Here is a 144,179-nt window from a genome sequence, read left to right as displayed (position 1 = left end):
AAGTTGTTCTCGAATGCCTTTTCTAAAATAGAATTTCCTCATCATTACATGATCGGCCTAACAATACGGCGTCCCGTTAAGTTGTTCCGGCCTTGACCGTTGTTCAAAATTGGACCACGAAAAAAAGATTCGAGAAAACCAGTACTCGTACTGAGCTGAAAGCTCTCGGTTGACCGCACCATTGTCTTTTGCTCGTCAAGGTAACACGCCAGGTTGTCTACTTTGTCTGGAACATTAGGTCACGTTAAATGTCTTGATCGCAATACTTTGAAAAGTGCGCTCATTCTGGAAAATAAATCACGAGTTCCGCTTTTGCTGCGTGCCGGGGTAGACAATAACTGTACGAAGCAAAGACCGCTCAGAAAGCGCCGCCCATTGGCGAACTAAGCTTAGGTGTTTACGGACAAGCCCTCACTTTTCGATGCTCTTTGCAGCCTCAGGCAAGCGCAGGCGACAGCGCTAATGAGTCGCTGTAAAATAAACGCACAGCTGTATAACGCATCTCGCCACCTCCGCCACCGTTTCTATCTGTATCTAGCTTTTAGGGTGAACTCGCGCTTCGCTAGGCGACGCTGTTACGCTATCAGAAAGAAGCGAATATAGAGAAGACACGTGCGCGCAGGGGTGCAGCGGAGCGCGGTTCGTTATACCCGGCCGTAATAACGGGCCGCCAAAAGCACGTATTCCGATTAGTGCAGGTGCGAGTCACCTTCGTGCCCATACGTAACACAGCCGGACAATGAACCCAGAGCCGCCGAGCCTCAACCTCGTTATGCCAACGTGGCGAGCAACCCGACAAGGTAGCGGCGGACCCGCCGAGCATCGTCGCGGAGAAAAGTTTGGCGAGCGCCGAACAAGGCAGCGCTGCCGACAGGTTTCCTTTTCAACGTCACCAACGCTCGTGCCTGCGCAGCAGCGTCTCGGCCGGCAGCTAAGGAGGCTGACACGGAGAAACAGCAAGCCACACACACACACACACGCACACAGCTTGGACGGCTCGTCGGACATCTATGGAAGCGACGCCGAGGCCCCAGACTGGGCCTCCAGAACGATCGAGGAATGCCCAAGGTTGCCCAACACCGCCGTCCCCTGTATGCACGCTCGGTACGTACAGATGCGCCGACAAGCCGTGCGGACCGCTCACGGGGACATGGGCTGCTGTACGGCAAGCAATTGATGGCCGCTGGAGAGGCGACTCTTGCATGCAGGGTATCCGCGGAGTGTGAGCCGAAAGTACGTTTCATAGACAAGGTGCGTGACTTCGGACATTGCGGATGTGGCACTTAAGCATGTCATGTTGGTGGTCGCCCACAGCAAGTTTTTGTGTTCTTTTCTAAAAAAAAAAACTCACTTCATCGAGCAAGGATAATTATTAAACTTTCGTACTGCTGGAGGCACGGAAAAAGTGCCAACTGCGTCAGGCTGTAAAATATCAAAAGTAACAGAAAATGACTTAATTTACGTAGCGGTAGCGTAATTATGTAAGTGTTCGCCACGCTGTGACCACCGCCCTGAAATTACAAAACACTGCGCCGGGAGCCCTTGCCTTCGACATCGGAATCCTGGCAGCGTTCTCTCAGCCACTGCACAAGAGTGTCGGCACTCCTCCGCTCATCTAGGGTCGCGCGCGTCGTTCATGAGCTTAAAAAAAAAACACAAATCTAGTCACTGTTTTCTTTTTTTTTCAGAAATTGCGCCATTCGTAATTACTTTCGCTGTTTGAAATATCTGAGAACTGAAACGCTATAGAGCTATAGCACCCTATAGGCTTTCAATGGGCGTTCTGCGATGTAGCCGGCGCCGGCCGTTGGTGTCGCGCGGTAGTATGTCATAACTGCAAAACCTTCTGATATGTTTTTTTTTCGAAAAGAATTTCTCCTGTTGTCTTGCAGACAGCTCTGCAAAATAATTCTGCTGTTGTCCAAAGAGAATTTCTTCTGTTGTCCTGCAAAGACTTCGGCTGTTTTTTCCTTAAACAATTCTTCAAGGAGTTCTGCTGCTGTCCGAAGAGAAGATAAAAAGTGAACCTCAGCCACAAGGACATGTATGCCGAGAAGCGGGTGATCTGCAAAGTGTGCGACCTGTATTGATGTGATCAAGGCATGGGCATAGTTGGTTGTCCTTGCGCTCCAATGCAGCCGCTTCCGGTAGAGCAACTGTTGCCATTTTTGTACATTTTTGTACTTTGAAGGGGTACAGACGCAAAGTGCTTGGGTGTTCGTTTTTTTGCTTGAAGGAAGCGAGCGGGCCAATAATCGGATGCAAATCAAGAAAGCAGAGGCTATTCCCTGTCAAAGGACCCCCTTCCAGCCGATGGCGTCTGCCGATTCTCATGCCCCTGCTAGCGTGACAATGCAGGGAGTGGCCGATGGAAGGGGATAGTCCCCTCCCTCCATGATCGCGTATACCCCCTCTCTGAATTGTCACGTTATCAGGGTGATGAGAATCGACTGACCCCATAGGCTAAAATGGAATCCTTTGAAGGGGAAAAGCCGCTTCATTCTTGAGTTGTATCGGACTATAGTGATTATGAAATTGAGCTCGAAGCACCAGTGCTCTGCGTGAATGATTAATTGCAAACGATTTTACACAGAACCCGAATTACCACATTCCTGGGGACGTCAGCATCGCAGGCAAGCATTGATTCCTCCTGTAAACAAACACTGGGTTCGGTGACGTCACAGTACTTGGGTTAAGTGCACCTTGACGTCACTGTATGCGTGTGAAAATTCCTAGCGGCTTCTCAGACAACATCCAAACTCATATTAAATTATGTTTCGCTCAGCGCTAGCAACTGAAACTTGCTGGAGCCATTTCTTTACGCCCATGAAACAAATCATATCGCTAAATTGAGTTCTCAATTCTGCGCCTGTACCACTTCAACCGCTGACTTACGTTACGAAGGACGCACTGTATGAACATATAATGTATGCGGCAGAAATTTACAGGAACATCAGCCGACCCGACTTAGTATGCTGTGGAAGGTTGCACGTCACAACTCTGAGCCGGAGATATGAACTTGGGCCGGAGATATAAGATATCTGAGCCGGAGATATAATCGTGAGCGAACAGTGACGGCTTCGCTCTCCCGGACTGCACTCCAGGAACTCCTTGATGACGTGCTGTATAGACATAATGAATACAATAGTATTTACATATTGTGACCCAGCAGCCGGAACTGCATACTCTTAAAGTAGATACTGGACTGATATATGACACCGGAGGACGTCGTGTGAGCCAGGGGTTTGAAGAAAAATTGCTGCATGTGACGGAATGAACCCGTGTTGCTGGTAGCCGACTGCGGCAAGCAGGATTTTTTCTACTTATTTCTAGCTGGTGTATATACTTCTTTTAGTAATAAGCTTGTCAGTCACCTGAGATACGCAAAAAAAGGCTGTTTTGAAAGTAGCAGAGGCTAATTTCATATCAATAGATTAAAATGAAGTGAAAAATATCCCTGCTTGCTCTGCTTAAGCCCGAAAAGTGATTTTTCTCGTTTCAGTCCTGAGACGTGTAACGAACCTTCTTCTTTTCACCCAAACTTGACATACAGGTTACGTAGGTTACCTTGTATATTCCCTTAATAGCGTGCTTTGCAATATACTCTCGTTCGTGAGCTTGTTTTCTTCATCGAGCGCATTCGATCGCTGATCTTCCTAGGAACAGATGTAATCAAACATTTATAGCAACGTAACGTAACACTCCTTTTCGTAACCCTCTCAGCGATTTAGGAAAGATAACTGTGCTGTGAACTTGAACAGTGGCGATGAAGTTTCGAACTCACATTTTACATTCATTTGAAGGGCCATGCACCTGACCATGAGGAACCTAGAAGTACCTGAGCGCAGCCACAAGACTACAACGTATACTGTCGCTTTAAGGCATCTTCTGGCGTAAAAATTCCCATAATTATTCTCATTGTTACTAACACTATTACAACTGTGGATTTTAAATAGCTTCATTAAATAAGTAAATGCGGATGGTACCATTGCCCGCAAGCCCATAGTAAGACTCATCCCCAGTAGGCGGCCAAGGCGACGGCAGGCAAAAGAAGATGGCGTAGGAAGAGCCCCTTGTCAACGATCAAAGAGCGCATCATCGTTCCGTAGTCGTTGCCCCATCAATCCTTGTCGTGTTCACCACAACGCTCAACAAAAAACGTGAGTGTCTCAGCATTGAACTCTACTCGGCTGTCTACCGAGCACGAGGTCCTGTCATCGTCAGACGCCGCTAACGTACACGGTGTACCTTGCAGAAGAGTATCGTCGCGCCAGCAGCAGCAACAGAAATCTCGCGAACGCACCTAGCTCTGTTGTGTAAGATACACGTTTCTTGAGACGCTGTCGGCACCAGGCGGCTGCCCTACAGCCGTGGTTGGACCGTCCTTATGTCAGCTGCGCCCTGTACTAAATTAATTCACTTTACGTAGAGCCAGTCAGCCGTGTTGGATATGTCATTAACATGTTCCGCTCGCAGAGCACGAGACGAAATTGCTCCTTTTATCGGCCAAACTCATCGAGTTAGTTCCATGAAAAAAAAAAAAGGACCGGGCCCTGCCTTTAAACCAGATTGCTCAAGATACTTGCAAGCGAAACCTGCGCGAAGAGAATTCACAGAAACATTTCATTATGAAGGCAGCTTAGTCGTTTTTTTTTCAAGTAAAGGTGTTCAAAATATAATCTTTCGGAACGAAAGGGAAGTTTTAGTAAGGCAAGGTGCGCCGTCTTACACTGACGCCAAACCAGCCATATCTACGAGTGAGAATTATTACTGAGTACTGCCTCGTGTCATGTTGTATGCCACGTTCGAATGCATGGCACGTCAAAGCGTGATCCAATGGCATTGCCGTTTACTTTGAATAGAAATGTGTAGTTAGGCCGTCAGAGAACTATCCCGTACGTCGCCTAAAACAACAACGGTGACTTGCGAATCGTTCCCATTTCGTATAAAAAAACACCGTGCTCCCAGCCAAGGAAATAAGAACGAATCGAAAATCAAGAGAGCACTATACATTTCGTATGGCTCTGCTGCAAGCTGAACGCTCGTCAAATTATAGAATTGCGTACTGCACACAAGTACGTACGCATCCGAAATCAGAACAAAGTGCATGCCTTTTTTTTTTTTGAAGCGATGTTTATTGCCTCAGGGCATAAAAACTATGAAGTGAGAGATAAGTAAGATGAGATTAGTGCATATCTTTAAAACAGCGGAAAAATATTAACCATATTCATTTTTCGTCCTTTCGAGCTCTGAACAAGGCACAACGAGAGCCTCACCAGCAGTTATATGAAAATACCAATGCCAGGGCGCAAATAAACCGTAGTGGAAAATTCCACGTACTTGCTATACGGCCTTCGAAGGCGAAATTCGGCAGCTTTGTGAACTTCGTTGCATCAGAACAGTGCCCTTCCTTCGGCGAAGCACTCCTTTGAACTTGCGCCAAATCTCGTGAATTCGTAAAGAAGGGCAGCTTTGACCGCCGGCCAAATACCTGTTCTCCTCGGCGGTGCAGCGCAGTGCACTGGCTAGCTCGCGAAAGCTCTCCTACTGCATTGTTCGCTTTGCCCTGTTTTCGCTGGCCAACAGTGGAACTTGGCAATTAATTGGCTGATAGACGTACCGCGCGTGTCGTAGCTGGAATGCACTTCTTTGCAACGCTGCGTCCAGTTGCTCATGCAATGAGTGTGCTGCCTGGCCCTATTGCAGTTAGTTAAACCCATGCCCGATCAGTGATCATGCAGTGTGTTAGCATTTGAACTGTTGTGAATTCCAGCATTTAGCTTCGTCGCTCCGCAGATCGGTTTTGTTGCCTTATTTATTCGCTGGCACGTATCCGCTGTCCCATTAGTGCTCGCATTGTACACAAGCGCGAACATGCACAAAGGATCATCCCCTCTCGTGCATCCGCGTGTTGAGGGATTGTCTTTTATTCGCGTACGGGATTGACTGTGTGCGGCACTCGCTAAGAGCCTCTCTCAAAGCGCAAGCGGTTGGCGCTTCGCACAGAGGCCCAGCTTCCTCGCACTCGCGTCCTCTTCATTGCGCGTGGCCGCTCGGTAGCGAATGGGGCAAGAGCGACAGGGAGAATCGTAACATGATCGTGCATCCTGTACGTCGATGCTCAGCCGTCGCGACCCCGTTGTGAAAGCGCTGGAACCCCGCGCAGCGGGCCAGGTGCGGCCCAGCAGTAATCGGCATCACGAGCAAACAGAAACGGGACGGCGCGAGAGAAAACTGGCAGGCGCGCCGCGAACACATCGCCGGGCGGCGAGTTGGCAGTGAGGACAGCGTGCGCGCAAGGCAGGCGAGTGGGAGGAAGCGGCGGCGTATTAATGGCAGAGAAGAAGGGTCGATCCCGGCGAGGTAGGCTCGCGGCGTCCAGCGCGCACCTCCGCCGAGACGATCTGCTGGCCGCACCGCAGTAGGTCACTCCTGGTCGCCGCCGCCGCGAGCGGCCTTACGCAAGAGGTCATCTCCGTGGCCATCCCGCGCGGGGTCGGCCTCAGGGTGGATGTGGGGGTGATGCACTCCTTGATCTATCGGTGCTCAGCGGAGTTGCCCTGCTTGAGTCGTCGTGATTTCCAGCGGACGCCCCGCGCGAGGCCCACGTGGTGTGTAGCGGCCGAGGCGCCGCCTGGGGCGCCCCAGAGGCATCGCGCAGAGCGTGACGCCCGCGGCCCCAGAGCCTTCTTCGCCCGCGCGGCGCTGGGGGCTGGCTAACCACCACACGCGCTGGCGGCTCAGCGTCCCGCGTGCTAATTTTCCCCCACGCGGAGGGCCTGCACCACCCGCTAAACGCTGCCGCCGCCACCGGACGCGGTAAGGAGGCCACGAAACCGCGGCTGAGGCGTGCGCCGAGACCGCCGCCAAGGCTACAAGGGTCGTGTTTGCGGTAATGCTCGCCGGCCTGCTCCGAGCATCGAGGATCAGCTGCCACCCCGCACGAGGACCTCCGAAAGTGCGCCTGTGCGTGCTGGTTGGTATAGCCATGTGTGTGCAACTATGTCGCGTGCGTGTGTGTCTAAATTCAACCACATCGGTGACAAACACGTTACAAAAACACAGTGAGTGGCCATGCGCACAAGTGCGACAGGGTTAGGGTGCGTGAGCGTTCAACGTGTACTAACCCCTCGGTGCCAAAATTCTATGCAGCCCCTCTACAAGCGACCCCACGTGTCCGTAAGAGCGCAACAACGGACGTAGGGATACGCGTAAGGAGGAAAATAAATAACCGAATAACAAACTTTACTCTCGCGACTGCCACCTGCCAGACCAGCGTGCCTCAATGGGGCCTGAAAAGGAAAGCATACTGTTCATCTCAAGTCCTAGCGTAGACAGGCAGGAAGCATTGTAGGCAGCTTAGGATCAAAGCAAATACGTGGAACTATACTTCGTGTCCTGGCGACGCTCGAAGAAACACCCTTATACCTCTCCGTACGACTGGCGTTCGTGAAGTTCCAGTAAATCTAATGACAATTCTCGTGGTATTCCTTACATATCGCGCATTTAAGAGAGCGACGCACCCCGGCTTAGGGAAGGAGACGCTCGCACGAGACCCAGAAGGCCACGAGCGCTCCTCGCTTGCGAGGCTGAACGAAAATAAACAGCGTGAGAGCCAAACCGCATCCTTCCTATTAATTAGCGCACAGGAGGCGAGGTCGCCATTTCTTCCATCACTGAAGCAAGCGTAATGACCCCATCCATCAGCAACCAATGCGGCTTCGCGTAACAGGCGGAACAAGCTCAACCTCTCTCACCTTGACCGGTGCCTCGGCACCGCTGCTTCATTGATTTTAGATGAGCGAGCGAATAGCGAAAGGAAAGCGTTAGATTGTAAAAAAGTGCTCAGGCCAGACCACAGCTATCTGGTCGATCAAAGCTTCACTTCTGCTCGATGTCTCTTGTTTTCGTTGCTTGTGCATTGGGCAAGATACGGCTTCCCAAAAGACGGATCATGTCAGCGCGCTTGAAATTTTCTAGTAAATAAGCCTCATCTCTCTCTCTCTACATCATATATTTCTTTGCTCAGTGGAGCTGAAAAACCCTTGTAATTAAGAGCCCTTCCATTATGAAGAAAATTAGAACAGTCAAAAAAGCACATTAATAGGCTAGAAACCGTCATTTTAAGCGAAGAGGCAGGCAATTAATAAGCAAGGTAGGGTATAACGTCGTCCGCTCCGAATTTCAGTAAAAGATCAGTGAGGCTATGAAACTTGCAAACTTCTTACCGTAATAGTAAGCGAAGAAATATGTTTGAAGAAACGTATTATTTTTGCCAGCGTACGAAGCAGAGACAATATAGACTTGAGAAAATAGAGAAGAGAAGAATACTACTGCCACAAGCTCCTGCCGTGTGACACACTGGTAACCTATGTTCATCTTTCCATTTACAGCTAATAAAGCATGCCTCAGATGTAAGAAGAGGTCCGGGTCCCCGTTAGAGTACTTCTGGAAGTTTACCACAGCGCTGCTTCAAGTGCTTACTATTTGCCTCTCAGGGCCGCCTCGATCTAACCGTCTGCATCCTTTCTACCGCTCAACTAGAACAAACGGTGTCTTGTCGAGCGCAGGAAACGGCGCTGTGCGGAGGAAACGACGTGGGCGAGCCAGCGAATACCACGCGCAACGTGAAGGTTTGCCGCGCAGAGCGGGGCCAGCCAGCGAGAACGCCCAGCGACGCGCGTTCCCAGCGCATCTGCGTGGCTCGCCTTTGCCTCTTCACACAACGACAGGCGCGGTGCGGCCTTTTCCCTACACCCTCTGGCGCTCAGAGAACGCATGCGGAGTACACTGCCTCCTCCTCCCCTTTGTTGAGGAATGTGTAAGATGCCGCGCCTTGCCTTTCATTTCGCTGTGCATGAAGAAAATTTCGTCAGATAGCAGCGTTAGTTTGACGCTGAGCATCGTGGTCATTATGCCCAACATGTGTGTAAGGACGCGTACTACAAGGGGCTCGTTGCCTGTGTGCTTCATGTGTTTCTGCTTCAGAAGCACTGACCGTCGCTGCCTCAGTAGGCCTAACAAGAGAGCTCCCATGCTTTCCGCACCCATACGAGATGACACGGTAACAGTGAGAACTGCACTAGCCGCCTCCTCCAACCTTGGGCCCACCTTATGACAGCGCAAAGTCGAAAGTCAGGGCCTGCTGGCATTTCAACGAGCCATCAGTGCGCCAGGAACGAGAGGTGGGGACATGTTGCTAAGTAAAGCCGACTGAGGTCACTGAGGCCATGCAGCCAATCCACATCTGCCACTACCCTGAGGCCAGCTGGGACTATACGGCGTACGTCGCTGTCGGGAGGGGAAGCTGTTATCTGAGCTCGTGATTCGAGAGTTCCTAATTTGGTCTCATCCGCCGCGGTGGCTCAGCGGCATGGAGGAAGGAAAGAATTCAGGACAGTCCGTTGCGTCATGTTTTTTTTTTTTCAAGGCGGACGTGAAGGCTTCCCCCCCCCCCCCCCTTCCCCCAACCATACTTGGCCGCCTGCTCAGCGCACTTGCGCATGCTCAGCAGACAATACAGAAGTCGTCGCCGCTTAATCCATCCTTACTATTGGCTGCGAAGTTGGCCAAAGACTTCCAGTAGTCTTTGCGAAAGCACGTGACTTCCGGAACCCCTTTTTTTGGCGTGCAGCTGGAATAGCGAAGGCCTCTCGTGAGCTTTCCTTCCTCCATGCTCAGTGGCTTTGGTATTAGGCTGCTGATCACTAGGTCGCGGGCTACACCCCGGCCGCGGCGGCCGTATTTCGATGCAGGCGAAATAAAAAAAAAACAATGTTCATGTGCTATGCGAAGCCAGCACACGTTAAAGATCCCCAGGCAATCTAAAGTAATCCAGGGTACTGCGTCTCTCACAGCTCATGTGTCGCTTCAGGGCGTAAGCGCCACATACCGGACCATACCTAATTTGTCTCTAAGAAGATATCTCCTTCTCTCTCTCTCGAAAGCCCACTCTAAAGAAGATCTCATGAATCGTACCCATCAGGATCCCATTTGAAGTGGCCGGCAAGAAAATGCAGGAGTTTTAGAATATGACCTACTACGACAACGACAGCCTCATTGGCACGGACACCGTGAAAGGGACATAAAGGTCATTTCGTTCACATTTTTGTTTGCAGAACAAAACAGAAAAAAAAAACTATCTGATGGCTCTCTCTGACTACCATAACATTTATTCGACAGGAAAAGACGCACTTATTGCTAACAAATTTCGTTTTCAATCTGAAACATTTTTATTCTGTTAACAGAATTCGAACTCGTGGCCTCAGTACCGAAAAAGACTCCGTGACCACCGTGTCGAGGTGAATAGTGTAGCCTCAAAGATCCGCGTTGAGAAAAAAAAAATTCCTTCACGCGCCGCAGTTTGCTTGCAAAATTGCCGCGGGTGGCGGTGCATATATTTCATATAATTCATTTTTTTGCATTCTTTAGCTCGTAATAGCTCTGTTTTCAGCGGAACTATCCCTTTCTTCATTAGAACGCAGCATGCTGAAGATACAGGCCAACATTAGTTTGTCCTCACTGTCCCTTTAACCTTGGAGAAAGTCCGCTACGTATGATATGAAGATACGGATGTAAAATAACGGCTTTTCTATATGCTACAGAGACAAGGACATGGGCGCTAAGCCGGCTTAACCTTACCTCAGACGCAGGCAAAGACTCAAATGATTTGCAGTTAGTTTCGTCTGTCAACCTTGCTTAGTCAAGGAAAAATTAGAGAACTCGCCGCGTAATAGTTCAAAGGGATGGAAAGTGGATACCATAGAGATCGCGCAACCGCATTGAACAATGTTTAGCAGGCCATCTTTGAAGTCACATTCGGCAATGCATGTATAGCGTTTGGTAATTCAATGCAGAACAACAGCAGCAAAATTATGCGGTGTGGGATCTAACAAAACCTTAGAAAATGTGGTTCTTGAATGATCAGTGCCGCTTTCAAATCTTCACACTCTCAGAAGCAATGACACCGTAGCCCTGAGTGGCGGAAAAGGAGCGACCTGTAAAATAAGGCGCGAAATCTTTGCTATGGCACTGTTATCGTCTTGCTGGAGATATTTAGATTATTTGCTTTCGCCTATCAAATACGTGGTAAACTAACCCAAAGTTTGTCAGTCACTGACATATGCCATTTGAGTCGCACTTTTGGCATCGGATTTGAAGCAGCAGCAACGGCGGGATGTGCTGAATAGTATTTGCGTCCTGAGGAGCGCCCTTCTTCAAAACTGATAAATTTAAAACGCACCACATTGATATTTTTTAAAAGTTATTGCACACAGAAGCACATCAGCCGTATTAGAAGGATAAGGGCGGTTGTTTTGCCTCATCAACCCTTATGCCCGGAACTTCTGCCATAGGACTTAGGCAGTTACCCGAAGGCGCAAGATTGCCGGATGTGTGCATCGTCATGGCCGACAAAAATGTTACCAACACAGCGCCACGTTGTTGGTGCCGTTAACCGCTGCCTTCTTTCCTTGACGTCAGCATGCACTGATGGCGTAGGTCCATCGCCTTGGGTAGAAACTGCATCGAAAATGTATGTGCTCCTGGGAAGAAGTATATTCCGAACATTCATTTTGACTGTAGCCTTTTTCGACACTGTCGCTTAATAAAAGAGTCAAAGCATATCAGGCCAAGCTTACTGAACATTTTTTTCTGCCGAGAGAAGGTGGCATTACAAATTTCAGTCCTGGACCTCGATACTTAAATTTCATACAAGGAATATGTTAATTATTACTGCATTCGGCTGACTACCTTACAACCGATGCTGAAGGCTCATCTCTGTGCCTAGAAGCTATTTTACCGACAAATGGCTGAGAAATCAACCAAATTAAAACGCAAATCATCCACATAATTACTGTGAACAGCTCCCCCGTCTCCCTTCGGCAAGGAATACTTGACAAGCCTAGGCGCGACAACCCCCGAATCTTGACGCTTCTTAAACGCGCATCCGTGTCACTCTCCTCCCGTCCTTGTTTCTTTGCGCTGTATTCCTGGACTCTTGACGCCTCGCTTGATGGGGCTGCTAAAAATGTACTAACTTTAAAGCAAACAAACAAATACCCGTAACTCCTGCTGATATCGTCACTCAATATTATTTTGGTGCAGGGAAGTTCGGTACCGTTAAACGACGCTGTTTCGGTGTCTTCAAATATCACCACGTTGAACAAAAACAGGCTGCACTCCCTTTCACTAAAGAAGCCGCTTACCTTCTTTTAGGAAGAGTGGAGTCAGGAAGCAAAAAATAAAAAAAGCCTGAATACCGACGTCTGTCTCTCCCGCCGAACCTTTCTCACGAGAACGTGGTTCCGCAAGACAGCCACCGTTTGGCATGTCTTTCTTGGCTCGGCATCGTAAGTGGAGACGGACCGGGGCAGCAGCTGACGGCGAACGCTTCCTTAACTGTGGCAGAAGCCGTCGTGGCTCTTTACTGCCCATTTCACTCAGATGGGAACGCATGCCAGCCGAGTGACGCCGGCATAGTTGGGGCGTCCCAGCTTCGGAGCACCGCGAAATCTCTTGTCAAAGGCTTGCACCGAGCTCTCCTGTCGCTCCGGCGTTCAAGGTGTCATCGCGCCCTCTTTCTAAACAATCCCGCCTTCTACTGTCGAACTTTCTCTTTCCCGTTAATAAATGGCTCTTTATAACCGGTAATAACAGAAGTAGATCATAGCACTAGCAGTACCCGGATGAGATTGGTCGCAGCGACGGGTGATATAATGTCCGTTCAGCCTGAAGACTAAGCGCCACTCACTAGCATTATCCATGGATGTTGAAGAAAACAAGGAATACGTTCTTTTAACGTCACTCAGTTACTGTCAGGTAAAGTGGTGAGTGCAAGGGTGTAGTTTTCTTTATTTATTTTAATGATTCGACAGACAAAAGCGCAGCAAGGTGGTTTCCTTCCATCACGACCACGGCTATGAAAAAGTTAACACGACAAGCTACTGTATATATACAAAGAAAAAGAGGCACTCTACGCTAAAAACGAAGTGCGTGCAGCTTTACAGAGAAAGTTGCACAGTATATACAGCGTTTCTACAACTTTACTTTCGACTACAAAGTTAATTACGTTGCGATAAATGATTTGTTTCTCAACAAAATTCTTATTCTGCTTGAAGGCAATGACTACTTTGAAACAGGCAGCAAGTCTTTATGGTAATAAATCGCATGTTGTAACGGCAACGGCATGACATTTAACAGTAGTTCGTAATTCAAAACTGGCCTTTGAAAATTTGACGACTGTCCAAGAGTCACAGCTGTTCGCAACGAGTAGTTCAGATATCAGAATATATGAACAACCTGTCGATAAAAGACACGGCAACCTTGCTCAGAAGTTGTCGGCACACCACAGTAATTATTGCGAGCGACCCACATTAGTGTAAAAGCTTTGTCTGAGCAGAAATAAGCATGGCAGATATTTAAAGAACCGGCGCGTAAAACAAAATTCTTCGATCAGTTTAGCGGACGCATTTTATTTCTCACAAAACCTCACTCGACTCGCATTAATTAATGCTTTGCTGTCCTTCCGGCAATTTAGCGAACTAATGGAAGGCACATCTGCTTCCCATTTCTGGCGCCATACGGGATAGCTTTTGTACTGCGCTAGTTTCTGCCGCGTGAAGATGGCCAACATAGCTAGCAGCCAGACGGATAATGTTTTCTTTATTGACCACTTTCTTACAGGGCGCAGGCACTCTTACTTTGACACTGTACACTGCGCTTGACAAGAGTTCCCGAACATCACAGCGAACTGCCGCCAGCGTAGAAAGGAGATAGGTTGTGCCAGTTGCGAGGATCTATTGTTTCGAGGGGTCCCCCTCTGACACTAGTGCTCCTCCTCGCGACTAGGCACGTTTCTTTTCGTCCCACATTTATTACCATTTGCGTCCAGGCATCAGCGTTCCATAACAGTGACGCGGCAAAACAAACGCGGCCTGTGTCGAGTGTCGAGTCAGCCCTTCCTCGCGCGAACTGCGCAGGTGCCGCTGTCAAATTAAGTAAAAGAACATCGAATCTAGTAGTTATAGCCACCAGAATTTTGCGAAACTGACACTGCATGCTCTGACGCCGCGTTGCAAACCATTCGAAAGGGAATCGGCGCGAGCAGAACAGCGCCCTGGGGTGTGCTGCGGGAACACTTCGAAAGGATAATTTGAGGTCGTCATCGGTGTTTAGGGGGAAACATGCGTATAAGAAGCACTGTTTTGTGGCTGTTCATGTGGTAACTACATGCAAGAGTTTTAAAGTGACATTTCCTAAGTTTTCTGATGACAGCGACACGAAATTACATGGGTTTCGTGGACCGGGAGAAAGGATGGCGACTGAAACGAAATGTTCGCACGGTTTTCATCAAGACAAAACGACATGTCACTGACCGAAAGTGCATTGCGACATACGAAACCTTATTTCCGTCCTAGTATCAACTTCGTCATCTGTGTCAAGCTGAGTGGCGGTGTTCGTACTAGTCACGCCATCAGTTTTAATGGACAAGCATGGACCAGCAAAAGTGTAAGCGCGAAAACTAGCGCAGCGTAAAAAGAAAGAGTCTTCGCCATTCACAAACTGTTCCGAAAATAACGGCCTCGCCTGCTTACTTTTGGAGATTGTTGCTCTGCAGCTGAGAGACTGAGTAACGCCAGCACCATCAACTCGTCTAGAGTCATGTCGGGCAGGCTTCAGCGCTGCTGGCTCGTCCCAGCTGTATTAGGACTCTCGCGCCCGTTGTTTTTTTAATTTTTATCCAGGCTAGCACCATGACCGTGCAGTTGCGGCCAGTGAGCAAGCTTCTTCCAACAACAACAAAAAGAAGAACTGAAGGGCCTAGAAGAGCCACAATAAGCAAGAGGCTGTCTAGAATGCCCAAACGCTCGCCACAGAAGCCAAAGAGCTCCCAAGTACATTTCAAACGTGCAAAGCGACTAGTGAAAATTGCGCACATATTTGTCTTAGTAATAGCTGCCTGTATTTTGACAAGTGTGTGGGTGTATGTATGTATGACACGGTAGTGGGTTGCTACCCTGAATTCTCGGGAGGCCAGAGTGGTTTCATTGCAGATCTTGTCGCCCCTTCTAAACGACTTCAGACAAGGGCACCGGTGGATGACAAGACTGGCATGGATTTGTTGGGAAATTTTGGCTGCATTATCCAGGGCTTGTAATGCATTATATGGCTTTGATCTGCTCCTTACAACTGGTATGAATAAGGAAACTAAACTTTAATGCACAAGGCGATTACCACCAGAAAACAGTGCGTGGAAACGCACAGAGCTGCTTTTTCAGGATATTTGATTTCTACTAACGATTTCAGATTTTCAATTATTTTAGAAGACAGGCTCAATTACTACTAACAATGGGCACCGTCAAAACCTAACAAAAAAGGCAGAGCTTCAGAAACTTTTCTAGCTTATACTCAACCTATGCCGAATGGTAGTCACAAGGACGAGCTTGCATGTAACGCTACAATGTGAAAATGTACTCGAGCTTTTCTCAACTGTCCACCGTGTAACCGCCTGCATCGTCGAGAGCGCTGAGCTCACTGCGAACCACTTCCAAGACGCAACTGGACTGTCTGCCGGAGCCCCGCTTGCACGGCGGAAACACGAAAAATGTTTCTTCCTTGACTCCAGTTCATTCACTGACACCTGCAGAAATAGTGTTCTGCTATTTGTATACGCGGTCGCTAACGGCAAATTAGCGCGACACAGCTCGGAAATTCAAGAACACGAGAGGACTCGTCTTCTCAGCCACTATTTGAGGCGCCCTGTATAAGTCGTCAAAATGGCCAGATGTGACAGTTGCTCACCCGGTTCAAGGATGCACCACGAGTTTAAGACAACATGTATTTATTTAAATAAACAAAAATAGAGGACGGTGACTACAATTAATTCGCCAGAGGATTGAATGATGGGACTTTTACGGCGAGAGTCGTTACTAGGACCACCGCCAGAGTGGTAATGTAACTGAAGCCGGTTGTAGTAGTAGTTGTCGTAGATATCCTCAGGTCAAAGCAAGCCAATCAAAGAGCCGAGCCAAAAGAGAAGTAATATAGAGAAGAAGGAAGAAGCCCAGATAGAGCACAAGAAGAGAAAGAAGAAGGAGAAGAAACAAATAAGACAGAAGTGAAGAGAGAGAGAAGAAGAGAAAGAAAAGAAGAAGGGGGAGACGAAAAAGGGACAGTGAAGGGTTGAAGAACGGGGAGATAATGGAGGGCCATCGGGAATCTTTCCGAACGTTTTAACTAAGCCGTAGCCTAATTTAGCAAGTCTATTTTATTGATTTACTTTCCTCGTCCATTGCAGAGAAGCCACTTTTTGGTGTCATTTCAAGAAACCTGAATTCATCCTTACGCCATCATCATTGCCTTCTATTCCTATCACAAAATAGCCCATCCAGAACGTGGACGATATCATAAACACAGGTTTGGCACGGTAGAGGTGTATTTTAATGTTTCAAACGCAGAAGAGCGAAAAATAAAGAGTTGGCACTTCGACAACGAAGGAGAAGAAACAGGTACCAAGCGCGAAGAAAATTCAAGCCTAAGTCTATGACCTTAAGGAATTAAGTACAGTCAGACCGCAGAGCGCACAAGAGGCACGTTATCAATTTTTGCGAAGATGACACTTCCGGTGCGGGTGGATCCTTACGCTGCGTTAAGAAGGAATTATACGATCTCTCAAGCGGCTTCGGTTCTCCGAAGATAACTAAGGCGGTGGTGCTATACTTTGCTTGAATTAGGAGGTGAATCCCCTCGGAAACAACCCTTTACTCATGGCAGCCAGGTCAGCCATTTCCTTCCTTATTTCTTTTCACTGCTTTCTTTCCCGATTTTTATTCCCTTTTGTCGTGTTTTCTTACCCTCCGTCAGTGTACGTACCGCTTCCATTATGCAAAGTAGACACGCGCGTACAAACTGTCAGCTGATACCCCGTACAGAGAGTTTCACCATGCCTTTCCTTTCTTTTTTCCCTGCGCCTCATTTGAATCGCCTTCACGCCTGGTCGGAAAGCAGCCGGCAGAAGCCTGTCGTCGACACGGAACACGGCTTGCGCGGGGACGAAACACGGTAAAAGTCCGGGTAAGCGAATGCGAGACGCGTGAGGGTCGAGTGTAACATGCGCCAGGAGTACTTTTCCTACATGCAACCGAAGTGAACAGCGAGGGGTAATGTTGTTTGAATAACACCGTTTCTCTCACAAAAAATATCTACATAAAAAGAATTAACAGACGTTTGCGTGCGAGCAAGTGCCACCGTGAGAAAAAAATAGCGGACGCAAGCCATCTAGAGCAGCGGCTCTTTGAAGAGCGACGATGCGTAGGTGCTATTCACCGAAGCTTGCAACACTTCATTTTGCCTACAGTGCGCATTTGCGGAAGGACGCGGAAATTGGAATCTGCCAACAAGAAGTTTCGTTCGGTATACTCTTTGGCATTTATGTTGGCGCTGCCGAAGTGAGTTGTAGTCGCTGAACAAATACCGAATAACCTTTTTATTTTTTTTACCTCTTTCAGACACCTCTCTGAGAGAGATTTCTTGCGTGCTCGAATATATTTTTCTTTATCATGAGACGATATATCAGGCTGCAAAGCTGTAAACGCTCACACGCACTCACAAGACATCGCAAACGTCGAGTGGAATCTCCCGATCCACTAGGACACGGGCTTTTTCCAGCAAGTGTGGAAACGATTGACTTCCACCTTTGTCAGTGCAGCAGCGACAGCACTAAGGACAGACGGCAATTTGCTCTCAAATCCAAGATTAACCTTTATAATCGACCTTCCCTCGCCCTCACTGTGCGGGGATGCAACAGGTCAGCGTCGTTTTCATGAGGGAAAACCTTAATTTTTTTCAACACCCCTTTTGTGATCAAGTTTTCAAAAACTTGAGTGTTTACTTAGATCCGAGTGGACGTGAAAGAACCGCACACGTGGTCAAAAATAATTCGAATTGTTTGCTCTTACGCTGTTTTGAATTGGAAGTAGGGTTGCTTCCCAGACACATTAATCGCTTCCGTTCACCGTGCTTGTCATCTTGTAATTGCAATTATTATGGATGGGAATTCGTACAACCACATAAACTGTATCCAGAGTATCATTTCAAACCAGGAGCAGCATAGTCGTTGACCTAGAGTGGTATAGGTGTTCTATTCCTAAAATGGTTTCGTTTCACTATTCGCCAGTGGCCTACCTTCACGAAAGGATTATATTAGCAGGAGAAATGAATGATTAAAATTAAGAGATTCAAGTAAAAAGCATTACTTCACAGCACCTCATTAGCACGCGGAAATGCAATGTGTCTTCTCAGTGAACAATTTAATGGCGCTTTTGGCATCACTTGTGACGACTGACTCAGTGTGAAGTGTAATTGTTAACATAAACGAGCGATTTCATTTTGGACAGGTAAAAACTTAACTCAAATTCATGGCAAAGTTGTAATAATAATAATAATAATAATAATAATAATAATAATAATAATAATAATAATAATAATAATAATAATAATAATAATAATAATAATAATAATAATTGGTTTTTGGGGAAAGGAAATGGCGCAGTATCTGTCTCATATATCGTTGGGCACCTGAACAGCGCCGTAAGGGAAGGGATAAAGGAGGGAGTGAAAGAAGAGGTGCCGTAGTGGAGGGCTGCGGAATAATTTCGACCACCTGGGGATCTTTAACGTGCACTGACATCGCACAGCACACGGGCGCCTGAGCGTTTTGCCTCCATAAAAACGCAGCCGCCGCGGTCAGGTTCGAACCCGGGAACTCCGGATCAGTAGCCGAGCGCTCTAACCACTGAGCCACCGCGGAGGGTGCAAAGTTTTCTCATATGTAGAGTTCGCACAACCTTTGTAACTACGCATGAGTCTTCAGTACTGCCTGCTTAATAGGGTGAATCTCCCCTCAAGCAGTTGAAACAAACAAAACAAAAACATTTCACAGAGGAACGGCAGTCTGCTTCCAAAGATAAAGCCACCAGTCATGAGCTTGCAAAATGAGTACAAACTTCAGAATGTGACAGATGGAAATAATATGAAGAATAAACTGTTCCAATAATACATTTAAGTTTTCTGCTCAGCTGGTTTCGCTTTAGCTAAAATTAGTAGACACAAACAATCGACTGATTCGTTGTCAGAACACTCAGTACACTCAGTTTATAATGCTACCACACGTAGCCATTAGTGGACCATCAGTGGCGGCCGGCTATTTGTTGGTATACACCCATTCCCGTTGGAATGCCGCAATAATTATTAGAGTTATAATTAATTACGTCAATCAGCACAGTACAGAACAGACAAAACGACTCCAACATATACGAAAGTGCAGCCATTTGCTAATTAGAGGTAGAGTAAAACATTGTTTTTGTTCGTTCGCTTCTTTATTTTCTATGTGAAGGGCATGGAACAAGTATTTATTATTATTAGAGACCCGGTACGAGAAGTGTGCAACCACCAATAAAACAAAAATACCGGCAGAAAAGGCTGCATTAATTGGCCTCCTGACCGATGCACGGGCAAAGCGCACGTTGATATATTGACCCCGACCACGCCGCTACAGCTCGGCGTCAGGAAGAGCAGCAATATTCTCTCCGGCCGCCGGAGTCGAGGTCGGGGGTGCGTTGCCATCCGCGTCGGGCGCCAGCTGACTACACGAAACTGGAGCGAACCATCAAAAGCGTCAAGGAGGTCTCCTCGTGAGGCGCTCCGTCAACGGCGAGGGTGAGGGGAAAGTGGCTCGGTGGTCGCAGGAAGCTGGGGACGAGAACCCGGCGGCCGGAAGATAGTAATGGGCGCAGAGGAGCGGGCCCACGATCCCGGCTGAGCCAGGACGTGGCCGCGCGCCGTGCCGACGTGTGGTCGGCCCGCGCGTGACTAATGCGGCGCCAGAGACAAAGGTGCGCGCAGTAAAAAGGCGCGCGGCACGGCGAGTGCGAGAGCGTGCGAGGAGAAAGCATCTTCTGCCGAGGGGCAACGAGTTGCGCTCGGGAGCCAATGACGAGGGGTACGGGGCGAGAAGAAATGGGTCCCCGTATATAAGCCGCCCCGGCGGTAAAAGTTGCGATATTTTCTGGGTCACTGTGCAGCAGGGATGCGCCTAGACTAGTCCGGAGGAGGACCACCCCTTCCCCTGCGCCTGGGACGAGCACGCTCGGCGCGCAAACATGGTGAGCATCCGACGACGGCCAACTGCGTGGACTGTGTGCTCCGCGGGCTCTGTCTCGAGCCGGAGGCCGCCGTGATCGCGCGCCTGTGCGCCTGATGACCGCGCAGACGGAGTGCCACGCGCCGCAGCGACTCTTCTCTGGGAGGGGGGCCTCGGGACGCTTCGCCGCAGTGCTGCCTGCCCGGCACTGTCGGTCGGCCGTCTCCTCATGCGACGCGAAGAAGGATGGACGCTTGAGATAGGAGTGCACTTAGTCCATCTCCACTCTTCCTTAGGCAGATAGCGCACGAACGATGGATCTACGCCCGAGTGTGATTTCCCAGTGCAAGTTTTCCTTGCGAGCATCTTTCGCGCAGCTTTCTAACCGCGAGGCTGAGTGTACATTTTGACAGAGCCGCAAAGCTGTCTTCTTAGTCGCACCCTGATTTCCACATTGCATGGTCTACGATCAAAACTCACTTTCTTATGAAATTGCTCGGATCTTCATTTAGCGAGGGAATCTAAATCTGCATAAGTTAAGTTTCATCAGGCCATTTGACAAAGCTTACAGAATGAGCGCTATTCGAAGCTAAGCCATCAATAGCCACCTGTCGATAACGATGTAAGATTACAGTGTCCGAAAGACTTTGTTTCAGTTTTGTTTTGTTTTGAGGAATCAGCAAGGCATTATTTGCTGCTGTGCTCATAAGTGTTCTTACTTGTTGCGCCTTGTGCTAAGCAGTTGCAGGGGAATGCTACATCAGGCCACGTTTTTGACGGATACAGGTATAGAACATTGCTATTAACATATTGCCTTGACGACGGTATTCGCATCTGGGTTCCTAGTGTAAAGATTGTCGCGGCTGTTTCCCTACACCCACTGCAACTAGTCTGCGTGTAGCGCCACGGCACCGACAAGGCGTCTTCGGTGCCGACAGCCCTACGCGCAGACATCTATTACCTTAATTGGTTGGTCTGTGCAGTCTTCTTGGATGGACAGGTTTTTTTAATCAGTTAAGACCCTGATGGAACAAATACTGAAGCGCAACAGTTTTTTGTTATCTAATCAAACTTTGTGTATTGAGCACAATGACTGTCCATGGAAGAAGATCGCACTGTGCTCCCGTGAAGCGCTCCCAGCATTAAAGTCACTCCTAGCTAAGCAGAATATCTTTCGGCACCGCCGCTTTACAACCGCGTGGTCCTAATGTGCTGTGGCCAATACTGCGCGTTTCCCTCACTTCGACTCAGATTTATTAGAGTATTCGCATAGACTTTGCCTGTGCGGAGCGGAAACTCCCTTCCCTTCACTAGCAACGGCGTTATGAAATATTGAGATCCCTTACAAAACCTACGGCGTGATTACTTTTTTTTTTGCCTTCAAGGAATTCACGGGGCATTTATTTCGAAGCGGCTGAGACAAAGGCCTCTCTAGAGCCATCACTCTTCATATGGTACGAAAACGAAAGTCATTCGTTTTGTCCAGGCTAACAGCGGTTGGTATGGAACGAGTGGCATGGGATAATTTCAGATCATATACTGGACGACGCACAGCGGCGCATATCTAGTGACCATGCGTTCTGTGATTATGCTAACATCAGCGACCTCCAGGCAGACGCACATAACGCACGGTCAACAGTATTCTTCTCCTCCCCTATTGCACCATGTTAAGCCACCGCTGAACTAAAATGCGAACATCATTGGCTGTTAGCTGCAGAAGTGATGTACCCACCTCCGGTGCTTGCTTATGCCTGTTGGCAAAGACGGCAGGGGTGCGCAGTATTATCCACGCATCTAGGTTGCGGGCTCGTACGCAACAAGTTTGGAGAAAACCATTTTTGAACGGGAAAGAGTTTATGAACGCTATTTTTCAGTATCTTGCCAGACTTCACTCTAACAGTCAATATACCCGCAGATCTCCCCGCGGCAGGCTTGAATTTTTTGCTATTAACGTTTTTGCTATCGTCAAATGCGCTCCCCATTGCTTTTCAAGGCAGTATTAGCTGCTCGATGCAAACGATGGAAAAACTCTAAAAGCAAGATTTGGCGACGCATCGGAAGAATGGACCATTACCTTCAATATTTCTATAACAGTGCGTTACAATTTTTTCGTGCTCATAATAATGTTGGGCATGTATAAGTGGCAGCTTGAAAGAAGGTTGACAGTAAGTGGCGAAAAAAGGATGAACGCACCTTATTTCATCAGCTACAAGCTGAATGCAAGTATAGCCATCTTCTTTCCTATTCTATTATTTGATTTCATGACACCGTGTTCTTACTACCCAAAATAATATAGCATGGCCGACATTTTTGGTTTCTTCGTGTTTGAGTTGTTTTTGTTTTTACTATTCCACTCTTTTATAGAAGATTGTCTAGCCAGTGTAAGGCTGATGGCTAAGTTTTATAACTGAGGAAGATGTGGAGCACCATTCGGGGGGGGGGGGGGGGGTGCTGAAGAGTTTTTATCCCACAAGTGTCACAGCGGACTGTGGAGCGACGTCTTCTGATCAACTACGATCATGTGCCCTAGCGGCACAGTGCAACCGCTTTTCGTGACTTCATAGCAAGCGCCTGCATGCGCCCTGTATTAATGAGTAGCTGTGCCACTCGTGAAAATACCCCTTCCACCCTCCTTCCTTCATATTTCGAGGCCTGTTATTAATCTATCAGCAGTCATGGCACCAGAAGTGTCTTTGCTTTTCTCATGCATGACAGTTTGGAACCAGGCCCGAGGGAGATCATTATAAAAAAGACAGACGGTGACAGGGAAAAAGCGAGCGTATAAATTTACGACATCCCTCAGCCTTAATGCGGTTGGTTTTAGTTTTGTTTGATTTTATTATTCTCGCCTGCTTTTCTATTAAAAGGCGGCAAGTTGGGAGCCCAATACTGCTTCTCAAGGAAATGCACCCGGGGTCAAACCTGAACGCGAGGGAGGACTTCAAACTTCACCTTAAACTGCAGCATAAAAGAAAGAGCTGTCGCGTTTTCGCGCTCAGACCAGCCTGCGTCAAAAAGGAAAAAGAAAAAAAAAATGCGCTCAAGTGGCACGCAGCAATTTGCACAAATGAGGTTGGCACAACACGTGGCCCACTTCGTTGTCTCGTCGCCGACGATTTAGCGGACACCATTAAAGCCTAGCAAAAAGCCTGCAGCACCGTTCGCTCACCTCAGCACCGTGTGTTTGCCACTGCTGTGAGGCGTCATCCACGGGACGAGCCCGACAACCCAACCACGGCGGGTTTCGGTACCAACGACTGCGAGCATTCTTCTCGACCTAGCGGACCGCTTCTCACGGTGACGAGGCCACGCAGCGGGTGTGAACAACCTTATGTTTGCGTGCATGTTGCAGTGGTCTCTCTCTTTTCATTTTTAAATCCGTTACCTTATCGTGTTTTTTGATATTATACTGAACTGCTTTGAAATAAGGCTACGGTGGGGATATTTTGCGCAAGTAATATAAGGAAAATTGCCTCTGCGGTCATCTTACAACTAAGGACAGCCACTGGAGTTTCACAGTTTCCAGTACACACACTGACTGAAGACGAAGGTAGAAGTAAGCATTTGCAGCCCCGTGCAGGGGGACAATTTAATTCGCAAATTTTTATTGAGTAGATCGCTCGAGGCCACACAGGCTTAGGTGTGCAGTATTTCAGCCGATGCTAATATTTAACCAAATTAATTAAGAAAGAACACTTCGCCGAGCGGCATTAAACTCGAATTTCGAGCGAAATGAATTGTTTTTCCCCCGCGAAAAATAAAAAAAACTTTTCTTATTATTTTAATCGCCATTTATTCAAGAACTGGACAAAACAAGAGCACGGTGATGTTTCATCCGGGGAATTTTCTTTTTTTGAATGAATTTGAGGAGCAAAATTTAGAGAGAAACGAAATTTTACGGAGTTTCAGGAAATTTATGCACCGAAATTCTCACTTTTTCCATCCTGACGCAGTTTTCTAGTCACTGCAGAGAAAAGGGGGCTGACATAGGGATATTTGTTTATCTAATTGACGGAATTTTTCGTTACGGCATGGAACATCGGTGTGAGAGCATCGTGCACAGCCAAACGGGTGCGCGGAAATCTCCGCGAAAGGAGCGACGCGGCTCTTACGTCTGCCGCGCTGCGCGCCAAAGGAAACTCCAACGCCGTGTTCTTCTTGTTTTATGCCTACTACGATTGCGAGCCTCAGCGGGGTCTCCAACGCATCCGCCAGGAACCCACGCGGCATGCAGAGGCACGCGCTCAAGCGGCAGGAAACGAAAGCTATGCATAATTTTTACCCTCCAGGCCCGAAAGAGCAAAACAAGGTCACTGATGCTCGCGGCCACGCTTCTTAAAATTCCCAGCTTCCCTTGCCCAACGCGGCGTGCCGCTTTTACAGCGCCGCGAACGCACGCTTGGTCAACGTGACCTCCCATCTCAAAGGCAAATATCCCGAACAACGTTTCCCTTCGACTGTACGTTGTAAAAAGGACGCGCGCTTCGCTCATACGGGTCGAGTACATGCATAACGCAAGCTGCTCCCAGGTTAGCGACAAAGCTTGCGTAACGGTTACACCACCTCCTTTAGCACGACCCACTGCAAAAAAAAAAGCCACAAAAACAAGATACGTTGCCTGCCCCCGCACTGGTCGCTCACATAATCGATGTTTATTTTCTCTTTTATTGTCTCATTCGTTTATTACCAACTTACCTGCTGCCAGGTGGCCACCAGTGCCAGCGAGTCCGTTCCGCCTGAATACCACGGCAGTTCATGTTTCAGGTCCTTCTCCGCAGTTGACGGGAATCGCGCGCATTGTGATTGCCGCGTAAACGCGTACGCCAGCTTCGCCTCCGCAACGAGAAAGACTGGCGGCACGTTCCCACACAAGCGAAAGTGCGCTCTCCGAAAGCATTTCTTGCTTTTTTTTTCTTCTCACCCGGTTCTTTACGCTCTGCGAGCGCCTGAGCATTCTCGTGGTTACACTTCCGTCGTGGGGTGCGAGAACAAGGGGGTGGGCATAGCACCAACGCGACGACCTCAATACGTGCGCCAAAATAGTATACAGAAAGCAGGGCGGCATCTCATTGAAGTGTTGAAATGCACTCAAGCGAATCATGCGAGCAAGCACCGAGTCTGAAGGAAACTGTCACTGCTGTATGCTAGGCAGTTAATACACTGCAAAAAGATTTGCTGAACTCCCCTCTATTCTATATAGAAGAATTTAAGTTCCAAATTGATACAGCTGTTCACTAATTGGTGATTGTTTTACAGAATGCGGCTGGAGTATATTTCACATGCAACGTAAGGCTAAAAAAGAGAAGTCCTTGTCTTCCGCACGCCGCAGACGACTTAACAATTCAAGGAACAGTTTCATTGTTGTAGTCGCGCAGTTTCTGCCCGTCAGAGGCGCGAGCTGCTGTCAAAAGAAGGCTGATATCTATCGCTACACTGCCGCAGTCTTTGCGAAGTTCCGCGTCCTCAGACGCCATTGGGAACGATCCCGCAACGAGCTCTTCTTGACTCGCGCACTCAGCTTCCTTTCCCATACGCGAAGGCAACAACCTCGAGGGCCGCACGCCTTTCGAGGTGCCGTCCGAGGAAACAAGCCACGGAGTGACAGCTCGCCGCCAGAGCGCACACAAGTGTGTCTACTGCATCGACAGTACACACGAACGGCTGCCATTTAACGCCGCCGGAGGAGTACGGGAGAGGCTCTGCTCGTACCCGTCAGGACGCGTAGTGTGGAGAGGACAAAGCCGAAGCAAGCGCGGTCTGCGCCCGTCGGCGTCGCTCAATTTCGACCGATCGATGCCTGACGGAAGCGGCCGGAGGAGCTCATGGCGGTCGCCGACACGCAGAGCCCGCCTGTCGCGGGCCGCCCACTAGCTCGGCCATCGCGGCTGAGAGCGAGCCCCCGAGTGTTTTGCCGCACCCGCGGCTCGGCCACTGTCGGCAACTCGGTGGCGACAAAATAATGAGGTCAAGAGTCTTCTTCGCGGCAGCGGAAACAGCGACTGTGCGCCGTCGCCCTGGCGGCGGGAAGAAGAAGAGCCTGGACGCCCCGCCGACCGAGAGCAGACACATACGAATGGCGGCCACCGCCGGCTGTCATCTTTGTCCCTCCCGCTTCCCTGTGGGTGCACCCGGTAGCGTATACTGCGCGATGCAGTATGCATCTGACCCGTAATGAGGCACGGGAGCGCAAGGGAACGTCGGACGCCGTGGGTTAATAATCGAAAGCCCCACGCGGAAGTCGGAGTGAGCGACTGGATCCGGCCGGGTAGGCCGCATTATCTCAGTGACCCGCGGCGGCTGCCATGCCTCGTGTCTTTCACCGAGAGGTGCAGAGCAAACAAAACATGTTCTGCGTGGACAGCGTACAGATAAAGGCTCAGGTTCGACCTGTCTTCGTCTAGACTGATATTTGTGTCGGACATTCGGAAGCGCAGTATCCTGTTGTTTTCTTTGGAACCGTCCTCTTTCGTAAGGCGGCACCGTGGAATGCGTCCCGAGCTTAAATTAATTGTCACATGGGTAAAGGTTTATAATTCAACGAAGAAATCATCCAGGCTACAGCTATAATATGGGAAGAATTTTTTGTGAGTGGTACGGAAAATTGAAGTGCGGGTGAAGTTCAACACATGTCAGCGTTTTTATCCTCACGTTTCAGGGAGGTTGCTGAGAAAAGGAAAAATTGTTACCTGATCTCTACAATCAATTTTCTTTTCATGAGTAGAGGCTGCAAACACACTAAACTAACCATACGCAGCGGCAGTGCCTACCCTAACTTCCTCTTCTTTTCTGATACTCCGAAAGTGCTAGAAAGCTGAAAGACCCTTCCTGTAGCCATAATGCTTGAGTCCTGAGGTTATGTATTTTACAGCTGTTTATTATGAACCTCCCTAATCTAGACTGTGCATTTCTTGTTACCTTCGTTCTTTGCATGCGACGTAAGGTGACGTAAACCCCTTCCTTTAGCCGCCGCGGTCGCTGAGTGATTATGGCGCTCGGCTGCTGGCCCGAAAGACGCGGGTTCGATCCCGGCCGCGGCGGTTAAATTTCGATGGAGGCGAAATTCTAGAGGCCCGTGTACTGTGCGATGTCAGTGCACGTTAAAGAACCCCAGGTGGTCGAAATTTCCGGAGCCCTTCACTACGGCGTCTCTATAGCCTGAGTCGCTTTGGGACGTTATACCCCCATAAACCATAAACCAAATGAAACCCCTTCCTTTATACAAATTTCGCAACCAACTGCCGACCCTCTCAAGCTTCGAAAAGAAACACGCTGCCGAAACACAACATCGCCATCGGCGGCATGCCGAGAAGAAAGCTTAGAACCACGCCAAGTATGGCTTAAGAAAGTTAAGCCTTGACGAATGCAGCGCAGCTGTTCTGGCCAAGTAGCCTATGCCCCGGTGTTTTTTTCTAGCAGTGCTTGACCATTCACCCATCAAATTCCCCCCATTGCGCAATATTCTATAAGGCCTTACAGCATATAACAGGCCTGTTTTCTTTGTTGTGCTGCGCAACAATCAGCGCATAGTTTGCGTTCCTCATGGGCTGCGTATTGTCCAAGGTTCATTTATCTTGCACTTGATTACGAACTATGCTGCTTGACCAGACCAGGTCAGAACGGCGCGCAAGGCTTACACAAGCAGAGATGGGTATCTTGGGTAGACTAGCTAAGGTATTGTTCCATGAAATCGCGCATTTGTCAGCGAGACCTGACTGGTCGTCATAAGGAGAGCATGAAGGCCTTCTTTTATATGACCAGCTGCTGTAGTCCGCTATTTGGGTTGTAAGCTCTGAAAGGTTAATGACCTGCTACGTCTTGGCTTTCGCCAAAAGCGCAGTGCCCGTCGAGCCGTTCAACTTTTTTTGTAGTGGGATGACACAGTGGCTGCTTAAGGTCAGTAGAAGTAAAATAAAATTCAGAAACAAAAACAACGACCGAGTTGAAGGCACATAGGAGTATTGTATAATTTTACTCGACAGCGAAAATACACAAAACGGCAAGAAAGATCTGCTCCGCAGCACCTAATAGGTGTGAAAGACTGCTCTGAAATTGGCTAAGAGTAAAGCATGCTTGCAGACACACGAAATAACGGTATATTCCTGTGACTGTTGCTCAGTCCGAGAGGAAAAATTTGACCGTTTTTCTCCCATTAAGTGCCGTCAAGCTATTTATTTGATTAAAACCGGCACGCTAACTTTCGCCAGAGGCACCGATGAAGGACGTGCACTTGAGAAAAGTCGCACCGTCAAGTAACCAAGGTTAGAGCAGCTCACAGGTAATTTATCTGGAGATGAGTTCAAGGAAAAGAGATAGAGAACATTTGAAGCTTTTTCGACACGAAATTGTTAATGCATATTAAGAAAAAGGACAAAAACCATTAAGCAGCAATATCTGAGCTCTTGTGGCCGAAGCATAGCTGCTGCCGTGAAGCTGCGTGCAAGTGGGCTCATGTCAGTTGGGTGTGGACAGAGAGTTCTTGTTTTCTTTGTCCTAGTGTTCGCACCAGCCTGTATCACTAGTAATAAATTCAGGTCACACAACACTGCGCGACATATGATTTGCAATGGAGAGTTTACTCAAGGATAATACGTGCCCGTCCTTGAGCCGAAATTGAACAGCATCGGTGAGCAGCTCCAAATATGCGGGTGTACCCAGTAATACCTCGATAAGCTGTTCCTCCCCAAACAGCCAATGTACTTGGAGCTTCAGGCGAATTACTGCGCGCAAGACCCCTGCAACCTCAAGATATGCAGCTTCAGCCGGGTCGAACGGACTCCATCCAGCAGCAGTCAAGCACCAATTACACCATGATATCAAAGGGGCGGCAACGCATACGCTCTCGCACAGTGAATTCCGCCACCGAAGGCAGCAACGGAGTGCGCGCGACCCTTTGACATCTGCCGCCTCTTGCGTCGACACTGCGTACCTCACGTAATTGTCGGAGCAACTCTCGGTATCAGTACACGGCGGCATTGCCCTCGGAGACCGGCGCTAATGCTTTCACTGGGGAACGCGGCTGCGTGACGTGTCAGGACGTTGTACAACAACCCTGGCAGCCTTTCCCGAGGTGCACGTCGCGAAGCGCGCGCCTCCGGAATCCGGCATCCGAGCGGCGGAGCCTCCGTGGCATCCCGACCGACGCGAGGAGCAGCACAATGCTCGGCCCGCGTGACACGCTGACCCCGCTGGCTGGCCCGCGCCCGCCCAGGAGCCGGAAGACTCGTTTCCCCGGCGTCGTCTACGCTGCTGTTCCTGCTGCCGCGGCTGCTTCATCGGCATCATCTCTCAGCAAGAAGCGGCGACTGTCTCCCGAGGAGACGTAGAAAGCGGCGCTTTCCCCGGAAGGGAGCACCTTCTCGCTCGACGCCGCATGTATCAAGCTAAGCGTGCGGAAATAGGAAGCTTCCGTCGTCCCGTAGCCGCGAGGCCACCACGCGCCGTTCCTTTCGTCGCGCTGCTTTGTTTTGCCGTCTTTCGCACCGTTTTGGTGGGAAAGAGAGCCCGATGAAAATGGCGGGCTTCTCACGAGAGGAAAAGTAGGCCGCGTAGTAGAAACGTTCGTCGTTTCCGCTCCAGCGCCAGGAGAGGAGGCATAGCCCGCCGAGCTGAAGGAAAAGGAGGCGGCTATGGGCGACCGCCATAGGTCGAGTCCCTGGCGAAGAAATGTGAGTTGCGGCTAAGTTTATCGCTCGAAATCCTTGAACTTGAAACTCGACGCTCTAGTTTACACGAGGTTGCGCGCTCTCGGAAATGGGCGCGCTGCTTTTACCCAAGCGATTATCTTGGAAAGTGGCTCTACGCGGATCGTACCGATCTTCGCGGCCGTAAACGCGTATCGTGGCGATTGGTGCTTGCTTGAGGATGCACGATAATTCGGGGGGAAAAAAAAAAAGACTTGGACAGCTTGTAGGAGGCTCCCAGTAGTAGGGGACGCCCAGGATACGGAGCTTTACGACGAAAGCGTCCAAGTGCACGTAAATTAGGAGCTAAAAAGCAGTGTTCACGTAATGCATATCACAAGCTCTTGGATGCATTCTTTTATGAATCTCCTGCAAAAAGCTTTAACAAGGTGACACCTCTCTCAGTAGCACGTTTGCAGCTGCTCCTTAAATATTCAGCGACAAGCAATAACGGCAATTGAGAATTTGCGGTATAAAACTTTTCTTTTCAACTATAATACAGTTAGCGACATGACGGTCAATAAACATCTGGTTAGCTTTTGTTTCGCTAAATATTCGCATTCAACTAACCTTCGTAAGGTACAGCTTAGCAACAGAGAAATGGGCTTAATGCAAAAAAACAGCGCGAACAAACGGGGACTAGACGAAGAATACACAGGAATAAGCGCTGTTCTCTCAACTAAAGTTTAATCACAGGAAGCACACTTATAAAAGGAAACAGAAAACGAAAAAAACACAAAATCAGAACGCATGTGTTACTATGTGATGTCCAGATATGCAACCTCACAGTCACGCAGGAGCAGGGATGGTTGGCTGACACATAATCTTGGTTTCTTTGTCATGTTATACGCCTCGATAATTTCCCTGGTCAACTGGTCGGGGTGTTTGTACAAAATGTCAGTAAAATGCAAGGACGGAAAACATGATTGACACTCTCGGCAATGATCAACTAGATTAGTGGAGCGATTAGATTCTAATGAATTGAGATGTTCTCCGAGTCGTGTGTTAATACAACGTCCCGTTTGCCCAATGTATATCTGACCACAGGATAGGGGGATTTTATAAACTACCCCTTTGGAGCACGGCACAAAACTTTTAGCGTGCTTAACACCACAGGACGCTACAGATTTCTTGGGGTTGCGGGACTTATTTTCTACTGCTGAACAAATTTTACTGAGCTTATTCGGGGCCGAAAAAACCACATCAACTTTATACCTATGGGCCACATTTTTAAGACCATGAGACAGGCGATGTACATTGGGAAGGACTGCGAACTTTTTCCGTTTCTGTTCTTTCTGTGAAGACGGCAGCAATGTCGGCGCTTTAAGCTTTTTAATTATTTTATTGCAACCCAAAGCGATAAGCTCAGCTGGATATCCTGCTTCCTTTAGTCTCTTAGCCTGATTATCAAAGCTTTCTTGCATAGCATGGTGACAAGATTTTGACAACGCAGATGACAAGGATGAAACAACAATTCCACATTTCACTACCTTAGAATGATGTGACTTATAGTTCAGCAGCGGTTTGTTGGCACGTGGCGCGTAATTCCAACACATGTGTCCCTTCCCCTCAGTCAAACATAAATCTAAAAATTGTATCTGGTTATCGACCGGTACCTCAGTGGTGAATTGTAAACCCCTTGCATTAGCTTTAAATGCTTCTAACACTGTAGACATGTGCTTAGCATAGTCCGTTTTTTCAATGAGGATTAAAAAATCATCGACGTATCTGAAAATTCGGTACGGCATTCCACACAAATCTTTCTGGATAGCTCTATCCACGAATGACAGAAAAATATCACTAAGCGCAGGCGCTACTTTAGACCCAATACAGACACCCGCTTTCTGGGTATAGAGTGTGCCTTCCCATTCAACAAAGGTAGATTTAACATAAAAAGACAACAGCTCAAGGGACCCAGATACAGCAATACCACAGACACTTATAAACTGTTCTTCATCATTGTCCGAAGTGATGCAATCAGAAACAGCAGTCATCATTTCCTTGTGCGGCAGGGAGTAGTATAAATCTACCACATCAATGCTGAAAGCCGAGCATGAACCTGGGTTATGCGCCTGTAAAAACTTGACGACACACTCAGAGTTTGGTACCTTAAAAGGATCATTAATAGATAAAGCTGCCAAATGTTTCTGCAAATATCCAGAAATTTCGTGTTGCCAGGTGCTCTTTTCCGTCACTATGGCCCTAAATGGTAATCCCGTTTTATGTGTCTTAGCAGAGAAGAAAATCTTTAAACAGCTGCTTTTTGCCTTAACTACACTCCCTTTAAGTCGCTCCAGATTCAATTGTTCAAGCAGTTGCACCGCTCTGCTTTTTACCTTCTGTAACTTCGCCGAGACCGGCTGAAAGTTCTTCTCGATGGCTACTAATGCTTTATCCGAAAATAATGATTCAGGTATGACTACAAAACACCCTTCTTTATCCGCAGTTACCAGTCGCAAGTTATTCGAGACAAGGAAGTTAATCAGTGATCCGAATCCCTTTCCATGCTTGACCGCCGTAGAGGTCCTGGCTAAAACCGCTGTACATTCCTCTACGCACCTGGGTCGAGACTCATCCGGTGCCAGGCGAGAAATTCGAGAACAATTCGAGAACAATTCGAGAACAATCTTTGAGACCACTGTAATCATTACATTAGCATTTCAGGTTTAATTTCACAACTTCATTTGTTTTTAATTTAATAAACGTGCTGCCGATAGCAAGTTTAAATGGGTGCCTGGAGATTGCAGCGCAATGTTAAATATTTTACAGTGTTCTTTTCCTCTATTGCTGCAGTTTCGTCCGAAACGGCAGTCGCTCTGTTCACATGTTCGCGGTCTCGCACTGGCCGCTCGCGGCAAATTTGAGAGGACCTTTATACGCACTTATTTGTAGCGAAATGAGTGGAAGAAAAGAAGAGAAATAGCGATGCTTTTGTGATGTTTTTGTGATGAGAGCATATTGGTAGAAGTGATGAACACGACGTTAAACGACGACGATGCTCACCCTCCAAAACACGGATGGTTACATACTTTTCAAAGTTTTCTTGAAGGTTTCATGCAAACAAATAGTACTCAGTATCCAAATGCGCAGATCGTAAGACGCATCTATTCCTTCCAGATTTTCACGGCCAGATAACACATGGATAGAAACCAAACCCTTGCACAAACTTGTGACCGTCAACAAAGGCAACAAAGTCAGCGGAGGTGATAGCTTAAGGCGCGACGTGCGATTGTCACACGAATGATGCGGTTAGACTCGCCGGTTAAAGTAGCATTTTGCAGGAAGTACCGCCACGGCCAGATGACGATGTGGCGTGATGGACGTGGATTCCAAGGAGATTTTAAAGGAGGGGGGGACGAGCACAGTACACATGTCTAGGCAAAATACAGCTCTAATATATTACAATATTGCCGCGAATATTTGCAGTGTTTGTTCGTTTTTCAAATCTGCCGCGACACCACTTTATCGCTTTGTTTGCCACGCAAGACGCGACTAGATTTATCTCGATTGATCGCAGCCAGGCAAAGCTGATTCTACGTTCTTCCGGAATGTTCTAGTAACTTTGCGCCCTTTATCTCGAATGTTCGCTGTCAGCTTTAAATTGAGCACGGCCGACAGCGGCGGGCATTCTGTTCGACGACCGCCGAGCACGCTTGTCGCTTCTTCGCCGCCGAGTGATTCAGTCCATTTTGGGTGCAAGTCAGCCCAATAAACAGTTCTTTTAGAAGACCCTTTCGTCCGTCTTCATCGCTGCTTCGACTGCCGTCCCCACTACGTGACAATATCCAGACTGATGCGCCCATACAAATTGCTCTAAGCCATAGCTCTAGTCTGGCGGTTTGCACAGTGCGCTGCCCAAAAAGGCTGTCAAACATCAGTAACAAGCAACACGATGTGCAGCCTTTATCTTGTCGTTGAAGATTTTAAAGCTTTTAGCCCATATTACATACACTCTCTGTCAAACTTTGCTAAATGGTTGCGTTGCTGTAGACGTGAGAAAATCAAACACTGCGAACACCATATATTCATAGCACAAGAGCCCCGAAGACCAATTTATGCTGGTTATGGTTATCCTAAATGACTGCTGGCGCAGTGCAGGCTACAGAGCTAGAAAAATAGGCCATTAACGGTGCCACACTGGGTATTTCGATACCTCAATGTGTCGGTACAGATCAATCAAATAAAGACCCGTAATGTCAAAAAGCACAACTAAAGACCAGAGCTCCACCAGACAGAAGATGCGTCACTTCCCTTCGTCCTGGCACGTGTTTACAAAGTGGGACTAATCGACATCCGGGTTCTTCGAAATCCTTGAATCTCCTGTCTCTTACCGTGGAGCACGTTGCCTCGCTTCAAGACAGTGACAAATGGAGGAAAAGCTGCGGCAGAATGCGCAGCATAAACATTCTGCTTTCCCCTGGCTCGCCTTACGCGCTCGCATATATAGCGTCGCCGATGCCTCGCGGAACGCTGCCCGTTTTGCACTCCTGGGAGGCGAAAAACTGTCCAACCTCAAGAAAGCAGGTAGAACGAATCTGTTGTCAGGTGTTACGCGTAATTTGGTGCCGCGTGGCTGCACGCGCGGTGAGCCACTGAGCATGCGTCGAGCAGGCGGGCTTGATGTCCCGCTTGCTCCCCGTCAGGTAGCCACGCGGTGGCGAGGACGCTCCGCTACTATTGGACGAATTGCTGCGGGTGCCCCACCATGGCTGCTTTTGCAGTGTGACGCGCACGTGATGCACTAGTGACAGGACACGAAAAGCGCGCGGCCTGCATATACACTGCATATATGATTGTTGGTACATGGTTGCATTGGTCGCTCGCGCGCTGTGCTGAAACGAACTGTGCCTGAACACTCGCGCTCGAGCTGCGTTACCTTGTTACGTTTTCTGGTGTGATTATTTTTGTATAAATAGAGCATACAGCTCTTCCCTGCCCTTTCTCGCTATCGCTCCTGTCTGTATACTTCCTCTGTCTCTCATCTCCGATTTACCTTTTATTTCCACCGGCCGCAGCTCGGGTGCTTAAGTTACAGATAGCAAGTGCCGCGGGCAGAACCATCTGTTCCTTCCGTTTTACTCTATTATTTCATAATAAACTACTACCGCTACTATTACTACTACTAGATAATTCGGGTTTGACACAAGGCAAAGCGTCAAGAACTAATAGATTTCTACGCACTCAATGTGTGAGCATTCTTTTGGGCACGTTGTAGTGGAGGCCTTCAGTATATTCTGGGTTACCCGGGGCTCATTCCGCGCAACGATATGAAAAAACTCGGGGGGCCTTTTCGAATTTTCTCTTCCATCACCGGGCAGGAGTTGAAAGCGCGGACCCAGACTGCCAGGATTTCAAGAAACTGTTTGAACGAGTAAAGGATATTCATTTTATGCATGCGTAAGTGGGAGGCAGCCGACTCTTACTTCTACCTATATGTTGCAATATATTCAAAACACTAATGATGAAAGGAAATAAGAAGCGGGGGGGGGGGGGGAGAAAAGAGGAGCATCATAATGGGTGACGTGAGAAATTCCTGGCACAGGCAGCTGCGCACAGCGAATTCTTCAAGAGCAACATGAAGAAGTTCGTTACTTAATCGTTTCCCCATCTAGTAGCGTGGTGGCGCTTTAGTCACTTGGGCTTTTTCCATGGTTAGGTTGCAACGAATAGAATTAACAGGTTGAGCTCGCAATAATTCTTTTCGGCAGATAGTATTTGGTATAAAAGAAAAACGAAGTGGGTGTCATTCACTGGTGTGCCCGCTACGTTGCTGTAACCAGAACTGTCGTCACAAGATGTATAGTTTCTTAGAACTCGGAACAAGCTTTGCGCTATTAGTCTGTTGGTGCGCCCAAAAGAAACAAATTAGTTCGGTGAAGGGGGGGGGGGGGGGGGGGGAGGCTTACGGGGATACGCGGATGGTGACGGACATGTTTAAAAAGATATAGCAGTAGAGAGGGTATAAACTGCGCGAACAAGACGGGACGAGAGGCACACAAATCGACAGACAAAGCGCAGCCTACCAACTGATTTTATTTGTGAAAAACACATTGTTAATAAGGCCAGAGAACATAAGAAAAAATAAGAAAAACACTATCACCATAGGGTTCAACGATAGAAACATCAGCAGATATTTACAGGTTAATCATATCCGATGTGAACACGAACGTGCCCTTCTAAAAACGCTAGCTAAAAAGTCTGCGCTTTGTCTGTCGATTTGTGTGCCTCTCGTCCCGTCTTGTTCGCGCCGTTTATACCCATTCTGTTCATCATGGACCAACTAGCCCGCCAGAACGTCCTTCTATAGCAGTAGTAAGTAGTAGCGACGAGCCCTTGGGTGTAGTTATGCCATCCGCACGCGGCAACGAATAAAGGGCTATGCTGCGGGGTCATAATCGTTTGCGCTGCATAATTTGAGCGCAATGCAAAACGCGTTTGTTGTGCGGCGCCAGCATGTTTTGATAAATTCGCAGCCAAGCTGCACGCATGGGACGCGCTGAGTGCGAGGGGAACTCAAAGACTGAAGAGTACGCAGCGAAGACCGTGAAGCAAAGGCTGGCTGCTCCTAATGGTAATGCAAGGATGAGATAGACCGTAACGCACGCAGCATGCGCGCACTAGTCCAGACAGAGCGGCCTGCCTTCATGAGCGAAAAAATATCGGCTGCAAGTCTGTGTAACCAGGTGCAAAAGAGAAGTGGCAACAAGTTCATGCTGCGTACATCATTCCTCTTCGATTCCTTGTCCTCCGGTGGTCATGGTAATGGATCGAAAGACGCTTAACGCGAAGGACGACCACTCTCTTAGCTCCACCGGAAAAGGATAAAAAAGAAACGAGTAAGCGCCCTCAGGTTTTATATTGGCAGCGAGGACGCGGCAGGTCCGAGAGTGGCGATCTATATTTTATCGATCGCTTCGGCTGGTCTTCCTCTACACCGTGCGCAAATTAGAGAACGGAAGGCTCCGAATATCGCTGTGTCCATCACCTCTGCGAGTTGCGGAAAGTGGGTCGTAAAACCGGTTTAAGACGATCATCAGTTTCGCGAATAACTGATCACATAAGGGTAGCAGTTAATTGCAGCCAACACAACGCGAGCGGTGTGTACAACATCGAGTCATAATACGCGGCGGTCAGTTTGCGCTGACGAAGCAGAAGGAGGAGCTGTTCCCGCCAGCTTTCAAGCTTCACGCGCGTTTCCGCCGAGTCTTCCGCGACGCCTTGCAAAAGTCGGAAAAGGGGAAGAAAGGTGTCGATAGCATCGTTTCCCATTAAAAATGCCGCGATTTCAGGGGAGCGCCAACGACAGCATTAATAAGGCACGCCTGATGATGTCGGTGTTTTAATTGTCTCTCCGGTTGAGAATTGGCACACGTGACGCGTGTCTCTCTTGTCGTTCGCGTCAAGTGACGGCTGGAATTTGAGTAACGTCACTTACGGCTTTAAGAGCCTCTCTATGGAGGAGTGCCGTGCCGAAGCTTCGAGCCGCTCCCAATTTCTGCCTGGACGTCGGGCAGCCGTAGGTGTCACCGCCACTCCTTTTTGTGAGCTTAAAAGACGCTCTAGGCGCTTCGCAAGACAACACCGAGCCTAACTAAGCCTAACCGGCCATACGATAAGCCGCACCTATCTTACAATCGGCAAGCTAAGGGCCACACACATTTTTTTTTATGTGTGTCTATGATTGCGTGTATTAACGACGGGGGAAATTACTTGCACAAGGCATCACTGCCACTCATGGTCAACGAACGAAATGCCCATCAGCGATTGACAACACGGTGGGAACTCTTTTAATTGAGGTCCGAGGAGTCCGGTAAGCTTATGTTGGTGACGAAGAAAAAGGAAGAATTTTGCACTTCCGAACTTACGAGAAGCCCCAATAAAAGGTTATCTGAAAACACCTTCGTCCACTCTCTCCCGCGTAATTTGTCTCCAGCCCCCCCCCCCCCCCCCCCACCTGTACCGCGCACTTGTTGCGCCATCACAGCTGACGTTTCAGCCCCGCATACATAAAGCTGCAGTGTATCGTTGACACCGCTGAACGGAACTGAGACAGGTGCGCCTTAAAAGGCACAGGTTGCCAAATTTGTGCACAGGTATGTGATTTCGACGTTTAACACTGCCACGCGCAACCACTTCCAGTACACCGCGCCACCATCCTCAGACCGTGCACACCATGCAATCAGCCTTCGGAGCACTCTGTCGTCCTCACGTTTTTTTTTTCTTCTTTTTTTTATGCGTGTTGACGCGGCACCACCACAACCAACTACATCCGCATCTCAAATGTGCGGTCCCGCCGAGGTCTGCGAAGTGCACTGTAGACTGCACGACCGCTCAGCTGCTGTGTGAGTACGACATATCTCCAGTTCATTTCGGGAATGGCATCCTGCCAGCGCGACGCCAACTCCTCCTGCGCATCGCGGTCTGGGAAGGCGAACACCTGTTTCCGGCGCGCGTTCGCCTCTCATCGCGAATGATGCTCGCTGCTCTTTCTAATCGCTGCTGTACCCGCTTATCTCATGACATTCATACGTCATCTGTACTCATATGCTCCAAGTGATTCGACTCAGCGTTGACTCTCCATTGACACCACATATGCCTAGAATCGGCAGCGTCGTGTGGTGCTGGAAACTGCGGACAGATTATAATCCACAAAAGGTGGTGCAGTGAATTTTGGGGACAAAAAGTAGTGCGAAGTAAAATGGGCCGATGCAGCCGTTCAAGGCATACCTGCCTCCGAAACCCGTGATTCATCGATCTTCTGTTTATATACTTTGTTTGCTGTTACGCATTTAGAGGATAGGCCACGTCGGCAGATGCTTTTTTTTGTGGGGGGGGGGGGGGGGGGGGTAGTACGACCATAGGTTAGTTCTTGTCAATCGAAATTTGCATGTTTATGTCTTCGCAATTCCAGCTAAAACGGTTCTAAAGCTTCACCTTTTCATCCTGTTTATTTTTGTTTTGGCGGTCAGTACATGCCGCTAGCTAACCTTCAGTCTGGAACATTCTAATGGGGAAAGAGCAACAACCAAACCACACATTTACGAAACAACGAGTTAATGGTTTGCTACAGCCGCTTTTCTCAACAAATTTTTCGTGTATAGAAAAGCCAGGAAAAGGATTTTAAATAAAAATCCAGAAAGCAGGACCCATTCAGCGTGAAGGGAACGTGCTCGAGCTTGACTATTAATAACGCACCGCAACACAGAACGCTAAAACAGGGACCTACCGCTCCAGGAGGATGAGGGTGTGCGGGCAAGCGAGTCGTACAACCCGCGATGACACGGCGCTCCGAGAATAAGGCCGCAGAAAAGGCGCGCATAGAACCGAGCGCTTCGGTTAAACCGCGCTCTATTTTAACCTGCAGTCAGCTGACCGCCGTCCGTCCCAGAGCGGCCAGAACGAAGGCCCGTGTGAACGGAGTGCGTCGAGCCTTGCTTTGCTCTCAGAGCTGCGTGTAGTACAAGCAAATCCCACGTCAACTTGTTAAGGGCGGAGCAGGGGGGCGCAGGATGACGGCGTGGAGGGGGTCGTGCAGCGTCTGGAAAAGTGACCGCTCAGGCGCAAGGGAAAGCGGAGGCCGTGCTAAGTTCGCGGGCAGGCCTCACTGGACGTAAGTGGGTAAATGGGTAAACCAGTTTTCTGGCCTGCCTCGGCTTGACAGCGGAGCCTTCAGCGAAGTGAAAAACGCCGCTAGCTTCGCGCTCATCCGGAAGGCGAAAGGTCGGCGCGAGTTATTACGCGCCCAGGAAAACGATACGTGTCGGCGCGCTTGCGCCATCGCCCGCCGATCCCGGTGGACCAAGCCTCGACAGCGGGAGCCCGCATAACGAACTGAGTCACGCTGCGCGTATGCCGGACGGGACGTCGCTAAGGCGCGGGAGCATTGACACACTTATCTAAAAATCCCAACATCTGAAAGAGATAGGATGAAAGGTAATGAAAAAATATAAACCATGACGCGGGCAATCCACGGCACCCTTCTGACCTGTCTTAAGTCGAGATATAATTAATAACAAGTTCAAAGCGAATTTATGGTTATATTGCATGCGCTTATCGTTTCTGTGACGGCTTACGTTTGGTGCTGCATCACTGACCACTGAAGGAACAACCGGCCTTTGGTTAGCCAGTCGTTCCCGATCGTTTTTTTTTTTTGTAATAAACAGACCGCAGTAAATGTGACAGATTTTTCAATATTATTTATTTCAGTAGTAACATCTCTTCAGAGATTGCAAGCTTCATGCATCTCAAGTGATTAAAATTCATTACTGAATGCAACGAAAACGCAATGAGTGTCCCGAGTCACCAGACCAACGTACATCCCTCTGGTGAGCCTGTTGATAATTAGTTAACCAAGAATGTGGCGTAGAATATGTTGCTGTGAAATGTGAATAATTCGTCTACTATGAGTGCACCGTGGAACTGGTGATAATCGGCCGCAAAAAAATAAAATAGAAAACCTGTATTGCTTAAATGAAATATTTGCGCTGTCCTTTTGGTGTCCATGAAATCTTTATGTAGAAACACAGCAGGAGGGTCCTATTTACTTGATGCCCGCAGGACAAACTTACCGAGTCCTTTATTAGGCTTAAAGGGGGACCAGGCATGTTTCTCACAAGGCAGAACCGCGCTGGAAACAAATACACAACCGTGCGCTGCCTCGCTGTATTCTTACAGCTTTGCTCTTGCGCTGCCTCCTTCCTTCCATCTGAATATTGAACATTACTGTTTACGCCATGAACAATGAAAGTGCGGCAGAAGTCTCGTTTATTACAGAAAAGTCCAACGTTCACGAAATAAACGTGCAGCCAGCCTGCGTAAGCTAAATCAGTTAAGAAGGAGAGCAACAAATTTTTGATAACCGTATCAGCAAATCACGCACTCCACATTCAACCGTGAGGCTTTGTTAGAGGGTCAAGGTTCAACAGATTCAGCAAGCGAGGATTACAGATTCATTAGCGCTTTCAAGTCGAACGGGGCGCTGGATGGCAAAACGAACGTGATTCCGCAGAAACTCGCATTGCCGTTGCGCAAGTTTGAACGGTTACGTTGCATTTCCGCATAATCTCTGCAGATTACAGGGCCATCACGCTGCCAACATACTGGCACTGACGACTTTCAGCGAGTCTATACCGCGCTCGGTCAAACTTAATCTGGAGCAAGGTTCCCACGTTTAACTACTCGACAGAAAACCGAGATCACAAGTGTATAGCGTGGACTGCACCACTGCGTCACGAAGCAAGTGAAAGAAATGAAAAGGCAAAAGCAAAAAAGAGCGCCGAAATGCAGTAGTAGGTGGCTTTGGAAGTGACCGCACACCCACATGGAGGGAATCTATTTATAAAAATAAACTCGCGCATACCGGCCGGAACGGCGGCCTAAGCTGCATCCGGGGTAGCGGTCGCGTTCTCCAGAACACGTCGCCTGCTCTCTGCCAATTCGCCGCGCGCCTCCCCCGAGCAGCGATAGCGAGCGCCCAATGCGCTGACATAAATCATGGGATCGCAGGGCCGCAGTGGCCGCGAGAAAGTCATGATAAAGTCATAAAGCTCTTACGAGCTGCATGCGTAGCCAGACTTGCGCCCGCCACGTTATTTTCCCGCGTCATCCAAGAAGGCGAGAGGAGCCGGATATATTTGTTACTTCTTTTTGGCAGAAAGGAAGGGGGCGTCGCGGCAGATGAGCTAGCGAGGGACCTTGGCAAGGCTTCGCGGGACCGCAGACGCAAGGGCGCTCCCGCGCGTCGCTGCGATGCGGATACGACGGCGACGCTGGACGGGGCAGCGAGCAGTGCGCCGGCGAGCCGCCTTCCTCGCCTTTTCGTGCGGCGACACCCGCTGCGCGAAGGCCCCCGCGCCGCCGCATCCCGGCCTGTCCATTCACCGCGACGGCCGGCGACGCAGCCGCCAGTCGGGCCGTGCGTGGGATACTCGCCTTGTCCGGCGCCCGACGACGCAGTGGCCGAGATTCGCCTAGATTATTGGGAACGGCGGCGCTCGATGCACAACCTTCAAGGTTGACACGACGGCGAACCTGCTGCGCGCCGGCGCGCGTGCGACCTATGGCGCCGAGACCGGTGTGCGCATGGCCCGGTAATTATCCCTGGCCTGGCCGCGATCCCTTTGCGCGCTGAGCGGCACATGATGCCGGGTGAGAGCGGACGAGGGGGAAAAGCACGAAGGAACGCCGCGCACGCACGGGCGATCACGAAGGTCGCAGGAATTGATGCGCCGCCACATGATTCGGCTGTGCGATTACGAACATGGCGGCGGCCGTGCCTCTCGGCGATTCGCGGCCGGCTATCTCCGGCTCGTTGAGCGTTAACACAGAATAACGGGCCAATGGGCCCTGCCGGTGGTGCTCTTCGGTGACTGCTAGCTCGATTTCGCGGTCTGCCGTAGCAAGAAACGAATGGGGTTTCAATATAAACACGTAAAGGGCAGGTGGGTCAAGTGCGATCCATTCATTTCACAGGGATGCTAAACTCTTTTGTTAGCCCGTGAATGAGCTCCGCACGTCTCCGTGTTCAGGCTCGTAGAACGTCGCAGCAAGCCTTTTTAAATTTCGCAATTACCCCGTACAAAATAGTTATACAACGCACTCTTGAAGAGGCAAAGGCATGGGATGTAGTAGGGCAGATGGCTGACATCCTTTCTTCCTACATGACACCAAGAAAGAACCTTCGGCAATGGCTCAGCGGTTATGGCTTCCTGATACCTGCTACTGAGTACTAGGTCGCACGCTTGACCCCTTGTGCGGCGAGTGGATTCGAATGAACCGAAATACACATGGGCCCATGTACTGAGTTTATGGTGCACTTTTAATCAAAACACCTAAGGTGTTCGTAATTATTCCACCCTTTCTCAACTGCGTGCCTTGTAGTCACTCCCCTAGGTCTAGCCCGTAAAATCAATTTATTACATTTGACCATAAAAATTCTGCCAAGAGGCTCGCATGCGATGCTGAGATCATTGTAGTTAATACTGCGTTATTGTGGCTATTGCAGTTTCTTGCTGACCCGCATTCTCATCAGACCCTGCAGCCCTTTCAACAGGCCTTCCTAACTCCACTGAGTGACGCTCGCGATTTAACTAGCACTCGACTTCGTCACCTGCCCCTTATTCTGTCCGCAAAACAGGCACAAGCTCTCGCTGCAGCTGATGTTTTGTATTCGCCGATTCACAACAACCACGGTTTCGTAGTCGCTTCTTAGCGCTTGTCTATTATGCCAGCTGATGTGATACTTTTTTCTCGAAAGGTACTGATTTGAACAGACTGGCAAAATCGCTGTAAAGGCCTTACGACTTTGTCAAAATAGTTCGACGCTGTGAACTTTAGGTTTCCTTCCGACGCTGACATGTGAGAAAATAGGCTCTCGTAAATTTTACATGCCAGAAGCTCCACAGTACGCTGTGGACGCCTGCCCACTATATTAACGTCCCTGTATCCTCCGAAGGCTGCCGTTTTAGCTTTCACAAATCAGCTTTCAACCAATTTAAAATGTGCATTTAACGCTTTCGTAACATCTGAACGTGAAGTGCTGGTATACAGGTTGCGCTTATTCTTGAACTCTGCAAATTTTTTCGCGCCGGTTGTATCCGCCTCCACTGTAAACTTCTATCTTGGAAAGGTACGCAGTACTCAAGCTATTGCACAATTTCATTGCTGAAGATCATTACGCTGATATACTAAGCATGGAGGATCAAGTGTCAGCTTTATTACTATTCTACAAGTTTCCTCACATTGAGGCAATCTTCTCAGAGACCACTGAACTTCGCGTTTCGTTATATTCTGCAGTTCAAAATGTGACGAAAGCTTTGCATCTGTTGCAGATACCACATGCCACTGCTGTGGCTTTGATCATCTGCCTCCTGGCCGTCGTTGGGGCAGAGCCACAGCATGATGCCGGCGAATCCAGAAGAGAAGAGGACGTGTCGCTAAGATTGGCGCGCTTCGTTGAGAGTTTGTACGAAGACCTTGAAGAAGCAGCTCAAACAAATGTTGACAAGCCTTTCCCGTCGCACAAAGCTTTTCATGAGTTTCATTCTCAACCTGTTCGACCCTTCCAACAAGGCAGGCCACCAGGAGGCGGTGGGACGATATCACCTCCACCATCTAGGCCTGCACCAGGACCACCAAGTCAGCCAGTCATTCCTCCAGGTCCAACCACCCCACCTCGAAGACCCCCAGGCACCGCTTTGTTTGGGGAACCTTTCGAGCCTCCTAAAGGGCCTCAAAAGCCACCGGCACCATCACGTGGAACAGGCGGATACGGAAGACCAGAGGGACCTCTCCTGCCTCCCAGCAACGTGCTCGAGCCCGAGATCGTTGGTCCCGTTCTAGAATACGAGCCTCCTGACCTACCTCAAAGGCCACCAGTCTTCAGCGGCTATCCTATCAACACCATCGACTTACCACCCCCGCCTCCGCGCCAACCTCCGAGACCAAGACCTCCTCCCCAGCCAGCGGCTCCACCACCACCAAAATTTGTTGGCGTTCTCATCCCTGCGGATAGAGCCCCTGGTTTACCACGGCCACCGGTTATACCACCAGCACCAGCACCTCCAAGACCACCAGTTGCTCGGCCACCAGCACCCAGGCCACCAACCCCAAGGCCACCAGCTCCCCCTATCAGCCGCGTTCCAGCACCACCCCCTCCACCTTTCGTAAGGCCCCCATCTGGCATAGGCGGTATTTCTTTCGATGTACAAACTGGAGTATCTAGGCCGGGTCCAGGCCAACCACCTGCCGGTCCCGGCACTCCTGGTGAAGGCTTTGGTTACCGTCCCCCGAAACGTCCTCCACCGGGTCCTCCGAGTCCAGGCTTAGGGGTTGCCCCCTTCCCTCAGCCACCTAGGATTCCGACAGGGCCGCCACCTGGTGCTGGGGCCCCAAGACCTCCATCTCCGCCGCGTCCAGTAGCACCGTCACCGTTCCCGGTCCCCAGACCTCCAGGTCCTCCGCCCTCGCCTCCTCGCGGAGTTGCCCTGTTTCCGGAAGGAAGACCTCTTCCGACACCTCAGCCTCCTCGACCAGGGCTGTTTCCAGTTCCAGGGACACCACAGCCACCAACACCCCCTAGGCAACCACCAGCACCTCCACGATTACCCGCCCCGTCCCCTCCACCAGGCTTCCCTCAGCCTGGTATAGGCCCCGCACCACCGAGGCCGCCCGGACCGCCAACACCAGGCCTTCCCTTTCCGCCTAGTCCTGGTAGACCTCCGTCTCCCCCGCAAAGGCCAGTGACAGGAGGGCGAAAGCCTTCAGACATACCACACCACAAATTTCATGAGTTTCTTGTGACGGGACCCAAGCCGCCAAGACCAGGAGGCGGATTATTCCCAGGAGGAGGACCCGGACCAGGACCTGCTGGGCCACAACCAAGACCACCGACACCAACACCGGGAGGTCCTTTCGTTCCCCCGTCTCCACCGACCTTCCCCATACCTTCTCCACCAAGACCCGGTGCTCCTCCACCAGGTCCTCCTCCTCCAGGACCCGGTCGTCCTCCGCGGCCTCCATCTCCCCCGAGTTTCCCAATACCAGCTCCTCCAAGACCCGGAGCACCACCATTCGGGCCACCTCCTGTGGGACCCGGTCGCCCAGGAGCACCACCACCGGGACCCGGACGCCCACCGAGACCACCATCTCCCCCGAGCTTCCCCATACCAGCTCCTCCGAGACCAGGCGCACCACCACAGAGGCCTCCAGGCTTTCCTTCACCACCTCCTCCCGGTGGGCCACCGCCCTCTCCACCGGAATTCCCAGACACTCCTGGGTATCCCTCAAGACCTTCAAGGCCACGTCCCAGACCACCGCCTGGAGTAGCGCTGTATCCGGAAGGAAGACTACCCGAAAGACCTCCCACAGGTAAAGGATTTTTACTGACAACACTCCAGCTTTATCTATTGCCAGCACGGGATGAGTTAGGGTAAGTGCAAAAAAATTAATGGAGTGCCTAGGCAACTGTGAAACCTGTGTCTACAATTGTGGGCATCGCCGCAACGTTATCGTTGATCGTTAAGCGAGCGCATACCAGATGGTTGGCGTGCACGCCACGAATTAAGCCGCAGAAAGCAATTCGCAATGACTGTCTTCGTTGAGTCGACAGTCTGCGAATCTTGAGCCGCACGAACACTATTAAAGTAAACATAAAGATGCGTATATGCGTGCAATTATGCGTGTTCCCGAGCACACGAGTGACTGAAGTACTTACATTTGGCATGTGTTACCTGTTCTGTCGTATACAAGCAATTTCTTGTGATAAGTACCGCGCCGTGATGTCTTGCGATGGCTTGTCATAATTTATGGTGCGCACATCTCTGCTTCTTTCTAATACTGACACCTGCTCTTAAGAGCCTGCTATCGCTTGTGTTTGCCATCTGCAGCGTGCCAAGGGTGTAACACAAAGACCATCTATCGAAGCCGCAGAGAGCACAAGTGAGACTCGAGAGAGAAACAAGCGTGACCATGTAGGCCGATGAATCTAACAACCAGACCTCTAACACCTGCAGCTATGACAGCATGAAAGAAACAATACAAGTGACTAACCAATGGGTTGAGAATATTTTGATTTCGGTGGCCGCCAGCATTTAAAATGAATTATCTCATCGCGGCGTGTCAAAGAAAAATCTGAACAAATCCCAGTCAAGCATAAAAAAAAGTATTTGGTAGGCTTTTCTGAATGGTTAAGCTACAAATCAAGGTTTTATACCTTTTTTTGCATTTTCGTTTTCTAGATGTCAGTGTGGCTCTTTGTTCCTGCTTCTGAGCACGTGGGTGCGGATCGAACTTTGACCGCAGCTGCAGCGTTTCGATGAGGAGAAATTCGAGAACGGTCGTATGCGATGGGGTGGCAGTGCACGGTAAAGAAGTCCAGATGGTCTAAATTAATCGCGAGCATTTGGCTACTGCGTCCCGCACAGCACACGTTAAACTTTACATATATCATACCATACCATGCCATACCACACAAAAAAAAGTTTTTATTTGTGATGTATACTGTAGCGCTAGGAGCAAAGATAAAGGCGACAGGCTGAGAACGCATGAGCTGTGTGGCATGTTTTCTTTCTAGCGCTGCAGTATTGACGGCCAGGCATCAACTCGGCGAAATTTCTGCCCGAAAAGGCGCCGTTGATCGTGAGCGGAAAATGAACGAAAAAAATTGGATTACACTAGGGCTTCACCTTTAAGAGTGGAACGCGACAGCGTTATGGGTCCCGGTCGCATCGCCTTCTCATTCGCATCTCATGCTCTTGAGCCGCACAGCGATCTACCTCTCACGATGCAACACATAAGGAGAGGCGCAGTAACTGTCTCACATATCGGTGCACACCTCAACCACGCCGTGAGGAAGGCAGGAAGTTGTGAGTGAAAGAGAAAAGACAGAGAGGCCGTAATGGAGGTCTGCGTCGCCGTTGGTGTCGCATTCGTTTACCACGTCAGCACACAGGCGCGTACATCACAGGCGCTGAGGCGGTACGGGTTCCATGACATCGCATTGGTTGACACCCGCGCAAAACATGATGCACACAGGTCCGGTCGCCGCTGCCTGCCCGTCTGCAGCCCGAAGACGTAACGAAGGGTTGCATGCACGCTGCCGCCCACAGGTGCGAAACCGTCGTGTTATCACCGGGCTACCGTTCGGACCAGTTGACGTCTTCAAAGGCTTCGTCTGCCGGTCCTCCAAATTCAAATCCACAACTGCTGTGCGGGGTCAGTGCACGTTAAAGAACCCCAGATCGCCGAAACTACCGAAGCCCTCTACTACGGCTTCTCTCATATCCTGAGCCGTTTTGGAACCTAGAACTCCATAAACCCAAACTCAAACCTAACTAGAGTGTCTCAATGCCAGCGCCGGGGTGGAGACAACTTCAGCGGCGTCGCCATATTGAATCGCACGGGATCAGCGGCGCTAGCGTTTGTAACGGCGCCGTTCATTCTCTCGGCGCAGCTTCAAAGGGCTTTAACTTGAACGGCCTTTTGCAGCGAGAGCAACACTGGGCTACCAGTCGAGCATTTCGCGGTACATGGGAGAGGCCAGTTGTGATTCAATATGGCGGCGCCGCTTAAGTTTCTCCACCCGGGAACGGCGGCGCTGGAATTGAGGCACCCTAAACCGAACATGGCCATAACACCACCTACCGAACCTCAGCGCGAGCTATTGGCATTTACTTTCATCTTTACAACATAGATGCCGGTTCTTTGGCGCAGCTTATGGCAGTCAACTGAAATGCTATACAGAGTAGAACTCGATTGTTATCGCGCGCCGTTTCAAAATTCGCATACTCATAATTACTCATGTAGGCATCAGTACACAGACACTTCACGAAGTAAAAAACACAGCGCATTCACTAGGTCCACTTTTATTCAGCTCGAGCCAACGAGCCTTCGTAGCGTTTCAGTTTACAACCGATCACAAACATATGTTCTGCGCTGCACTCTCAAACATCAAGAGCGGACATGTGTTTCACTCACGTGAGAAAATCAAAATTGATTCAATGAACACAACTCTGTGATCAACTCATAACTTCATCTCCAAAACATAGGTCCTTGTACACTTCACGCAGCTTTAGTATGTTTCCTTTGAAGTGATCTCGGACAGACCGCGCATCTTCATCCCAGTGTCGTACAGGCCATCCTGCCTGTCAAAACAGGCAATAAATACAAAACAAAAAAGCCTTCGTAGCGTGTTCTGCGCGTGCTCGCCCCGCAGTCTGAAAAACCTGGGTTCGATTCACGGCATCTCTACCGAATTTTTTATATGTAGATTATCGTGTTACAACGCCGCCAACAGCAACGTCACACCGGCTGTTTTGCGACGCGGGGACCTTAACGCTATAGCGTTGAAATCCACAGACAAGCAACCTAGGTGGCAGGCGGGGCCACCAGGTCACATAACCTTGTGACTTCGTCGCAACCTGCTCCCAAGATTATGAGCAACCTGCCCACCACGGCACGTCGCAGTTAAATAAAAAAGGCTGCGCCTTAACTGTGGCTAAGCCTGAATATAGAAGCGAAAGCTTTAATTATGGAATGGCTAAACTTGGTTAATCACGGCTGCAAGAGTATTGTTGACAGAGAGTTCGACACAGTCGTTGAGTTGTGGTATCACTGTTTATTTTTGCCCCTTTATTGCTACGAAGACTGCCCTAAGGTCGGTGAAGTAGTTGGCTGCTGTCTCCACTTTTGTTACGCAGTATCGAGCTTTGTCGGCTGGATGATCAGACTCTGCCAGGTTTCGATGGTACTGCGCACGTGCACTGCTCGCAGGGTCTTCGGCGTTCCCCCCCCCCCCCCCCCCCCATGGCGTCTGTACTCGCATGCCCCGGCGCGCCAGCTCCCTCTTCCTCAGTCTCTGACGCCAGCTTCGCGCGCTTGACATTCCGGACCCTCTCCCACTGAAGCAGCTCGCCAGGCGATATACCACGACTCAAAGCCTTTCGCTCCCGCGCTACGCTCAGAGAAGACGGCCCGGCCTCGCTTTTATGCACGGACAAGCTCGCACTGACTAGGCCAGCGAGGCGCTCCTCTTAGCCAGGCAAGCGCGCGGCTAGTCACGGAGTCAGGTGGCGACCCAGCTGCGGAGAGCGCATGCGCCCAACCGGCGGCGGTCAAATGAAGGTCAAATGAAGCTCCGGTCAAATGAAGGTCAAGCTGCAGCCTATGGCGAAATCGGCGCCGCTAGGCCAGTAAAGCTTTCGCTTTAAAAAATGGGTGGGGTTCAACTCAGTTATACCTGATGAGACAAGCGAAAGACCGGCCTCCATCGCTCCGCAGAGTCGAGCCCCCAACGGCTCCAACTGAAGCGAGCACGGTAAGGCGCACGCTGTACACGGTTAATCACGAGGGCACGTCAGGTGATACAGTGGAGGCTCGGCGCCGCAGTGAGACCAGTGGCGCGGCGCAGGTGTAGCTCGGCTCCAGCTGTAGTCAGTCATATAGTATTATGCCAGGCGTACGTGTGAAGCCTAGCTCAAGGTCAAAGTGAAACCTTGTTCAGATAATGGAGCTTTAATTCGCTCCAAATATCTATCGCGAGAGGCTGCTCAGAAAGGGCAACCTCACCGGTGTCAGCACCTGCCATCGCAGAGCAGTGGCGCATTGCTTAACCGGTGCACCACTGCTCTATGATGGTAAAGTAAAGAATGAAAAATCAAATCAAATCAAAATTTATTCATCTTTATTTAGCACATGAGTTTTTCCTGTCCAACCTAAGCACAGCGTGTTCGTTGGTTGTTCAGGCAGCACGGTGAATCACCGAATGACATTAGGCATACTAGTACATGCGTATTATGTAAAGAATTATGTATAAAAATTGAGAAAATAGGAATACAACTAGAAAAAAACAACCAAAAATGAACAGAGTACATCAGAACAGCTTCAAATAAGCCATATCTAAACAAACCTAAAACCTGAAGCAAAACAGGGAAAGTAGAAGAGAGCATGCAAGAGGCCATCAGTGATTTATCTGCAAGGATGAGCACCATTTTCTTATTGGTTTAGTCACTTTACGTTTAGATTTGATATTGTGAAAGCCTTCGCCAAGTTCACTGAATATTTGTGGCACATAATATCTCCTTATTTTTTTCTCATAATATGTAAAGCATCGTGGCTTAATATAAGTTTCTATCTTTCATAAGGCAGCGTTTTTCTTGACGGGCATTTTGAAAGCATCTGTTAAGTAATGACATGTGAGCACTGTGTAAGAAAATAGTTGCCGCATTTCTAGTACGCCTAGTCTATTGTATTTTCCTCCTTATCAACCTCCTGCAACATAGTCCCATAAGTTATACTGTTTACAATTCTTTTAATTATGTGATTTATGGCTCCCATTTAGTGATCAGTGCGAGTTCCATACAATGTTATGCCGTAGGTTATAATAGATTCAGCCAGCGCCTTGAATAGTTCTGCCTATACCAGCATTATCCCATTAACCATATCGCGTCATACCCTTTAGGCGGAGGTTAAGCGCCCCCTCCGATTGTTATTCATTTCATTCAGCAAATGCTTAGTGCTACAACACTGTCAAGAGAGCACAGAGCTATTAACGTTCAGGAGAAAATCTGGCGTCATCGTTGTGGGCGAAAAGTCCCCGGAGAAGCAACCTAGGTTTATCAACTAGGCCACGTGACCTTGTGGCGTCATCACATCCTGCCCACCGGACTGTGGCCAAACTAACCACCGTGGCAGGTGGCAGTTGAAATAATGATTAGTCGCAAGAGGAGGCTCGGCAAGAGCAACCTGGGTCTCACAAGCCCCAGCAGTGGCGGCACATGCCATCACAGGGTAGTGCACATTTAACCGCTGCGACACTGATCCAGGAGTGGTATAAGGCCTCCAATGGATATATGAATGTAAGGTCGAGAAGGACCAATTCCGCCATTATCGGCATTAATCTATCAACGCTATCACGTCAAACCCTCAAGGCAGATCTTAAGAGCCCCCTCCATTTTTTTTCTTCCAAAAAGTGCAATCTCAAAATAAGCACTGTAAACAGAAAATAATAATAAAAAAGTTTGTTATAGCGACGCCGTTGTACTCGGGGTGTGGCGCTTAAGGCTCAGTTAGGCCATTTAAATCTTACATTAGAGTAAAACGAAGGAGAAGAATAATCAGAAGAATCAGAATGCGAACACCTTTTTGGCCCCACCCGTACGAACACATCGTCGCCTTTTCAATTCCATGAATTTGCCATTTTCAATTTTCAATTCCCTGCAGTGGGCGTAGTCAGGTTGATGATGACGATGATGCAGGCAACAAATAATGTATGAAAAACAAACCTTGATGCTCTGATCAGACCACGCGTACATTAAAATTCACATTTTTCTTTCTCAGAATTAAAAAAATAAACCATTATTTCTGCCGCCTTAGTATTGTTTAAAGTCGGAGAGTACTCGTGCTTCCATTTAGTGAGCTTTCCAAGAGCTGTGTGCTGATGTTGCTTTCCTTCAACGTCGAGGACGGTGCCCAGGCAATGCAAGGAAGGGATGCTCCGAGGCCTTCTTGAAGGGAGAACGATGAAAAGTTTGTATTTAAATTATGAACAGGTGGCTACGCACAAGAAAGCGCAGAGTCACGTCTTCACAAGAAAAAGAGTCTACATCGCTAGACATCACGAGTCCACACCACACGCATCCACCACGAGTCCACCCGCCTGCGTCAGAAACGGGTGTTATAAAGCAGTGGCATTTCCCAGCATCCCTAGATGTAGCTTGGTCGAGGCCAGCTCGTGCACGTGCTTGTGGTCACGCCAAGGTAGAGAGGCGGCGAACGCGCGGGAGAGGCGCTCGATGTCACGCCTGATGAAGCGCGCACCGCACCTCTAGATGCCTATAGGGTGTTCTTGGCGTGCGTTCGATGCGGCGCTGTCGCGGATCCTGCGAAATGCTGTCGCTAGTTCAGCGCCGCACTGCCAATGTTAGACGGCTCCCTCCGGCGTCTCGTGCAAGCCCGGTCATAACAGTAGCAATAGGAGTGTTCTGAGCAGCCTTCCTAGCTTGCTGCTTTGTCTCAATCAGCTTTCTGCTGCCAACAGCCAGACAGCTACCAAGTTTATCACGTTGTACCACAGTTTCATTTGTAATTTTTATTAAGTACGTATTTTGCCGTGCCTAAATTTACCTAAATATACGTTGTAAGGCGTTGCTGCATGTTTGTGGTGGCACAAAATGCCTTGGCAAATATGGTAAAACAGTGCGTAACAGGACGGGACACAGATGGAACACACGACGACAGGAGCTCTGTTCCTTCCTTAACTCGTCTCGTTATGCACTGTTTTACCATCATGAAACGTCAACCCTCCCAACAAGCATCACGCATGGCAGAGTGTGGCGAAAACTCGTTGAGGAAGAACTGTTGCTCATAGGCCAGCAAAATCTTTTGCTTACGTTTGCCACCATGACCTGGCGTGACGAGGTTTATTTCAATTAGCGCTGGCAAGCCGAAATTTTGGTCCCGTATGGCGAGGATATTCAAAAGTATTCTTTAAAGATTCAGTTCATTTCTGTTACCTTTGCCTTTGGACGTGTTGACCAGGTATATGCGAGGCAGTTTCTTAAGAGCTACCTAGTCGAGTTGCTTGCACTTAAAAGGAAATTTAATGACGAAAAAATATATGCGTAGTCATAGTCATAATTCACGTGCAATTTTTTAACATCGCTGTCGTAACAACCTCAGGTCCCGGGAGAGTCCCTGCTCCTTCGCCACCCAGTCGGAGGCCACCACCAATAGGTACTGGACTTTTTCCTGCACCGCCTGGGGTTCCGGCGCCACCAGCACCACCTCCTGGAATACCTCCTGCTTTCCCCGGACCAGGTCCGAGGCCCGGACCAAGACCATTGCCGCCTCCAGGGCCACCGCGGCCTCCTACTATCCCTCTACCAGGGCCGGGACCATTTCCAACAATCCCAAGTGGTCCGCCGCGATTACCGACACCACCCGCTCCCAGACCACCCCGACCACCAACGCAGCCGCCGGGACCACCCCGACCACCACCGTTCCAGCCAGGGCCTTTTCCAGGTCCACCAAAACCGCCAATAGACGAAGATGGGTTTCCAGAAACTCCTGGTTATCCATCAAAGCCATCAAGAAGACCACCTCCTCAACCACCTCGAGGAACAGCCATATTTGGAGAGCCTGGCATACCACCTCCTCCTCGAAGGCCTCCTCCTCCGCCTTCACCTAGACCACCCTCCCCGCCACTAGGTCCAAGTCCATTTAGACCGCAGCAGCCAGGCCCAACACCACCACAGCCCAGGCCATCACCAAGACCAGTGCCAGGACCAACTCCCCCATTTCCAGGACCATTTCCACCGCGACCGCAGCCACCCCCAGGCCCACCTGGTATTCCCGGAATTCCTCCACAGATCCCCAGACCTCCTTCACCACCGCAAGTACCCGGACGGGCTCCTGCGCCCTCGCCACCACGCCCCACACAACCAGGTGGCAGACCCAAGCCTTCTGTCCACGACATTCCACATCATAAATTCCACGAGTTCCTGGCACAACCTGTAAAGCCAGGAACTGGTGCAGGGCAAGTTCCCGGAATTGGTGGCTATCCAGCAAGGCCAACAAGACCTCGACCCCCTCCTCCATCAGTTCCTCCACCTAGACCGCAACCTCCTACACCAGGACGCCCATCAGGTCCCCCCACACCACAAGGTCCACCACCTCCAACGTTTCCCGGACCACCTCCTCCACGGCCACCATCACCTCCATTAGGGCCTCCATCCCAAAGGTTTCCACCCCCGTCGTTCCCTCCAGGTCCCCCATCAGGACCCTTCGCGCCACCTCCGCCTTCCAGGCCTCCAACACCACTTCCACCAGGTCCTCAAAGACCGTCGCCTGGGCCACCACCTCAACAAAGACCACCGCCTGGCGTAGCGCTCTTTCCCGAAGCGCCTTCATATGGTGGCAGACCCAGAAGACCCAGGCCTAGGCCATCCCCACCTGCAGGCGGCCCACCTCAATTCCCGCAAGGGAGGCCCCCGGCTCCTCCAACGCCATCACCTGTTCCTCGACCACAAGTTCCTGGGCCTCAACCCCCGCCAAGATTTCCACAACCTGGCCAACAGCCACCACCGGGTCCACGACCTCCCTTTGGCCCACCTCCACCACCTGCACCGAGACCTTTCGTGCCTTCACCACCACCCCCTGCACCCCGTCCTCCAACAGGACCCGTACCCCCTCTAGGCCCACGTCCCACTCCTGCGCCGCCAGGACCGAGACCTTTTCCTGGACCCCCTCGCCCACAGCCGTTTCCAGGACCTCCTCCAGCAGTAGGCCCTATTCCTGGCCCACCGAGGCCACCGCCAGGACCAAGGCCAACTCCGCTGCCATCACCGAGGCCAACACCCCGACCAACTTTCCCTGCACCCCAGTTTCCAACTGGGCCAATACCAGCACCACCACAGCCACCTGGCCCTGGTGCAGGAGACTTTCCTGAAGCACCTGGTTATGGGGCAAGGCGTCCTCGGCCAAGGCCACCTCCTGGCATAGCTTTGTACCCAGAAGGCGTGACTCCCGGCCGTCCGACTCCTGGCCCAGCGCCACCGCGACCCTCTCCTAGGCCTCAACCTCGCCCGCAAGTACCCGCGGGTCCCACACCATTTCCAACACCAAGGCCACCTCCGAGGCCACCTGTACCGCCTCAGCCTCCACGCATACCCGCTCCACCACCACCACCACCGAGACCTGGCGCACCTCCACCGCCAGCCTTTCCACAGCCGCCTTCTGGACCAGGTCCTCAACCTAGGCCCCCTTCGCCACCATCCCCAACACGTCCAGGACTACCTGCCCGGCCACCAGGACAGAAGCCTTCCGTATTTGACATCCCGCATTCAAAATTTCATGAATTCCATCAGCAACCAGTAAGACCGCGCCCCGGGCCCTCTCCTCCAACTCCAGGAGTTGCCTTATATCCCGAGCCGGGTGCACCGAGACCACCTGGACCACCGCGAGTTCCATCTCCGCCAACTCCTTCACAGCCTTTCCCATCTCCAAGACTTCCGACGCCCACACCACCAAGTCCACGGCCTCCTGTTGGTCCTACTCCAGGACCTAGGCCACCTGCGTATGTACCCCCAGCGCAACCACGTCCTCCACCAGCTCCAAGGCCTCCTGGCCCAACTCCAAGGCCACCTGCTTATGTACCACCAGGACCACCACGGCCTGCTCCCCCAACAAGACCTCCAACACCAAGGCCACCGTCGTACGTCCCCCCACCACAACCACCGCCAGCACCAAGGCCACCAGCACCAAGGCCACCTCCGTCACCTCGACCATCTCCAACGCCAAGGCCACCTACCTACGTTCCCCCCACTCCAAGTCCAAGGCCCCAACCACCATTTCCAAGGCCTCCTCCAGGACCTACCAGATTTCCAGGTCCGACTCCTCCACCGCCAACGCCCTCAAGGCCTCCAGTTCCTCCCGGACCACCACGCATACCTTCTCCATTGCCGCCGTCTCCAGGTGTCGTGACACCTCCCCCATACAGACCATCTCGCCCTGTCCCTCCTGGTGTCACACCGAGTTTTCCAGCACCACCACCAGTCATACCACGACCAAGCCCACTGCCTCCGCAACCATTTCCACCACCTCGACCACCAGTAACGCCAGGCGTACCAAGGCCGCCACCAACCCCTGCTCCATCCCCACCACCGGGTCCTCCCGACAGTCCAGGATATGGCAGCAAGCGGCCCACTAGGCCTAGACCACCAGCTACAGGAGGGCGACCATTTCCACCCGGTCCACTTCCTCCTGTTCCGCCTCCACTTCCAGATGTTCCAGAACCATCCAGACCAGAAATACCCCAGCCCGCACCACAACCATTCCCCGAAGTCCCTGGTTATGGGCAAGGCAGACCTAGACCGCAACCTAGGCCGCAACCTCGACCTCAACCTCCTGTTCCAGCACCACCGGTCAGACCGCAACGACCCACCGAAACGAAGCCACAAGTACCACCAAGAAGGCCACCTGGAACAGCTCTCTTCGGTGAGCCCGGTGAACCACCATCGCCAAGACCCAGACCTGTACCAGCTCCAGGTCCTCAACCTCCTGCTCCAGAGCCTTTCCCAGAACAACCAGGCTATGGTTCAAAGCGCCCGAGGCCCGGAACGACGCCCTCCGGTCCAGGTCCACGACCAGGAGGAGGTGGGCTTTTCCCAGGCTCCCAGACTACACCTAGGCCGTCGGGCCCTGGAGGCAGGCCAGGCGACACCGGAGAAGGAAGACAACCGGTACGCTTCCCTTCACACAAAGCTTTCCACGAGTTCCACAATGCCCCAATCAGAATTCGAAATAACGTGGGCTAGAAGACAGACTTGAGTGTTTAAAGTTTCATCCCTGCACTGGCCAAGACTGCACTGGCCATGACTGCACTATCCAGACCGTCTATGCACTGACTGGAAGAGGTTTCGGAAGCGAGGGAACTCCTGCCGGGAAAACTACCAGGCACCTAAGAAAGCAGCGCCATAGAAAGACAAGAAGGCAGAGCCCAGTAGGAAGCAGTGCGTTTCATTCTGCTGCCACAAGAGCCTGATGTTTATATGCCATTGTATATTTTTGTTAATAACGCTGTCATTGTTTGTGAGTGAGACATATTTCTGGTTGTATTTTTTCCTTGTTGGTATATTTAAGTTTCTTGAATAAAGAGATACAACATCAGGCAGTTTCTGTTCTGCGTTAAATAAAGAATAGCACACACTGTCAGTGTCAATTCCCTGATGTGAAACCTCTGCTTCTCTTGCTTTAAGGAGTTTAACGTCCCAAATAGGACTCTGGCTATGGAAGACGCCGTAATGGGGGGCTCCCTATAATTTCGACCACCTGGAGTTCTTTAACGTGTAATGACATCGCTCAATACCATCATAATGTGACCGCCGCGGCAGGGATCGGACTCGCGTCTTTCGGGTCAGCAGCCGAGCACCATAACCACTGCAGTGGCAGTTGACGTGAAGCCTAGATGTATAATAATTTTCCACATGGTTCTAAATTCGGCCCATCAGAGATTGGCGGTGTCTCTGTGTCTTCTGTGATCATGGAAACGCTTGGCAGGCATTCCCGCTTTCCTCCTTCACTAGAGATGCCCTTAGACGTTCCCGGTCGTATGTCCCGAGGCATAAGTTGATGTGAACACTTCCTTGTTTTATGAATGGACAATGTTTACCTGTCAAGCATTATTCCTGTCAAGGTAATAGAGCACGGTCGGCATAACCAGCCACTCTACTGAGCATAACCGTACAATCAAGAGGGCTGTGGCACTTTGTAATAGCTAACTTTGTAGGATTTTTTGGCACCCTTGCGAACCGTCCGCTGAGGCTTTGGCCACGTTCAGTGATCCCCGCCATAGTCACATCGTGGTGTCGGTCAAACGGCGGTGTCGAGATGCACAGACATATATGTATAATGCAGTAAAGCAGGAAGGGACACACTGTCTGGAGCCAGTATTTCCGGGACGCTCTCAGTACTGTTGGTTGCACAATGTGTCGGTGATCGCGTGGTTGAATGGAGAAAGCCGACCAGAGAAGGAAAGTACAAGCGCTTGAGGTTTTTGCGCTGCCGCTGCTGTAATTCGAATCATTACGGCGCCGGCTTGTACCGGTTCTTTCTTTGACACTTGCTTGTTGTTTCTTTCGGCCAGTTAGCGGTTGCGCGTGCCATAAGCGATATCAACAGTAATACGGCGTTTCATAATTTTTAACGATTGAACTCTATTAAAGTCAGAGTTGCACGTAACGCGCTACAAGTAACTGATTACCTGTAATCAATTACATTTTCTCTTAACTTTGTACTAATCGGTTGCTTATTTCAAACGCTAACGTCTCGGGTAATTCAACTTGTTATATGTTACATTTTTTCCAAGAATAAGTTGAAACCAATGGTACAGCTTTGGAACTTCGAGCAACCTGACGGCAAACGCTGGTGCTGGCGGGGGTGTTCCCTTCATGAGTGAGCGAAAACGAACCGGCTGCGGAGAAGTATCGCGTGTGGTAAGGACGAGACCACAGTCGAATAACCACCGGGTTCTACGAGAGTTCTCGTCCCGAGAAATGTCCCATGACCGCTCTGTAGGGACCCCCGTTCTGTCAGATGGAGCCGTAACTTACCTCCCACTGCACCCAACTCGGAGGCTTCCACACATAACACGGAGCAACAAGGAAGCGTGGCGCTTCATGGAGGACTTGGGCACTAGCATCGAAGCACTGCGCAACTACCACCCTTCCCCATAGCGCATACACTGAGAGAGTGTTCAGTGCAGCTGCTGATCTCTTCACAAGAAAATGTGGGAAAATTAGCCATGACAACTTCAAAAAAATCTCCTCAGAGAATTAACAGCGCATAACAAAATATCGATCGCGCCACAGTACTTCATTGAAGTCTGAGTAAATTTCTGTATTGGAAATCAAAGTTGCAAGGAAAATAACGCAATAGTAATCAATTATTTTCTGTAATTGTTCAGCTACTTTTCTGGCGCAGTTATTGACCAGTCTAATTAGTTTTATTTCCGATAGAGTGATTCTAATTGCAATCGATTATTTATTTCCGATAGCGTGCGCAAGAATGGTTACAGCACCCTAGATTTTTTAATAGTTAGTTTATAAAATGATACAGTTGGAGTGAAAATTGTAGCTGGTACTATATTACGTCGAAAGGATGTCTTCTCATAGCCATACATGACCAATTTCAAGCTTGTTAGGTAAGAACACTTGTGCAACTAGAACACAACTGCCAAGTAGTATCGACCATTGTTCAATGCAATGACTGAGTTTTCGGCCAGCTATTAATTATGTGTGTCAACCTCACACCGTTGCAGTCTATTACTTCCAGCATGTAAAGGCAAAGCTGTCTTCCTATCTTGCGAAAACCTCTTGTTTTCTTCCCTTAGTCGATTAAAATGTAGCTAATTTCAGCATCAAGCAGATGTTGTGTTCACACTCAAAATCTAATCGGAGCACACGAAGTAGAGTTTTCTGAAATACCAATAGAATCGTTTGTTCTGAAGCGAAGAAGATGCAGTGGTTGGTCGTTGGTGCCATCGCTGCGCTATCCTCCATTTTCTATTGCGCTTTCATCAGGCAAGAAATAAGGACCCATATGTCCCTTCAAATTTACTGCTTGCTGCAAGAGCCACTTAGAGAGAACCTAGATCTAGGCAAAAAGTATCCAAACCCGCCGCACACACGGCGCGCAAAAGCTTGATGTATATGGTCTCACTAGTGAACATAGAGAGGAGGTCATAAAGAGCTTCACCTGTGTTTCATCCGCTCGAAAAAGAACCTAAGCGCACCATCGCTTGTTAATAAGTCCCTTGGGACATGCTGGTCGAAAGGCATTGAAGCACGACTCTATATTAACCACACACTTAGCATTCTAACCCACTAAACCAGGAAGGAAAAGGGACACAGGGCCACGTATCAAATTTCACACTGGACTTGGCTCGCTGGCAGAACGCATATTTCCGGTAATAATAGACACGGCGTTCTATCAAGGAACCTTCCGCTGAGGCTCGGTAACTATGGTTCAGCAAGGCGGAAGTATGGGGGGAAAATCGGTAACTATGGCTTCCGGCTGCTGGGCACGAGTTGGAAGGGTTGATTCCTGCCACAGCGGGCCCACTTTGATTTAGACAGTATGCAAAAGCAAACGATGATCTCAATATTCAGCAACATTGACCAAATGTTAAAACGGCTTTGCGTGTCAAACAAGTCGACGCAGTAATCGACAAAAAGGCGAGTCTTAGGCGAGGAGCTGAGAGGCCAATCAGGAAGGTGCATTACAAACATAGGGGTTAAAGAGCACAGGGGTAGGACAGGCTTGAAAGTACGCCAGAGAAATACAAAGAGGAGGAGCATTAGCGTAAGCACACTGCTGAAAACTCTAAACCTCTTATCTATTTAAGGCGTGAGAACTGCAATGTTGCCAGTGTGACCCTCAGAACTGTTTCGTTAGGGCAGTAGACGAATATGAAGACTGGAACCAGATCATGTGACCGCGCATTGCATAACTAACGTCAATTTTCACACTGAAAGAATCGTAATACGCAAGCTATATCTTCTGGGGGGCGCTTATTATTAACAGCGGCTCCCTGAAGACAATAAAAATTTCCTAGTGTGCTTGAAGCAGCGCATGTTTTCTGCCGTTGTACAGGGCAGCCAACCTTCGTCACCTCTACCGAACAGCAAATGTGCTATAGGCAACGCAGAACATAGCCTAAAACTGCGGATCTCGGCGCAAAAGAAAAACTGCAGGTGAGTTTGTTAGTGCTGCGCGATAGCGTTAAGGCTTCCATTCTGCAGAAATTTTGGCGTGGTCGGCGGCGGTGTCGGAATTGTGAGCGGGAAAGCAGGTGGCCTACCTGCCACCTAGATCACGTGACCTTGTGACGTGATCACTGCCTGCTCATTGTGGTAGGTGGCAACCTGACCACCGGATTGTGAGAAAAACTGCCCACCGTGGCAGGTGGCAGTAAAATAATGATTGATCGCGAGAGGCTGCTCGGGAAGAGCAACCTAGGTCTGACAAGTCCCTCGTGTGGCTGTGTGAAACAGGCACCTGCCGGGGCAGTGGCGGTTCGCTAAATCCGCACCTATGTTCATTCATGCAGAAACTATAGGTTCTGCATAAATACCCATAGATAGGCGACTGAGACGATCGCTAATGCTATCGCATTGTACTCTTAGGGGTAGGTTATGCGTTTGGTGCGGTTAAAGGAAGAACAGTGTCCGTCTCTGCGAAATGATACGCAAAGAGGACCCCAGGTCGCAGAAGGGTCCCATTAGCTCTATCGCGTCATATCATTATGTCGGAGCTTAAGTGCCCCCTTAAATTTTTTTACTACATGACCTCCCACCGTTGAGGAGAAAACGCTGCGGGTGTCCTCACCCGACAAGCACTATCATGCAGCTGTTATTTATGACTGTACAAGTACACGTTTCAGTTCTCCACGCTGAAGATCAAGCCGGCCGCTGTGCAAAATTTTTCAGTATCCCGGTTGCCACCCAAGCATAGTGTGAGGAACTTAAAAGGAACCCGTTGGGGCATCGTTGCGGTGACGGATACAAGCAGCGCGCAAGTTTCCACTGACATGTAGGAAGTTCAGGACATCTTGTAGTTTTCCTCTTTGTATATCAACATACCATAAACGCATGCAATAATAAGGCCGCCCATTACAGGGACATTCATGCAGAAATCTCCTCGCACTTCCATTTGTTGTTTGGGATCAAGGATGGTAGCTAACAAATTGTACTTCACTACTTACATTGGTCTCTCCGTATATACAGACCGGAACAGGAAATCTTGAAAGCGCTGTGGCACCATCTGTTCAACGCGTACTTTCGCAATGCCTCGCAGGGTGACACGACATAGGGCGCATATGGCAGCAGCGGCTAAATGGCACTCTGTAAACGCTGCACGACGCCGTAATTGAAGACATAATTTGCAGTGATCGAGTTTATTATCCTGTGACTTTCGGCGCGGTCCTTGTGTCCACTGGCAATGGGTCTTCAAGGCCCAGGTCCACCATCGGGGCACATGCCTCCGGTGAACGCAAGAACTTCGCATGCGATTTTCTAAAAACACGTTTTATTCAAAGTCCGCGAAACGATGAGACAGGGTTCAATAAAGCAGTGAGCGTTGCTATAAACGGCTCATCTGCAGGCCTGCAATTTGCGCAGTAATGCTGGAATACGTGTACAGATAGCAGGTCTCATATGGTTTTTTCGAGCCAAACCCTCCTAGACTGGCACTTGTTACGAGCCATGAATTAGGAAAGTGCGTAGCCGCGATATTACGACATCCGAGGTACGCGATGAAAAAGGGAACCCTGATGAAGCCTCACCCACTTATGTAACACTTGAGCACTGGAACTGCAAAGGCGAGCCAGTTTAAACAACCAAAATGGGCTCACAGAGGATCGCTCCACTCGATTAGGTTCATTCGCTTCTACCAGGGATGCTGCAAGCCACCGCATTATATATTTCAGCGCGACCACATAAATCGATGCCGCTAACGGGTAAACACAGAAAACTAACGCTGCTGTTTCAGGCTGGACTTGTCCTTGTGTAGCCGAGTAGCTGTATTGGCAGAAGGTTCCACTCGGTCCGTGTTGTGGTTACTACGGTGGGTTCAGACCATCAACTACCACGCGTTCTAGCTTCGCGGGAGTCGAAGTTTCCGTCCAGTAGTCACCACACATACAGTGGGGCGGCGATTCGGCACACGCAACCTTCGCGTCGATGAAAGCGAGAGAGCGGTCGCAGCAAGCAGACAGGCTTACAAGTCCTCAAAGGCGACGTTTATTTCACGCCGTCCGCAACGTTTATTCACGCCGTCCTCAAGCGACTTACCCACCCACCCAGTCATCGCGTCCTGAATGCTCCGAGCGCACATGCATGTTCCCATAACACGGTCACTAAATCCTAAACGTATCGCGATGGCCACGCAGTTCAGTCTACCATTTCAAGTGCAGTACTTACTTGTTCTTTCGTATATGTCTTGTAATTCGTTCTATGCAACCCAGCAATGCTTATTAGACGCAGGTCGGCATTTTTAACGCCTGATGGGAAACGATGCAGGCTGAACACTCCTCAGCGACAGACCTCTCGACCCGCGTCGTTCACATCGCACACAACGCTCCACACCCCAGCTGATTCTTTTCCTCTGGCTGCTACAGCATCCGTACACAACGCAGTGGTGGCCAGGTGACTTCTTGTACCTGCAGGAGGATTACAGGCACATGTTTAAGCACTATTAGAGGCTACAGATTCCGCTTGTTGTGCTTGGCGCAAAGGCACTTCGTGACATTTTGGCAGCCCGGCGGAAGATGACGCCTGATGCCTGGGTTTTAGAGTGCACACTAACCGGTCCCGGTACGAGAGTATCTTATTCTTGCCTATACTATAAAAGCACAACCAATTTTAATGGTCGCCATCTTGGATTCGAGAAACCGATACTATGCCACCATTTCGTCCCCTGACGGCATACTCACATAGTCCCACCTGTATCCACCATATTGGACGGTGACGTCATCATTAGCACGCGGCAGGTGGTTGTTTCTACAATACTATTGTAGATGTGGCTACAAGTCCTAATGCGACATGTGCTGTTTTCTAGTTTCTGCCACAGACCGCGCTGTGATGTCAGGGTGGTAGCACACCTCACGAAATCTCGAAACGTGATGAGTAGTTGCTGCCACAGATGGCGCTGTAATCTCAGGGTGGTAGCAGACCCCACGAAATACCGAAACGTGATGAGTAAGAGCTAACGTTCTTAAAAGTAGCTGTGGTTTAAACTTTTGTTAACCCTGGTGAGAAGCGAAAGCTTCCTTTGCATGGCTACCTTCACAAACGCCACACACACTGCCGAACGGATCGTCTGTAAAGCGTGTATGAAATGCCCGATGCCGGATAGGCCAGTTGCCACCTGCCACGGTGGGCAAATTGTGATGACGTCAGTAGGTCACATGACCTGCCACGTTACACCACGTGACACCTGTCACGTGACTGCACTGACGCTGCCCTCTTGAAAATCTAGCGTAGTGAAGCTTTCGCTTCAAAATAGTGGTGCCGAGCCGACGTCTCTTGCAGTGAGCGACCTAAAGAGGTGGGAGAAATAAGCTGTTTCATTGGCAGCTTGGCTGGCTCCGAGCCCCATCTACATATTGGGAAGGGCAGACGCAATACAAGCAGAAATGCATATCATGAGGAGAAAAGTCTGTTCGAATACATACAAGACGTCCAATGCAAAGCGTCGCGATATACTGAGATTAATGGAATTTCTCTCTCGTCGAATGTGATGTCCTGTCGTTGCTGTGCTACATTTGCTCTTGAAAACGTGCGTAAAGAAGCCACCTTCACAAACCAGCTAATACTGTCGACAACGTTTTACTGAGTGATCTACTTACACTGTACTGAAGCAAGAGAAAGTAGGTCACTTATAGAGCGAAACCTCTTTATGGGAGGCAACCTGCGGGCATCAGAGTTACCACGTCACATGTGTCACTTGCGAATTGAGTCTGCTCAATTTACCCATGGTTGTACGAGGTTCTCGCCAAAGTTGTAATAAGTGTTCACTTTGAGCAAGATGCGATGCATTCAAGAAGCTCATTTAAAGAGAACCGTGGTGCTTGTCGAAAGTTCATTTCTGCACCTGTTGCATTGTGTTGTGTCTTCTACGGCTGTGAAGGTCGTAGTTCAAGGGGGCAGTGGTGGAAAATGGCTCATTATACTCTTAGCCAGATTTTATGCGCTTGTGTCATTGTTGACAGCCCAAAGAGGGTGGAGTCAAGCGAAGTGGCAAGGAGGAGCGCACAGACGAGGGGGTTAATGCACTCGAATTGCAAAAACTGCGCTGAAGCGGGATGGGGTTTGAACAGCGTATGCTCCAGCACTCTTTGCTCTACTTAACGTGGACACAGGTCTCTACGTCATACTGACGCCATACCCTTTAATGAAAGGCACAAACGATTTTCGATAGGCGCTTGTATACACGCTGATGAACGCTGCGTGAACTCAGCGGTGTGGATATGCCAGACGTGACGTCACAACATGTATTTAACGCGCGGTGTGAGGCATCGGTGTGACTCGTCTCTTCTTTTCCATCGCCACCGGCTGGCTCTCCCCAACCATCATCCCTGAACAGGAGTCGTCAGTGCCGACGCACACCCTGTTATCGTTGCTTCTTACAATTTCTTCCTTATGACTAGTTCGATTACCACGAAGGGGGAAGATTATAGGAGAGACATCAAATCTAAAGTGACAGATTTCAGCAAATAGCAACGTCAGGTAGCGCCCAAAACTTCATGTAGCACACTTGCTTCTACTGGTTGGGCATTCCTCGCCGAAACAGTAACACGAGGCCCAAATGCCTCGGCTAGAGCAGATTCCACCGCGAGCAACCTAACATCAACAAGATGCTGAGCAAGGCTAGTTGGGCACAGCGTGAAAAGCTTAAAGCTTTTCTCCGTACAGTCACAGCTACTTTCTTTAGAGTGCCCGTTTCCTGGCCCACCAACACAACTTTCTTTTGTCCAGCAGGTTAACGCGAGAGTTTTCATACACGAGGTACAACGCCACCATTGACGCCGTTCACTCCGGAGAAGGCTCCATGAGCAGCTCTCGCTGCATAAAGTGTCCCACGAATTGGTGTTTCTGCCCACACCGAGAACGCTTTTTTTTAATTACCGACAGCCAATGCATCGCTCTGTATACCGGGTGTCTTTCAATATCTAAGAAGAGGCCAGTGCCTCTCCTATTTGAACTCTAGTCAGATCAGCAGGTTTCGGCAAAACAATCACTCTCCTACTGCCCTTTCTTTCACCCTTCTATTCGTTAGTCTTCGTTCCTGATCCGCATGCGCATCGAAAAGGAGGCAGCACTAACTCAATAACTCGCGAAATTCCACGGGGAGATGGCAAACAAGATTTGGCCCCTTTTTCTTCGCGAGGCTGTGCTTTCTGCAGAAGCATTCTCTGCCTACGCCAGCAGTTCAGGCTGCGACTATGGTGCCTACTAGGACGTAAGCCACCACTTCCGACAGTGACGTGACTGGAATTGAAATAGCAGAGGAGTTGGTAAAACTAACCGAAAAGGAATACGAAAAAGGAAATTAATAATGTGCAGCAGGTGGGCAACGGTGATAGCGCGCACCCGTTGTCAACGCAGATGCCAATGTGCCGCTGTAAGGAGCTGCTGTGCGTAGCTGAGGACCTTTTTCGCCCAGAGTTTCGGCACTTTTATTATCATTAGGTATGCCTATCTAACTTGTAAACAATAATAAAATATTACCATACGAGTGCTAAAACCGCGGGAGAAATTATGTTGCAAGAAAATAAGCCAAGTTGCCGCCATGAACGTTAAATCCGCACAATTCATGTTTCTGAGCTTCAAGCCAATTACGCGACGAATAAAAGTAACAACTCCACAGTGTTCATCACATGCGCGTAACAATCCCTGCTGTTCAAGATGCTTTGAACGAACAGAATATTTTCTACGAGGCTCTAACGAAGCCATGGGCTGCAAGCAATGGGAATGGATTAGACATGACGCCGCGCCATCCTATTTTGCCATGGCAACAACCTGAAATCCCGTAAAAAGGCCTAGCCATAGGCTCAATTGTTTGATGACCGATAACTGAGGCCCTTCCTATCGGAATGCTGTTGTGCATGCTATAACTATCGTCAGCGTTACACTGCTGCGTCTGCCTTGCGAAACCAACACTAAAGCGCAAAAACGCGAGTCCTAAAAGGAGGACGATGCAGCATTGTTTTGAGGTTGATTTGAGATAGTCGATATTTATTACTTGTTAGATCGCCGCCGCGGTGGCTGAGTGGTTATGGAGCTCGACTGCTGGCCCGAAAGACGCGGGCTCGATCCCGGCCGCGGCAGTCTAAATTCTAGATGCCCGTGTACTGTGCAATGTCAGTGCACATTAAAAGAACCCCTAGGTGATCGAAATTTTATGAGCCCTTCCCTACGGCGTCCATCATAGCCTGAGTTGCTTTGGGACGTTAAACCCCCATAAACCAAACCAAACTTGTTAAATCTGGACTGTTTCGATAAAAATGGAGACCTCCGTTTTCCTTAGTCATTCCCATTACGCGAACAGCCGGCGGTGTGTGTTAGTGTGTGCACTCAGCAGATGGTACAGAAATTGCCAACAACGGCAAGAAAAAACGGGTGACGTCATCAGGTCGCATGACGCACACAGCAAGCCGTGCACCGCCATTTCACACAATCGAATGCATGTCGTTCGTCTATATATACTACCCCCTGGCCGAACCCAATGTGGGGCCACTTTTCCCTGACTACATTCGTACCGAAATTGTGACGCAACCGTCTGTCGCACAGCGTCCCAGGTGGGGTCCCACGCGTGTGAGCGTGTATGGGTGGGGAGTGTATGGGTGGGTGTTAACACACCCAGGGAAAGTAATACTTTCGCTTTCACACACATAAGCAGCCTCAGTCTCTGCCGAATTTTTTGGTGTGATTACTAGCAGCATCATATGTGCTGTCAACACCGTAGCTCGCACCTCTTTCTGTGCAACCCCACCGCATTCGAGAGGCATGCCCCTTTGCTCTATAATACGCTTAATGATGATTGCTGTATTAAAACTAATAATGCTTCGATATGCTAAATGTGTGTCTAAATGTTTCCATAAAATTTACACAAGATGCTTACAAACACTCATAATACCTTATGTTCGGTGCTGTGTAAAAACATCTCAACAAACAAATTAGGTTCCAAGTTTAATTTGAATAACTATCGACCGGTATCTTTAACAAGCACACGCTGCAAGGTGATGTAACACATAATATTTAAAGTCGTTATCCTATATTTACAAACTAACAGTCTTTTCTATGAAATGCAACCCGGTTTTAGAAAAGAACTTTCAACTATAACGCAGCTGGCCGAAATTTCTCGCGACATCGCAGACATAATGAATGAAAGCAATCAATCAGGCGCAGTGTTCTTGCTTCTTTCCAAAGCATTGTTTTGTCCTTCGCGATGACCTTTACTAAGTGGCCAGCCTTTGGCACATATTCTAACGTAGTCTTGTGGGCTACGCGTTATCTCCTGCCCAGCTTTCCTGGACATTAGCAGCTATCAGCATCTTTTGGTAGCCACTTAACTAAAAGGGACGATAAAGCAGTAATTTCGGAAAAAAAATTTAATAGTCCTGAGAGATTCTGCACGACCATGGTGATTATCGTGACCGACTATTCATCCTCACTGCAAAATGAAACCTATAATATGATGTTTGCTGCACTGACACCAGCTATTTCTCCCGGCCATAGAAAATCAACGGGATCTATCAAATATTCGAAGTTGCCGCGGTAAGTTTGACTGTCCAGCGCAACGCAGCACGTAGTGGCAGCCCTGCAAACCAGTAGCGTTTGTCCAGATGCTCTGGTCTTGCTATAGATCGAATACAACATGATACAATAGGCAAATATGTTTCCAAAATTTGGTTGTTTATTCGGGTGTACCTATAGGATCAGTTGTCGCATTGATTTCATTTCTTGTTTTCATAAATAACATTTATTCATCTGTGAACCTATCTGTTAAACTACGTCTTTTTATAGACGACTGTATCATAAAGACAGCCGTTCAAAATTCGAACATCAAGTCGAGCCTAACGATTTTCTAGATAATCATTGCATGGTGCGGACATAGTGTATGAAATACCTAGTGGAAATACCTAGCGGTGGCCTAGTAGTCGAGCATCCGCCTCGCATGCGGGAGGTGCGGGGTTCGATCCCCAGTGCCGCCGGTTACCAACCGGTGATACAATGGGTACAAGCTTTCCCTTGGCCTGGTGCTCGGCTTATGAGGGGTGAAAGGCTTGGGGAAATGGGTCTTTGACCCCACCTCGTGGCCTCGTGGTAGAGCACCCGCCTCGGCTGCGGGAGCTGGTGCGTTCGACTCCCACTGCCGCCGGTTACCCAACGGTCATACCAAAATGGGTACAAGCCATTCTTCGGCCCGGTGCTCGGCTTCTCTGGGTGCACGGCTTGGAAAAGGATTCCGCGCCTTCAAATTCCCAACACTGTGTGAGCCGGGAACAGGCACTTCTGCGGAAAAAAGGGCCACAAGTTGGGCTTCTACCGCACGAGGCGGATTTAGGGTTGCATGATGGTGGAACTTATCTCTGATCCGTCAAGACAACTGTTTGGTCCAGGACCAAGAAGATTTCGGTCTGCCAAACAGTATCCCCTACGCCATACACGGAATAGACCAGGACCAGACCACTTCCCAAAAGCGAGTCCCATAAGTTACAGAGCGAAGCTCAATAACTGGTGGACACCCACACCAGAGACTGCTCTTGTACCAATTTAGGTTTGGTCATCCTCGGGCTCGAAAGCCCTCCCAGCGAGCGTGGCGGACAGGTCAACTGCTGCCACCTCGTTGGTCATGTGTGGGTCCAACCAACGAGCTTCGGACAGGCGGGGTCGCTACTCCGCGTAGTGCGCTTCCGTGCTGCGCACCCCTGCCAGACGCCGAGGCACCCTTGACTTCGGGTAATATCTTCGTGCCGCGCTCCAAGCAAGAGCCCGATTCTGCCATGTTTTCTTAAGCGTCTTGGATTTGACCAAGACCTTGTGGCCTTGTGGTTGAGTATCCGCCTCGCATTCGGGAGGTGCTGGGTTCGATCCCCAGTGCCACCGCGTACCCACCGGTTTTTAATGGGTACAAAATTTTCCCTGGCCTGGTGCTGGGCTCCTTTAGGGTGGAATGCTTGGGAAAAGGGTCCTGGACCAAACAATTGCCTTGACAGAGCAGAGATGAGTTCCGCCGTCAAGCAACCCTAAATCCGCCTCGTGCGGTAGAAGCCCAACTTGTGGCTTCAAAACGCGAGCAAAACATTCACTAATAAGCAGCAGCCACTAAATCCCATATGTATCGTCGGAGAAAGGAGTCAATAAATATGACCAAGTGAAGGACCTGGGCCTCACCCTGATATGTAATCATCATTGGGAATCCCACATTCAATCTGTCTGTTGAAAACTGAAGAAAAATTAAGCTATATATATATGCCCAACATTTCAGACGGCCAGCGTCAACGTTGGGACGAAGGAGACACAGAACACATCGAACATTTCTTGTTCACTGGGCGCTAAAAAGAACGGCGACGTGTTTTGTGTCTCTCTCGTCCCAACGTTCACGCTGGCCCTCTCAAATGGAATCGCACCAGCTAGCTCGGAAGAATGGAATTCTGACGTCCAACATTCGTGGACAAAAATTTTGAATATTAAATAACTCTAAAGTACTGGTGTAGAAATATTGTAGCCAATGGTTCATTCTTCTGATATGCAGTAAAATATTGTATAGCGTTTCCATCGCTCGCAGCGAGCAGTGAAGGCTGTCGTAGAAAATCAGTGGGGAAAGCTTTCTACGACAGAAAAAACGTTAATAGAAAAAAAAGCTTACGCCTGTCAATTGGAGATCTGTGGGTATACCGATTTTTATATTGAAATCTTAAATGTATAAAAAAATTGCGCTCAGAAACTTTTTCCAGTTCGAAAATGCTTTTGTCCAGAATTGTTGGATATGAAGGAAAAAACTGAGCAACGCGTCTGCTCATATTAAACTCAGCGAATATAAACAACTCATCTGATTTACATTGTAATATACTGATGAAATCGAGAGCCCCTATGAAAATAACTAAATTAACATATTAGAGCGTACATGGTAGTTAGCAGTGCGATTTGTTTACTCAGATTCCTTACGATAGACTAGCACTACTAATCGAATCGGTCAGGCAAATTTACATTTACACATCGCAGAATCATCTCAAGATTAGAGCTTTTACCACCTATTTCACAACCACTTCAAACAATTAATTTTAATATCTTGAACTCTCCTTTAAGATTCCCATCTTGATCAAATAAGACTAAAGAAGTTTGTCAGCAAGTTAGTTGCATCAATACCCACACATACTCTTTTTCCAGCTACCGTTTCTTATTGGAATAGTTTGCCCGAGCATGCTGCCGTACTGATAAAAACAGGTTCGATCCCGGCCGCGGCTGTGGAATTTTGATGGAGGCGAAATTCTGGAGGCCTGTGTACTGTGCAATGTCAGTGGATGTTAAAGAGCCCCATGTGGTCGAAATTTGAGGAGCACTTCACTGCGGCGTTCTTGACAGCCTGAGTCGCTTTGGTACGTTAAACCCCCACAAACTAAACTTTTTCATGGAAGACTCGAAGCTTATTAAAAATAGACTTTTTGGGATAAAAATATGGTTCTGCGGCATAGTATTGCGAGTGTTGGCGGGTACCAGAAAAAAAAAAACGGTGAATTGTCTTAAGTAGAAAGCTGGTTACCCAAATTTTAAATCATTAACTTTTTAACTAGTACAATTGAGCGCCTAGTAGCTATTAGATATCTGTAGCCGGTAGTTAGTAGTAGCCATATCAGTTTTTATAAATTCGTAAACGCGATTACCTTTGGCGCTGTGGCTAGACAAATTTGCCTGTTTTGACTAGTTACATGCACTGGAAATGTTGCTTTGTCTGCATGATTTTTGAAAGCGCATGTATTTCGGCACGATGTAGCCAAATTTTGTTGCACCACAGCGCCTAGGATAATCGAATTTTCGAAATTCTAAAAACTGATATGGCTATTACTAACGCCCGGCTACAAATCTATAATTGCCACTAGGTGCCTAACTGTATTAGTTAAAAGGTCAATTATTAAAATTAGCCAACAAGCTTACTAAATTATTTAAGACGACTCAGCGGCTTTCCGGTGTTCGCCAACACTGGTAATACTATGCCGGAAAAACCATATTTTTACCCCCAAAAGCCTGTTATATATATATATATATATATATATATATATATATATATATATATATATATATATATATATATATATATATATATATATATATATATATATATATATATATGATATTTTATAATGGCGTCAAAAGGTGGCGTAACCTATGTGGCAGGTGGGCCACCTGTTTTTCCGGTGGCAACACCGCAGACGACGCCGGGCATCCTGCAGATCGGGATCCGTGACTGATATAGACGCATAGAACGAGCTGTAATAAACATATTGCCATGTATCTACTGTGCTTTACCCACGCCATTCAAGCACATTGAATACACCTAATATACCATTTTAATCACATGGCAGTATCATGAAGAACAAAACATAGCCAAATGAACAATGCAGAGCCAAGATAAACAACACAAAATAATAGTCACGCAGTGCTAGCGCACCTAATTCGCATTTGGCTGACCTACGCAAATCGACCGTAAGTTTTTGAAATTATATTCAGAGAATGGCGGGGGGGGGGGGGATCTTCGCGTATCATTTTCTCTTATCCCTTTCCTTATGTTGTAGAACATCTATTTTGTTTTGCGTATTTTGTGCTTCTGGTGGACATGAATTTTTCGTAACCACTCCTGCATGGGTCCGAAAAAAAGCCTCAAGTGCGTTTATATAAATAGTAACAAATAACGAACCAAGTTTCAATATCGGTTGGTCATTTTATGAGCTCGCACTTTCGCGATGCAGGCAGCTGATACCGTTTTCTAGTTGCTTTAATGCACTGGGGGAAAAATGAACACGGTGCTGGCGACGAGGCAGCTCACAGAGCATTTCAGTTTATTACCCGGCTTTCGATGTTCTGCATGGTTCTGAGGTAAAAGCGCAAAAACTAAGCAAAGACACAGCGAAGCCTTATTCGCGTCCGCGAGAAGTAGAGAGCAAAGAAAAGCCAACTATTTGCTCAAAGCAGCGCAGAACCCAGAAGGCATCGCATGTATGTCCATGGACAGGGCGGAAGCAACTCCGGTCGGAGGAGTTCATGCCAGCGGTAGTAAGGCTTATACACCAATCCTTCCTCTCCCAATCCCGCGCTTCTTTTTCCTTCGCTCATTCCGGATGTGGCCAGGGCGCAATCCTGCTTTGTAACAAGCATTTTTTTCCTTCGCACAGGGACAACCCTTCATGAAAAGGCTGCCATTTTTGTTTATTTCATTTCGTCGCCTCGAAGGTTATTGTTTTATGCAAGTTGTATTCAGTGATCCATGATTCTAACATGTTTAAGTAAAAGAAGAAGGATATAGATTCAACTATATCTCAGAGTTCCCACTGAGACCGACATTTGTCTTCCGAGAAGGGAATTACGCTAGAGCGGATCAACAGCCATTGGAGCGTTGGTAACCCCCCCCACTCCCCCCCCCCCCCTTCCTTCCTTCTCCCGCCGCCACTCCTGAGCCCTGGACGTCGGAACAGCGAAGACAAGCTTTATCCGCATGGCGAGATAACAACGTTAAGAAAATGAAGACGGATCTTTCGACTTGGAGCACAAAAAGACGCCAGCCTGGGTTCGAATTTGAGAGGAAAAGAAAATGCACCGCATTTCATCGCCCACAGAAAACAAAATGTAGGAAAACAGACGCTGTGAAAGATGCTAGGTCTTAGAGTTTTGCTGTCATACCTTCCTTTTTTTTCCTCTTCACAACGTCTCTGGATTCGCCTCTTTTATCCCGGAAGTGAATTCGTCTTTTACGAGTTATCAAGCTACATAAAGCACAGCAGCACGGTATAGATCATTTTGTAACTTACGCACGTCCGTGTCGTATCAGGGATTGTCAGAAAGACGTACGCTCCGGTGCCGGCCGATTGCCCCCGTCTATGGGCCGAAATAATCAGCTGCCCAATGGTCAAAGAATATCTTGTATTGGTATAATGTGGTAGACCATGCTTCAAATACCAGACGAGCATTGAATGTGTATGGTGGAAGTCCAGAGCCTTTGAAATACTTCTTGTAAAGGAGCGCGTCGATTCCTGTATGTTCAAGGAAAAGAAAGGGCTGAAATGTATAAGAAGGCTTCGGCCACTTCGAATCAAAAAGCACGAAACCAACGGCACGCACGCACGCACGCACACACACACACACACACACACACACACACACACACACACACACACACACACACACACACACACACACACACACACACACACACACACACACACACACACACACACACACACACACACACACATATATATATATATATATATATATATATATATATATATATATATATATATATATATATATATATATATATATATATATATATATATATATATTACCAGAAATTTTAATCTTGGCGCTCTAAACCTAGCACATCGCAGAATAGAAAGTTTGTGATCTCACTTGGATTTGTGCGATGGTTGTTTCTTTATTGCTGACAGTGGCGCCTCGACAAAAAGAAGAAAGGCAAGCTGTAAAATTGACGCCCACAGTGACCCATGGGCCAGCCGAGGAGCAAACTAGGAGACCCTATAAAAGCTGAAGGGTAAGACCAGTTCAGCATCTCGGCTGGTCAGGCTTATTGGCTGTATCGACATTCTTTCAGCGCTTATTTTAGAGCGCTCTGTTTTAGAGGAATATATATATATATATATATATATATATATATATATATATATATATATATATATATATATATATATATATTTCTTCCTTTTCATTTCTTGTTGCTTTAAACACTGCGTCTTACAGCTACTGGATATTAACGCGGAACATCGCTTTGCAATAACAGTTGTTGTCAAGGGACGGAAGAGAGCAGTGTACAGGTGGACCCCAACCTCGGCTAGGCCGCTCCGGGAGCAAGCAATGAGCGCCGTTGTATGGGTCGCTTCTTTGCAGGGGGGGCGCTAGCACCAAAATAAACGCGTTGTTTCGCGACTTCGGTGATCTTGCTTCAATGAACTGCTTCCAGTGCGGGTGCAAGTGCTCAACTGCGTTTTACTGCATTTTCTAAAGTAGAAACACAGAGAGCGTAAAACGTTAATAAGAGCAAAATAATAAGTAACAGTGCACAAGAAAGATTTCTTACTGCAAAAGCATTACTGGAAAAGCATTACTGCAAAAGCGATGGCGTTACTAATCTCACGATTGGGGGAGAAGGTGTGACGTATCAAAGGCGGGGAAAATGCGAAATGTTAACCAGTAACTGTCAGTACTCGTACTTATAAGTGCACCAACTACCAAGGAATCGAATAGAATTAGAAAGCAATTGAAATAGAATTATAATAGAATAGGAATAGAATTGGAATAGAATTACAATGGAATTTTAATGGAATTAGAATAGTATTGAAATATAATAGGAATGCTTTCGCATTGCTCACATGTGAGCTCCTAAGTGCCCCCGGTGATTTTTCAGTGCTAAAGGAAGAACTCCGCGCTCGTTGCCACGGTCATTCGTATCCACTTAATATGCAATTGAACAAAGTACCTCGGAGGTGTTGTCACCCATATTACAAGCATAATAAATCGTAAATTGTTGCGTTTAACGTCCCGATGTTACAGAAGTGCTATGAGGGACGCCGTAGACTGTTGTGCAAACTGTTGTGCCACTCCAGAACACTACAGTAGTGAGTTGATAATTTCCACGAAGGCGAAGAAGTGTTTGCCATTGCAAAAAGCGGAAATATGAACCGTGAAGAGAGTTTGACGCGGCTGAACACATCCTTGCATGCCGGCGACAAATTCACATCTCGCCGCCAGGCGACTGACGCGGGGCTGCTGTCGTGTCGCCAACCTTGAGTTTGGATTTCCTATGATCTCACAGATGACGAAGATAGCCCAGATGTCATTGCAAGATAATTTATTTATTTATCTATTTATTTATTATTTTATTTATTTATTTATTTATTTATTTATTTATTTATTTATTTATTTATTTATTTATCAGTGCATCCACAGCGCCAGTGCGGCAATACGGCGGGGGGGGGGGGGGGTAAAATGCAGGGCAAAAAAACATATGTGCAGATAGATTACATCAACAATCAGAATATGCTAAGAGATGAATTAATTCAGCATAGAACGAACAAATCATTTTATACGACAGTTGCAACAACACTATCTAGTCGATTCAATTCCCTGATTGTTCGGGGAAAAGGGTCATTTTGAAGAGATTTGTTCTACTGACGAAATGCAATTGGGAATCAACATGTACCGACCGGGTTCTATAGCTGTTTTGGAATGAAAGTTATCGTGGAATAATTTTAAACCAAGCATTTTTCTCCGTTTTTCGAGCGTATCCCAGCCATGGCAATCATTTGCAGTTGTCACACTGAAACTCTTTGAATAGTTATTGAAACAAAAACGGGCGGCCATGTTCTCTACTCTTTCTATATTACGGTACTACTGATCTTCAGTGAAGGAAAAAAAGACTCTTCATGACTGTATGTGAGAAAAAATATATTTAAAGAAAGGCCTCAATTCATCGATGAAACTAAAAGAATCCGCCAAAACTGAAACAGGAATAGTCCTTCCATAGTTATGAGCAAAATGAATGCGAGGCGTACTGCTCAGGCCATTAGCGATTTTCACGAAATTGGCGCCACACCGCGGCGACGCAGCCAACTATTCTAATAAGGATCGGTGCGCGGAACCGCGCCGTTAGCTACGTTGCGCGAGTGTGTACACTGACACACTCGGAAGTTGTTGTCGCTGTTTTTCTGCCGAAAGATATATCCTTTTGCGTTAAAAATATATCTTAGGAGCCTGCTACGTGGATGTTAGAAAGTTCCCGATATAGAAGAGGCGGTAAGAATTATTGCGTGAGTTATCCGGTGACTGCAACGCACAGAGAGCATGCGGACAGGAAGTTTGCACGCTGTGTAGTGCAGCGCTCACAGGCCCATGACAGCGCAGTTCTTATCAGGCACGGAGCCTCTATTTATACAGAGACTATAGACGAGAATGCGATACTCTCGCACCGGGACCGGTTCGCATGTACCCGCAAACACGAGGCAACAGGCGGCTGCCAAAAAGCTACGAAGTGCCTTTGCGCCATGCACAACAAGCGAGCTTCGTAACCTCTCAGAGTGCTTAAACATGTCCGTGTTACACTGTTGGAAGTACAAGAAGACATCTGGGGAGCACTGCGTTGTCTACGCAGTCATTAATAGGCAGATGAAAAGAATCAGCTTGGTTGTGGAGTGCTGTGTGCGATGTGCGCGACACGTGTCGAGAGGTGTGCCGCTGCGGAGTGTTCAGCCCGCATCGTGCATCGTTTCACATCAGGCGATAATAATGCCGACCTCCGAGAAATGTGTACTGCTGCGGTGCATAGAACGAAATACAAGGCAAGTACGAAAGCACGAGTAAGTACGGCGTTTGCAACGGTAAACCCAAGTGCGTGGCAATCTCAATACGCTTAGCACTCAGTGACCGTGTTGCGGGAGCGTGCAGGTATGCTCGGGGCATTCGGGACGGGGTGAATAAATGTCTCGTTTATGGAGTCGGAAGCCTGTTTCCTTGCTGCGAGGTGCTCTGCAGCTCTGCTCCCTGCGGAGGTTGCGTGCGCCGCAGTGGTGCCCCACTGTATGCGTGTAGTGACGGATGGTTGGAGCCCTCGGATTTCGCGAAGCTCGAGCCTGTAGTGCTTGACGGTCGGTATCCATCGTAGTAACCACAGCTCCGACCAAGTGCTTCTCTGCTACGAAACGACAAGTCCAGCCTGAAACAGCAGCGTTTGTTTTCTGTGTTTACCCGTTAGCGGCATCGATTTATGTGGTCGCACTGAAATATATAATGCGGTGGCTTGCAGCATCCCTGATAGAAGCGAATGAATCTAATCGAGTGGAGCGATCCTCTGTGAGCCCATTTTGGTTGTTTAAACTGGCTCGCCTTTGCAGTTCCAGTGCTCAAGTGTTACATAAGTGGGTGAGGCTGAGTGGGTTCCCTTTTTCATCGTGTACCTCGGATGTCGTAATATCGCGGCTACACACTTTCCTAATTCATGGCTCGTAACAAGTGCCAGTCTAGGAGGGTTTGGCTCGAAAAAACCATATGAGACCTGCTATCTGTACACGTATTCCAGCATTACTGCGCAAAGGGCAGGCCTGCAGATGAGCCGTTTATAGCAACGCTCACTGCTTTATTGAACCCTTTCTCATCGTTTCGCGGACTTTGAATAAAACGTGTTTTTTAGAAAATCGCATGCGAAGTTCTTGCATTCGCCGGAGGCATGTGCCCCGATGGTGGACCTGGGGCCTTGAAGACCCATTGCCAGTGGACACAAGGACCGCGCCGAAAGTCAGAGGATAATAAACTCGATCACTGCAAATTATGTCTTCAAATACGGCGTCGTGCAGCGATTACATAGTGCCGTTTAGACGCTGCTCCCGTATGCGCCCTGCGTCGTGTCACCTTGCGTGGCATTGCGAAAGTACGCGTTGAACAGATGGTGCCACAGCGCTTTCAAAATGGCGGCACACAAATTTCTTCCGCGTTGTGGTCTATGGGGAGACCAATGTAAATACGAGGTACACTTTGCTAACAACCATACTTGAGCACAAACTAGTAACGGATCTGCGAGGAGGTATGTGCATAACTGTCCCTGTAATTGCTGGCCTTATTATGGCGTGCGTGTATGGTATGCCAGTGTATGGTATCTTTGATATCCGCGGAGAAGGGGGGAGGCGGTTACAATGAAAAGTCCTGGGTTACAATGATTGAAATATATTTCTAATATTATTTTATATTTATGACTTGAGCATTAGAAAAGATTTTGAGCACCGCATATTGTTTAGTTAGAATTTCAAAACTCATGTTAACAGTATGACATATATCATTTCTTAATATTTAATATTAGCGTAATTTTCCTATGAAACACGTAACGTTCTTTTTAATTGACACAAGATTTGTAGCATTATTATAATGCTCGGGTTTACCTCGGCTGTGTTGATGCCATTCCGCCGAATTTTTCGACCATCTTCAAAACCGTGGTGGAAATACGACCGCCTAGATTTATTTTAAGTCATCGAGTCACAGGATCACAGAGCCCATCTTAGTGACAACACAGGCGTAGAAGTCCGATTCTCCTCTGAAACGTGTAAACGGATCGATCACATGATTTGACGGGGTTTTGAGGAAGTGAGATACAAGCAGAATATATCCAGTCTTGCACTGATCTGTGGCGCCATCTTAACAGCGAGCAAAGCACTATGCTGCAAACAGAGAAGTCGGTCGGCGCACATAGATGTCGCGAAGCTCAAAATGCTGTGACAGCAGCACAGTTTCTTTAAGATTAGTTAACTTTTCCCAGCAGCGTTCCGAAAGGAATGAGCGGTTACATGTGGTTTCCTCGTACATCACACGGGCCGGATTAAATATTTAATATATAACTAAAGTGGGCGAAACAGCCATGCTCTTCGAGCGCGGTGTTCTCTACTAGGGCTGTTCGTAGAATTCAACGGCTCGTGTCGAAACACGCCTTGAATCAAACCCCAGTCTACAATATCAAGGGCAATGATTTGTTTATTCTTTTATTTGCAGAAAATTATGGATTATTCATTTATCACACAAACCTAATTTCACGCACAAGAAGACTTACAATGTGTGCGCTTGAGGATAGGAGTAGTACTGCAAGGCATTGATATTTTTTGCAACGAAACATATCTCGCGGCGGCAGTAAGTACCAAACCATGGAAAAACGCAAGAAAACAGTAGTGCGCAACAAAATTATGAAATGTGTAAAAGGGAACCATGCACAAGCAAAAAGAAATCAAATCAAATACAGCGGTCAAACCATTATACCTTTGAGAGTTTATAAGAACTTGGAAAAGAACGTTTGATTTAATTCGATGACTGCAATGCCTGCTGGCAGCGAATTACATGCAGAAATCGTGTTGAGCGAGAAAGAGGACCTGAACAGTACTCCGGTTGTGCACTCTGTCATTTTAAAGTTGCGAATGCGGCATTGTGATATGTGGTTAGTAGTGTACTTAGCGCGTGTAGTGGCATAGTGGTGGACGTAAGTACAGTGATTTCCATCCCATTGAACAGCACCTCCCCTCAGTGAAAAGTTAAAAACTAGGCTCAAAATGCTGCATACACTTCAGTGCAACGAACAGTTTCCGACCTACCTCGCTGATGGAGGCAGGATGCTTAATTAAGGCAACCAAATGATTCCCGGCGCACAGGAAATAGGCGTAAGCTGACAAAAAAACACACCACAAGGCGCCGCACATGGTGCTTTGTGGTGTGTTTCTGTCAGTTTACGTCTCTTGTGCGCTGGGAATCATTTGCATTGTGTAACGAACTAGCTCACCAGTTCGTCCTTAATGAAAGTTTTCTTTTTTGGCGGGAATATATAAATAGAAATTACTGCTTGATAGTGCCACTGTTTATTTCTCAACAAAGAAAAAAAAAATAGATGTGCTTGTCATGACGTAAGTTTTTTTCAAAACATCCATCCACACGGCACATCAGTGAATTCAAAACAGAATATCCGGCAGTTCCAGTATACTATATAGCCATCTCGAAATAAGGCCTCTGACGGCAGTAGCTGTGTACAGTATTCTCAAAAGTTTGCTGACCAAGCGGTTTGATTATGTACCATGCTGTGTGGATCGTTTTGCATCGCCAGAGTTTGTAACTCTCTTGAAAGTGAGGGAAACTCTATTCCCTACACCACCGAAAGTCATGACTTCCATGGATGCTGCAAGAGCCACACTACACGGCCTAGAAGAAAATCCCTTGGGTCATCTACGTTTGACAAGGGCCTTCATATTCAACTTTTAAGCAGCTCGATGCAACGTCTAATGCAAGTATTTTAGTATTTGGCTTTTGAATCGGACGCTGAGGTCCTGCTTGCACACATCTGTACGCAGCCGCTTCTTTTCAACTACGATAAACTGGCCTATTCTTCAAAGCCTATTCACTGCATTGTAAGAGCAGTCTGCATATTTGCTCAGGCCTGGGTCACATATAGGGTTCTTCCTTTCGGAGTTTTATATTTTTTTAAATTTGGGCGAAAAATCGGGCGCTATTTTTCAACTTGATATTAGAGGAGAAATTGGGTTTTTCTTGGAAACGTTCCGAAATTCGGGTTAAATTCACAAACTGTAATAATTTATTTGATTTTTTTTTCAATAGGAGGGTAACAATTTCACCTATGTTTCAGGCTGGTAAGCGGGGGAAAATCGGATGCTTCAAGTAAATTTCCCAGAATTTAGCGTTTTTTTTCCTAATTAATAATCACTAGTAAAGAACCTGGATCAGTCTTGGGACATGAAACATTTTATTCATAAGAGTTGGTCATCGTCTTTTAACACGTCCTTGTTAACCGACCTAATCATTTGCATGCGAAACATTTTTGCTTCCATACGAGACCTGCCCTGTCTTTTGGAGGTATCACGGCTGAGAGAATATTCTCTCAACATCACATTTGCCATTAGCTATGCATGACATTGACAGCGCGGCGTTTGCTAGGTCGGGGTAGCGCACAGTTGCGCCGGGCGTGAAAAAAGCCCATGACTTCAACACCTGTATTAGTAGGGCGTCTTTCAGCAAGTACTGGTTAAACTCCCCGCGAAGTATGTCCTACATCGTCGATCACGGAAATCAAGAGAGGTCGGCAGTCATCGAACGACTGACTTAGCAGCTCCTTCAGCAATGGATCCAGTACGGCTCTTAGTTACCATAACGTCAACTCGTTTTCGTCTCTATCTGTCGGCCACCTCTCTCACGCGCGCCAACTGCGGGCAGAGTAGTTGTGCCAGAAATCGGGGAAAAATTGGGTTTTACCCGAAAACAAAGAACCCTAATCACATGCCACCTGGTTCACGACAGCGGTAAGACAAGACGGCAATTTCACAATAAATAATTGCGGCTATGCTCTCAACATCGCATTGTCGCCAATATGTGGTATTCAGTCGTTACTAATGGTGTAACTACTGACTTGTGTACATCGCACAGCAAGTGCCCACCATATCTCGTTTGTCGTGGTACGAAAGGTCAGTGGCCGGTTCTGAATTTTCTGGAAACCTAATTCGCTATTTAAACGACGTCCATACTCACTAAGACTTTATTACTGTAAAATTTTCTACTACAACAGATTAAAAATAATAAGAATAATTCTCGCAATCAACACGCGTTTTATAACCCTCCAAAGCGATTGCGACCTGCAGTTTGAAGACCTTCGCATTCCACAGGACGATAAGCTCCTCCTTTGGTAGCTTCTTGTCGAGCCAGTCATTACGGTGGTCGCTTTCTTTCTCTCAGGACAGTGTCATAACTGAGGCCAGGCACAAAGCAAGATGCTAACAATGAACAGACGAAGAAGTGCATAGTGCATCTTTCTTACTCGCTCTTTTTGCGTCGCCCTCATAAACTACTGTTATCTAAATGCAGAGGTATACCGCGCTTACATCCGCACCGAGCCGGAAGGCGTGTCCTCCGGCACAAATCACACTCATTTGGCGCGCGCTCGGAAAGGAAAGGGGGCGCGTGTGATAGGGGGAAAGGGGGTGGGGGAGAAAAAATTCCCCGAGCTCGTTAGTGGTGAAAAATAGTGCCGCATCTGCCGGACGACAGAAAAGTACGTACATGTATACTGCAGTAGCGTGATTTGCAAGCACATAAGTGGTGTCGGCATGGCGGTATTACGTCGTCTATAATTGCTGTTTCTAAATCCCAGATACACGGAGCTGTGTGCTGGTGCATGAAGTTGCATTTCTTCGCAAGCATCCCCCTCAAGGAGCGGAAAATTTTTAGCCTGTTGCCCGTTCCTTGCTTTAAAACGCGCCCTGTTACAATCTTTAGGTATAGTAAGTAAAGGTTCGCAGTCCTTAGATTGTGAACATTTGAGATAAACACTGCATTCGACACGCAGGAGAGAACGCCGGATTGCGGTCGAGAATTGGCTTGCCCTTTCTTGAGACTTTTTAATGATCGCGCCCTCTTCGTACAACGGGACTGTGTGCATAAGTTTCGAAAAGCCTATTCGCCAGCTACATTCGGGCCCTAAATGAAGGTCGCGAAGCAACTACAGCAGAACAGAAACTAAAAGCAGAACGACACGACGGAGCATGGCCTATCATGCACTCCATGACTGGAATTAGCTGCCTCTTGAGATAACTAAAAAAAGTTAAAAAGCAAACTATAGGGTATGATGATGTCATGGATGACGCTTTCCGGGTGGGGCCGGTAAAGAGGCATTTGGCTTTGAGCGTCCTATTAATATTGAAAGAAGAAAAACAGGTGCGAAGAGTAGAAAGGGTAAATTTAGATTCCCAATAACCCCACTTCTATAAAATGGATTTGAAAAATGCTTCCTGGAGGGCACTTTATGAAGTAGAGTCCTTCAATACGGAAGGAACAGTGAACCTTTTCTTGATAAGTATTTTATGGACCCTCTAGCTGCGTTTCGAGCACGAAGGGTACAATAAAAAAAGTCACGTGAAATGCTCGAAAATTAGACAAAAAAGTTTTGCCAGTTCATATGACCTCGCTTCGCTCTCGCAATGAAAAAAAATCGAACTCCTGTGCGCAAGCAATTAAAGGCGGGAAAATTTAGGAAAGAAAAAAATTGCGATCCTTTTTGCTCATATTTGATAGCAGTTCCTTTACAACAGAAAATGCAGCATTTGTGGCTTTCACAATGGCTAACTTTTCCTCCCTTTGTGATCGCTATGCACGCAATTTTATTGAGAAAAGTAAGTTTCCGCTTCATACGCTCAATACAGCCGACATAAGGAAGTTCAATATGGAGAAAATCGAGCATGCTCTAAAGAGCAGAGGTAGCCTAAAAGCGGTGAAGAGGAAACTAGGCATAGGGAAAAACCAGATGTATGTGTTAAGGGACAAGGAGGGCAATGTCATTAACAATATGGATAAGATGCTAAAGTAGCCGAAGAGTTCTACGCAAATCTATACAGTAGGCAATGTAATTAGAACGTTAATGCGAGGGAGAGTAGCGCACAGCAACGCGTCATCCCCTCAGTAACGAAAGAGGAAGGAAAGAAAGCCTAAGCAGCAATGCAAAGGGGAAAAGGAACTGGTGAGCATCGGTAACAGCAGATCGGAAGGACGGAGGGGAGATTGTGCTAGAAAAACTAGCCACCCTTTATACCCAATGCCTTACGACCTCGACCGTACCAGTAGCTTGGAAGAACGCAAACATTATCTTAATTGATAATAAAGGAGACGCCAAGCACTTGAAAAATTACAGACCAATAAGCTTACTCTCCGTTGCCTATAAGGTATTTACTAAGGTAATCGCTAATAGACTCAGGCTGACGACGACGATGATGATGACGATGATGATGATGATGATGTTATTCTGTTCTTCTTCTCCGTTCCGAGGAAGAGAACTAGATTGTAATCCTTTAAGTTGAAAGCAAGCTGTGGTAAAGAAGAATATAAAGCTTTTCTAAAATGCTAGTGCGTTCAAGGTAGATAAGTTAAAGTGGTAACGTGTTTTGTCATTCGTATTCGTCGGGCGGGCTTTCCAAAAACAATGAGCTCCACAGTTTAAAGTCACACTTGACAAAGTGTAGAAAGATGGTTTGGTCTAAGCGGTATCGGCAGATATTTTCAAAGGCGACGTTCAGACGAAGCTGCTAGTGGAGATCCTCTACAGCGCGAGGTAATCGGCGCAGAAGCCTTAAAGCTACAGCTGCAAATGCACCATTCCGAAGATCGAGGAATAGTGCTGCAGTGTCCACAGAGAGAAGGAGAGATTGAGGGGAGGTGGGTGTGGGAGAGGAAACAAGTGGCGAGGAGGGAAGTCGTTGCCCACTAGTCGGCGCACCTTCAAGAGCGAGTTTCTTCGTCTTTGTCTTTGCCACTGCCACGCGCATTGTTCGATGTGTTGACATGACGCGCTAGAAATGATAACCCGTTTTAGCAATAAACCCTCTGAGCGACACTGCTTCAGGCTCCATGGATACTTCGGGTCCTGTGGACGCGCAACCTTCAAGCTTTGCGGCGGGAACGAGATTGTGAACGGAAGCCCTGATCCTGCGAAGACCCAGCACGGCATGAAGCCGAGGCCGCAAGCCAGAGATTGCAATCACAAGAACCAAATATAAGTGACGCCGATATCTAGGCTAAAGGGCGTGGACACGAAGACACAGCAGCGCGTGCCACCGCAGCAGAGGCAAAAACGATTCAGGGGCAAGACCCCATAGTGCGTGTCGCAACAATCGAGGCACAACGACGTAGACGCGATGATACAGCAGTGCGCGCCGCAGAAGCGGAGGCAAGTGGGCTTCAGATGAAAGCAATAGCCAGAGAAGCATCGAATGCCTTCACTAGGCTATACAGGGGGTACCCATTTGAACACATTGCTCGGTCTGTTCTCGCTGAAATCCAAGGATGCTTTCTTTCGATACCGGCCAATGGAATGTGAGAATCTGCAATGATGCGATGATGAGCTCGATTAAAGATTCGTTTGACGATAGGCTTACACAGAGGCGTGCACAGGTCGCCACATAAGGGCAGGTCAAAGACCATGGTAGCGCCCCAATCGAAGTCTCATTCCCGGTTAAATGGAGGAAAGCAATGTCAAAAATAAAGTGGGAATGAGAAGTAGCCTGTACCTGCAGAAGCGTCACCAGGCTTAAACCAATTAAAAAAAATGAACAGGGCCCATTTGGCCAAAAGGGAAGTGTGAGCCTTTGTGAAGAATATTTGCCGGCAATTCCGTTACTGAAGTGCGAATGTGACACACAAGTGGGTGGGTTGTTTGTGCACTGCATAGTGATTTTCTCTTACTACCCAACCAGAACAGAGATCGGCGCTGCAAGGCCTGCCACCTCAGTAAGTGCATCGGTACCAACTCAGGAAGTCGAGAAGATTCCTGGGAAAGGCCTGAAATAGAAGTGATTGATGCCATGCCTTAAGCATCCGGCCACGGTTCGGAGGACTTAGGCGATGGGGATGTGGAAGGGCGAGGGAACCTAGCCCTCAGAAAACAGTTGGCGACCTCGCACAGAACGTGAGTAGCAACCTTTTATCGAAAGCTTTTGAGATTATTGCGGTCGTCTCAAATACCAAAGGGTTGACTGTACGACAATTAATCGAAGTGCGATGGTTCTCGTGCTAAATTAAGCATCAAGCCAAAGAAAGCTATCCAAGCCAATGAAAAGAACTTCGAAAGACTTCACGTCTAACCTAAACGATTGATATCGATGACGCTAAAATCTGCTAAAAAGATCGAAATTTATATTTATTTGGTGCATTCTCAAAGGAAGCAGAAAAATATTTTTGGCTTAATTTTTCAGGGGTTTCAAAAGTGTTCTAAGAAAACAACAAACAAAAATTATTCGATTATTTCTTACCTTCTCTTGACGAATAGCTAAGCAAGAATTAACACTGACATGAATTTTATTGTAGCCCAGTGAGCCTTGCTATTTATAGCAGCAACAAGATAGGACCACTCTGAAAGTGTTTGACGGAGGGCAATCACAGAAACAAAAAAAATACTTTCGAAAATATTACCATACTTTAAAGCTGCGCCTTCACAGAAAGAGAGCGAGTGCAAAAAAAAAATAATAGAAGGAATGACTTCTCCGAACAGGGCCGTGCAGGCGATTCCTATTTACAACCTCATAAACGGCGACCATGGTTGACCGACTGCCCACCAGGCTGTGAAAGGCGACAGTTAAAATGGCGCTATGTCGCACGGAATGCCCTAAGCTTAGATTTCGTGATACCAGTAACGAGATCAACAAGAAAAAAGGCGCACAAACACAAAAACCAGCTCGCTAACGTGCTTAGTTTTCTTGCTTTAGGCAGATTCTGTGGTGTGAATGGCCTCCTGAACGGGGAAGTCGCTCGCGCCGATCTCTCGACCTCTGTTACTCAAGCCTTGTAATGGGAAAATTTCAAGCCCAGAGCACTCGTGATCGCGAACTATAGAACAACAAAAAAAAAATCTTTTACGCCTCGAACACAGAGAGGGTACACGGTGCGCTCCGGGCACACTCTAGAGGAGTGCCGACCTGGAGAAGCGCGTAGAGCCATCGACGGAAGGAAATGCTTCCCCGCCAAGACACCAGAAAGGCTGCTTGAAGATCCCTTGAATCGACATGGAAGTCTACGGGACAATGGTAAGAAATAATACTGCGTAGGTGCACGTCTGTGTTTCGTGATAGGAATGATACCAAGAGCTCAAGTTCGCACTTTGGAATTTGCAACTGTTCCAGCGGAGATCAAAGAGATCATGAGTACGGGCTACTGGATATTGAAGATTCTTGCTGGTGCATTTGTTATGAAACTTAAGTGGCTTCTCTTTCGTTCATGAACCGCTTGAGAAGAAATGTGAATAATTCATGGTTGCTCCTGCTAATGTTGTTCGCCCCTGTGCCACGTTAGCGTGCTTGTAGGCTGTAGCATTTTGCAACTCGATTCTGGCCAACAAAAAATAAAATAACTGAGCATAGACGTTCGGGAAAGTTATTTGCTAACGTTGGACGAACGGTCGACTATTTCTTTGTTCCATCTAAATTGAGACCTTTTCATTTATACCCTACAAGCTGAAACACTACTGCTATTATTCTTCTCGTAACCTATAATATTTGAAGGAGACAACAGGCCTATTGGCCTCGTGTTCAAGCAGACAACAAGCAAAACAGATCCTATTGATAATATCTCTTCACGCATGATGAGTCCGAACAAACAAGAAAAATCCAAAACCGGACGCTTTTTTGAACGTAGGTTCATACAGAAAAATGAACGCATTTGCATTTAACTTCTGCGGCTTGAGATAAGTGACCACAAAATAATGTAGGCGGGTACTATAGATCACGTTAGTTGCGCGAAAGAGGCGAAAAGTGTCGCTAACCAGATGTGGCATGTTTTCGCGTTGCTTAGAGCTGTCAACTTGTTACTGCGAGCAGAATTAGCTGTTTATAGAAGGTTCAGCCACCCTAAATCCGGTTGTCACTTGGCTGCCGCAATAGGCTGGCCGACGCGAACTAAGCGGGCCTGCGGGCTAAATGTTTGTCGGGCAGACGAACATTTCGAGAATTTGAGCCAGCGTCTCTCTCACGCCTTTCACGTATGGTATGCAAACACGTTTCCGGTTCTGGCGTGTGCTTGCGGAAGGAATAGAGCTGTTTTTGTTTTTTTTTTTGTTTTTTGCTTTTGGCTGAGGTCGGATGAATGAACTGGGGTACCCATTTTTTTGGAGATCGGAGACTACTCAGTTCTTCTCGGTTCTTTTTTTTCATGTGAAGAACAGACACGAAGGAATGTTAATCGCTCCCTGGGGACACTTCCTTCGTCTTACATACATTGTTTGCGACCATTGACCAGGAGGTATTCAACACGAGGGCTTAAAAAGCGAAGCTGCGCCTCGCCCGTAGTCACACCTTGAAGAAGGAACCGAGCCGGTCTGGAAACGTCGTGTTTTTCAAAAAAAACCTGGTTGGCGTCAGTCATCTTTCTACTAAATTAATTTCCCAACCAGACAGACTTCTGTCAAATGTTTTCTTTTGAGTCTATTAGTAACAATTACCGCAAAGAAAAAAAACTACAGTTATGTCCTATACTGTGTTTGGCGTCAATTACTGCCAACTGTTGCGATTCCATGGGCTTTTCTTGTTCAATTTCGTGCGTTTCGTTTATTGTTGATTTATTACTTTTAGTGCTGAGAAGCGTCCAGACAATATTTCCTGGCAAGGAGCTGGTATTTGCGGTTCAGACTAGAATCGAGCATTAGTGAAGCCATGGACCGCAACAATATATTGAAATTCCATAGCAGCAAAGGCAAGACACCATTTCAGCGCGGTTACAAATAGTCCTCTTTCTCCTGCAGCAAAACATAGCTAAACATATAGAAATTGTAATTTGTAATTGTAATTGAAATTGTAGGTAAAGGACTTGCAGAGCAGAAATTGCGAAGCAAAACATGTAGAACAAAAATTAAAGATAATGTGCACTAGTTGAAGCACGGAAAGTTGAAATGTACCTTCAATGCTTGAGATACAAAGTAATGTAATTTTTTTCAAACACGACAGTGCTTCACACAAACTCCTAAATTTCGCCCAGAAAATGAAAAGTGAACAAATTCTGCAGCCGTGGCTTAGCTTTCTTTAACTGTCCATAGTTTGTGTGTCGAGAATCGAGTTAACGCTTTCATTATGTTTCACATAAAACACGAAAATTTCTACAAACGACCGAAAGGTATTTTGCTTGGAGAAGTGATACAAGACGCTTGATGGATGAAGCCAGCAAAAAAAGCACGCAAGCATAAGAGAAACACATATGCAAAGTGGCATTGGGGTAATAAATTAACACGAGTAACGCATCTCAAGCTGGTTGGTCGCTGATCACGAAGAAAAACAGCTCAAACCTCACAAAGGACACAGAAAGGGAAGGCGAGACACTGACGCAAAATAACAACTGAAATTACATTGTTATGAAACCTCGGTGAATATACAGCAAGCATCAAAAAGTGGTAGGGGTATAACGTAGTTAAACAGAGTAAACGTGCGAAAGCAGGTGTTCATTCTTCGATTGGAGGGGACACAAGCTCGGCCTTAAGGGTGTGACGTGATACCTTTAGTGGGTTAATGCCCATGTATGCCGAATTGGTCATTCTCTACTTAACATTATTAGATTGCGGTGAGTCCTCATACCACTACCAGCCTAAGCGATGCGCCACTGCACTGGCAGGTGGCTGTTTCTATCACAGCCATCGGTAGGGATTGTGCTACCCATGTTGCTCTTCCCGAGAAACCTCTAGCGACCAATCACTCATTTAACTACCACCTGCGAGGGCAGGTTGTGATGACGCCAGAAGGTTACGTGACCTAGGTGGTGCGGCACCCTCCTCCCATTGGCTGCAGCAGGTGCGACGCTCCTCCGAACTTACCCGAGTAACTCGGGTAAGCTAGGGTTAGCTCGGAGCTCAAGGCAGGACAAGATTACAAGATTCGTGTTCGGGGTTGGTACGTCTGGAGTAGTGCTTTCGCATTAAAACAACAAGAACAAAGCCTGATAGACAAACGTCGGAGCCAGCAATAGAGAAGGAGAACTATGATCACTCAGCTTCTGATAGGATACGTAGTTCCTTATCCAGAAGAGCTATGGAACGAGTGCTGACACAACGCTCGTTTAGGCTCGCGATTTTTGTGGCCTCGGTGATTTCTCACGTGGGTTTGTCAGCGGCACACCGCACCTGCGCAGCGCGCTTGTGTTTCTCTTGTTACGCTTGTGTTAAAGTCAACGCACAGATGGCCTGAAATCTACCCTGTCGTACTGTAGTTGTGTTCTGATAATCTTTTTTATTAAGACATCTGCCGGTTTGGCCGACTTATGCATGACCACAATACAAGGGAATCGAATACACGGCGCCTTCAGAACAAGAAACGAACCGCTCGCGATGGTCTATGGTGCCACCGACGTATACTCAACCGATTTGATTAACGCGTTTGCACAGACTTGACAAGCGATCCGTAGCTGAAAAAAGGACGTCTATTCCTACTCCTCCTCATAACTTTCTCAAGTTGTGTGAAATCCCGTGTGCGTAGGAAATGTCAGTGATCTTCATATCCTTGTCTCTTTTGCGTGTCTGTTTTGTTCTTAACTGAAGTCTCATCCACTGAGGATAAGACCGTCGGCGGGTATCAAGCATACATTAGACGGCGCGTGTGGTTTCAAAAACTATCTTCCAGCATGTGGTGCAGGATTTTTGGACTGCAATTTTGAAGCAGGAAATAATGATGGCGCGCTTAACCAACTACGAGCGTGCTTCGAGTGTTCGGCTCCGGATCGCTTGTCAGTTGCTAGACCAGTCATAGTTGTGCGCATCCCTTCTGTTGTCCTTTGTCTTTTTTTTACTGGCTTTTTCGCCTGTGTACCAACTGGCCCAGATCTCAACTCTTTTGCAAATCGCTTGTGAAGTCTGTGCAAACGCGTAAAAATGATATGGGTCGAGGATACGCCGGTGGCACCATAAAAAATCGCGAGCGGTTCGTTTCTTGTGCTGAAGGCGCCGTGTATTCAATTCCATTGTCTTGTGGCCATGCATACGTAGGCGAAACCGGCAAATATGCCCTAATAAAAGATTATCAGAGCACAAATACAATGTGAAAGGGCAGATTTCAGGCCTCCTGGGTGTTCACTGCCGAGATTTTCACTGCACATCTGAGTTGAGTAACATCAGCGTGCAGCGCAGTTTCGAGGACAAACTAACGCGATAAATCATTGAGGCCGAAAAATCGCGAGCCTAAATGAGCGCTGTGTTAGCATTCCTTCCATCGCCCTTTTGGATAAGGAGTTACGTATCTTATCGGGAGCTGAGTGATCACGGTTCTCCTGCCCTATTTCTGGTTCCGATGTTTGTCTGTCAGGCTTTGTTCTTGTTGGTTTTGATGACTGCTTTATATTTAGCGAGGTGTCAGAACAACAAAACTTCCGCTGTTAGCGCCAGTGTCTTGCCTTCCCCTTCTGTGTCCTTTCTGAGGTTTGCTCTGTTTTGCTTTGTAAATGATTAGTTATTCTTCGACATAGTTCCTCAAGGGAAAGGGGCACGCAAGAGGCAGAACCTACCCCTCACCCCATCCCCGCGAAGAAAATGATTAAACAAGGGGCCATTGCATCTCACACACGATGCATATGTGCAGTATCCTGACTTATCAAAAACAAAGTTTCGACTCGTAAAGAAGGCCAATGCCTCGCTGACACAAATCATATTTTGTTTCCGTATATTAGGAAGCTGTGTGAAATCTGGAACCAAAGCACAATTTCGTAATTGAGGCTCCTGTTTTAGCGTCATTGTCTAATGAGAAACTCTGTCACAAATTCAATTAGTTGCTACTCCAGCGTCGTCCCGTATACAATGTTCACGTGATCTTTTTCATCGGTCGCCCCCGGCAGGTACAAAAACGGCCCAATTGCTTTTTCTGCTATCCTCTGATGCAGTCCATTGTCCGCCCACTGTGGTCACACGTAGTGTACATTCTGGAACAAATTATCCTGAAAGTCACGAGCAGCGGAAGGTGCACTAGTGCACAGGTGTTTCTATCGGCGGCTGGGCTTTTCTCCCATCAAAACTACACGACGTATGTGGGCAACACAGTGAACATGCGAGAGGTGCATGGTGCGAACCCCAGTACCGCCGGGTACCCACCAGTGGTACAATGGGTACAAGCTTTCCCTTGGTCTGGGGCTCGGCTTCTTTAGGGTGAAATGCCTGGCAAATGGGTCTTCGACCCCACCTTGAGAAGACTAAAATACCTTGTGCCATGGCGCTCTTTGGCAACAGATGCCTTTGCGCCATAAAAATTCAGTATCATCATCATCAACAACACAGTAGCGAAGGTGCTTCTATTTCACTCGGCCATCGCAAGTGAAGAACTTATTTCAGTGGCACAGGCGATGACACCAATGTACGCAGAGTTCAAAATCGCACCCGAACCGAACACAACGCGTAACTCGAGACAGCAGGCACCGAGAGTCTGGTCCTCGTGTTTCAGAAGTTGCTGGGAGGGTCTGCACGCCTGAGTTTCGCTGAACGGAGTGCTAGTCTCACGTCGTCGGGAGCTGGAGCGGGGAAAGGGGGGGGAGGGAGGCGAGCGCTTGGAGGAAGGCATAATACTCCTTTACGAGCGATTTCAGAGAAGAGGGGCAAGGATGAATCCCAAGTCTCACTCTGGCCGAAAACAGTCGCACCGAATTAACCGAGCGGAACGAAGGGCCATCAGCCGACAGCTGAGAAATGACCGCCACGCCCCACGGAGCCACGACGTGTGCTTAGATCTGGCGCGAGAGTCCCGGGCCAACGCGCATCGCCAGGGCTGCTCAGTCAAAACTGTCACGCGCTCCCGGCGCGGAAAGCAGAGGATCGGAAGTGAAGGGTAGACGGGGCTATCTTCTACCGCACAAGGGTCATCGGCTGTGTTAAGTCGTCACGAGAGTGAACCGTGGCAGTAACGATAGTGGGAGCGCAGATGCCAGTGAAGCTTCTTGAACCGCAGCAGACTGAAAATGAAAGGCGTTCGAGCTGGTGACACGGCTGGAGAAAAACGAGGTATTTTGCTAAGAAGCTGAGTGAAATGCTGTCAGGAATCTTTCCGAGTTGTCTGTAGATATTACTTCACTGAGCAATGGTCGCCCTTGGTTCCTCTAGAGGAAGTAGGGCTACGTTATTTATTGATCGAAACTTTGTGAGCAGTGGTACAACGTACTTAACCTCACATAGATCGGCCAAAGCTGGATTAGTGGTCGCTACCACTTTCAAAACTGTCTACAGCGCCAAACGGCCGCCTTTAATCTTGTATCTTTAGGTCCGGTCCAGTTTCCGCACATGAATATGAATGTCCGATGCATATCACAGTTAGCAGCAATGCATGTTCTCTCGCAGGCGCTGCTGCAGCGTACGGCTAGGTGTACTCTGAAAAATTTTTCTCGCTGTCTCCTCGTCTCTCCTCCTCCAGATAATCATGTGCTCATCGGCGAAGAAGCTTGCGAATATCTTCGGCAGTCGATGAGATCGGCAGTCTTCATCGTATCTTTTTCTTTCTTGTTTCTGATTTTATTGTGTTCAAACTCGGGCGCCATTTCAGTCGTTGAACCGCTAGAGTGGCCAGCTATTACCATACTCATGACATATAAGAATTCACGAAGATACGGAACCAAGTAAAAAGTAAATTAAAACAGCCGTAATCAGGTGCATGCATGAACTGGGGCTGAACTACATAATTACTTCAATATGTTACTTCATTGGCAAACTCGAACATAAAATGCACTGGTGTTTCTAAGCTGAGATTGTAACAATTTTTATGAATTGTGATCCTCTAGTGACTCCTTTTCCTTTCTGTTTCCTCCATCTTTCACGTTTAGGAGGTTTGTGTTCTCGCTTTCATTCATTCATTCATTCATTCATTCATTCATTCATTCATTCATTCATTCATTCATTCATTCATTCATACTACCTACGTCACTATAGCTTCAGCGCCTCCACACCGCCGCTATCGCTGAAACAACTCCACCAGCTCCTCAGAGTGCCTATAACAATGAAACAAAAATGAAGATAAAGGATCCTTGTAGTACAGTGGCCCTGTTGTCAGTACTTGCATATTGAAGGCGAGATACGCTAAAAGATCCGAGATGTAGGTGAAATGTAAAAAGGAAAATATACTTCTCCTAGCGAAAATATCCCGTACGAGGCATCTCTACCGTAAGATCTCCGACCTATGCACAAGCGTCTTATGCAGGAACCTGGGCACATAGCTCAAACTGTTCTCCCCGCGGCGTGCAGGACAGGTGCGAAAAATGTATGGATCCGGAAGCGTTCGTCCTCCTTTCTTCTCCTGCCAAACCCCCAAGACGGGGGTCACCCCGCCGATGGCAAGACACCTTGCACCCCTTCGCTCTGGCGTGAATAACCGGGATTACCTTCGGTATGCACGCGCAAGCGCGACCGAGCGACAGCTGAGCCCACCGGTGATTCTTTTCCGCCTCCGCGGTAGCGCAAGAGCATCTTCTCATCACAGGCAAGACGCTCGATCGAGACAACGTGTGCGGTAGAAAGAGGCCCGCGGCCCGGTATCCACAGTGCTGCGAGAATTATGGATGTGTTTTGCGGGTCTTGGCTTCATCTCACCCACGCCCAAAACACGCCCACGCCCCTCCGCATGCTCGAGCGTCCAGCGAGCGGATGCGGTGCGGAGTGCGGGGATTGTTTGCCTTCGGCAAATTGTGCCGGAACTAATCTCGTGCCAGAAACAGGGGCAAGCCCTCGCCCGCAGCTGATTCAAGATGACCCCTCATTCCTGAGTAATGAGACGCAAAGCAGGCACGCTCAGATAACATGCTTACTGCGAGCATCTCTGCGCATGCAGAATTTAGGCGCGTATGAAACCATGGAGTTTTATGAAATCATGGAGCGGTGCCCTTAAGTAGCCGCTTCAAACTGGACGCAACAAAATCTTCAAATGATACTTCGTTAATGCCTTTTTAACGCAATTGCTGGAAAAACGATTGGTAAGGATGGCGTAACGCTGCCTAGTGGCATATTTGTGTGGCTTATTTTTAAAATTTGTCGTGCTATTGCTGGTTTATTGCGTGTTGTGGCAGACCGTTAGTCAAAAGCTCGGCTTCTAGACATCACGAAAAGTTTTATAATGCTGTGCGCGGATGCAATGCTTTCCATCTACGTGTAAAACAGGCGGAAAATAAAACTTTCCGAAAATATCGCTCTTCTCTATTCCTACTGGCAGAGAAAAATGGTTTACTCGAACGTCAGATAAATCGTATACAAAACTTGCTCGTCGTATAGGGTCTTGCGGCGCAGGGGCAAACGAAATACTTGCGCAGAGGGGATGATTCCAAAGAAAAAAATATACCTCAAACGAAGCAGCTGGTTGCGGATGAGGCCAAAGAGATCCTTGAAGCCTACACTGGTGATAACCTTAGTCGCACACAGGCAATCTTTTGTGGTGAAATCTTTTGAGTCTTGAATAACATTGTGTTGGCTACTTGCAATGTTCTCTTCGTGCAAAGAAATCAGGAATGAAGTTTACGGCACCATGAAGTGTCGCCTGTGCTCCCTATGTCTATACTCGCAGCGCGGCGCATACCCTGCTATAGGCACGGACATTTTAAGAATGTGCTGTCTTCCCAGACACTCACTTGTGAACGGTTCATAAGACAAAAAGTCATACCAACGGAGCAGTAGTTCTCACTGGCAAATATTAATGAATATGCCGCGAAAATGTCTTTGCTCCTATTCCTACTATCTTATTCCTGCTATCCTTCACTCATTCCTGTATGAATGCGGAGCAGTCGTCTATCCAATTACATCATGAAAAAACTGTCTGCGAGTAAAGAGAAAGGAAGAGGCAAATTTCGTTAGCCTCGAGGCTGGAAAAAATAATGCATAAATAGGAAAGTCCCTGGATCGAACCCTATGCGACAGCGCGCTTTCTAGCAGACTGTTATATCGACGAAGCCAAAGCGACGCCGTCCTGTCTTTTGTGCCGTAAGGTTCAGCGCGGCGTCAACGTTAATTTCGATACAGGAGCTGTACATTTTGCCCTCACTCCTTGCTCAGTCAGAATACGGCGGCGTGTCGTAGTGCTATGGATTGTTGTTAAGAGCGACGGATCGCCATGTCGGGAGCGATCCTCCTGTCACCCTGTATGCAACGTTCGCGCTTGCCATCTGTATTCAAGGCATGAAAATATAAGCAAAGAATACTTCTCTTATTTAGCGAACCCTAATTACTTAATCATAACAAATGGCGACAGACGTCCTGTCCCCGAGTGGAGAAAATGCGGTCGTAAACCTCATGTGTGTTAGCGCCTGTGTTTCTTTTTCCCTTTGTCAGGCTTTTCTGCTGTGCGCAACCCATTCGTTCCTGTCTCACCCCCAAGTGAGGTCGAGCACTTCTCCTAATCATACTGGAACGCCAGTCAACTCATTGAACGTAGTTTCAACGGCGCCATCACCATCGAAATCCTTCCAGGCGAAAGCGAAGCCGAAGTACCGAACCGAAGACGGAGAACGTGACCAAACTCCGAACGCAAGCACGAGCTTGATGATAACGTTAGGAGAGCGCGTGAACTGGAGAAGACGAGGCCGTCTGATTAACCTGTTTGGGAGCAAAAAACGAGATCAAAAGCCTTCCGTCACGCAAGCACATCCAGCACTTTCGATATGGGAAAAGCTGAGACTTCCTGCGGAGGAACCACTCTACAACGCCAGCCAAACGCCCTTCGGATGGCCCAACCTCTGGCGGTGGCAAGCCCAGGACATGGTGGATCAAGCGGTCGACGATGAGAGACACCGGCGCCTATTTCAGGTATGGCCCGCACACTCAGCACCGTTGTAACCATAACTGTGTATTTGCGAAACATAGCGCGGTGCGTTAGATATTGCTATTGCCAGGGTAAGTTTGTGTTGCTTGGTACTGCACGAGATTGGATCCTGGAGAAAATGTGGAGTAACGAAAATAGTGCGCAATCTGAGCTGACTTGTTGAGAGTCGTAGAAACTGCACACGCGTTCTGCGAACAAATTTGCTGCGTTCGAAAGTTCGCTGTTGCGACAACCTAAGAACATTTCTAGCTCAAGGAGCAGACGGAAATTATATTAAAGAAGATTGGCTTCCCCGCCTCAACCCTATATTTTAGCTGGAGTTGTAATATTGACACTGGAGGAAAAGTGCGGCGCTTTCTTTGATGTCTGCTAGAAGACATGGCTCATATAATATTCATGCATATGCCTTGTACCGTGTTTATTTTTTTTTTACGGCAAAAGGCACCGAAACCCAACGCATGATGCTTGAGGCTAGAGCCTAAAGCTAACAACATACATTCCCTCCTTAGTATTCATTTCATAGTCAAGTCGGCCCAGCTGAGCACCGATAATGGTGTTTAGGAAAAAAATCCGCCTCGGGGTGAAACACGTGCCCCGGAAAGTTGCTTCATCGACACGAGTTTCAGAGTTTTTGTTAATGGGACACGTGTGAACCATCCATTTTGTGTTTTAAGAAAGTTCTTCGTCTGCCTTGCTTTACCGCACAGAAAGCTTAAGCAGATTCTGGACAAGCGCATTTTTTAACGGAAAGTCATGAACAGAATTTTTTCGCATATCGTCCATAGCAATCCAAACATTCGCAGATCCTTTTTGGGGTCGCTTCTAGTTTTTTGCTATTTATTGTCAAAAAAGCACCCCCTAGGTTTTCTATGGCAGTCTTAACTCAATTTGAGGGCAGGACAAACATTAAAAGCAAGATTTTCGATGCATCAGAAGGTCAGACCATTGCCATTAATATGTTCACAAAAGTATCTCACAATATTCTACCGTTGTCTCACAATAATTGTTAAAAACGGATTTCATTGGTTTTCTATGGCAGTCCTAACCATTCGGCGCGAAAAAGTAAGCTTTTGCTACGCATAGGAATGTTAGACCATTCCAATCAATATGTTCATAACAGCGTCACACAAAATCCCACAGTTTCCTCGCAATTAAAAGTTATATATATGAAACACTGGACTTGAGAAGTGCAATTAACCTCGCCGCTCCATCATCAACACTGGAATGAAATAAGCACGCCAAGCACCCGATCGTGAAAGCAGCACGCCTGAGCGTTGTCCTTAGCGTACCAGATGACATTCTCTGCTATGCCAGTGGCAACGTTTGATGCCAACTTAGCCGTGTCTTTTATAATAATTACAGAAGTTTTCGACAGTGCTTTATACACCTGCAATACACGAAGAAATAAATCTTTGATTATATAGATTTCTGGCTTTTTGAGATCAGAAGAACTTTTTACATAAATAATGTTGTTCTGATATTGAGCAAATTGTAGGTAACGGACCCGACATTCTCATTTTTTCTGTGCGCCGAACCTGCGGCAGCGTTCGATAGCAACCAATTTAATTTCTAGCATTGAGGACAATATATTGAATACGGAGCCAAGAAGTTGTGCTGGGTTTTTGAGGAAAGGGAGCAAAGGATGCGAAGAAGAAAACTTTATTAACCACTGGTCGCTCGTGGAGCTCATAAATTAGCAGGTTATTCGGGGATGATCGATTTTATAAATCGGCATTTTCAATGCGGCGGATGACTTTCTTAAACGTCAATGAGTGTTTCTGCGCCCGCATGGCCACGCTAATAATCATCAGAAGCAGTTAGCGCCAATGCATTCTTTTTTTTTGTAATCTTATTTTCTAAGCATGCAGTCTTTGTGGTTGGGCTATATGGTGAGTTAAGCTATTCCGCCGGCATGCGCTCCGTCTTTGTTTCTGGGCCTGGTTTTGCATTCCTAGAGAAGGTTAAAAAAAACTCTCAAAAAATTCAACAAACAAGAAAAAAGCACTGAAAACCTTCTGATGGTCCGGCAGTAGCACAAGCAACAATCACACCTTCCAAAACCATTTTTGTACTTAACGTGCAAGATGAAAGCAATCAGATTTTAAACTGTCATTCGTCATGCCACTATCGAACCCGCAATCTGCTCCAGCATCCCGTACCCGCTTTTGTTTGCTCCTTTTGCTTAGTGTCAGAAAGTAATTTTTGTGTACTGATTCAACGACATTTTAACCGTTACATGGCGCTCTTTAGTCATACCTGGCCATTGTGCCACGTAATTTTGTCAGCTGTTCGGTTTTTGTGATGAAAAAAAAAAGAATTTGCCATTGTCAGGGGACTCAGGTCTAAGTAGACAGTAAGTGGGAGTCATCTAAAGCTGCAGCCAGTTACAGTTATTTTTGTTACAGCACACTGCTGTCTTCATACTGAAGTCTCTCCCTGAAGAACCGTCACGAATTTCCAGTCTGCTCTTCTATTCTTGAGGTATACTGTAAAACGATGCCGGGCTTAGAAAACAAAGTGTGACGTTAATATGTAATGCCGTGAAACAAAGAAATGCATCCGTTTCCGAGAAAAATATTCGTGTCTTCTTGAACTCAGCTCTTTCGTAGTGTAGTTTTGTTGAATATGCTTTTCTGCCTGGCAACGGGAAAAGTCTACTCTACCACATCTATCCATGAAATTTCAAAACTGCTCGGAGAAAAGGAAGCACCTACACGTGTAGGCAAGTCGGAAGCGGGGCCTACAAGGGCAAGTTTATCAGGAACGGAAGAACAGCACTGTGTGCTACTAGGATAGTTTCGGGCATGCATACTGTAGCAGTACTCTGTCCCCAGTTTGAAGTTAGGTATGATTCAGAACGGGATAGGCCGGTACAAAGCCCAAAGATTATTAGACAACTAAACATTTAAGTCCGGGGAAAAAAATTGCACCCCCCCTTCCCCCCCCCCCCAAAAAAAAAAATCCGCCGACAATCATGTAAATCGAGGTCTGTATCTAAAATGCTAAATCACCGGCTGCTACCTAAAGATAACCGAAAGAGCTAGGAGGCCGCGCTGTGCACCGATGATGCCACAGCCAGTTTGCGAATGTACTGCTCGCAAGTGAAAAATAGAGCTTGACAAAAAGGGAGAATATTGTAAAAAAAGTTATAACGAAAGAAATCGTTATACCACACCCATTTTAATGTGGAATTTTATTTTCGTTCTCTACTGCTACACAGCCATATGTGTAGCATGAGATTAAACGCGAGCAGGAAGGGTGTGGGAGAACCTCCAAAATAGCTGACCAATTCTGCCTACTCATTTTGTCTTTATTTGTCTTGTTACACAGTAGGCTCGCTCATATCGCTAACTACATAGCCATGTATTGAAAAATGTGGCGGAATGGTCGGCCGTGTAAGAAAATACCACCCTCTTAAAGAACTGCTGGTCTTTTTTGTCTCTTCGCATGGTTTCTATTCTTTTTTTGACGATCTCTTAAGTGCTCACCAATGCCGCAACAAAACCCAAACTGTATTTAATCTAGTTTTCTGTATGTCTTGTTGCCCCTAAATACTAATTATATTGCAACCTCGCGTATAAACGTGTAATATAAGCGAGAGTCGATCTTTTTTCCTCGTATAAGGCGCTTAATACTAGCTTCTCTCGATGGCAGCAGTGCCATTTAAGATAGAACCACCCTTTATTCAGAAGAACCGCCACGGTGGCTCAGTGATTGTGGCGCTCGGCTGCTGACTCGAAAGACGCGGGTTTAATCCCTACCACGGCGGTTGCATTTCGATGGATGCGAAATGCTAGAGAGCCGTGTACTGTGCAATGTCAGTGCACTTTAAAGAACCCCAGGAGGTTGAAATTATTCGGAGCGCATCAATACGGAGTCTCTCATAGCCCGAGTTGCTCTGGGATGTTAAGCCCTATAAACTAAAATTATTCAGAAGACGCCATTATGCTGCACACATGTCCGCGGCGTGAAACAGTAGTCTGGATACAAACTGTCTAAATTTCCACCTAAAATAAAAGTTCGACGCCCAGCTGACTGAATGCCGCTGCGGCATACAGAGTCAGAAGTGCTGCCTTCTGTGGATTCGTGGAACTGCGCGTTTGTATTAAAGAACAGGAAAAGACATCGGATCATTTCTGATCAGAAATTTATGGCTCATGTTTAGGCTTCTCCGCGCGATATATGGATGTAGGATGCTCTGACGGGCCAGTTCGTTCATTTGAAGCGAACAAGTAAAGCAGCGCCAAGAGAACGGGATGAAAGGCGCGCATAAGCACACAAGCTGCGCCTTGCTTGTGCTCGTGTGTGCCTTTCGTCCCGTTATCTTTGCGCAGTTTTGCTCGTTCGTAACTTATGGAAAGCGTTCATTAATTCGAATCATTCCAAACTGTGGTCGCACACAACTACACTGTGGTGAAATACTCTGTACTTTGATTTGGATCCAATACTTCAATTGCAAACTTGATTTTCAGGGAGGGACCACAATTCTGATTTCTGGATTTTAGCCGACAGTCTCCCCCTGGAGTTCTTTAACATCCACTGGCACCGACAGCACTCGTGCATCTTGAGCATTTCGATGTAGGCGAAACACACGTCATGTTCGTGTGCTGTGCGATGTGTGTGTACGTTTGGAAACCTCAGAAGACGAAAATAAATCCGGATACGTTCATTGCTTCGGCTCCTTCGCTTCCTTTTCGCACTCCATCTTTCATCCCTTCCCTCAAGGCACGGTTCAAGTAATCGCCAAGATTGTGATAGTTACTTTCCTTTCCTCACGACACTTGTATTGTTGATTATTTGGATGATGTGTCGCTGTGTACTAGCGAATATGGTGCACACAGCTTATGGGAACGTCTCAAGAAAGGCATCTTATTTTCTATCCGAAGCTTTGTACCTTGACGGAAAATAAGAAATAAGCGTCGAAACCCCTGGGTGAGTCGTGATATTATTCATATGAAGCGGAGGTTAAATCATTCCACATCTCCTCACTATTTGCAGAGATTAAAACAAGAATTAACGCAGAAACTGTCTGCTTCAATGTCCCTCATTCATAAAAAAAAACAGATCCGAGCAAATTTTGGTGATAACAAAAGGAAGTCTTAGATAAATTACAAGTGATGATGGGGGACTTGTTTTCGATGAGAAGGAAATAGCTCGACTCTTTAAAGGACACTTTGAAAGTGTTTTCGGGGGACATTCAGATATGGTTTTGATGCGCCGAAATAATCCATCGATCCTAACGAAGTTGCTGCCGTTTCCACAGAGGGGATTTTCTCTTTGCTGCGTAAAATAAATATTCGGAAGGGTCGTGGTCTGGACGACATTCCAAATGTTTTTTTACAGCGTTATGCGCTCCAGGTCTTGGAGCATCTGGCTAAAATTTCCACATTGTCTCTTCAAACTGGTGAGTTGCCAGAGGACTGGAAGGAGGCTCGTGTTGTACCGATCCATAAAAAGGGGGATAAGTTACTCGTCACTAATTACCGACAGGTAGCAACGATTTGAACTTCTTGTAAGCTTCTTGAGCACATCGTGCCCGCTTTATAAATTACTTTTTAAATTAAAGGGATATCCTATCATCTTCTCAGCACGGATTCAGGAAGGGTATGTCAACCATTACTAAACTAGTTACGACTATTGATGATTTTGTTGGAGTGCTAGATAACTCGGCACAGATCGATGTTTTTTATTGGACATGGCAAAAGCTTTCGATAGGGCGCAAAATTCAAAGTTCCTTTATATATAGCAGTTAATTGGTCTTCTATTGTATATTGTTGAATGGGTGAATGATATTTAATTGGTGAACTTAGTCTATTGATGTGAATGGCGTCCTTTCTGACTCGCTTGCTGTGACTTCCGGTGTTCTTTAGGGTATTGTGTTAGGACCATTGCTGTTATATATATATATATATATATATATATATATATATATATATATATATATATATATATATATATATATATATATATATATATATATATATATATATATATATATATATATATATATATATATATATATATATATATATATATATATATATATATATATATATATATAAATATATATGATTTAATAGGTACCATTCCACGGTCTGGGTCAATAAAACTGTGCGCAGATGATTGCGCTCTATATAAGAAAGAATGCCAACTGGAGACCATCAACTGCTCCAAGGATCCTTGCTCAAGATATGTCAGTGGTATGAAGAATGGAATATGGATTTAAACATTAACAAGAGTGTACTTCTTCGAGTTACGAGGGAAACAAATGTTCGTTGTTAACAATATCGCCTTCAAAACAGTCACATTAGAGAAATCTCAATATATAAATATATAGGAGTCACTCTTTACAACCGATTAACCTGGGGCATTCATATCTCAGATCTGTTCATCTGCTTTTTCGAAGCTTTGTTTCTTGAGATTCAAATCAAAACCTACTTCTAGCAATATTAAGCTCTTGGCTTACAAAACTTTCCTCAGGTCCAAATTTGAATATTCGTCCGAAATTTGGGGCCCGCACACTAAGAAAGATATCTGTCAAGTAGAGCTCTTTCAAAGAAAGGCAGTACGTCTCATTTTTCATAAATACCAAGGGTCTTATTCCCCTAGACAGCTCATGAAAGACAACATCTCGTTACTTCATACGCGCAGAAAAATAAGCCGTATTTCTTTCCTTCATAAAAATTTTGCCAGTAAACTTAGCATTTTCCCCCCTTCATTCCTCAAGCGCTTCACAGCTCGAAGGATCCGTCATAGTGGGGAGCACTCTTTACAGCCTCTTTTTGCCAAAACGAATGCCTTTAAGCACAGTTTCTTTCTCACACAATAGCCAATTGGAACGCGCCACCTGAATCGATTTTTCACTGTTATAACGTGGAACAGGCTTTCACTATAAAAGGAAGTGACTTTCCTATACTGATTTTTTAGTATGTATTGATATTCGTCTTGCCTACGACATCTTTTAAATTTCATTTTGTTGTGTGCCACATGCAATGTATGATTTTTTTTACGTGGTGTTCTGATTTGCGTTTTTGATGCCCCACCTATTTGGGCCAATCATTGCCTACAGTATTGTGAAATCAATAAATAAATAAATATATAAATAAATAAATAACCAGTTATTCCTTTCAAGCTAATGAACGAGGCATGAGCTAACGGGTTGTCAGTTTTTGCAGTACATGATGTTTTTTTTTCTGCGGAAAACTGTGCGCAATTCTTGCCTGTTTCAACTAAATAATGAGCAGGCAACTAGCAATGTGGTAGCTGCAGCCGACAATTGCATCCCTCGGCAAAGTTTCATCACATCTATCTTTGAAGCACCTAGGGATGGAAGGGAATGTTGAACTACGCTCCAAGCCCGCACTTAAAAACTACCACACGTTAATATCCCGTATTAGTTCGAGAGAATCTCGAGAAAGCGAATCCTGCAGTTAGGTTCAGCCGCCGTCGGTACCCCGCTAAGTGTTTCTCGGCGATGGCGTTTCAGGCCGTTTGAAGTTGGTGGAGCAACAGCAACGCGTTGTGCCTCGGCAGATTACGGACAGCTCCGGACAGTTCCCGGAACTGACCGTTCCCCGCGTGGCGCGCCCTATGGCATGCCGTCAGGGGGTCGGAGGTTTATAGCTTTTCGAACCGCGCTGTCGCACAGGTTCTTAGAACGGCTGTCAGAGTGAATTAACGTATCGAGGGGTGAAGCTCCCAGTATGGTGGTGGATGTTGGAGACGACATACGCTGAACAAGAGCAAGCGTTGGCGATTTGTTTGTCCTCTTTCTGTGGAAAAATTAAACACGCTGCTGTGCCAGAGGATGTGTGAAGTTCACTCGCTGCCTGGCACACATTGTAAAGAGTGGTTCACTTCAAAGGAAAAGAAAAATGGAAAGGAAAGGTAGTAAAAATAAATGAGACTGCGATAGGCTGAAATCAACTGATAAATAATGCAAGAATGTTCGCCATAGTTTTCCTCAGATCTTGAATCCAACGCGCGTTCATGCCCAATGAATTGCCTCCGATCGTACTAAAGTGTCGACAAAAAACGAAACGCTAACTGTAAAGCTGTCACGTTTTCCTCACTTGAGTTGGCTGTGGTTTTCCATTGTTCCCAATTCGCTGAGAGTGACAAGGACCAAAAATATCATTTGTAGCGAAAGCGAATGAAAACAAGACACATTAAAGGGGGGGGGGGGGGGGGGTTACAACTGCTTCATGCCGTAGCTTTACTCATTGCTATCGCTCAAGCAGAAACTCGCCGGGGAGGGCGGTGCTTAGCCCAAATCATATTTAGGTGCTTCCACGAGAGATCAAGCTGCCTAGATATTTCAAATTTTTAATATTCTTGAGTATTTTATATATTTTGCACACATTATTCAGCAGGCAAACAGTGAATGTTTTCGTGAAAACGGTAATATTTCTTGAGAAAAAATAATAAACAACGTCATGGCAGAGTCAGCATTTTCACGCAGAGCTCAATTTCGCGAATTTGCAATAAAGTAAGAATCAAAATATAGAAGCCATGATGCATATATTTTGCGTGCTAAAAGTACAGGTAAGAAAGAATGTGTAACGCTTATTTATGCTATTGTGAAGAAGTTGTCGCTTACTAGAAAAAAGTTTCGAAAACAACACGTCTCAAATGAGGCTTTTTTCAAGATTTTTTTTTCTCCTCTAATATAAAACTTATCTCCTTCAAACTTGTACAACCGATAAGCATTGAGTTGCTAAAAAGTGTACCGACTTTCATTCTTCTATAAAATGGGGAAGTACAAGAGTATAGCCCTAAATCTGGCATCTTTAATCCGGTAGTGATTTTCAAAAATCAAAGGAAAAAAACCCATCCCGAATTTTTCTTAAAACTGCTGAAACTTGTCTCTAGAAGGAGGCGGGAAAGAATACGAAAGAATATGTTGCATTGTTCTGTATACAACAATGTTATCCAAGCTCAACTATAGCAGCTGCTTGAGCATCGGCAGGGGCGCCTAAATGAGGGGCGGAAGCAGCAAACGCTCTATACGCTGCTCTAAATTTAATCCAAATCTCAAGACTGAGACCTTTACCATCAAGAGAGAGCATACCTAATTACTTTTTGTGGACAAACATCGATCTGTGACGTAAACAGGATTCAGTAGCGCCGCTATCGCCGAATGCGGGCAACCAATGGGAGTGCGGCCCGTAGGAATGCATGTAAAGAAGTTTTGTATGTAATTTTCTTACTGCACAGTGCATCTATGAAGCCGTGTGCGTCCCCAAGCCTTCGCTTTGTCGTTCCACTCCAGGCATATCGTTGCTAATTTTCTTTTCTAATTCGTGTTTCATTAAAAAATACATTTAATTTATTTTGATTGGTTATGCTGGTATATGCTGGATTGGTTATAGCTATGCTGGAGTAGGCATTTCCTCAACTTATGGGCAACTTTCTTTAACCTTTTGCCTATTAAAGAGACTCCAAAATGAGTATATGAGGTCGTCCTTCATTAATAAAAGACGATAAGAGCCTATAGTACAGATTGTGGGTTTGTAAAATGCCTCTGGCAAGAATATTGTGATGTTTAAAAAAAAAGATTTCCTCTGAAATGACGTTGTATACTTCCCCGTTCATTTCTACGATGTAGTCGGCATTTTTTAAAATGAAAGACAACCTTATAGGTGTACTGTGTAGTCTGAAAATTACATTGAGAGCTTTTGTTTACATGCATTCCTATGGGCTGCACCCCAGTTTTTAGCCGCACACCGGTACAGCGGTGGCATAGAATCCTGATTATGTAAAAGATCGGTGTTCGTCCACAAAAAGTAATTAGGTATACTCTCTCTTGATGGAAAAGGTCTCAGTATTGGGATCTCGGGAAAAACGAGAGCTGCGGAGGGCGTGTGTGCGGCTTCCACCCCCTTAATTAGGCTCTCCTGCCGATGCTCAAGAGGCTACAAGTTTGGGCATATATAACACTGTTGGAAACAAAATAATCCAACATGTTCTTTCGTATTCTTTTTTATCTCATTCCAGAGACTTGTTTGAGGAGTTTTAAGAAAAATTGGGGTTGTTTTTTGTTATTTTTTGAAAAACACCTATATAAAAATGCCAGATTTAGAGCTATACTCTTGTACTTCTTATTATATAAGAATGAAAGTCGGCACACTTTCTAGCACCCCAATGCTTATCGGTTGTGCAAGTTTGAAGGAGATGTGTATTAGATTTGTGGAGAAAAATATTCTTGAAAATAGTCCTATTTGAGACATGTCGTTTTCGAAAAAATTTTTATCTACTAAGCGACAACTTCCTCAAAATGGCGGAAATAAACCTGGCATATTACTTTTCACCTGTAAATTTCGCACGCAAAATATATCCATCATGGCTTCTATATTTTGATTCTTACGTCTTTGCAAATTTATGAATGGAGCTGTGCTTGAAACACTGCCTTCGCCACGACGTCGTTTATAATTTTTTTCTTCTCAAGTATATGCATTTTCCCAAAACGAAATTAACTTTTGGCCTACTGAATAATGTGTGCATAATATATAAAATAATCGAGAAAATTTAAAAATTTGAAATATTTAGGAAGTTTGATTTCTTGTGGAACGACCTATGAACTATCCCTAATCACCCCCAGCGACAGAGGGATGATCAAATCGCTTGGACGAGTCAGGCATCAGGTACACGAGAACATGCAGTGCTTTGAGCTGCCGGACATCACTTGTGCGTTTGACTGACTACCTGCCGCTCCGCTGGCAGCTGCCGGTGGTGGTAAACATAAACCGCATTATCTGCGAAACCCGAGTCTTGCCAGCCCTCGTACTGTAATAAAATACCTCTGAAACATTTCCCTCCCCTCCCCTCACCCCGAAAAGGCCTTGCTTCCCTTTTAATCTCCGTTGTACATTTGTTTCTCTGTAAATGAAGCCAGGCAACGATTACCCAGCTTTCATTAGTCAAGCTAGGTCTACGAATAATTGGGCGCGCACAATCTCTAACCCTTAGGCTGCCTCTGAGACTGCATTCTTCATGCAATTGCAGCCACTAACAATGAACAAAGGCTAATTATTTCGAAAAAAGGGTGCTGTAGTCGAAAACGAGTCAAGATCATAAAGAAGCAAAAAGCTCGGGCAGGCTGTACGGCGGCCACAGTGGCCTATATCCTACACTCAAGTACAGCACAGATATGAGTAGCACGATGCACACTCGGGTGGTAGAATGGGGGCGCTGAAAGCAACAACTCTACTTCGGTACTAAACGACCACTGACTAGAATAAGGGCATGCATCCACGTACACTCTTCGAGCGTAAGACGCACCATGAAAAAAAGAGAGGACGGGGCAATGTTCTAAAACAAGAATAACGTTTAAATCTTTTCATGTGCACTACATAAGCGCGGCAATAAGATCTTGTACCATGAGCGCATGTTCTTTTTCACAGATGCGGTGTCCATATATAGAACAGAGTGTAAGGTGTCTAAGTCCATGCTGAACTGACTGGTTCCAGACAACTCTTCAATTACACGTGGGGGCATACGTCATTATGGCGGGCAGTCTGTCCCGTAGTTCCACATTCACAGTTTGCTTAGAATAAGAAAAAGGTTCTGCGCACGGCGCGAAGAATCTGCTCGAAATCGTTTCCAGAATCATCTTCATCTAGTCGTAGTGCTGCAGCTCTGGCCACTGATCAGTGGGGATCAGTGGTTCTGGCTTCACGTGGCCGATTTTCGGAGCACGACTGTTTAAACGGAGTCCATATCAGTGGAAAATTGATTTAATGAGTATTTTATGGCAAGGTCTACCATTATGCTTGTTCTAAATGTTCCAGCAACCAACATAAAAGCGTTCAGTCGCCGTCTACGCAGGGGTCTTTTCGCAAGCGTATAGATAACGTCACAAAGGCGAAGCGTTCGCTGTGAGCGATCACTCCATTCCGAGAACCCAGGAGTGGTAGAGGAAGAAGTACCGTTTATTGAGTGAAGGAGAAGTCGTAAAAAAGGAAAACATGATACCTCCAGAACAAACGTCATGCCCATGAGGACGTTTTGGTAGACCGAAGACGCCATCAGTATTTTATTTGAAGCGTACTCTTTCCGATACAACGACACGTGCAATACTTGTTGATTTTTAGAACGCTGAAGGACATGCCGCTTTTTTTATGCAACGTAGTAAGTACCTGTTTTATCAGCCAGAGTGTCCCTGCCGCTCAATTATGCTTGCGTAAGATGGCAGCAATTTTCGCTCAAGCTAATTAGTTTTTTCCAGTTATGCTACTAAAGTAAGTATTGCCATTAATTATGAGTTGATAAAGCGGGACAAGATGCCAGAATTCTGAACCAGGCTTTGATCTATCCGCAAGTGCCTCCGAAAGCACCCAATTCGCATGAAAGAAAACCAACCATCGGCTCCTTATGTCTATGCCCTCGACCTCGTCCCACCAGTGCACGGTTAATTATGAGAACCAGTTATGACAATTAAGCACGCGGAAGCCCACGGATCGCTGCAAGCGCCAATTCACAGCAAGCTACGGGCATGGTGCACATCAAATTTTTGGGCCCCGTCAACTTGCTTCTTGTTGACATACTCAGTTCTCATTGTGTTAAGCAAACGTGAAGCCACCACTGAACACTTCGGATGTATGCGGCACTAATGCAGATAAATGTGGTTGAAGGCGCGGCCAAGAGCTCTCATCGATGTCGTTTGCGTAAAGAAAATAGACCGTTTTGTGTAAGCAAGCGCTCATCGAATATCTTGTTTCTTTTCGTATGCAGACTGCAAATCAAATACTGAGCAGGATGGAAATAGATTCAGCGAGAAAAACCGAGTTGGTCTCGTAAACTGCACGGCCTCTGAAGCATTTCCCAGCAAGGCGACCGTATCACCTGTGCTTCTTGTCGTGTTATCGCACGGCGAAAGTAAACCTTCTCTTGCTGCAAATCTCAAGACATTATTCACCCATGCACAGTGCCGCTTGCATCTTGTATCAAGGAAGGGACATGTAATGGCTTTCCAAGCAGCTATATAAGCAGCAGTCGCGCTGTCCCGCCCGTACCGATACACTATTGAGGAGAGTGCGCGCTGTCTAGAAAGATATTTCTTCATGGACTATTGTCTTCAACTACTCCTGCAGCTAATCCACAATCTGTTTGCGAAGTAGGTCGTAATAAAACTTTACGGAGGGCACTTGAGACAGCGTGCACGCTGTGCATACGCGCCGCCGGCATCGGCTTTATTCAGCTGTCACACTATTCAATTCCCTTCAACGTCGCTTGAGTGCTATATCGACAAACTTCTTGTGCTCATTTATAGAATCACGAAACAGCTTTGGTCAAGCTTCGCGACCCACGACGCACCGAGCTCGAGCGCCGATCAACTCACAAGGAGTGACGAATACCGAACAGTATTTATGAAAACATCGTTTTCATCGTCGGAACAGGCAACGACGTTAACATTAAAAATAAAGAGAATCCAACTCAGAAGTCCAGTGTACGCTTGAGATGCGCCGCTAAATCGAACTGACCCGGCGCTAAGTAACTAAAGAGTTCCCTTTCGGTCAACATTCCCTGAATAGGCAGTTTTATGGACGCGCACGAAATTTGTAGCACAGAAAAGCCAGCAAAAAACCTGTCAGGGGTGTCCTTTCATCACGGGTATACTCGCCGATTACCTTAGCTGCGCGTGAAGAACAACACAGAACTACAAATACACAAGATGCATATTGGCCCAGAGCGCAATGGCTAACGCTGCATGCTAGAACACCGCCTACAAATAGGGATTAAATGTTTGTCGCTGCGCAGAGAGTCTGTTCTATACCTGCAGCACTGCTAACAGGAGTTCAGGAGACAAAACAGAACTGTGTAAACTTGCAATGGATGGCCGAATAAGTCGGATCTCGTTCGAAGCGTAATTGACGATTAAAACACTCTTCACAGCCACTCACATACGCGCCATGCGGAATAGAGCACACAGTTACCTGCTCAACTACGCGTATTTTCTCCTTATGCACAAATAGGCCAGTAACGCTATAAAAGAAACATTTTTTTTCCACAATATGAACTAAACCTAAACTTCACTGCTTTACCCATAAACACCGCGTCTCCCACCTTGACTAGTATGGGATGACAGTGAAGAAGTGCGAAAACGCTACTTCACTACCAGCCCTGAAAAACCTGATGTCTGTCTCAAGCCTCTCAGATACTTGCAGAAACAAAATAAGTATTACCGAGAATAAGTTTCGAAACTGGGGAGGGACGAACAGATAGGCTTCGCTGGCCACTGCACGAGAGTACTATGCCATTTCCGCAGCCGATCACTCCTCGTGTTGAATTGCCACGCTCTCACGCTGTGCACTGCATATCGTCGTCTTCATCAACTTCCATCTACAGCGCGAACAGATCAGATCAGCTTAAACTCAATCAAAGCTTAGCCTGAGTCTAATATTGCTATTACCAGACGTGCCGACGACTCAGCAAAGCACAACAATGAGCTAACCAGGCAGCTAACCGCATGTCTACCCCGTTTAAGTACGTTAAAACTCTATCGCTTGTTTTGTTAACTGCGAGTCTAATCGCATTGCAGGTCCATCACTGGATGACCGCAGTGCCAAAGGGGGTGGCATTACACCAAAGCCCCTCAGATGCCGAAACTTCAGGGGCTAAGCAAGGAATACAGCAGCAAACCAGCGAAACGAGTCAGCACGACGTGACACATCACAGTTCATCAGGGCTGGTCGAAGACTTCGGTCCCGCAGTTGGAACACCAGCCGCACCACCATGCTCGGAGTTCAACGCTGTTTACTGTCCCTACACGGAGGACTACCCAATGTATGTTTGCATAGTTGATATTCATTTAGTTGCTAAGGCATTAGATCCCACCACAGGGAATCCTTCCGGATCCAATGGCCTGGGCAGTTTTTTTTTTTAATTTTTATTTCATGAAAACGGGGTGAGGACTGATGTTAACATTTTTTTTCGGTTCTCCGGGGTGGTGAACAACTACAAGCCCCCAAAAAGAGCGAATTTTTTACGTTCGCTATTAAGCCGACACTAAGTAACAATCCAATGCGCTGCTTTTTCTTGCAGGGAGTGTATTCGGTCGCAGGCCAATGCTACCATTTCAGATGTTTCCTTACACTGTTTATGAAAAAAAAATCTAAGAGGCGATTGTACATTGAAGGCAGATATGTGGACGGAGCTACAAAAAATAACCTCGTTGGAAAGACGAATTCAGCGCATAAAATTCGTAGCAGCCGGAATACGCTTGTAGCAATGCGCATCAAGAAATAGGTCGTAGGCTGAGAGTTTCCAGCGAATTGTCTCTTGCAAAAGTCACCAAACATATTTACGTCGAAGCACACGACATAATTTGGCGATGTCATCTACACGTGGCACTGCACGTGTCTACCTCAGCGTTTGGAAATACTCGTAGTTCACTGTCATTCAAAACTTAATATAAAAAGAACTGGTATGTCACGTTTTGACAGCTTTCACTGGGAAGGGGGATCATGTTTGAGGAGGATAAAATAGTTTTTTAAGTGCAAATAAATGAGTTGTTTCGACAACTATGCTTTAACATACGGGGATAAATAGGCAAAAAAAATATAACAATGCCACAATCGCAACAATAAGCCAAGATTCAGACTTCACGAATCCTGTGAATTTATCAATAAGAGGGCACCAGCTACTACCTCCTATCATCTCATTTCCGAAACTTCAGTGTTCACGAAATATTGATCGGACGCTTACTGCTCTTTATTTTACCTACGCCTTAGTTCCAAAAATTAAAATACCGCCATTCGTTTGAGTGAGTGGCATTGTAGAAGGCCTGACATGTTTTTGAAGCAGTGAAAAAGGGCCTGCAGAAATGGAATTTGTGTATTACATCAAAAAAAGAAGGGGGTGGGAGGTGGCAAGGACATGAAGTTAGGCCTAGATTTTTCAATCATTCTCATAATGTACAGGCACTTCATTTTTCTTCTTTTTTGCCGTGATTCTAAAAGCCGACAGGCCTGCTGAGTGTTATCATGCAATAGTATATTAGATATATAAATTCCAACAAAACTCAAAACGAGAACTAATCAAAAAAGTTTCTCGAGCTCTTTCACGGTGTGCACGCGAAAGCCGTAGGCAATCAATTGGAGAGGCTCCAAGGTTTTGTGTCCTTTTTCCTATTTTTCTTGCAAACATACGCCGTCCATCTCCTGCATGTCTGACCGCGTTCAACGATGGCGTTTCTAGATGTGACTAAAGCCAGTCTCTCTCATCAGCTTTTTGAGAACATGCGTGCTCTGCTTTTCGCTAATTCAGTCATTTCCACCAGGCTGTTAAACGGAAACCACTAAACAATAAGACGCCAACTATCTGCATAGAAACTTTGAGCACTGTAAAAAGTTCTAAGCCCAATGATAACGCATGAGACCATTGTGGCTGGCCTTATTATTCCTTAATTTTTTTTCCAAAATTCGAGTGCGAAAGTTAGGGAACAAGTTGCGATGAAGTTCTTTTTTCATACAAAAATAATATATTCGAGCTTGTCGCCTTGAAATACTCCTGCTCAAAGGAACATTGATCGCTATATCGCGTCTAGAAAATAAAAATTGCCGCGTAGACGGAGAGCTGTTAGTTTTTTTTCCATGTGCTTCATGGCTTGCAGTCATGTTTAGTACTGTGCTTTGCTTCATGCCTTGCAGTCATGTTTAGTACTGTGCTTTAATGCAACAACACTTTCAAGAGATGCGTCGACGCGTAGTGGATGGCGCATGCAGTCCGATGGCGCGATAGTCTTTTGGTTTCACTGGTGTGTCGCAGCAGCATTGACATGTAGTTAGTTATTTGTACGTATTGTACTGGAATTTATTTTCGGTACGTCTACTATTTGTTTTCTTCTCAGGAAGAAGTTCACATTTGTCAGTCACGTATTCATGGGAGGATACCTTCACCAAACTGGAGTAATCTCCGAGCAAAAGTTGAAATTTGAATATTCAGCTTCGATTTAAGATGTATAAAGAGCTGTGTTAAAAACACGAACGAAGAGCTGCTGATGGCTAATTTTATATCTAGGCCCACATACTACAACACAAAACCTTACATTTTGCGAAAGGATCAGGTGATTATTGAGACATAATATGAGCGTTTGATGACGGGCACTGATTGTTAGCGTACTGCGTGCTAACACAGCAAACGCCGCCGGTCAGTAGGAGTGGTGCGCCGCTTACAACGAGTACATGTTTCGCCATGTCGGAATACTCGGTAGCAAGCACTGTCAAGAATTCTTTGGCGCTCGTCGCGCGGCACATCCATGCCGTGGGCAGCACTACAGTGCATATATGAACAAAAAGGTAACAATGTATGCGCCATCGAGGTGAGACACTTCTCAAAGTTTTAAGACCTGTTTTTGTGAAGCCAGACTGCGCAATGATTTAAATTGTGTAATGCCAGCTGTTTTTATTTTTACAGAAAATAAGCGCCATACCAACTCCTCAGCTATGTGCGTGCCTTTGGAACTCCTAATAACCCCTTCCTTGCTAATCGTCCTTCCTTCGCTGTCCGGCAGCCAATCAAAGTGAAATGCGACATCCTCTGTGCTCACCATTTATGCCCCATTAAGCAGTGCTAGTAATAAATTCTACCATGCTGACATTCGCGCACACGATAAATGTTGGGCTCTCACATTTGAATGACCCTTGCTTCCGAAAGTGAAATGCCTAAGCACGACAGAGGTTATAAGCTTAGTTTCCCCCATAAAGAGAAGGGTCTTCGGCACAGTCGCTCTTCGAACCCGCTTGTTTTCTGCACGAGCTCTAATACGAAACATTTCATGTGATAAAAGTTGTCGCATTGCATCCTTTCATAACTACTTTCCGGTAACGATGTGGTGTTCAACCGTTCCAGCTCAGACATTTTGTCGCAGTTTATTAAGCGCTCCGAGCGAGTGTTGACGGCAGTGAAACGCATGGAAAAGCGCAAACCTGTACTCAATATTAATTTATTCATAGAGTTGCTGTTTTCCTTACATTAGTAACACGAGTTTTCATATAAGGCCCTGAGGAGGATTACCGTTTTGGGGCATTATTTTCAAAAAGGAGGCCACAAAACCTGACAATTGTTTGTCTAATACATGCAGCCCTTCTAGAACTGTTTAAATTCACATAAGCTTCCTGTATGAAGCCGAAAAGTGGGCATAGCCTAGACAAAGATCTTCAAACAGTTAGGTTAACAACTAAGTCATTTTAACATAAGGTAAGCCCAAAGAGAACTTCGGTCGTTTGAAAACCAAACTGGCAATGAAATAAGCTTTACTTCTCAGAATATGTTGCTAATAACAGCTAGCACGTTCCAAAATTTTATACATGACAAGTGGTGCAGACAATGCTCACTTTTATCTGCTGTTTTGGGAACCAGAATTATTGTTACGATCCCTCATTTTTTTTCTGGTCAAAAAAAATTCTCAAATACTACTGTACAGATATATGAGAGGATGTATGCATGTATAGCCTACACACACTTAAATGCTTATTTTTTATTTCATTGTATTTTGCAACAACACAACTTTTACGTTGTAAATATATATCTACAAATTGTGCTTGACATAACCACTATGCATGGTCAGTGCATCCTGTTTCCTTGAATATATGAAGTATTCTTTCCCAACCTCAACCAGAAGCCGTCCAGATGTAAGCCAGTTTACCAACTCCCACATCATGTAATGTTTACACTGAAGGTAAAAGGCATGCATGGCCTTTTAGCCTTTTACTAAGTACTAAGCAACCACTTTGTTTTCATTCACAAGGGCACTTTCAGAATTTTGGTCGAGTTGTACAGACAACATTCCAGCTTGTTTCTGCATGTGTCACCATTGACTGCCTTTGAGCACAACTCTCCAGGCTTGTTTGCACTGCTGCATTCCAGCTTGTGGAATTCTCATTGCAATATGAGCAAAGGAATGACTGCTAAAATAAAACTGGTCGCCTGCTGTCACTATGCAAAATACAAAGCCATGCATTTCAGCGCAGTGAGAGATGGCTTGGCTCCTTTAATTGTCACCCCACTGTGCTATTTCTATTTTGGCTTTCCTAACGGACCGAATAACGTTACGGAGAGATATCAGCACTGTTGCACAGTCACTCTTCTGTGAAATGCGCAACTGCTGCAGTTATAACTGATTTTACATGTTCCAAATTACTGGGAATGTCATAATTTTCTCGTGAATTTGGGTTCGTATTCGACAGCAGTGTGCTACAATATGGAATTTTTAATACATGCACAATTCAGACACACACTTCTTATATCGATGAATAGATATTTTGCAATAACAGTTAAGTGGGCAGACAGCAAGGAGGCCTGTCTACTTGACAGTGACAACCAACGTTTATAGATGACAACTAAAGTGTGCATGGATTGATGAAAAAGCTACAAAATAAAGGCAATTATAATACATGTAAAAAGACTGCAGTGTGCTAGTTTTAATAACTGATGATTTAACCCGCGCCTGATCTCAGCTATGTGAGTATTCCTGTTATAATTACAAACGATCGAATATGTACTGCTAACCTATAGTAGCTTGTCCTAGTCCCGTTTCCTTGGCTCCAAGAATTCGCGATACGAATCGCGTCGTCCTTCTTGAAATCGTTATTGCATGTAAGGGTATAGCGTAACTTTCAACGGGGCCTCTCTTCAAATATTAGTAGGAAAAATCCTAGATCGTAGTTAGAACGGTTGCATATATGGGTGGTCTTCAGCGGAGTCCAGCCGACTAGCGGTCGAAAGAGTTATGTCACGATAGCGGTGTGTTGCCTTTTTTCACTTTCTGAAGTAGAAATAGCGCAAACGTTAACCGTTTCCTGCGCCGCTGTTTTAGAACCTCGCCTGAGGTGTTGCAAAGTTTGTTGCGACTTCGTTCGCGGACGTCAGAATCGTCCGAGCCGAGATCCATGACTATCACAGCCGATCGCGGTATTACCTGCTACGAAAAATCTCACAGCTAAACATGTCTCGGGTGAGCCACAATATCAATGTGTGCGTATTTGTACGGCAAGATACGTTCGTGTTTTGCTACGGTACATGCCTGTGCTGCCGTACGGGCGGCACTGATGAGCGCGTCAATCAGAACGCCGGAGTCGTCCGCTCGGTCGCACGCAGCAAACTTGATAGTATAGCACCTCATCCTCAAAGCGCCCACACGCGCCCGTGCGCATGGTCGCAAGGACGCGTGGGCATGCGAAAAAAAAACGATCATACAGCAGCCTTTAAACAGTTTGCAAGAGGAAGAGTAGGAAGGAGGAAGACATGGAGGAAGAAAAAGACCTTCAGTCACGCCCCTTTCTGTCTTGGTTTTTTCCGCAGTAGTTTTTTTTTTCTCCTTTTTTGGTTGCCATGGTCATGTAGCCTGACATTCACCTCTTAAATACGGGTTCGCCTCTTTTCTAAACAAAAGTTGATAGTCCAGCGTTACGTCCTCTTGTCCTCCTTGTTCTTGTGTTCCGCCCTTTCTTGCTCTGGGATCTGCAAGCAAGAAAAAAGAGCTGTATGCCTCGAGGGTCACATGCATCTTTTTACGCAATACGCTTGTCGAGAGGCTAGTCTTGTGCGTTCAGTCCAGTGTCCTCAATTCCGTCGTCCATGATCTGACGATCGTTCACGCTGCAAGCTTTCTGCGCACCGAAGCAAGTGCACTCGCAAGGGACGTGTGCATTCTCCTCGTTGCCACGGCAGACGTAATAAGTGATGCTGTAGAAAACGGTCCCAAATTTGAAGCAGCCCGTTCCGAAAATTAAAAACGTCGTTCAAGAAGGCATTATCATCAGCTCTTTCTAATCACTCCTATGTGGTGTCATAAGCTCATGAGCCGCGGCAGCTCTGCACACACACACCTCCGCCGCTTCCACGGAGCGGGTGGCTTAAAGCGTACTCTTGCAATGTGTGACACATGGTCGCTGTCACTCTCCTCTCAATGCCTGTAACTCAGAACCCTAGTGGCATGATCGCTGTCCTGGCTTGACATACTCAGACAAAACTTTGCATTGTCTTGTTAGATTTTAGAGATACCAAAGGCAGTGCTGCTTGACGCGAGCGGAATAATACGGAACTTGGTGGTATGAAAGCTCCGCGGTGAACTTTGTGGAAGCATAAGACCAAGGACGCAAAGTGCATCCCGTATTCTTTTTTTGCGCGACGAAGTGCAGAGGACCGAGATTTCTTCCTCAAAAGTGCGATGCGTCGGGTTTGCAAAGAGCGGACTGAAAGCCAATCGCTCCCTGCGTTCCCTCAGGATCATGGGAGTGAAAAAGAAGCTCGCGTAATTTACGCTTGCTCGCTCAAAAACAAACGCTGTAACTCTGTTCTTTCCGCAGTGACGTCGTCATCCAAGTGACCAAGTTTCTGCGGTGGCCTCTTGAAAAGCTCTTCAGGGACCTGCGCCACTTACAGAGCCCCCCACTGGCAGACGACGGCAGCGCAGCCCTGGCATGTGATACCGTAACGAGAATCGTACGTCCTGGCTGGGCCAAGAATACGGACGGCCGCTGGTTCGTGGTCATTAATACGCTCTATTACGAGCAATTTGTAACGGAGATCTCGTGCAGGTAAGCTTACAATCAATGTTCGGTTTACCTACGGCTTACTGAAATACGTTGTTTGGAAGGAAGAAACCGAGTTCGCGAGTCTTCTCAATGCGAGCTGTAGTCTTATTGAAAGGAAGACTTGTTAGTGAGTCCCGTCATACACTTCCCGCTACGCCCCAAACGATTCTGCTAAAGCGATCCTAGCTAATGCAATTGATTTTTTTTTTCGGTAGTCCGGTGCTATCGACCTTGACGAAGTGGTTTCTTCTCGTAAACGCGGAGACAATGTTGCCACGCGTTCTCAGCTTAAGCAAAACCGGCTCCCCTCATCAGATCTAGAGTACAAGTGAAAGATGACTCGGAGGGAATGACAGAAGACGGAAAGTACTGAAGATCGATGACGATTATGTACAAGGATTTCAGTTTAAACGTCCTGCACAAAACAGTCATTTCTAGACATGCGTATAACCTTGACCCTACTTTAATGACATCTACTGCTTTGGCAGCGCGGAAGAATATCTGCGAGGCGATGTAAGCCCCTGAGAATGGCCATAGGGGGTGGTTGAAGGGGAAAGCATGGCAGATGTCGATCGCCTAAGGTGTACTGGCCGAACTTCTGCTGAGAGAACATAAGCTCGGACAGCTCGGCTCAGGAAAATTACTGTTTTCCATCACCCTGCCTGCACATGATCGCGAGTTGGTTCACCATGCCATTCCGAATACTGCCAAATTCCACAATGGTGATTTCATTCTCTCTTGCTTGAAATGACAGTTCTGGTGGGTACACTTGAGCAGTGAATGCGAACAAAGTGACCAGATGCATCAAAACACACTCTATGCAGTACGATATAAACATAATGAAAAATGCCATCTGTCTCAGCAGTGCTGTCGAGTTGAATTCATCCAACCGGTACAGTGCCAATATTCATTATTCCGGGTTGTGCACGCTACAAGTGCAAACGTGCGCCACAGTTGTGATGAGACTAAATCCCTTCGGTATACCTGATCATGCGTCATCCAGAAAAACAAACACACTATATCCACAAGCTGGACCCATCTGATGGCAATACGACTGCAGCAGTATTTTATTTTTAGTTTTAAGACAGCTAGCATCGAGATCATTTTCTTTCCCTTGCATTGTTCTATTAAACCGGAAGCTAATACCTTGTGCGTTTCTGTGTTCCTGCCTCCACCTCTGTCGGGCTAAGGCAGCCTTAAATTATTTCTGTCCATTAAATATTCTACTTGTTTGGAAAGGCAAGAAATAACTGAGTTAAAATTGGCATTCTCCCTCGAACGCGATGGCATAATAAGGGTCTCCTCCTTACTGACAATTATTGAGAATTAAGAGAATTATTCTCTTCGGCTAAAAGCACAACGTACAAGGGAAGATGCAGAAAAGACAGGTTAGAAGATTGCCCACCTCTAAGGAATAAATATTACAACAAAAACAGCTTTTGCACGTTGTCTTAGAGAAGGTAAAAAAAAGTTTCTTTCAGTTCAAACAGCTAACACCCATATGTGCATATTAAACCTCTTCTCATGTCAGGGTCGCCTGCGAGTTTTTTGCCGAAACTGTGTGAAGCAGACAGTTAAATTAGAGCTTCCTTTTTCGCTGCCGGAGTTCTTCAGACTGAGACGTGTTTCGAGCACACAGTGAGCAAATTGGGCACATCGATTTCTTCCCCTCGAACTCCGCATGCGTCTGGGCGTTTTGCTGCAATTCACATTGAAGGAAAATACAAGTGCACCACGTTTTTTTGTCTGCGTGCGTGCGTGCGTGCGTGCGTGTGTGTGTGTGTGTGTGTGTGTGTGTGTGTGTGTGTGTGTGTGTGTGTGTGTGTGTGTGTGTGTGTGTGTGTGTGTGTGTGTGTGTGTGTGTGTGTGTGTGTGTGTGTGTGTGTGTGTGTGTGTGTGTGTGTGTGTGTGTGTGTGTGTGTGTGTGTGTGTGTGTGTGTGTGTGTGTGTGTGTGTGCGCGTGCGTGTGTGCGTGTGTGTGTGTGTGTGTGTGTGTGTGTGTGTGCGTGTGTGTGTGTGTGTGTGTGTGTGTGTGTGTGTGTGTGTGTGTGTGTGTGTGTGTGTGTGTGTGTGTGTGTGTGTGTGTGTGTGTGTGTGTGTGTGTGTGTGTGTGTGTGTGTGTGTGTGTGTGTGTGTGTGTGTGTGTGTGTGTGTGTGTGTGTGTGTGTGTGTGTGTGTGTGTGTGTGTGTGTGTGTGTGTGTGTGTGTGTGTGTGTGTGTGTGTGTGTCGCGCGCAGGCTTGCTCTTTACAGGAACCCAGCTATTTTAGTCGACGAGATTCACTGATGGCGAACAACAGACGAATACCTCTGTCACACTGCAAAACAGCATCTAATGTCATTGATCAGCTGCTTCATGAGAATTTTTAATGTGATTACTTTGGATTGATATTGGCTTGCGAAACTCATTTTAATTCAGCCTTTCACCGGGTAGATGGGCTTGACAGCAGGTAGGCCGGAGAAACGAGGAACACGAAAATATTATGTGTGCACCGCCTAAGTTAACAGTTTTGTTTCTTGAGTTCTGAAAAGAAATGCTGATTCTGGCGTGAAAATATCTGCACGACATGCTGTTGTGAATATATCTATATTACTATCTGTCTCACAGCGCCCCAGCATGCAGGACGGCCATGCCCGCAATCGATCACTTCTGTTTCTGAGTATCCTGTTGGTTAGTGTCCCGCGTACGCTTAACTCGGAAGCACATGAAACTGCACCTGAGCGCTTCGCCTTTCGCGTGTGAATTTCGCCCTCCGCGCTCCACCGTGTCAGTAATATTGCTTGTTTAGATTTATCACATTTGTAGTTTACTTCATACATTTGGCCAAATGCACTGACGGCTGAAGTGCGGCAGCATAGCTAGAAATAATATTCTTGCTGAGGCTGGTGACCACGGAAAACACCTGTGTATGGTTACCATGGAAGGAGGAGAAGGGTCGCGACGAGGTCACTTATAACCTCGCTGTAAGGAATCACGACAATGCAGCACGCAGAGTGGTCCGAACCCAGTTGCGTCACTTGTGACAGCCTATAGTTCCTCTGCCTCCTATCCCCTCCCACTGCTGTGACGACCTCCCAAAACACATGCATAGACTTCGTTTTTCCAAATTAGGCATTAGTCCAACGCTCGCAACTAAAGTGAGAGGTCGCATTGATTTAGCTTATTAGGCCCCCTTACCACCCTCAACCACCTCTGTTACGGAAACTGAGTTGTTCAAATTTGTTCAGATCATGCCATACTTGCCGCTTGCAATTTGCAATACAAAGTAGTCACCGCCTGGATACGGTCAATCACTCTTGTGGGTATGCGCCATTCTATGAGGCAAACAACAACAACTACTACAACTCATCTCCTGGCGCTATCAGATCCCAAAGCTTTCTTTGTAAATATCAAGGATTGTGAAAGAGGTGCTATTTAAAGAGCAACTGCGTCTGAAAAATGAAATGAGTGGTCTATATTAATGCATATTTGCATGTCGCTCTCAAATTCTTTACCTCATAATATATCTAAATACACCTCAACAGCTGAATCTCGCGTTACGCAGTGGTAACCATCCTTTGATTTTTTTTCTTTACTAACGCGGATCTAGAGAAAGGTGAGACGGAACAACTGCAATCTAGCCAAGTTCGTCCCATGATGGACCTTCATACCAAGGTTTTGCTTTAGACAATATTCACCGCTATGCAGCGGCTGCTTCCCGGTGTGTGCACACCCGGAGTTAAAATGGCAGTTCCTATCCTGAACACTGTGCGGACTCTACTGACTGCGCTTTTGTAGTCTTCCTCAAAATTGCGCTCGAGTTGTAGGGCATGCGCAAAGTATCCACTAGACGGCAGTCACAATAATCGCCGTGGTATCTAACTCCCATCATCGTCGACCGAGCAAGTTTCTGGAGGAGACAGAAATGATGTACATGGACGACTACAGAAGAAGAAAGCACTCGCACGGAAGCACTCGCCTGTGTCCCTCTTTCGTTCTCTGGTCGTCTATGTAGCGCTTTTCTGTGAGCTTGCAATAATGAAGCAACTCGCCCAAAAAAAGGTTCTTTCAACGAGCATGTTTCCTCCGTCCACATGATCGTTTTCTGGAAATAACTGTATAGATACTCGCCCTGATTCGTCTTCTCCGAAAAGTACCAAAAAAGTAAAACATAAAAAAACGCCCAAGATAAGATCCCACTCAAAGGGAAGTTCAAAATCTCTAAAAGAGTAAGAAGTGCGCTCCACACACTTGTAACAAATCCCCATTGGACATTACTGCCACATAGGGAACAAAGGTGTCTCTGAAAGACGGTTTCTAAAAGTAGATCCCGCTGTGTTGTCGCTGTATAGATAGGGTGCGCGGTAAAGCAAGAAGCACGCTAAAACAAACTTGACTTCGTCGTCTCGGTGCAGAAAATAGCCCGTTAATGGTCTTCGTCCGCGGGAGAGCGGAAAGCGAATCTCTTTCGTATCATGTGCCGTTGGTACATTCAAGCATCGAATTATCGACTGCACGAAGGGTTTGATGGAAGAAACAGATAAGAACAAATGGAGTAACCCTACGTGCAAGCAGAGGACTGCGCGGCAGTGCTCCACCAGATCAAAATAAGAGGCCGAGAGTCGCTAAGCACTGAAGACGGAAGTAGATTAATGGAAGTGATATAAAAGGAATATTAGCTAAAGAAGGGCTTCGGAGTAACCGTTAAGAAGACGTGATGTTTGTATACTCTGCCGTTGGTAATAGCAGCACAAGCGGCGCTTCGTTTGTCTTTGCCACGCGAACAGCTTACGCAGCTTTTTAATAATACAGTGTGCACTCAGTACAATGAATTCGGCAAGCAGGTGCAAAAGCGGCTGCTGAAGCATGAAAGCCTCAAAACCTGAGCGGAGAGGTAACGGTGAGCTCGTTGTTCATACTAGGTGGCAGCGTGTGTCCCGGTAAGGAAGCGGAAAAGGCCGACGCATCACGGGCGATGTTGGCGCCTTTAAAATGATCTGGCAACTCGTTCTGACTTTGGTAAAGGCACCACTGCTACTTAATAGAAATGACGCAGAAAGGTATAGCAGTGCATTAAAAATCGCGCCGTTTGTCACCAGCAAACGAAAAAAAAAGGAATAATTACCCCCATCACGAGAAGTGATTCGCACGCAAAAGAAGACACATATTAAAGCGAAAGCATTACATAGTCCATTAGCAACGAAGCCGGGCGTCGGTGTCGCAGACCAAAAAGAGTGGCCTTAAAACATCCCTAGACGTCAGCAAGACTCCATGCTGTTATAACATAGCTAATGGCAGTAATAGTTAATGACAGCTATGTCTATGAGGTCGAAGATAGGGATAGTTAGTGAAAATGGTAGATGATGATGGCATCATGTAATAATGTGAGATGACGTCATAGTGTAATGGGGACGTCATAATACAAGCTGACGTCATAGTGCACGATAACGTCGTAGCAAATGTACGGTAAATATGTGACATTGCGTCATCAATTACGTAATATCGTATGAGATATGGCGGGATCAACTACATAGTAGCATGTGGCGTTATCTAACAAACCACACCACGTGATGTGGAAAAGGTAACAGTCTAGGGTAAGAAATGACGCTATAGGCGTGGAGCAGGCCATAAATGCTTTCTAATTCCCAGCACGTAAGCGGTCTTAGCGCCCTCCTTAACTTTTGAAACGTATAACTCACTCAAAATAAAGATACAAAACATCTAGTAATGTGCAAGCCTCTACATACGTGAGAACATAGGGACACTCAGTTTATAGAATACAGTCCACATTCTTGTACTAGTTTAAACATTTAAACATACTGCACACATATATACAGCGCAAAACAAAAGCCTGATTCAGTTTTCGAGGCCTCTAAAAAACAAATTATTACGCGCATTGCATGCCTCTTAGAGCGCTTGTTAGCCATGAACACAAAATGTTTGCCACTGAAAGCTAAATATTGTCCAAAGTTTTCAGGGTATCCAGGGTTTTCGCCGGTGTGTGGCATTTTTGAAGTACAAATGCAGGTTCTGGATGTGTTCCTCTGGCCTGTTGCAGGAACATGTCGCTCTGCCGGTTCTTCTTATTCGCCTGCTCAACTAAACCTGAAGGAAAGCGCTAAGCGCATTGGGAAGAGAAGTGCACAAGCATGAAGCGTGACAGCAAAACCGACAACGGCATTGCTTACTTACCAAAAAGTCCAAAATCTCTCCTACTGTTAATTGCCTTGGTCATTGAGCCATGAAATGCGTGCCTAGTGATGCTCTCAACGCACACCTCCTTCTCTGCGCACTGCGCACGTGCACAACAAAAGGCGTGTGATGCCAGTCAACGTCACCTAACTTCAAAAGAAGTTTCCATAAAAAAAAATGGCTAAGGCTCAAATCGGCTGAGCCAGGTTATACGGAGCGAAAGGCAACCGAAGCAGTGGCCGATATCGACGCAGGGACGTTGGCAGCATCCGCTGCCCTTTTCCGCTTCAGATACTCTTGTTGCCTGTGCCGCTCCCCTTCTCCAGACGTACCTCCCGTTCTTCATCGGTTTCATCAACTCGACGAGCCCGCTTTCGCAACAGTCACTAAACAACGCCGCTTCGTGACGCCCTCTGTCGTAGGGATCACTAGACGCAGCATGGTGCCTCCAATGCTCAGTTGAAGAAGTCGCCCCAGTGGCCGGTTCTGGCTCCATGTCTCTGCAGTGTCCAGGCGGCGAGCGCTGGCCTTTATTCAGCAAGATCCTATCACATAATTATCCGCGTGACACAACTGGCGAGAGCGAGCGGTCGGAGCCGCGGTCGGTGCAGCGGCAGAACGAGCGGTAACAGCTGCGACCGGTGACGCGGCATCACGTCACAGCGAAATCTGCGGCGAGCCTCCGGTTAGAGGTCAAATCCAAGCGTCATTTGATCTTCAGCTTTGCATGCGAGAACTAGAACATTCGCTCCAAAATGAGATTCGACACCTTGTTAGGTGTCGAATTAATATGGCTGCAAGGAAAAGTTACGTAATATATGAAAACAAGGGTGGGAATTGCATTTACATTGCCACCAGTTTATTTAATACCAACGACAGCTATGGACATAGTGCTGTCTGAGAGAAGTCTCATAACACCTGACTGAAATGACACCGATATACAGGAGAAGCTGGCGGGCTGAGAGAGAGTTAAAGGAAGTGTGATGTGGATAATCTGTTGCCTACGCTGTTAACGCAGAGATGATAACACACACACACACACACGCACACACACGCACACCCACGCGCAAACACACACACACACACACACACACACACACACACACACGCACACACACACACACACGCGCACGCACGCACGCACGCGCACACACACACACACACACACACACACACACACACACACACACACACACACACACACACACACACACACACACACACACACACACACACACACACACACACACACACACACACACACACACACACACACACACACACACACACACACACACACACACAAAGAGGGTTACGAAAGTAGGTTCCCTTGGCTTCCGCAAGGAGAAGGTTGACTGAAGCAGGTACTTCTCAAAGACACATTTATTGTCGACGTTTCGACCGCGGTGCGGTCTTCTTCAGAACTGCACTGATATCGTGTCAAATTGTCGTTTTAAGTTTGTGAACTGCTGAGGTGAGCGAAAAGGAAGGTAGCACCCAAACAACGCCAACAGTTGAAAAAAGAATAAATAAATAAATAATGGTGTGAGGGGAGAAGACAGGGACAATATTGGGGGAGGAAATGAAAAAGAAAGATGCCGAAACGAGAGGAAGGGAGAGGAAGGCGGTGCGGGGGGGAGGGGGGGGGGGGGCATGGGTAGCGCGTAACGACAAGACTACGAAAACAAACAAACAAAATACAAAGCTGGGCGCTGCTGTCGATGCGTGGCCAAAGAGGGGCCGCTGCGCAAATGTCACTGGCGGCGATGAACATACAAAACCAGGCGCCTCTTGGGGGGAGGGGGATTTGTGAACCCCCCCTCCTCAAGGCACCTTGTTTTGTATATATATATATATTGCAAATCTCACAGGAATATTAACATTGGACAGCAATAGCGACTCTCAGCCACTACCAATGGAAGTATGCGCAGGACCGCTCCGCGGCGCAACGATCGTTGTCATTCGCTGCTGCGGTTTTGAAACCAAGTATGGCGGCCAGGAATTCCGTTATGCTCGAGTTCGACGCAGTCGTTTCGTAAAGTGTTTTGTAAAATCAATGGTGCTGTTTCGTAAAGCGGCGCGCGCGTTTCCGTCCCTTCCGCAGGCCTGTTAACATTAGAACTTTTTGCATCATATATGTGCATATGCTACGTGTTTCATTGAAGTTCTAAACCAGCAACATCTGAGAGGCGAAAAAAATACCACGGGTGGCTTAGCTTGAGGTTAATCACGAGTTACCGTGTACTAGCACAGTTACTCCAATTTGTTTATCTCGACTCTCAATGATTTGGCTTCATTCGAACTGGTCACCTTGGTTGATATATCATAACATGTAAGTTTACGTGATATTGCATCGTTTTAGACTTGTACTGCAGTAGAATTTGTCATTCTCTGCTTCATACCACTCTTGGCGCAGTGGTTCAGTGGTTAAACGACGTGCCACTGCCCCGCGATGGCAGATGATTGCATCAGAGGGGTTTGAGAGACCCTGAGGAAACTGTAGTGACTAATCATTAACTGAACTGCCACCTGCCACAATGGGCAGTTTGCTCATAGTCCGGTGGGCAGGTTGTGTAGACGTTGCAAGGCAACGTGACCTAGGTGGCCCACCTGCCAAGCAGGCAGTTGGTACCCAGCTCTTCCAGGGACCAGACAGACAACGGAACAGTGGGAAGGTGTGAATGAAGGGCCACCTGCCAGAAGCAGGCTTGAGCCAGGCAAAGCGACAACGGCTTTTCGGCGATGTGGAACCTCTAGTGCTGGCATACTAAACAGTACTGCGCCCGTGTATACTATGCGGCGGTCCTCTGCTTGGCTGTTTCTTCAGTTTTTCTTGCTTGTGTGGTCTTGTGCATGCAGGTACGAAAACGCGCCGTGCAACCTGGTTGCGCCCTGCTTCTACGCCACCTGCCAGCAACGCTACAACTTGCAGGTTCTGCTGGTGATCGACCCGACAGACCCGTACAAAGGCCCTTTCCTGTCACGCTTCCTCGTCCCTTCCTGCTGCGTGTGCTCAGCGCCCGGGGGCGACGCACAGCGTACCGCCGAAGATCACACGTACAGGGACGAGTTTTGAGCTCCAATTATGCGTGGATTAGCCTTGCAGTGGCCTGTCATGGTTTGCTCCGTCTGAGTCCTTGATTTGAACGATTGTGTCTACCACTGTTACATAAGGTCAGTGTTATAAAAAACTTCAAGGGAGATTTCGAGACCCATTGCCGCTCAGTTCGGGTACCCTCAGGGCACACGATGCGAGAGACGTCGTCCAAGGGAACGTTGAGTCCCCTCACGTTGCAGAGTAGTGTCTCCCGCTAGGTACAAAATCGCGGGCACGCTTAAATGAAATGGTTCACATCACCCTCAACACGGTTTACGCAGATACCTTGGCCTAACCATTTCTTTTACAATAAATTGAAAAGCTCCTACTGACCGAATAACTAGCAACGCAATCCCACGTTAGGATACTTAAGACACAATTTCAGCAAAGCCCATAGACTCCATTCAAGTTTCTTTATAAAACTCCTGTCCGACCCAAGCTTGAATACGCTGCTGCCATCTGGGATTTTAATCAAAATAATGTATCTCATGCCGTTGAAATGGTTCAGAACAATGCTATTAGATTTTTAATTTCTAGTTATAACCGAACAGGCAGTATAACTTGATGATGCGTAGAGTAGGTTTACCGAGTCTGTCATTCCGTCGCAAAATTTTTCCCATTTGCTTGTTTCATAAAATGTAGGTAAGATGCTTAGGTGCATCTCCCTAGGTGTGGTTGATTTGTAATAAGGGATTAATTACTCATTGCTATCCACCCAAGCACAGCCGTACCGCTACAAATTAAAGCTAAGCAGCCTTTTCAGAAACTTCGTAGCTAAAGAAAAATTCGTCCTGGTCCGGCACGCTTTCCTTTGTAGCCTTAAGGCTGCTCTTGGGCGGACGCCAATGAGTAATTACTTCCTTATTTAATAAAATCTACTATCATGAGTCTCTACATAGTGAATTAATCATGTCGCATAGCTACCACTCCTGATGTGTCGACGATAATAACAAAGTTGCTGCTCCTCATTGCCGCACTAAAACTTTTTATTATTCATTCTTGCCAAACACACCAAAACACTGCAACAACATTCCCGCATTTATCTATATCGCATTCCTATCAGAGTACGCTCTTATCAGGCATGCTCTGTTCACGCTTTTTTGTGATGTCAATTAAGGGCTTATTATTGCCTTTTTGCCATTTTCTTATTTATTATTACTGTCAATCGTGTCTTGTTCTCGCCTTCTGATTTATTTTTATTGCAGTTATATTCTCTTTTTCTCTCTTTTTTAACATATCAGGCTACCTGTTCTTATTTTGTATTTTCTGCGCTGTACATCTGGCGCTTTTATGTTGCATTTTTTCTTCTTATAACCGAATCCCCTCTACAATGCCTGGGCGATAGAGAGTATGCGAGATAAATAAATAAATATTCCAAATATGAGAGGACAATTGTTGCGTAAGAAAAAAATTTGTGGCGCGTTAGAGGAAACTTTAACCTCCACTGCATCAAGTCATGAGACTAGCTGATGAGACAACGAAGTGAATGTGCAGTGACCATGAGATTAAGTGTATCCCTAAGTACTCACACGCGCTATTCGTAGTAATGAAAAGCCATCGATCTTGTATGATATAACATGTGGGGTTCAACGTCCCTTAGCGACACGTGGGCTGTAGTGGAGGGGTTCGATTAATTTAGACCACTTTGGCTTTTAGTGTGTGCTGACATCGTAAACAGGCGTTTCTTATTTCGCCTCCATCGAAAAACGGTTGCCGCGGCCTGTACCCGACCCCACGACCTTGGTATCAGCAGCTGAACCCCAGAACCACTGAGCCGCCTGGGCGGGTCGAGTTCTTTTAAGAGGGTTAGAGCCTCGGAGAAAGATAGGAGCTTATATTTAGGAACATATAGAAGCTTCAACACGCCAACCAAGCATATGTTCGACGTCTGATGTTCATTTGATTTTCGTAGTAATTTTTTCAGTGTATCTGGCAAAATTATTCGATCGAGCTGAGCTTCTCAGTGAAGAAATGTGCGAAGTTACTAATATAGAAGAGAAAAGGCTGGGCAGCAAGCCCTGTGCTATGTGGTATGCCAGAAAAGACATGGCTGTGATAGGATATCGGATTTTTAGCGGTGACAAACTGTTATCTGTCCGAGAGAATATTATTCTCTACAGAACGAATGGGTCTACATTGAGAAGTGTATATTTGTATATTAGGCGATAGTGCGGAGCCTGCTGTACTTCTAGTAGTGTAGGAAGTTGTTATTTTAGAAGTGGTCCATGGCATGTGTGAAAACGGAATGTTCCGTGACTTTAGTTCGGACGCTTACCCACAAACCCTCTGTACACGACTAACTGAAAGCGGGGAGCATTCGTCGTGAAGCTAAGAGTATTGGTCATTCGGCCTGGGACAGCAGCATGACACGTGAGGCTGCACACACCAGCAGCCAACACAGTTATTAGTTTCACCCGCTACAGGGTGATATTAGTGGCAGTTGTACCCACTGTCGACCGGGGCGCCATCCCAGGCTATAATGTAAGTTCGGTTTAACAGCCAAACCTCAGCGGCGCAGACAGCTTCGTGAGCCACGCGTTCACCCTTTTAGTTTCAGTTTTACAGACAGAGTGATTAATGAGTGAAGATTGTGAATCATAGATCAGGTGGTGAATTGCAACATTTTCCTCTTAGAGGTCTCTAAAATCGAGCATTCTTGGAATAAAGTTATGAACTAAAGTGTGCAAGCACCGCCAAATGCGAAAGCGCGGGTAGTGTGAAGCAGGATAAAAAAGGAACAACATTAAAAGAAATCACATTATTTTATTCCAGTGGCGCCTACCGGTGTCGTAATGAAAACTTAATCCGAAATTCAGAGGACATATTGAGACAATGGCTTACACCCGCAGTACTTCGAGCTCTCATGTCTTAGTGAAAGAAAGAGCGAAAGAACATAAAAGGGGGCGGCCTCTTTCAGATGAGACAACGTTTGTAATTTGTAAGTGGGATTCTCATCTCCCTGTGAATCAGATCATTGGCTTTTCTTCGGAAGGATCTGTCGGGAGTTGGACACGCAGTGAACTAGAGAGCGTAAAGAGTTAGCTGATGATATGACCCTGAGCAATTCCAACAATTAGTATCGACAGTGGCTATGCTTAGCACCGATTGAGCTCGACCTACGCAGATGTTTTCATGACGTCTCATTATTGCGGAATTCTATACTCATCTCCAGGCATCGGCTCATATCATCAACCGGGCAAAGATCCAAATATCCAAATAAGAAAGAACATGCTGCAAAGCCACACTGCTGATGAGAAGTGTGGAAGCAAAGGGGAGCAAGGAGGCTGAGGAAGGTTACAGCGCAATGTAAGATACAGCAGCGCTATATACGGGCTGCCGTTGAGGGTGACATTATGCAAAATGACTTAGATGGACTAAAAATCGGCGTTGACGCGTTGGTGGCTTGTAGGCCACTTTTAAACTGTTGTTCTGACCATTCATAAGCGGAAATTTTTCACCACACAGAAAAACGCGCAAGTGTTTTATGTCAGTTTGAATCCGTGTGCAATATGTAAGATGGCAAAACACAGCCATCTCAGCTGTCGTAATAGCCGGGGGAGCAACTTTGACGTTTGCATCCGGCGGAAGCCGTCACAAAATATCAGAATTCGTTAGCATTGCAAAGTGTATACATTCTATGATCCTATCAGGCTGCAGGCCGCCAACAGACACGTTGATCGGCTCGACTTAATAGGCACGTGCTCAAACTGTCGAGCGCGCTAGGATGGCATAGAGTTCCCGGGGATAAATCGCTGCTTTATAAAAATACAGAACACATTCCAACCATTTATAAGCACTCGCACGACTACAGCTGCAAAAGAACGGAACGCTTCTGATGTGTGCCCTATCGTCCATCTAGCGGAAGACGTCCTCAAAATCCTGCCACTTCCGATATAAAAGGTCGAGTCGAAGCGCGTTTTCAACCCAGGTTGCCTTGACGAAAACCGAGCATACGATCAGATGAAGCAGGAGTTACTTGTGGCAATGAGACTGAAGTTTGGGTCACTCCGGCAGGGCAAAAACTTCAGTGTTTTAGGTTGCCAGTGATCTTCAGCAGAAAATGAATGTGCCCTATCTTTACTGTGGCTCCATATGTTGTAGATGACAACATTTAAAGGCAAGTCATGGTTATTCATGTAATGTCCGTCGTGAACTTTTGAGGAACAAATAAATAAATTTATTGTATTTTTTTATTTAACGATGGCGATAAATTTGGCACCGAACTGAAAGGATTGGTTACTTTTGGCTACTTTTCATTTTTGTTTTGGCTACTTGCGAAATGACCACACTGTTAACCAGGAGTAGGAGGAGCCCGCATATTACGCGAGCATGAGCGAAATCCACATATTTTATTCTGCGAATGGAGGCAAACTGGGCTGAGTGGGCAGTGCACTTTCACTGTTAGGCGACGTATGAAAGAAACAATGGCACCGTGCACACAAATGTGAACGCGGCATTACAGTTATCGAGGGTGAAACGAATATGTAACGGTACCTTAGTGCAAAGCTTTTGGTACTGATATAGCTGGCGAGTAATGAAGGTTTTACGAAATATATAAATGATCATTAAGCGAGCAGTCAGTGTGTTAGTGATGTGGCTGTCATGGTTTTTAAACCATGAAAGTAATAACCAATTACATACGTTCTCTACTTATGTGGAACGGTTACTTCTGCGTAGACCCAACGTTGCCTTCCGGGAGGTGATACCAACAGCTTTAATAGCCAAAAGAGAACAGTAGCAGTAACCGTCCCCTTCTAAAGTTTTCTATTCCTCTAATGGCAAACGGGGTAGAGCAATAGGAAAGGGTCACAAAAAGAACGTCCCTCAAGAAGCTTCCGAACGGAGCGCTAGTTGTTTTTTTTTTATAATCTTCAACGCGGAAGCAATTCCACAAGCAGTTTTTTGCTGCTCTTTACCACGGCAGGCGGAACTAGCTACCTCCGTACCGCCTTTCGCGTCATTACCTAAAAATGTTATAGCCAATTCAATAAAGGTGCTCGTCTGTTCATGGCGCTGTTATCAGCTTACCAGGAAAAATATTCCACAACGTTGTGTTTCCAGAAGCATATCTATCTGCTTGAAATGAATGTCAGGCGAAGCGCGATTTTTAATCAGAATAATGACCATATATCGATTTCTAGCGGAACGACATGCAACAACAAAATGACTTCACGTTGATGGTTGGCCTGGAGAGAAGCGGTCTGCTGCGCTCGTGGTAATCGATAAGCCAGAACTTTTGCTTAGTTGAACCGCTTAGTTGATTTGAGAGACAGCTAGAACAAGCGCGACGTAACGTAGATAAAGCACATCCACTCCATCGACCATCAGGAGCATGCATATTTGGGCACGGAAGCCTAACACTCTGCACAGCGTGTACGGAGACGTCAATGAGGGCAGGTGATTAATTAATTTTCCATTTAGTCGGGCAATAACGTTTAATGAAAAGACCATACCGTAATCAATCTGTAGTTAATTCTCATTCGAGAGAAGCGGCAGTCATTGTATGTTTAATACGGCTATACGCTGCATCGCTGAAATATCTACAACTCACCAAACACACGCGCGGAGAAGTTAACGCGCCCATGGACTTCGATGACTTTAGGGTTAGGACGAACACGTTCGCTCTTTTTAAAGTAAATCCAAGTTTCAGTGCACCTTTCTCTATGAGGAATTTAAAGGAACTGGAAGCTGCTCTGTCGAGTAAGAAATGTGCTCGACAGCGCAAACCAGGAAGCGCTCTATGTTAATTTGGCATTATTTGTTTGCAGTTAATACAACAAAAACACTCCATACACTTTCACTCCAGCGGAAAGCAATATTCTGCTGATTTATATCGGCCAAGTGGCATGCTAAAGCTATATTCTACATCAGACGGACACATATCTAGTGGAAACAAGCATTGCAACACTAGGTGCCAAAGCATGAATATACGTACCTCACATTAGTGAAGTTTAATTTCTTACAAGGACGGCATGCTTAAGGATTCAGTGCACTCACGGCCGGATCTTCTTTTTCTTTGGAAGTACTCTGGAAGTAATAAAGAGTGGTGCAAACTCTCCGTCAAGACAAAATTTGAAACCTCGCTAATTTAGTATGCAAGCAAAGCACGTTGATCATTGGTCACTTTTCTGGCAACTGAAAAGCGCGCTTCCAGCTGCATTGGGCCCATCAAACAGGAGCTAGTGAGTTCGTTGAAGTTGACGACAGATGGTGCGATATATGTCTACAGGAGCATACGATTGTTAAAAAAGAGCAAACATATTCTTGCAGATTAAATTTCGGCATTCAGTGCCGTTGCTGAGGCCATACAGAACCCGCCCCGCTATGGCCCCGCTATATGTCACATGCTGCTCGAACCAGCAATTCGGGCTTGTTCAGGTGATACATGTTAAAGAGTGAAAGAAAAAGCAGATATGCCATGGCTTACACAGCCGCAAAGCGCTTATTGAGGCGAATGATTCAGTGCTATGTGAAGAGTGCGGCTGCGGTCATAACAGACTTGATGTGTTTTCTGCAGTGGCAACAGCGGCAGCGAGACGCGGCTTTTGAAAGATAGTTGACAAGAGGAACCACTGCAGACCTTTGTACAATGCTATCCGGCCAGCGTAAGCGGCCATATAAGAGACAAAATTTGGCAGAGGCACTTATGAACTGCTTACGTATGGGAATGCGAAAGCATTACTGTCCCTGGGTGCATTGACACCCACCCCTACAAGCACAGCCCACATACACACGCACGCACACGCACACCACTCCGAACGCTGTACGACGAGCGGTTGCATGACAGTTGTGATAAAGAAAAAATTGTTTTTGAGGAAAGTAAATGGAGCAGTAACTGTCCACGCCTCGGTTGACACCTCAACCGTGCCTTAAGGCAAAAGGTAGAGTCTGGGAAGCATAAAATTGAAGTTGCATATGTCGTCGGTTCGAATCCCTGTCGCAAGCTAGGCTCCAACTTGACTAGCACATGCAAGCTACATGCAACGAAAAATCGTATGACACCAACCGGAACGCTCTACGACAAATGTTGACGGGAAAACTGGCGCCACATTTAAGTTGGCCGGTGGGGAGTATATTTAGAAGAACGACATGTATATGATTGTCTGAAATGCAGTGCATGGCTTGCTATGTGTATTACACGGCCGCCCGATGACGACACCTTATTTTTCCTTTCATCGCTGGCTTTTCTGTACCATCTCCGAGTGCGCGCGCGCAAGCTCTCTCACACACACACACACACACACACACACACACACACACACACACACACACACACACACACACACACACACACACACACACACACACACACACACACACACACACACACACACACACACACACACACACACACACACACACACACACACACACACACACACACACACACACACACACACACACACACACACACACACACACACACACACACACACACACACACACACACACACACACACACACACACACACACACACACACACACACACACACACACACACACACACACACACACACACACACACACACACACACACACACACACACACACACACACACACACACACACACACACACACACACACACACACACACACACACACACACACACACACACACACACACACACACACACACACACACACACACACACACACACACACACACACACACACACACACACACACACACACACACACACACACACACACACACACACACACACACACACACACACACACACACACACACACACACACACACACACACACACACACACACACACACACACACACACACACACACACACACACACACACACACACACACACACACACACACACACACACACACACACACACACACACACACACACACACACACACACACACACACACACACACACACACACACACACACACACACACACACACACACACACACACACACACACACACACACACACACACACACACACACACACACACACACACACACACACACACACACACACACACACACACACACACACACACACACACACACACACACACACACACACACACACACACACACACACACACACACACACACACACACACACACACACACACACACACACACACACACACACACACACACACACACACACACACACACACACACACACACACACACACACACACACACACACACACACACACACACACACACACACACACACACACACACACACACACACACACACACACACACACACACACACACACACACACACACACACACACACACACACACACACACACACACACACACACACACACACACACACACACACACACACACACACACACACAAGCTGGGGCTTTTCTCGCAATGGCACTAGTAGTGCTTTCTCATTTCAAAAATTGCTGCGTATACTAGGATACACACGGCCTCAATTTCTGCAGGTAGGCATCCGTAACTCTTGTCATATTAAGCATGCTACACACAGATAATTAGTTTAGACGTAGCACAATTTATATATCATGTCGCACAAACGTCGCGGTGCACCCGCTTACTCAGTAGTCAAGGGGCCCTTATTCTTGAACCTGTACCCACGGGCGTAGCAAGTTAAAATGAAGTCAACACCCGCTCAACAATTGCTCTGCACCAGCTCATCGACTGACCACGTGACCTTTCTTGTTATACCCGGCCATACGCACACACTGACGCATGCATATATGCATTAAAAATTGTAGGTGACACTTATGCTCCGCCTTAAGTGTATGACACGATAGTTTTGATCGTTTAACGCCAAATATGCAGAGTTAGTCATTATTGACTTTACATTCATAGATCCCTGGGAGTGCTCATGCCACCCCTGGCGCAGTGGTGCACCGGTTAAGTGATGGCCCTGCGATGGCAGGTGTGTTGCCATCGGTTGGGCTTATGCGACTCAGGTTCCTGCTCTTGAGCAACTTCTCGCGATAAATCATTTTTTTAACTGCAACGGTGGTCATTTTGCTTACAATCCAGTGGTCAGGTTGTGAAACGTCACAAGGTCACATGTCCTAGTTTGCCCGCTTAGGTTGCTACTCCGGGGATTTTTCGCTCACAACGCCGACGATGCCGGCGTCGACGCTGGATGTTCTGCACAATGGGAGCCTTAGCGCTATGGCATTAAAATCGGGTACGTGACAGATTATCACGGTTTTACGTGCTGTGAGTGGATCTATCACCGCAGCAATGTTGCGGCATCTGCCATGGAATGCTGAAACTTGGCGGTTAAGTATTCGTCCCATTCTCAACAAGTAGCAGCAATATGCTTCCTCCGTCCGTGAGCAGTGGATACGGCTGGTACGACAGTTGAGCCCGGATATATGAAATTATTGTGTATATCGACAATAAGAATACCTCTTGAAAAGCCCTTGAAAAGGTGCCACACTGCTGTTCCGGTTTATCTGACTTTTGTTCAGCGGAACATTCTATATGGCCGCCGCTGTGGCTGAGTGGTTATGGCGCTCGTCTGCTGACCCGAAAGACGTGGGTTCGATCTCGGCCGCGGCAGTTCAATTTCGATGAAGGTGAAATTCTAGAGGCCCGTGTACTGTGCGATGTGAGTGCACGTTAAAGAACCCCAGGTGGTCGAAATTTCCGGAGACCTTCACTACGGCGCCCCTCATAGCCTGAGATGCTTTGGGACGTTAAACCCCCATAAACTAAACTAAACATTCTATATATCGAATGGCAGGCCACGCCCCTTCAAGTAGCGATACCGGCGCTCTTCGATCAGATCTGGCGCGCGGAGATGGGTCTGCTCGCGTCCTTGGGCACCTGCAGGCAATGAAACCGTATGTCGAGGTGAACGTGGGGTGTGCTTCAGGGAGGCCTTCGGTCTCTTGTGCTCATTTTCCCCTCCACTGCCATGCGTTGAAGCAAACCTACTAAAGACTAGCGACGACACTTGCCTGGCGTGCTTCGCTGCTGAAAGCGTTGAGGAAAAAATGTACGTTAAATTTACTTTGAGATTATTTTATTCATGGTGTACTGGCAACTGCATCAGGCATTTATGATTGGCAATCGCTGGTTCCAAAGCATTGTCCGCTGCAGCTTCGATACGAAGCACTTTAGGCCCAGTGACGCCTGCGAGCGGTGCGCTGCCAGCACACCGGTGGGTTGCACATCGCTACAAGAACCACGCCACTAGCATGGGTGCAGCGTATCCTTGCTTATACGTTACGGTAACCTTATCTATCACCATTTTTTCTATATCGAGCTATCAATGTATCCAACTATTTCGCGATCCCTTTCGAGTTCGATATATGCGTACTCTGCTGCATATGGTTTGTGTGCAAAAAAGGTACGCTGTGATCTCGTCCAGCAATTGCTGCCTTTTTCCCTTGCAGGAAGATCTCACCTGTAGTTTCGCTTAGGCTCGAGCAAAATGCCACTTACAAACGATGCCTGCATCCTTACAGCATTGACCAAGTGTCAGGCAATCCCGGTAGTTTACTCACGCAGTGGCACGACTCGAATCTATTTTTTTCCAGCGGTATCCTCTTTTACTTTACAGGAGGGATGCGGAGGGGCGCGAAAGGCTTGAGAAGTCAAATGACTGTAAGGACCTTGCGCACCCGGTGACACGGACGCGAAAAATCGGCATTGAAACGTATAATGGGTACCTGGCACGCCAGCTTTCTGCATAAATATTTTGCCGCGAATATTTGCGGTCTTTGTGCATTCTTCAAATCTGCCGGCCCGCCGCTTTGTCGCTTTGTTTGCGATGCAAGACGCGACCACATTTATCTCGATTGATCGCATTCAAGTAGAGCTGATTCTACCTTGTTCCAAAATGTTCGAGTACCTTTTGCACGCTTTATCTCGAAAGATCGCGATCAGCTTTAAATGGAGTACGACCGACAGCAGTGGGTAATCTGTTCGACGACCGCCGAGCACGCTTGTTGCTACGCCGCCGCCGAGTGATTCAGTTCATTGTGGGCGCAAGTCAGCCCAAATAAAGCGTTTTGTTTAGACAAAGTTTTCGCAGCCTTTCTGCTCTCTGGACTAAGTCACCACTTCGTGACATCTGGTGGAGGTGCGAGTAGCCTTCCATGTTCTGGACGCCCCCTTCAAGTCGTGACACCAGCCCTCTGGGCATAGCGCCGGAGAACGAGCCAGCAGAAGTCTTCAGGGACAGAAGCCTGAATTCGGGACCCTGCCGGGCCGCACCCGACAACGAAAAGACGCTGCTACGAGCACCACAACCTCGCCAAAGATGTCGACCCCTATCATACTGCAGCATCCGCGGGTGCCGCCAGATTTCAGCGGATTCCTTGGCGAAGACCCCGAAAAACGGTTGGACCTATCTGAGCACGTGGCATAATTGAACAATTGGGATAATGCGGCAAAAATTGGATACGTATTTTTTTCACTAGAGGGCTCAGCACGTACGCGGTACGAAAGCCACGAGTCGTCCCTAACGACATGGGAGCTATTCAAGAGAAATTTTGTTAATATTCAGCAGTGTCGTGAGGAAGGAAAGAGCCCAACGACTCCTCGAGACCAGAATACAGCTTCCAAACGAGCCCATCCGCGGTTTCTCTGAAGAAATGAAGCGCCTCTTTCGCCGCGCCGACCCCGAGATGACAGAGTAAAAGAAACTTCAGTTTTTAATGCGTGGCGTAAAAAGGACAACTCTTTGCCAGTCTCGTCCGCCAGCCGCCAAAAAAAGTCGATGAATTCATGCAAGAAGCCTGCACGATCGAGAAGACGATCCACGTCCGGGCTCGGCAATATAACCACCCTTCCTCTATCCGTGCAATCCGTCCGGACACGACGACCACCAACAACAACAACTTGCGGGAAGTTATCTGCGAAATCGTCCGCAAGGAGCTTCGTCGATTACCGTCATCCTCCCCACAGCCACAAGCAGCGACTCTCATGGATGTGGTACGGGAAGAAGTGCGACACGCACTTGGCACCCCGACGGCCACAGAACCCGAGGCCATGAGCTACGCCGCTGCAGTACGTGTTGTAGGCAGTAGCCACATGCAGTGGCTAGACCAGCTGCTTGGCTTGGCTTGGCTGCGCTTCGCTGCGCTTCGCTGCGCTTCGCTGCGCTTCGCTGCGCTGCTGAGCGCTCGCGCGAGGCTCGCGGCGGCTGGCACGCGTCTCTGCTCCTGCCGGTATTCGCCGGGCTGGAATAAACCTGTCCTGTTGGCGTCTCAACACGGTGTCAGAAATAACGAAATTCCCACAGTAAGCCCGACTGGGGCTGCGTCCTCTCACTCGGATACCCATCGACGGTGGCACACGTCACAGCAGCGTCTACGGCCTGGACTACGCGGCCAGTACATGGCGTCCTTCGTCATTTAGCCGCACGAGACCTTCTGCTTCACGACTCCTGCCGACTGGCCGAAATGTAGGAAGCGATTCGAGTGTTTCTACATGGCTTCCGGTCTCTGCAACCAAATCAGGGTCACACCAAGTCGACACGCTCCTTTACTTGATGGGCGACCAGGCCGAGGACGTCTTCGGAACCTTGAAACTCTCCGGTGAGAACGCTCAGAGCAGCTCGACAGCTACTTCATACCGCTGCACAACGTCATTTTTGAACGGACACACTTCAACACGAGGGCCCAAAACGACCGAGAATCTATGGAAGACTTCATAACTGCGCTTCAAACGCTTTGCAACCGTTTTTAGTACGGCAGCCTCCGAGAGGAACTGGTTGGAGACAGACTGGTAATCGGCATTCAAGACCAGAAATTGTCCGCGAGACTGCAGCTTGACGCCGATCTTAGTCTTCAGAAGGCACTTTAGCCTATCAGGCGGGTCGAAAGCATTCGTCATCAGCAAGCGGAGCTTCACCCCGAAACACTGACCGTCAACAAAGTTGCATCAGGCAGAGAGCAAGTCAGGCACCCCACGAACGCTGCTCACGTCAACGACGGCCGAGAACACTTTGAATCAAGGCCACATCCGCGACTTTCAGCATGCTAGGACATTAGCTTCCATTGTCGTGTGCTCCTCGTTAGCTCTACGGTTCTGATTGGAGACATGTCGCAGCCAAGGGCGTAGTGCGTCTTCTCGTGGACGTGAAACGCTCAAAGACGTCTACGTGCTGGAAGATGTCCACACTCCCTTACTCGACAAGCCCACCATCAAAGACTTGCAGGTGCTAACCTTCCTCAGCGCCGTCGTGAAGAACGTGAGCACAAGCCTTCCCATCAAGCAGCACTGCCTTGAGTAGTTAAAAGAAGCCCTGAAATCCGATCCGGCGTGCTCATGTCTCCAAAGGCTCTGCAAGAAAAACTGGACTTCCAGACGGGGTTTGTCCCTTGATGTCAGGCCTTTCTACGAGAATCGTGGCCAACTCACGACAGAAGACGATCTGCTAGTCTATGCAACCCGTGTGGAACGTTGTTCCACTATCCTGCAGGAACAAAATTTTGCGTCTTCTGCACAAAGGCCACTTCGGCATTACGAAGACGCAAGCTCGCGCCAAGGACACTGTTTGGTGGCCAATGGTGGCCAAAGATATCACGACTACCGTGAAAAACTGCGGAGACTAAACAGAAACCGCAAAATGCCTATGCAGAGCACTGAGTTTCCGCCTCGACTATGGCAGCGCGTTGCAATGGACATGCTCTTTTTCAATAGCCATTGGTAGTTTAATTTGACTGATTTCCACTCCCGATATCTTGAACTTGTTCGTCTGGAAAAGTTAACTTCAGGCATAATAATTTTCGCCCGCCACGGTATCCCAGAGGTGGTGGTCTCCGACAATGGTCCGCAGTTTTCGCCGTCCGACTTTACCAGGTTTGCTCGTGAATATGACTTCACGCATATCACCTCGACCCCACACTACCACCGGACTCGCCGAAGCTGCGGTGAAAATCATCAAGTCTTCATTGAAAAAGACTCAGGACCCGTACCTGACCCTCCTATCCTACAGGTCAACACCACTCAAAAACGGCTATTCAGCCCCTCTGAACTACTGATGGGGAAGCGGCTGAGGACAAAGCTTCCCGTCACTTCCGGAATGCTGGTTCCCCGCTTGCCAGACGCCACCAAACTCCAGAATTTTGAAGAAAAATACCGTGCGCAGCAGCGTCGAGACGACAACAAGCAACATGGCGTGCGTCAGCTTCCAATTTTTCTTGAGGGTGATGAAGTCTTCGTCACGGACCTTAAGAGGACAGGGAACGCGCAGAGGCCCGCAGACAAGCCTCAGTTTTACATCGTGGACACTGGAGACGGCACCATGCGGTGCAATCGGACCCACCTTGTTCCTTTTCCCAAGTCTGGGAGAGGAGGTGAAGACACTGAGGCATCAAGAACTGAAGACGAGGCATCTGTGTATACAGATGCAGAGACAGTCGTAGACGAGGCGTCTGTGGACAGAAGTTCTCTGGGAGAATCACGCGACCTGTGTGGACGCCTCTTCGCACCATCACACCAGCAGTGGACGCTGTGGAATTCCGCCCAAGAGATTATCCTGTGTTTCAGGGGAGATGTTGTAGGCAGTAGCCACATGCAGTGGCTAGGCCGTCTGCTTGGCTTGGCTTGGCTGCGCTGCTGCGCGCTTGCGCGAGGCTCGCGGCGGCTGGCACGCGTCTCGGCTCCTGCCGGTATTCGCCGGGCTAACATAAACGTGTCCTGTTGACGTCTCAATAGTACACGCTCAGCTGCAACAACCCCTACGTCCTCTCTGACATGAACAACTTGTTCCCGAACGCCGTCTCCCTGCCCCCGCCCGCCCAGCCTATGAGCGACGCTCAGGCCCCAGGAAATGTGACATCTGGAGGACTTCCGACAGCCGGCCGTTGTGCTTTCATTGCGGTGAGGTTTTGAGGATTTGCCGTTGGCGCCCCACGACCACGCTTCAGCCAACGCCCGCAGGAAATCGACGAGTACCTGTGTCGAGAGGAGTGTACGCCGAACCGCCTTTCGCCCTCACCATCGTCGTCAACCTCTCGCTTTGCGTCGCCACGCCGCAGCTACGCAGCCGCGGTACGAGGAAGGTATCCCAGCTCCGGCAGGGGAAACTAAAGACCGCAACCTCTGGAGGGGAGGTTGCTCCCGAGCGAAACACCGCAGATTATCCAACGACCATGCCGCACGAAGACGCCGCCCCCGACACGATGACGCCGCATACAATGACAACCTCGACCACGACACGAACCGCCTTCAAAAGACGCCGCTACCGAGAAAAGCTTCGAGGACACGTTCTACCCATGATTCCCATACCCGACTAAGACGTGACCCGACGACCAGGAAGACGTGCAACGGAAGAGCCAGTACGTCCGACTTACAAGTAGTTATCGACGGCCGGAAAGTTACCGCTCTAGTCGACACAGGAGCCGATTACTCGGTGATGAATCGAACATTCGCTGCGCAGCTGAAAAAAGTCACAACGGCTTGGGACGGCCCACAAATTCGTACCGCAGAGGGCAACCTCATTACGCCATCAGGACGATGCACAGCGCGAGCGACTGCCAAAGGACATACCTATCCTGCGACCTTTATTGTGCTACGCCAATGTTCCCGCGCATTGATCTTGGGCACAGATTTCCTTGATGAGCATCAGGCGATCATCGACTTGCGATCCAAGCTGATCACGCATTCGACCTACGAGGCCATCCCTTCGATGAGAACTCTAGAAAATCACATTGGCGTGAGTGTTCTGCATGCAGGAAGAAGTGAGCGTCCCACCCCGTTCTAGCGTTATCGTGACCGTAGGCGCCACGAAAGTCATTAACGATGAAGCCATCATCGAGAGGAACATGCAGTTGCTTCTAGACCGAGGAATTAGCATCGCAAAAGGCATTGCACATTTCCGCAATGGCCAGGCCGAAGTACTGCTGACTAACTTCAGCGAAGAATACCGGCGCATTAACATAGGAAAGACGATTGATTTCTTCGACGAAATATCCGACGTACGAGACTCCTTCGCCCTCTCCGACCCATCCCCAGAAGATTCGCCTGACCAAGAGAACTCGCCCACTTTCGACATCAACCCAGCACTGCCCCAGAACAGACAAAACCAGGTCGCAATCTGCTTCGAAGCTACCGCGAGTGTTTTCGTCATCACCGAAGGTCCGACAAACGCCAATTGCCCAGCATCGCATTATAACCGACCAACACGTCCGACCTCTCCGTCAGAGCCCCTACCGTGCGTCACCGCGAGAACGACAAGCCATCCGGGACCAAGTCAAAGAATGCTTCGCGACGACGTCATCCAGCCTTCAAACAGCCCATGGGCGGCACCGGTTGTTCTAGTGAGAAAGAAAGACGGCGCACTTCGATTCTGCGTTGATTACCGCCGCTTGAACAACATAACAAAGAAGGACGTCCACCCCCTCTCCCGCATGGACGACACACTGGACCGCCTCTGCAACGCCAAATATTTCTCGTCGATGGACCTCAGGAGCGGCTACTGGCAAATTGAGGTCGACTAAAGAGATCGCGAGAAGACAGCATTCATCACTACGGATGGGCTGTTTGAATTCAAGGTGATGCCATTTGGTCTCTGTTCTGCACCAGCGACGTTTCAGCGAGTAATGGATACAGTGCTGGCAGGCCTGAAGTGGCAAATTTGTCTGGTATATTTAGATGACGTCGTTGTCTTCGCCTCGAACTTTGAAGAGCACCTCAAAAGACTTCGAACAGTACTGGACGTCATCAAGTCGTCTGGCCTAACCTTGAAAGCAGAGAAATGCCACTTTGCCTACGAAGAGCTGCTGTTTCTAGGCCACATCGTTAGCAAGAAGGGAGTCCGCCAGACCCGCAGAAAACAGCTGCTATTGAACAGTTTCCACTGCCGGCCGATAAGAAAGCAATGCACCGATTTCTCGGACTGTGCGCATATTACCGACGATTTGTGAAAAACTTATCGCGAATCGCTGAGCCCCTGACCCAACTGACGTAGGCAGACGTGCCGTTTAAATGGGAAGCGCCGCAAGCAGAAGCCTTC

General features: G+C 47.4%; 2 protein-coding genes across 2 annotated transcripts; both read left to right on the top strand.

Moving 5' to 3' along the window:
• The first annotated feature begins 20,007 nt into the window (after window positions 1-20,007).
• Window positions 20,008-57,036, top strand: LOC144114621 (uncharacterized). The gene is made up of 3 exons (XM_077648481.1): window positions 20,008-20,162; window positions 43,650-45,687; window positions 52,996-57,036. Exons 1-3 carry the CDS (start codon window positions 20,160-20,162, stop codon window positions 56,628-56,630), a joined length of 5,676 nt encoding a protein of 1,891 aa, XP_077504607.1. The 5' UTR covers window positions 20,008-20,159; the 3' UTR covers window positions 56,631-57,036.
• A 25,096-nt stretch (window positions 57,037-82,132) lies between these two features.
• Window positions 82,133-128,600, top strand: LOC144114619 (uncharacterized). Its single transcript, XM_077648477.1, has 7 exons — window positions 82,133-82,182; window positions 85,373-85,584; window positions 86,545-86,698; window positions 95,926-96,399; window positions 110,955-111,199; window positions 117,724-117,954; window positions 126,982-128,600. The coding sequence occupies exons 3-7, from the start codon at window positions 86,678-86,680 to the stop codon at window positions 127,196-127,198; spliced, it is 1,188 nt and encodes a 395-aa protein (XP_077504603.1). The 5' UTR covers window positions 82,133-82,182; window positions 85,373-85,584; window positions 86,545-86,677; the 3' UTR covers window positions 127,199-128,600.
• Window positions 128,601-144,179: the final 15,579 nt, after the last annotated feature.

Source organism: Amblyomma americanum, chromosome 1, assembly GCF_052857255.1.
Source record: "Amblyomma americanum isolate KBUSLIRL-KWMA chromosome 1, ASM5285725v1, whole genome shotgun sequence".
NCBI lineage: Eukaryota > Metazoa > Arthropoda > Arachnida > Ixodida > Ixodidae > Amblyomma > Amblyomma americanum.
The sequence above is the reverse complement of the archived record's forward strand: the minus strand, read 5'-3'. Positions and strand labels throughout refer to the sequence as shown.

Excerpts from the sequence above, each read along its gene's own strand:
- LOC144114621 (XM_077648481.1), top strand. Across the intron at positions 45,688-52,995 it reads ACCCGAAAGACCTCCCACAG|GTCCCGGGAGAGTCCCTGCT; the intron begins GTAAAGGATTTT and ends TAACAACCTCAG.
- LOC144114619 (XM_077648477.1), top strand. The coding sequence starts at position 86,678 with ATGGAAGTCTACGGGACAATG. Across the intron at positions 86,699-95,925 it reads TGGAAGTCTACGGGACAATG|GCTTTTCTGCTGTGCGCAAC; the intron begins GTAAGAAATAAT and ends TCCCTTTGTCAG. Across the intron at positions 96,400-110,954 it reads GACACCGGCGCCTATTTCAG|GTCCATCACTGGATGACCGC; the intron begins GTATGGCCCGCA and ends ATCGCATTGCAG.